Source organism: Lissotriton helveticus, chromosome 7, assembly GCF_964261635.1.
Source record: "Lissotriton helveticus chromosome 7, aLisHel1.1, whole genome shotgun sequence".
Taxonomy (NCBI): domain Eukaryota; kingdom Metazoa; phylum Chordata; class Amphibia; order Caudata; family Salamandridae; genus Lissotriton; species Lissotriton helveticus.
In genome coordinates this window covers 1,763,325,038-1,763,469,216 of record NC_136068.1, presented here as the reverse complement: position 1 = coordinate 1,763,469,216, position 144,179 = coordinate 1,763,325,038, and the positions used below count along the sequence as shown (strand labels likewise).

Here is a 144,179-nt window from a genome sequence, read left to right as displayed (position 1 = left end):
CATACATCCACTCAAACACCCACTTATTCACCCAAACAGCTCCTTACACATCCATCTATTCATCCATACAGTCACTCAATCAATCAATCAATCAATCAGGTGTTTGTTAAGCGCAACTACTCACCCGTAAGAGTCTCAAGGCATTAGGGGGGTGGGGTTAGCAGGCTCCAGTCCATAAAGGGGGGTGGTCTGTCGAAGAGCCACGTTTGAAGGTTTCTTGCGAAGATGGGGAGCAATGTTGTGTGTTTAAGGTGGATCGGCAGGGCGTTCCTTGCTTGGGTCCCGAGGAAGGAGAAAGAGCAACCTCCCAAACTTGTCTTTCTAGTGCGAGGAGGAGCGTAGGTGAGCTGGGCAGATCGCAGTGTCCTCTGGGGTGCATGGAATTTGAGTCGGCTGTTCAGGTATGCTGGTCCGGTGTCGTGGAGGGCCTTGTGGGCGTGGGTGAGCATCTTGAAGGTGACTCTAGCTTTGATGGGGAGCCAGTGGAGTATGCGCCGGTGCTGGGAGATGTGGCAGTGTTTTGGCAGGTTGAGGACCAGTCTTGCGGTGGTGTTCTGGATGTTCTGTAGTTTGTGGGTGACGTTTTTGTTTATTATGGCGTAGAGTGCATTGCCATAGTCAAGTCTGCTGGTGACCAGGGCGTAAGTGTCGGTCTTTCTGTGTTTGAGGGGGATCCATTTGAAGGTCTTACGTAGGAGGCAGAGGGTGTGGAAGCAGGAGGGCAAGACGGAGTTGATCTGGCAGTCCATTTTGAGCTTGGAGTCCAGGAGGATTCCCAGGTTACGTGCGTGGTGCGTGGCCCACGGGGGTGGGCAGGCTTCTGAGGGCGGGGGGCCACCAGGTGTCATTCCATGCATCGGGGTTTGGGCCCAGGATGAGTACTTCTGTTTTGTTGGTGTTTAGTTGTAGGCAGCTGTTTTTCATCCATTTGGCGATGCCTTCTCAAAAATTGTATCTGGCGGTATTGGGTTTGTTGGATAGGGAGAGAATGAGCTGGGTGTCGTCTGCGTATGACACAATATTGAGTCCATGGGTTCTGACGATGGGGGCGAGTGGAGCACTCACTCACACATCCACTCAGCTACTCACTTACGCATACAGCCACTCACACACAGAACCATACAGCTACTCATAGACTCACTTATTCACCCATATAGCTTTTCACACATCCAATTATTCACCCATGCAGCTACTCACAAACCCAAACAGTCACATGGAAACTGTCACACAGCCACTCACATATTTTATGTTGTAAAATTGTATCACTCATTAGTAGTGCACATAGTATGCTAATTTAACTTTTGTGGTACCTTAGTAAATATGGTTAACACTTAGGAATGGTTTAAAAAACTCACGATCACTGAATGATGTCATCAGTGATGTCATAAGTAATGTGTTAGATTTGGGGGTCTCTAGTTGCACAGGTAGGTTCTTGTGACAAATAGGGACTCTTGCCTCCAGTCGCGGTAAGGGGGTACACTCCTAAAATAACCCCTGCTCACCCCCTTGGTAGCTTGGCACGAGCAGACAGGCTTATCTCAGAGGCAGTGTGTAAAGAATTTGTGAACAGTAATACAGTGGCAACAGTACAGATGGACACCACACAGGTTTTATGTAAAAAATAAGTATTCTTTATATAGACTTATCACAAGACCACAAACGACAAAAATCCCCAATACTGTACTTAAAATGGTAGTTTTAGCTTACGGTATATTGACACTTCGAGTCAATGTACCTTCAGAAGCTACACGCAGGGCAACTAAAGTGTTGCACGGACGGAAATGCGGCAAGGACCGGTGCAAAGAAATATAGACGTCAACTTCTTCCTTATGTGGCACGCTTCTCCGATGTTATGATAAGTCTCAGCAAGATGCATCAGCTGCAGCGTTGACACCCTTGTTCAGTGATATGAAAACAGCGGCTTTGGCTGCAACACTTTTCTCCGACAATGCGAGACGCTTCCGCTCGATGCAACAACTGCAGGGGCGACACACTTGTTTAGTGATGCAACAACAGCAGCTCCGACTGCAGCACGCTTCTCTGTGGATGCAAGGTGCTTTTCTTGATACGATGCATGAGACACCCACAGCGGCAACATCCACGCTGCAACGGCAGCAGCTCCGAAAAAAACACGCTTCTTCCTCGTTGCGAGACACTTCCCTTGATGCGGTGCAATGCATCAACTACAGCGGCAACATCCATGATGCAACGGCAGCGGCTGTGACAGCGACACGCTTCTTCGGCGTTGCGGGACACTTCCCTTGATGCGGTGCAATGCATCAACTACAGCGGCAACATTCACGATGCAACAGCAGTGGCTGCAACAGCGACACGCTTCTCCCTCTTGAGTCGCGCTTCCTGCTCCTTGTGACACTTAGTCCCTCAGAAGGCCCAAAACAGCAGAAGATACTTTAAAAGAACTCTTGGGGAGCTGGGGGTTGAAGTCTGTTGTCCATGAGACTTCAGCAGGAGGCAAACTCTTCTCTCATGCTCTTGGAGATCCTGCACAAGTTCAACAAAGTGCACCCAAAGTTCTTTCTCCTTTCTTTGGCAGTAAGGCAACCACTGCAGGCCAATCCCCCAAGCAGTACTTGAGCTTTGGGATATTCTCTCTTCAGTTTCTTCAGGTTCCACTCATCAGCAAAGGTTTCTTCTTGTAGTCCAAAAGTGATCTAATTCCTTGGGATCAGGTTACCAACACTTATATACCAAAAACCTTTGTCCTCGTGAAGAAAATAGAAACCTTCTCAGGGGTCCCACTGATACTTGGTCCCTTTAAACCAACAAAGAAGAAATTGGCACAGAAGCTGAAATATAAAAGTAACATCTTTATTAACCTCAAATGAGGGAGACTATGTCACACAGAAGCCTTAGCAACTGAATGAGGCAGTCTAAGGAGTACAGAAAACTAGGGCCTTATATATGCTTAGGGTTACATAGTCAGCATAAGACCAAGGGGCATTCCTGGCACATGTAAGCATGCAAAATGACTAATATGGGCCTGCAAGATCTACTTGCTTAACAAAGTGGGAGTAGCTAACAGTTGCTAATTCTGGTGAAAACATCCTAACATTGACAGACTAGGAACAGTTACAAGGACAGCTGCAAGCTCAACTGAGCATGTGCGAAGGTGGAAGATGCTAAATATAGTTTGTTTCTAGGCAGATTACAAGATCCTAAAATCATCTAGTAAACATTTTCAGTGCTCCTATGCATTGCAGTGACTATCTATTTCAGTTTCAGAATAGCTAACAGGACATCTTTAATAAAAACATTTTCCAATTGACTGTTACATTTTCCTTTCATGAGGGCTAGAACATCAATTTAATACAATCAAGGAAAGGGCAAAGTCACATTTTTCAATTGCTCGGAAAAATGTTTTTCGTGCATAATAAATATAACTATTGCAAATATTAAAGCAACTAAACAGATTATTATAAAAACAATCCAGGCTCCAAGGGACCAGGAGGACCACACAGGGCCATAGGAATTAGGACGAAGAGCTGCAAAGGGCTGCTCCTCCTTAAAAACGGGACATCCAAAGGTGTACATTATTAACAAGAAAAAGAAGAATTCCTTGGGGAAATTGAAGCCGCTGTACAACCAACCAGAGGGGAGTCTTCTTCCTGTGGCCATTTGAGCCTCACAGGCAGACTCTTGTTTCCACGGTGGAGCTGCACAACTCTCAACTCAAGAATCACAGCCCAGTTTCAAGGGAAAAGTCTCTTCTTTCAGGATAGGGCAGTCACCCACCATGGGCAAATGCTGTTAGCGATCCTGTCCAGTGTCTCAGGCAGTGCACCAGTTTTCTTCACTTCAATCTAACAGGCACCAGAATCACAGCACCTGTACCCTGAACTCAAGTCCTTCCCTAACTCCTGTATTGCTCTGCTGGTGCACTTCTCATTCGTTGGGACCACACATTGCATCCAGTGTACCCAGGAATCTCTTCACCAAAAAACAAAGGAGCAAACTTGCATTCACTTCACTACACTTCACTACAACACAACTTAAATTTAATTTTAATGCTAGGAGGTCACAGTATGAGTATTAAGCTTTATAAATATTAAAAAACAAATTTAAAGCACTTATTTTTTTTAATTTACTTTTCATAATTATTAATATACTAGCAGCCGGTCCCGACCTTGTCCAGGAGCAATCAGGCTTCAGGGTCCCTGCCCGACCCGGCCCTCGACGGCCCCGACATTGTCCGTGGGTCCCCCGGAGTAGCAGCCTGTCCCAACCTTGGCTTCAGGGCCCCCGCCCGCCCCGACATTGTCCGTGGGTCCCCCGAAGCCTTACCTCATCCACCGCACCTCCCCGCGCTCCTGAATTTACTGGTCCGCCGCTAGCAATCAGGCTTTAGGGCCAACGCCCGCCCCGGCCCCCGTCCGCCCCAATATTGTCCGTGGGTCCCCCGGAGTAGCAGCCCGTCCCGACCTTGGCTTCAGGGCCCCCGCCCGCCCCGACATTGTCCGTGGGTGCACCGGAGCCTTACCTTATCCGCCGCACCTCCCCGCGCTCCTGAGTTGTCTGTGTGTCCCCCGGCGTAGCAGCCCATCCCAACCTTGGCTTCAGGGACCCCACCCCGACATTGTCCATGGGTCCCCCGGAGCCTTACCTCATCCGCCGCACCTCCCCGCACTCCTGAGTTCACCGGTACGCCGCCTGTCCGCCGCTCCTCCTAGCCTGTCCGCCGCTCCTCCCCACGCTCATGTCTGCTGCTCCTCCTCGCGCTCCTGGACGCCGCTCCTCCCCGCTCTCCTGATGTCAACACGGACGTCGCGGCCGGCGCTACTTCCATGGGACTACTTTTTTTTTTCTCGTAAATTTTTTAAATAACCTATATTTTTTTAATTTATATAGCCTATGTCCATCTGCACACCCTGACAATTACAACGATGTATCGGGTGTGTGGATTGGCGCTGTGGTTCCCGAATTTACCCGCCTCAAAGGTTCAAAGTTCTTCCTTTATAATAGTAGTATAGATTTTTTTAATAAAACCAATCATTTTTATAATTCCACATAGGAAAAGCAAGCTTCATTCCTTGCCTATCATATTTAGACACATTCATTCATAAGCCTAGGCACAGAAGCCTAACTTGAAACATGAACATTTTTGCGCCACTTTTTAAAAGGACAAATATTTAACATCAGAACCACGAATATGCTTATAAAAAAGGCTTTAAGAAAGGAAATCTTTACTTTAAATTTTTTCCTGTTATCCAAAATAATGAACCTGATTTTTGTAACTTTTTAAAACAGCAGTCTGAAATGCAGGATTTTACCCCATGCTTGGCCTGACAAAATCCTCAGTGGCCTACAATCAAAACAACAACTGCTGCTAAGCAGCAGTTAAAACACAGCTGTTGTAATCCTTTTTTTAGTGTTGAAATGGAAGCACGGTGACTGTCTATTTAAAACAGAGGCATTTCAATGCATGTTCTATGTGTTTAGTTCAGCAGAATCCAATTTACTCAGATGATGTGTTTGCCTGTTTATCTCTAACACAATGTATGTAAGAAAATGTTGTAATTGTTTATTTATTACAAAACACACAATTTTGTTTTTAAGGCCTATTTTATTCCTATTCAATGTGAATTCTAATTTTATCTTTAAAGCATTGGCCGTTTGTACATGTGCATAGTTGCTTACTCTTATCAATCTAATAGTAACATGTAGTTATTTAGCATATCATATGGTTCATTTCTGGATTTTTATTTAATTTTTATTTAATATTAATTAAATTACATTTTGCATAACAGACTGATGTCAGCAAGAAAACACAAACAAACACATTGCGCTCATTCCAGACATATACAGAAGGGGTCATACACTCGCTATTTACAGAAGTATCACTAATGTGAAAGCACAAACCACATAGACATTTAAACACACAATTAACCCATAGATCAACACTGAGGAGAGAAACAAAGGACAGCCCACAGACTGTACTTAAACCAAACCATTTGTAAATACTAGTTGTAAGTCATATTTACAAGAAGCGCTTCTCAATAGTATTTCAAAAGACTGCATAAAAACAGCCCAACAAACTGTTTTATTTCCAATAAGCCAAAATACACTCAATTTACTAGCTTTGTCTAGCAGAACACCAAAAAAATCGCTCTGCATTTCTCCATTTATAAAAGTGCGCAGAAAAGCATCCTTTTTTGTAATATTGTCATATTTTAGCACTTACGGTACTCTTGTACTAAATGCCGTTCAAATCAATTCAAAACAGAGGAAAATCTTCTCATTACCTGCCTATATAAATTGCAATTAACATATTACATACATACAAATACAAATATTGGCCAATCATACTAATCCAAAGCCACAGTAAGCGGTACTAAAGTACCTTACCAATCCAAGGCATCAAAAACCAACAGCAAGCGCCGCAGAATGACTCTTACCAAACAAATGGTTGTCCAAATTCTAACTGCCAAGTTCTGAATGACCTAACGGTCTTTTTTAGAATATTCACGGCAAAAAGGTTCCCAGTCAGGAGTGACATCATGTGGAGGATCAAAATCAGGAAGATCAGAAATATACAAGGCTGCAGAGTCAGAGAATCCCCAGAATCTCCGTGCACAGAGTATTTCCTTAGTAGAGTCCTGTCCTGCCCTCCTCAGTAGATTTCTGTCTCCTGACAAGATCACTCCTTAAATAGCCACTTCCATGAGGAGGTCCATGTTGGAGCGCCATTTGAAGAAAATAGAAACCTTCTCAGGGGTCCCACTGATACTTGGTCCTTTTAAACCAACAAAGAAGCCTTAGCAACTGAATGAGGCACTCTGAGGAGTAGAGAAAAATGGGGCCTTATATGTGCTTAGGGTTACATAGTCAGCATAAGACCAAGGGGCAGTCCTGGCACATGTAAGCATGCAAAATGACTAATATGGGCCTGCAAGATCTGCTTGTTCAACATAGTGGGAGGAGCTAACAGTTGCTAATTCTGGTGAAGACATCCTAACATTTACAGACTAGGAACAGTTACAAGGACAGCTGCAAGCTCAACTGAGCATGTGCGAAGGTGGAAGATGCTAAATATATTTTGTTTCTAGGCAGATTACAAGAGCAGTCAACACTGAGGGAGGACAGAGCACATGGCGAGCACGTGTCAGCACATGGCAAACAAGATGGCTGCCAGAAATACAAAATGGCTTTCAGCTCATGCTAACAAATCCCTGCAATATTTAAGACTCTGAAGGCAGTCCCAGTCCAAACCAGTTCTGGAGCACTCTGTTGACATGACTCCTTCCTTCCTTTCACAGTACAAGCCAGAAACATTAGACGCCCCACAGGAAGTGGAGCCAGCATTGTGGAGCGAAAGCACAGCCCTGGAGCACTCTGTTGACATGACTCCTTTTCTCCTTTCACAGTGTAGGGCAGAGACATCAGACGCCCCACAGGGGGTGGAGCCGGAATTGTGGAAGGAAGGCACAGCCCTATTCAGGTCCCAGGTGCAACTCCTCCCTCCCATCTAGATGCAGATTGCTCTATTCACCACTGGGCTGACTCACCCTGTCTCCTGGAATCCCCCAGCCCTGTCACTCAAACTCCAGACAAGGAATACACAACCTAGAAGAGGCAGGCTTAGATAGTTAGACAAGAAAATACCTACATTCTAAAAGTGGTATTTTCAACCACAGAATGTTAAACTCAACTTCACTAAAAGATGTATTTTATCATTCTGAGTTCAGGCATACTAAATTTTGATTTTCTATCACATTTCCTGAGTCAGTTAGGTTTATAAGATGTAATAATCTAACTGCCCATTCAGGCCTATGGAGAACAGGTGGCCTTGCAATAGGTAAAAACGAAAATGGCTGTAATTCACTATTAGGACATGCCACACACACCAGGGCTACCTTATACTTACAATGCACCCTATCCTTGGGCCTACCATAGGACTGTCTGATAGGAAGAAAAGGGACAGTTTAGGGACTGGCAAGTGGGTGCACTTGCCCAGACAGCATGGCAGTACCAGATTGCACACAGGCTCTGCAATGGCAGGCCTGAGATTCACTTTTACAGGATGCTTCTGTGGGTGGCACAAACAGTGCTCCAAGCCCACTAGCAAAATTTGGTTTACAACCCTGGGCACACTCAGTGCACTGTACTAAGGTCTGACAAGTAAACCAAATCAGCCAATCATGGAATCACATATCCATACATCAATTTACCATAGAGAGAGCATATGCCCTTTAGCACTGATCAGCAGTAGTAAAGTGCCTAGAGTCATAAAACCACCCAAAAACAAGTCAGACAAAATACAGGAGGAAGGCAAAAAAGTTCAGGGAAGACCCCGCAAAAAGGGTCAAGTCCAACACAATGTAATTTCAGATATCATTGGTGATGCCATTAGCGATGTTACTGACCATGTCATGAGTGATGTGATAGGTGAGGTCATATCGGTGCCTTGCGGTGTCATCAGCTATAGTTAAATCAACCATGCGCCTTGTCCTACTGGACCCATAAATGGCCCTGGGGACCCCCACCCCCCAGGTCTGACTCCTGCTGTGCACCGGGGTGGTTATCCCTTAACCTTAACATCATCTCCTACGCCAACGACACCCAGCTGATCCTTTCCCTCACCAACGACCCTGCCAGAGCCAGCCTACACGAAGGAATGAAAGACGTCGCCGAGTGGATGAAGAACAGCCGCCTGAAACTGAACTCAGACAAGACAGAAGTCCTCATCCTGGGATCATCCCCCTCTGCCTGGGATGACTCCTGGTGGCCCCCTGCCCTGGGCACCACCCCCAAACCAACGGACCACACACGAAACCTGGGCTTCATCCTGGACTCCTCCCTCACGATGACCAGACAAGTCAACGCCGTCTCATCATCCTGCTTCAACACCTTGCGCATGCTCCGTAAGATCTTCCGATGGATCCCCACCAAAACCAGGAAGACGGTCACCCAGGCACTGGTCACCAGCCGACTGGACTACGGGAACACCCTTTACGTGGGAACCACTGCCGAACTACAGAAAAGACTCCAGCGCATACAGAACACCTCCGCACGACTCATCCTGGACATCCCCCACCGCAACCACATCTCCATCCACCTGAGAGACCTGCACTGGCTCCCCGTTAGCAAGAGGATCACGTTCAGACTCCTCACCCACGCACACAAGGCTCTCCACGACCTGGGCCCCAAGTACCTCAACAACCGCCTCACTTTCTAAACGCCCACCCACCAGCTACGATCGACCAGCCCCGCCCTCGCCACAGTACCAAGCATTCGCAGAGCCACCGCCGGAGGAAGATCCTTCTCCTACCTGGCCGCCAAGACATGGAACTCCCTCCCCATCCACCTACAACTGACCCACGACCATCTCTCCTTCAGGAAGCAACTCAAGACCTGGCTTTTCGAACAGTAATGGACCCCTCCCTCCCAGCGCCTTGAGACCCTTCCGGGTGAGTAGCGCGCTATATAAATTGCTTGATTGATTGAATGATTGATCTCCGGGACATAGCTGTTTGCTATGGCTTGACAGGAGATGTATCTCACCCACCAAGCCATAGCAAACACTCCACTTCCAGCAAGTGAGAGTATTTAGAAATGCTCTTGCTTGCTGGAAGTGGAGCAAAATTGCTTTCACACACAGTGAGCAGCATTTTTAGTTTCTTCCTGTGTGTGAAGCAATGCCAGCTCTTGCAGAGAGGTACAAAGCCAGCGGGTACTGCGGGGTGAGTTAGGCCCCAACCATAGTCCAGGAACAGTTGTCAGTGGGTACCCTGGGGTGGGACTAGGGCACCCACAAAAAAGGCTGGGCGTCTGGGGGATGGGATCACCAGGGCTGTAATCCATCCTGTAGGGGGGCCGCATGGCCCCCTCCCCTTACTTAAACAAATTAAAAGATAGGGCCATGTTAAATGGGGTCTGTGAGCCAAAGTCAGCCCTGAGCGGTGATTACGTGTCCCTCCTCTCCAAATCTATGAAAAAAATATTTTAAAAAGGCCGGCCTGGCAAGTCACCAGAGGCCCTGCCCCCTTTCACTGCCACTCTGTTAACGCACCTTCGGGTGCACAACTGGTTGTGGGCTGAAGTCTCCTTGGCTGCAGAGGGTCCCTAGGGGCCAGCAACCCTTCATATTACCTCCAGTAAGTTCCACACAGAGGAACTGCTGAGAGGTGATTGGAGGCTGGGCCCCCTTTCTCCACCCCTCTGCAAATGCTTCTGCTCGTGCACTACTGGTTGAGGATGAAGTCTGCTTGGATGCTGAGTGGCCCTGGGGCCCAGGTAGCCCTTCTGTTACCTCCAGTAAGTTCCACACAGCGGGATTGTTGAGAAGTCTTTGGAGGCCACACCCAATTTCCACTCTGCAAATGTGCCTCCTGGTACTCTACTGTTTGGGGGATGAAGTTGTGTTGAATGATGAGGAACCTTGAGGACAAAGGATCCAACCTCTTACCTCCAGTAACTCCCGTACAGAGGGATTACTGAGAGCTCTTTGGAGGCTCCTCCCCCATTCTCGACCACCCTGCAAATGCAACTGCTAGTTAAAAAAAACATGGAAATTCACTTAAAAATCAAAGGTTACATGGACATTATAGTTAGGAAATATAATTTGAAAAACCTTAGAAGTCCTCTTAACCAAAAGTTAAATGGAAGCTTTAGTTAGGAAATATAAAGACCTCAAAATTCACTGACAAAAACAAAGGTTACAGGGATGTTATAGGTAGGCTCAGACTTCACTCATACAAAACCAGTGAAATTCAGTAGTTATAGTTACCTGCGCTAACTATAAATTACACTCCTGCAATGCACTGCTTATCACCTCACACATTATATCACTCATGACATAGATTAAATATTTTTTGTTTTGTTTAATAACTTTGGCGCTGATTGACAAAGATTCACAAAAGTTTCAGAACTAGTTTGCCACTCACTTTAGCTGCTGTCTGGAAAGTTTCGGCTTGATTCATCAAGCGGGGGAGGGGCAAGAAAAAGGGGGTCCCAAAATGTTTTTTTCCCTTTCAATCTTTATGAGGATTTAAAATATTTTTAACGCAACTACAGCTGAACGGATGTACACCAAATATGGCAGAAAGCTAACTCTTTGTCCAGAAACAGTGCTGCTTGTAATTTGTTGCGAATCTTTTCAGTAGTTTTGGTGTTATTATAGAAATAAAAATGTGTATATCTTTGGACGCGGATCCACCAGCGGGGAATCCACGGGTACCTGGGGGATCTGTGGTCCATATGAAGGCCCTGATTGACTGCCTGCAATCTGAAAGGAAAGTTACAGCCACCATTTTGTTTCTCGGTCAGTCCAAAGGAGGGAAGGAAAAGTGAAAAATAACATAGAAATTCAAATTAGAGATATCCTGACCCCACAAGACACATGGAGGAGTTCCTGAGAGATAGTTCATTGACAAAAAATTGCACAATTCTATTTGGGCGGAGGGATGAACCGCAGATCCTGGAAGCACCACATGGCTCAGTGCAGCCCCCAGTGTAAATCTGCAATGGATCCTGGGATCCAAAATCCAAGGGAAAAAAAATACAACCGCTTACAAACCTTCAGCCATGCGCAGGGTTGGGTGCATGCAAGGAGGGGGCTTTGGCTATGGCAATCGTGGTATTAACGTGTACTATTTATAGATTGCTTGCGTTTCAAAAACATAGAAATTCACTGAAAAAATTAAGTTTATGGGGATGTTATAGTTAGGTTTATATTTTACCCACACAAAACCATAGAAATTCAGCAGTTATAGCTATACTATACTTATTCATTCAATCAATCAATCAATCAAGGAATTTGTAGAGCGAGCTACTCATCCGTTATGGTCTCAAGGCGCTGGGGGAGGGGGTGGATGCTACTGCTCGAACAGCCAGGTCTTGAGTTGTTTCCTGAAGGCGAGGTGGTCCTGTGTCAGCCGGAGTGGATGGGGAGGGAGTTCCGGGTCTTGGATGCCAGGTAGGAGAAGGATCTTCCTCCGGCGGTGGCTTTGCGGATGCGTGGGACGGTGGCCATGGCGAGGCTGGTGGAGCGGAGCTGGCGGGTTGGTGTGTGAAAGGTGAGGCGGCTGTTGAGGTACGTGGGGCCTGCGTCATGGAGAGCCTTGTGTGCGTGGGTGAGGAGTCGGAATGTGATTCTCTTGCTGACGGGGAGCCAGTGCAGATTCGTCAGATGGGTGGAGATGTGGCTGTGGCGGGGGACGTCCAGGATGAGTCTTGCCGAGGCGTTCTGTATGTGCTGTAGTCGTTTCTGGAGCTTGACTGTGGTTCCGGCGTAGAGGGTGTTTCTGAAGTCTAGGCGGCTGGCGACGAGGGCCTGGGTGACCGTCTTCCTGGCTGCGGTTGGGATCCATCGGAAGATTTTTCGGAGCATGCGCTGGGTGTTGAAGCAGGATGAAGAGACGGCGTTGACTTACTTGGTCATCGTGAGGGAGGAGTCCAGGATGAATCCCAGGTTGCGAGCTTGGTCTGTGGGTTTGGGGGCAGTGCCCAGGGCAGGAGGCCACCAGGAGTCGTTCCAGGCCGAGGGGGATGAGGACTTCTGTCTTGTCTGAGTTCAGTTTCAGGCGGCTGAGCTTCATCCATTCCGCGACATCCTTCATACCTTCCTGGAGGCTGGCTCTGGCGGTGTCCGGGTCATTGGTGAGAGAGAGGATCAGTTGTGTGTCGTCGGCGTAGGAGATGATGTTGAGGTTGCGTTTGTGTGCGATGGCCGCGAGGGGGCTCATGTAGACGTTGAAGAGGGTAGGGCTGAGCGAGGATCCTTGTGGGACATCGCAGATAACTTTGGTAGCCGTGGACCGGAACGGGGGAGGTGGACTCTCTGGGTTCTGCCGGCGAGGAACAAGATGATCCAATCCAAGGCCGCACCTGGGATGCCGGTGTCGCTGAGGCGTCGTATCAGGGTGTGGTGGCATACCGTGTCGAAGGCTGCTGAGAGATCCAGGAGGAAGAGTGCGGAGGTTTCCCGTTGTCGAGCATCGACCTGATGTCATCGGTAGCTGCGATGAGGGCGGTCATGGTGCTGTGGTTTGCTCGGAAACCGGACTGTGATGGGTAGGGATCCGTTAGTCTCGAGGAAGGTGGAGAGTTGTTGGTTGACGGTCTTCTCGATGACTTTGGCGGGAAACGGGAGGAGCGAGATGGGTCGGAAGTTCTTGATGTCTGTGGGGTCCGCGGTGGGTTTTTTCAGGAGGGCGCTGAGTTCGGCATGCTTCCAGCTTTCCGGGAAGGTGGCTGATGCGAAGGAGCTGTTGATGATGTCGCGGAGTTGGGGTGCGATGATGGAGTCGGCTTTGTTGAAGATGTGGTGTGGGCAAGGGTTGGTGGGGGAGCCGGAGTGGATGGTGTTCATCGTGCGGGCGGTGTCATCGGTGCTGACTGGGTTCCAGGTGCAGAGGGTGGCGGTTGGGTGCCCTGGTTCGGTGGTTGGGTAGTTGGTCTGTGCGCCGAAGCTGTCGTGTATGACGGCGATCTTGCGGTGAAAGAATGAGGCGAGTGAGTCGCAGAGGTCTTGCGAGTGTGTGATGTCGTTGTTGCAGGCGCTGGGGTTGGAGAGCTCTTTAGCGATGCTGAAGAGTTCCTTGCTGTTGTGGGTGTTGTTTGTAGGCGGTTCTCTTGGTGGTACGGATCAGTTGGTGGTGCTTGCGGGTGGCGTTCTTGAGGGCTGTCATGTTCTCTGTTGTCTGGTTCTGGCACCAGGTTTTCTCCAGGGAGCGGCAGGTTTTCTTTGAGTTTCTGAGGTCATCCGTGAACCATGGGGCTTTCTTGCTGTGGGGCCCGCTGGGTGGTTTCTTCAGTGGTGCGAGTTCATCTGCGCAGTTGGCGAGCCATTGTGCGAGGTTGCGGGCTGCTTCGTTGGGGTCTGTCGTGGTGGTGGGGGGGCTCTGGCTGAGGGAGGTGGTGAGCTGGTTGGCAGTGATCTTGCTCCAGCTTCTGCGGGGGGCCTGTTGCAGGTGGTGGTGGGTCGTGGTTTTCTTGAAGGAGTAGTGGACGCAGCTGTGGTCAGTCCAGTGGAGTCCAGTGGAGTGGCTGAAGGAGATGTGCTTGCATGAAGGGAAGACGGGGTCAAGCGTGTGGCCGGCGTAGTGGGTGGGGGTGTTCACCAGTTGCTTGAATCCGAGGTTGGCGAGGTTGTCCAGCAGGGTGGTGGTGTTCCTGCAGGTGGAAGTTGAGGTCTACTAGAAGGATGTAGTCTGGGGAGGCCAGGGCGTGCGGGCTTACGAAGTCTGCAATGGTTTCACTGAATTGAGTGCGTGGTCCCGGGGGTCTCTAAATGAGGGTGCCTCTGAGGGTGGTCCTGGGGTCGGTGTGTATCTGGAAGTGCAGGTGTTCGGCAGCTGTGAGGGTGTCTTCCGAGTTGGTCGTGATGTGGATGGTGTTTTTGTGGACGATGGCGATGCCTCCTCCGGTTTGGTTGCTGCGGTACTTCTGGGTGATCTTTTAGCCGTCCGGGATGGCTATGGCGATGTCGGGGGCTGAGGAGGCATTCATCCAGGTTTCCGTGAGGAAGGCGACATCCGGTGCTGTTGTTTCTAGGAGGTTCCAGAGTTCGACTGCGTGTTGGTGGACGGAGCGGGTGTTGAGCAGGATGCACTTGAGGTGGTTCTTGCTGGTGGTAGGCTTGGTGGGTGTTGGCCCAGGATGGATGCAGGTGAATTTGCAATCTTGGCAGGTGAAGGGTCCGTGGGTGCGGTACGGGGTGGCCAGGTGGCAGGTGGGGCTCCGGCCGGTGTTGAGTGCGCGGAGGGTGGCGGCGTCGTAGGTTCGTCGGGTACGTTGGCATCATCCGGATCCAGGGTTCCTGGCGCTGGGCGCGGTCCAGGCATGGACGGGCATAGACGGGCTTGCCTTTGGCGCGCCCGCTGCACGTGACCGCTGTCCGTACGCGTGCACTCCGCCATAAGTGGCGTAGTGGGAGGGAGGAGCAGCTGGGAGGCGCGAGCGGGGTGGCGAATAGGAGGGGGAGCGGGTATAGAAGGAAAAAAGGGGGGAGGGGCCGCGGGGGAGCAGCGGCGGGGAGCGTGGGAACAAAAGCGGGAACAGGCGGCAGAGAAGCACAAAAGTCGGAAAAATACAGGGGCACAACGGTCAGACAAATAAGCAAAAATTAGGCACAGAAGCAGGAAATAAACACAACTCAGAGGCACCTACACCCTGGGGGCAGTGGCGAACAGGGGACTGCAGCAGGAGGAACCGGCGCACTCAGGAGGAGCCACGCGGCGGGTGGAGCGACCGGCTCTGATAAGGTCAGGTCAGGTCACGGCTCCCCATCGCGTATCCACCGCCTAAATAGTCAGCGGGAGGGAGGAGCAGCTGGGAGGCAGGAGAGGGCTGGCGAATAGGAGGGGGAGAGGGTACAGAAGGTAAAAAGGGGGGCGGGGCGCGGGGGAGCAGTGGCAGGGAGCGGGGAGCGTGGGAACAACAGCGGGAACAGGAGGGCAGAGTAGCCCAAAAGTCGGAAAAATACAGGGGCACAATGGTCAGACAAATAAGCAAAAAATTGGGCACAGAAGCAGGAAATAAACACAACCAAGAGGCACCTACGCCCTGGGGGCAGCGGCGAACAGGCGACAGCAGCAGGGGGAACCGGCGCACTCAGGAGGAGCCACTCGGCGGGTGGAGCGACCGGCTCTGACAAGGTCAGGTCAGGTCACAGCTCCCCATCGCGTATCCACCGCCTAAATAGTCAGCGGGAGGGAGGAGCAGCTGGGAGGCGGGAGCGGGGTGGCGAATAGGAGGGGGAGAGGGTACAGAAGGAAAAAAGGGGGCCGGGGCCGCTGGGGAGCAGCGGCAGGGAGCGGGGAGCGGGGGAACAACAGCGGGAACATGCGGCAGAGAAGCACAAAAGTTGGAAAAATACTGGGGCACAACGGTCAGACAAATAAGCAAAAAATTAGGCACAGAAGCAGGAAATAAACACAACCAAGAGGCAACAACGCCCTGGGGGCAGCGGCGAACAGGCGACAGCAGCAGGGGGAACCAGCGCACTCAAGAGGAGCCACGCGGCGGGTGGAGCGACCGGCTCTGACAAGGTCAGGTCAGGTAACCTGTGTTATTGTCACTTTAACTGCTATAACAATACATTGGACACACAAGGTACTAATGCCAGCAGTGATAGTCTGACAGAGGGGGAGGGGGCCACCCCTCGTCAGGCTAGTCCCCACTATTCTAATCAACTGCATTTCTGGAAGAGATTCCTGGCTAACGTACGATCGTTACCTATACACGCAACCAAACTCTGGGATCTTGTCAGCTCAGAATCCCCAGATTTAGGCTTCCTTACGGAGACATGGTTAAAACTCACCTCCATGCCGGATATTGCCCTAGCCCTCCCGGAGAACACTCAGATTCTTAGGTTAAACAGAGCAGGGACAGTTAGTGGGGGGTTGCCATTATCTATAGAAACGCACTGCAAGCTACAGTGACTGATTCCATCTCAGATAACACTATGAAAATGTGTACATTTAAAATTGTGCTGACACCCCAGGAAAATTTAAAGGGCGCTCTTATTTATTGCCCCCCTGGGCCACTAAAAGATTACAACTTAAAATTAGTGGAGAAAATTTCCCCTCACAAATTTCACTTCCTGTTACTTGGTGATTTCAATATCCATTGTCAGGCGAAGGAGAATATAGAGTTTGCAAATTTCTTAGCTAACATGTCCACTCTTGGCTTAGGTATGATCAATTCTGGGCCCACACATTCAGCTGGTCACACACCAGACAATATATTTACCAATTCTTCCATTTTAGTTGCTGATACCGCCTGTCCGTTGAAGTGGTCAGACAACTTCATGATTCCTTTTCGGATGAACAGATGCCTCAAACACTTATCGATGGGACGTCCCCTGAACACTCTTCAAAGGCGATGGCATAAAGTCACACTTCATTCTTGTAGGAAAATATACGTCCCACCACTTTTTAATGAGTATATGGATGTCACCATGAAATTTAGTGCCTTTAATGATACCTTAAGTGAGGTAATAGATAGGTTGGCTCCTGTGACATACCAGCTTAGTACCTTACGAAACAAAAGTGAAGACTGGTACACTGCTGACTTACGAAGTGAAAAAATCAAGTTGCAAACGCCTAGAAAAATCTTGGTGTAAATCTCGAGTGGAAAGTTAAAGAGTTAAAGTTGAACTAAAATTAATTCCTGGTTTGGTAGTTGGGTCTGGGGGCCCTGAGTTAGGTCTGCTATGTCTGTGTCAGTTTTTCTTGTCATTCTCATTTCACTGACCGGTTTTAACTTGTTTATTTTTTGATTGGGATCTTAAATATATATATATATGTATTGACTGGTTTACCAAAAAAGTAGTACTTCTGCACCCATGGAAGTGCTCCTCGAATTTGTGCACATTTACTACTTTTTGGAATTCACAATGATCGTCAGCAGTGGCCTTGGAAAAGCTGCACTAGTACGAAGATTCCAGGCATATTAACAGCAATCAAGCACCCAAAAGGTGTTGGGAAAAATACTTGCAAATAGTCTAACATAGGTTTCTCCAATGAGTAGCTCATGAGCAGCTGGTAGCTCTCCAGCTACCTGCAAATAGCTCTCTTATGTGCATCCCAGCTTACTAAATAAAATGTTTTGCTTGTCTGAATTAATATTTGTACGCTAGAATTGAGAAGTATGTGTTTTTGAGACATACATGCATCATTATTATTTATCAGCTGATGTTTGTAGGCTTTATTTTTCAAATCAAACATATATTTAATGCTGATAATTGAGAGATAAATAGTTTTTTATTGGGTAGATGTATTATACATATCTAAGCACTAAAACAGTGTAAGTGGGATACCTTGAAACTTTGTTTTACTCGTTGTGCTGCCGTTTTTAAAACTACAGACCCAAGCCTCGCGGAACCCGCTTTGCGGGTCCCGCATCGCCCTGTGGATCGACCGTCAGGCTCCTGTGGTTCCTGAGGGGTGTGCGACAGGTAGCAGGGCTGCGAGCGTGGAACCGGGACTCGCTTTCCCAGGAGTCCCGGTTACTCCACTGGCCGAGTCACCTGGCCCGCTCTCCCTGACCGCCCCGCCCCACCTCCATCCATTTGAAAAGGCGAGGACACAGCTGCGTCGTGGGATACCTTGAAACTTTGTTTTACTCGTTGTGCTGCCGTTTTTAAAACTACAGACCCAAGCCTCGCGGAACCCGCTTCGCGGGTCCCGTATCGCCCTGTGGATCGACCGTCAGGCTCCTGTGGTTCCTGAGGGGTGTGCGACAGGTAGCAGGGCTGCGAGCGTGGAACCGGGACTCGCTTTCCCAGGAGTCCCGGTTACTCCACTGGCCGAGTCACCTGGCCCGATCTCCCTGACCGCCCCGCCCCACCTCCATCCATTTGAAAAGGCGAGGACACAGCTGCGTCGTGGGATACCTTGAAACTTTGTTTTACTCGTTGTGCTGCCGTTTTTAAAACTACAGACCCAAGCCTCGCGGAACCCGCTTCGCGGGTCCCGCATCGCCCTGTGGATCGACCGTCAGGCTCCTGTGGTTCCTGAGGGGTGTGCAACAGGTAGCAGGGCTGCGAGCGTGGAACCGGGACTCGCTTTCCCAGGAGTCCCGGTTACTCCACTGGCCGAGTCACCTGGCCCGCTCTCCCTGACCGCCCCGCCCCACCTCCATCCATTTGAAAAGGCGAGGACACAGCTGCGTCGTGGGCTACCTTGAAACTTTGTTTTACTCGTTGTGCTGCCGTTTTTAAAACTACAGACCAAAGCCTCGCGGAACCCGCTTCGCGGGTCCCGCATCGCCCTGTGGATCGACCGTCAGGCTCCTGTGGTTCCTGAGGGGTGTGCGACAGGTAGCAGGGCTGCGAGCGTGGAACCGGGACTCGCTTTCCCAGGAGTCCCGGTTACTCCACTGGCCGAGTCACCTGGCCCGCTCTCCCTGACCGCCCCGCCCCACCTCCATCCATTTGAAAAGGCGAGGACACAGCTGCGTCGTGGGATACCTTGAAACTTTGTTTTACTCGTTGTGCTGCCGTTTTTAAAACTACAGACCCAAGCCTCGCGGAACCCGCTTCGCGGGTCCCGCATCGCCCTGTGGATCGACCGTCAGGCTACTGTGGTTCCTGAGGGGTGTGCGACAGGTAGCAGGGCTGCGAGCGTGGAACCGGGACTCGCTTTCCCAGGAGTCCCGGTTACTCCACTGGCCGAGTCACCTGGCCCGCTCTCCCTGACCGCCCCGCCCCACCTCCATCCATTTGAAAAGGCGAGGACACAGCTGCGTCGTGGGATACCTTGAAACTTTGTTTTACTCGTTGTGCTGCCGTTTTTAAAACTACAGACCCAAGCCTCGCGGAACCCGCTTCGCGGGTCCCGCATCGCCCTGTGGATCGACCGTCAGGCTCCTGTGGTTCCTGAGGGGTGTGCGACAGGTAGCAGGGCTGCGAGCGTGGAACCGGGACTCGCTTTCCCAGGAGTCCCGGTTACTCCACTGGCCGAGTCACCTGGCCCGCTCTCCCTGACCGCCCCGCCCCACCTCCATCCATTTGAAAAGGCGAGGACACAGCTGCGTCGTGGGCTACCTTGAAACTTTGTTTTACTCGTTGTGCTGCCGTTTTTAAAACTACAGACCAAAGCCTCGCGGAACCCGCTTCGCGGGTCCCGCATCGCCCTGTGGATCGACCGTCAGGCTCCTGTGGTTCCTGAGGGGTGTGCGACAGGTAGCAGGGCTGCGAGCGTGGAACCGGGACTCGCTTTCCCAGGAGTCCCGGTTACTCCACTGGCCGAGTCACCTGGCCCGCTCTCCCTGACCGCCCCGCCCCACCTCCATCCATTTGAAAAGGCGAGGACACAGCTGCGTCGTGGGATACCTTGAAACTTTGTTTTACTCGTTGTGCTGCCGTTTTTAAAACTACAGACCCAAGCCTCGCGGAACCCGCTTCGCGGGTCCCGCATCGCCCTGTGGATCGACCGTCAGGCTCCTGTGGTTCCTGAGGGGTGTGCGACAGGTAGCAGGGCTGCGAGCGTGGAACCGGGACTCGCTTTCCCAGGAGTCCCGGTTACTCCACTGGCCGAGTCACCTGGCCCGCTCTCCCTGACCGCCCCGCCCCACCTCCATCCATTTGAAAAGGCGAGGACACAGCTGCGTCGTGGGATACCTTGAAACTTTGTTTTACTCGTTGTGCTGCCGTTTTTAAAACTACAGACCCAAGCCTCGCGGAACCCGCTTCGCGGGTCCCGCATCGCCCTGTGGATCGACCGTCAGGCTCCTGTGGTTCCTGAGGGGTGTGCGACAGGTAGCAGGGCTGCGAGCGTGGAACCGGGACTCGCTTTCCCAGGAGTCCCGGTTACTCCACTGGCCGAGTCACCTGGCCCGCTCTCCCTGACCGCCCCGCCCCACCTCCATCCATTTGAAAAGGCGAGGACACAGCTGCGTCGTGGGATACCTTGAAACTTTGTTTTACTCGTTGTGCTGCCGTTTTTAAAACTACAGACCCAAGCCTCGCGGAACCCGCTTCGCGGGTCCCGCATCGCCCTGTGGATCGACCGTCAGGCTCCTGTGGTTCCTGAGGGGTGTGCGACAGGTAGCAGGGCTGCGAGCGTGGAACCGGGACTCGCTTTCCCAGGAGTCCCGGTTACTCCACTGGCCCGCTCTCCCTGACCGCCCCGCCCCACCTCCATCCATTTGAAAAGGCGAGGACACAACTGCGTCGTGGGATACCTTGAAACTTTGTTTTACTCGTTGTGCTGCCGTTTTTAAAACTACAGACCCAAGCCTCGCGGAACCCGCTTCACGGGTCCCGCATCGCCCTGTGGATCGACCGTCAGCTCCTGTGGTTCCTGAGGGGTGTGCGACAGGTAGCAGGGCTGCGAGCGTGGAACCGGGACTCGCTTTCCCAGGAGTCCGGGTTACTCCACTGGCCGAGTCACCTGGCCCGCTCTCCCTGACCGCCCCGCTCCACCTCCTAACGGCCCTCACCCTATATATACGAGAGAGCAACGCTGCGCGGGAGCGCGCGGGGCTAAGCCCGGGCAAAGGGCGGGCCGTCTGTGGCCGTCCGGGGACGCCCGAGGACGGGACCGGCCACCCCCTTAATACCTTCAACTAAGGCTCGAAGGTAGGAACACAACACTATGGCATCAAATTGCGATAATTCTAGTACCGTGGGGACCAGCAAAAGAACACTAGACAATTACTTCACTAGGGCCTCTGTGGACTTGGACATGGACGATTCACTATCTGAGCGTAGGATTGAACGCCGCCGCTCTATTGAGTCTTTGAAAAATAGACCACTGATTGATCTGGCGCCTACACCCACTCTGTCGGATACTATCACTGACTCCCTCAATGAAGATCCATTGTCCCTGGATAAATTCCCCCTACTCCTCAGAAGTACTCCACCGCCCTCTGGCCCAGTATCTATTGACTCCCCATCTAATGTTTTGCCTTCATGTGCTCCAAGTCTAGGCCTAAATGTAGAAAATGTGTCTTGTCTTCCAGCTAGGGAGTTGCCAAAAAGGTCGGGCAAGCTACCTCATACGACCAAAGCTCTCGGACCACCTCCAACCAAAAAGAGGAGGGGGTTGGGTGCTCCCCAAAGGGGCAAGCTTAGCCATTCCGAGTTTGGCAAATCACTGAAAATTAAGACTACTAACGCAACCACAATCAATGCCCTTGTACCAACTGATACAGTGTCTATAGCAGTACCTACCCTAGACCCAAATGTTACATTGTCTGTTAACAATGAAGGGAGGGAAACTGGGGTTGCTTCCGCTCCATGCCAAGACATTTTTTCCTCTACCGATACCGCGCGGAACACCATTGAGCAGTTACTTAGGTCCTTAATGCTTCCCATACTGGATATTTTAAAGATGGTAGAGCATCGACTAGGTAATCTGGAGGCATTGTTTGCTGACAAGGATAGGACAAGCCTTCCTATGACCACCCTAAGGTCCTCCACCTTGCCGACAACTCTACCCCAGATTCCAATTGTCCCTGCTTCTACCCTGGCTGCTCCAAAACGTCCCAATAATGGCAATATAGGAACCAATAAACCTTCTGGCAACAACATACCGAGAACTGTAGACCCTCCCAAAAGCTCCAGCAAGGTTAATAATGTAGCTAGCAAGCCTCCTAGTAATATCCAGCGGAAAACTTGGTACCCCAACAGGTCCAGGCTCCTGTGGCAACAGCGGCAAAATCTATAGCCCAGGCTGCAAGAGAATCCCAGAAGGGTGGTGTAAACCCCAGTACTAAGAGCCAGCAACTGGGAAGGGGAAGGTTGAGTTTGCCCACTAATGATAAACCACATGGCTATAATGTTGAACTACCCCCCGAGGCCCTACCATTTGTAGTTGTACTCACAGGTGTCCCCACCCTAGAAGCAGGCAAAAAGGAGGGGTATCCCCAGCTAAAAAATAAGATTCTGCACTGGCTAGGACAAAATAGACCACTCCCATACTACATCGACGGGGAGATAGTCCACGTCAGGCGCCTGCCCTGGCTGGGCAGCAGGGAAAAAAACATAGAGGGAGACATTGTTGTAATTAACTTCAGGAACCCAGAGGCAGTTAGATGTATACTAACAGGGTCCTCTGGGAACCTGAATACTGCCATAGTCCCATACGATCTAACGTACTTTTTCCTGGAGGGTTAGTAGACCCTCACTGTACCGGGAACGTGTATATGCCCTCCCACAATAGCCATACGAGCCACTTCCCTAGGCCCCTGCCCATTAGGAACACCTCGGGGTGGAACACAGTCTCTGTTAGTGGCCGCAGTATGCTCCCAGGGGGGCTAGACTACCCGCATGGGAACAGGAACATGGAGCACCTGATCCCTTTTACCCCACTGGAAACCTCTAACAGATATGGTGTCCTTTCCTGCTTTGATGGCTGCGACTGACTTCCCGTTTCTACTATCCCTCCTATAACTGGCCCAAGGGTGGGTGGAGGGGAGCCAGTTAGGGAGGACACTTTGAGTGGGATATGGTTCTCATCCACACCCTCCCAACCTAGCACTTCCCCCTCTAGCCCACACGAGGCCAACCGCCCCATACCTAGCCACGATACCTCCAAGGGACAGCTGAGCCCTGAAGTAGGCGACCCAACCGTAGAATCTGTCATATCCTCCAAACACTCAACCGACCAACTGACTCGCAAAAATAGATATCTAGTACTCCTATCATGGAATGTGGCGGGTTTGGCTGCAAAACTAGACAGCACCGATTGGTGTGACTTTGTGGATAACCATGGTATCTGCATATTCCAAGAAACATGGGCCATGACTATCCATCACAGAATGGGTTTTGCTACTTATGCCGAGCTTGCAACAAAGGGACCTAGAGGTAGACCATCTGGTGGCCAGACCATATGGGTGGGTGTCCACCTCGGGTTTTCGGTTAAAAGGATTAATACCAATAGCTGTGATATACTATGCATTCTTTTAGCTCGCCCAAACACACCCAAAATAGCAATTATCAACATCTATCTACGCCCTGTCCATGGGGGAGGGGTATCACAGACCCTAGAGTCCTTAACCGATTTATTGAATAGCCTCCCCAGCGAGACCAAGGTGTTAATAGGGGGAGACTTCAACTGCCACTATGAGCCACTTGGGGGGGTTTCCCAGATAACATCAGATGAGGATGACGCCTGCCAGATTCCATCCCCTAATGCCTATCAAACCAAATCTTGGACACCCATGGTTATGCAGCTTACTTCATTGACGTACACATTCTCGCTCAGAGCCTGTAATGGTCGCTTCCCGGGGGATAGCCCAGGAAAGAGTACCTATAATGGAATGGGCCACTCATCAATAATAGATTACCTCATGGCTAGCTTGTCCTTATGGCCACTGATCCGTCAATTCCATGTACATGATCGCTCGGAAAGTGACCATAATCCCTTGGTAGCGGACTTGGATTTGCCACATCCCGATGGGGCGTATCAAGAGGCTGATATGGTCTCTAGTAACATCAGGATTATACAGGGTGGTAAAAGAATCCGATGGGCCTCTATTAAGTCTTCGCCAGAAATTCTGGCTTCATTGTACAAAAGTGTCATTCCTCAGCTTGAGCGGCTGATATCACTGTACGAGAGCGTCTCAAATTATGACAAAGGCGCTAAAATCCTAGCCATCCATAAAGAACTAATAACGGCCCTGGCGGGCAGCTTTCACAAACCCTCCAACGAGTGCCAACGGCAGACACGGGACTCCAATCCCTGGTATAACCAGTCATGTAGGAGGGCGAAAACTATTTTAGTATCCGCTCTCAAAATAGGCAATAAAACCTCCATCATGACTGCAAGGAAGGCCTATAAGAACCTCCTCTCCCATGCAAAATCTGAATGGGAAACCGAGAGATGGTATGCAATCAAACAGGCATTAATTACGAAAGATGCCCGAACCTTTTGGAATCTGGTTCACACTGGGAAGGTAGAGGGCAAGGCACAGATCGACCCTAACATTGCTGAGGAAGCCTGGTGTGCCTACTTTAGTGATCTTTACTCTAGTCCTGCTTCCCAAAATAAAGTCTTATTAAGCTCGCCCTTGGGAATGGACCCAAGTTGGCACCCTCCTTCATTTACCTTGTCGGAAGTCACACTAGCGGTACAAGCATTGAAATCCAACAAGGCCCCAGGGCTGGATAGGATCCCTGGTGATCTTCTTAGAGACGAGCTGAAGATCTGGGTTCCCTACTTGACCGTCTTATTTAACGCCATCCTTGACGGACAAGAAGTCCCTAGTACCTGGCTGGGGGCCGAAATCATCCCGATCTATAAAAAGGGCTCTCCGCTGGCCCCGTCAAACTATAGGCCAATAAGCCTCATCGATGTTACCCAAAAAATATATGCCAGACTGCTCCTACAACGCTTGCAAGATTGGAATATAGAGAATAAGATCCTCTCCCACCTGCAAGCAGGGTTCAGAGCCAAAACATCAACTATCGACCAATTACTACGGCTCCAGGTACTTTACTGGAAGCATGTGGTTTTGGAAGGGGGCAGCCTGTACCTTACATTTGTGGACCTCAAATCCGCCTTCGATATGGTGGACAGGAATCAACTGTGGAGCATATTAACTACAATGGGGATTCCTCCCTACTTGTGCCATCAATTTAAAAGACTCCACGAAGGAACCTTTGCGAAGGTACGATATGGCAAATCTGGCCAGCTGACACGAGCATTTCCAATTGAGAAGGGAGTTAGGCAGGGGTGCGTACTTGCCCCTACCCTATTCTCTCTCTTCCTAAACGACCTTGTAGATGATCTGACTAGTGCAAATAATATTGACGCACCTAATTTAGCTGGCGGTAAATTTCCTGCACAAATGTTTGCGGACGACACCCTGCTACTTTAAAAAACATCAATGGGGATGCAGCGGGTGTTAGACCAATTCACCGAATTCTGTAAGAAAAGGAATTTGGTGATTAATATAGATAAAACAAAGTACATGGTGTTTAATGCCAGCACAATTAATTGCCCTCGCCCGAAAATGGATGGACGACCCCTGGAAAGGGTAAATAACTTTGCCTACCTAGGTCTGACATTGAATGACAAAATGGGTTGAGATACCCAAATGTCTAGGGCTAATCTAGGGCTTTCTCAGTCCGCAGGGGGATCCTAAAAGTGCAGAAATCTTGTGTGCATAAATTAGTGAGTGCACCGCTGGAAATATATAAGGTTCAAGCCAGATCTTCCACTCTCTACGGGGCGGAACTCTGGGGGCACCGACCAGCGAGTGAGATCAGCGTAACTGAAAACAATTTCATTAGACAGTTGCTTTCTTTACCAAAAAGTACACCACTAATTCCACTAAGGCTGGACTTAAACTTGAGGCCGATTGCAGAAGCAATTGCCTCACGCCCGCTCCTCTATTGGCGAAGATTGTGGAGTGTCCCGGAGCTTGAGTGCTATAGAGAAGAACTGAAGATTGTGATGGCCTGTCCGGGTGCAGGGAGGATTAAGTGGCTATCATTCATAAGGGGGCAGGCGTCCAGGATTGGCATGGAGAATCTGTGGTCTAACCCGGAGGCCGCGTGCCAAGTTACCTCGAGGCGAACCCTGGCAGAGACCATAAAACACCATAACTTACATGAAGCTCTCCGATTAGCCAGGCCCTCTAGTCTCACTGATAGCTTTCTAGATTTCAAGAATGTTTACAGCTTTGAGAAGGAATTAGATACGATTGAACCGGTTTTAGCAAAGAAACTGTATTTACAGTTCAGATACGGTACATTACCCCTGCACTCACACACAGATAAATGGAAACTGGGTCCAGCCCGCCCCTGCCCAGGTTGTGAGGACCCAAATGAGACCCCAACGCATGTGATTCTGTTCTGTCCTGCCTACTCCATTAGCAGAAAGAAATGGATTATACAGCTATGTGTGAACCTAGGAGTTAGGAACTATTTAGAGTTTTTTAGAATTTTAAAATCCGATACTAATGCACTAATTGTTACAGCTATTGCTAAATTCCTGTTTTCCATGTGGTTAACAAGACGGAGAATGATTCGGAAGCAACAAAGTTCCCTGGTTGTAGTTAGATAATTTGTCTCAGGAAAACTTTGGGCTCTATTGTATTCTAACTTTTTAATCTGTTCATATATAAATTATTGTCTTAGTATTTTAATTGTCACTCCATAACCATATGTAAACCTATTGACTGCATACATGAAATGAGATGTAACTCGTGTATTAGCCTATTGTCCCAAACGTATTTTTCTTCTTTGTTGTACTTTTATGGTTCATAAACAAACCGAAATAAAGTTTAAAACGAACGTAAGTGGGAACCAACATGCAACGAGTCATTATAGAACTATTTTGTAGCAACGAATAACTGGACATGTTTCTCTTTTAACCGCTTGGGAACTTGAAACCTTGCAGGGTCCACTCTGCAATTCACTCTTCCATGGTCGATAAATGTCGTACTTCTACATTTGGTAGTAGTAACCCTTCTTTCTAAAGTGCTATGAAATGGCAATACTAAAGTTGTTTGTGTGGCAGGAAAAAAGTTATTAAGTTGCCTCTTGTTTCTCTTATGCTTCACAGTTGAAGTACCTCTGCACTAAGGTTTAACATAGGTCAGAGAGGGACGTTTTGTAATTAAGAATTACCCCCCTCACCCCCATGCAGTGCTCCTTGTTCTAGTCATAACAGAAGGAGGCTTCCTCTGCCATCTTTTATATCTACATCATCCGTAATGTTTTACTAAAGGCACCTGCCGCCTCACTCGCTTCCTGTTTTTCTTCTGTCGGTAACGCTACCCAGAGTACGGAGGTAAAATTAAAGGAATGTGCGGGGCTGGCTATGTGTACATTTGTGACAAAAATAAAAAGCTTCGATACGGTCACTTACAAAGTGGGGACTTGCTGTAAGGAGTGGACCGCTGAGGGGTGCTTGTTGCCGCATATGCTTCCCCATTCAGGAGTTCCAGTTGGGGCGGGACAGCCAAGCATGTACAGTTGTGCCAATGAGCAAGTTATGTTCAGGGAATCAGGCATGCATAGGAATTCAGCTCTTGCCTTTGTCTCGCAAATTGAGTGAGTTGCTAGGTTTCCTTTCTAAATGACCAATGTACTTTATTTCTTGTACAGCGAATAAGAAATTGATTCGTTTTAAGCCGTGTGCTAGGCTGCGCTGCTGCAGCACTGTGAAATTAAGTGCTTAAAACGTGCACTGTATGGGGCCTGGGACTGGGAGTCAGGGGCATTGGGAGAGGCTACGGCATGGGGTGACAGAACAATAAAGCCTCATTAACAAGTAAATGGTCTTTGAAAAGACCTGTGAAGTACTCGTGCGGCTGTGTGTGTGTGTGCCCAGGAAGGAATTTCAAGCAGCAGGAAGGGGGCATGGCGAGAACTCTGGACTCCAGCGCGGGAACATTTTCTAGTATTTTACCGTTTCCACATATAAATACAGCAAAAGGAAATATAGATTTCCGTCGGTATTTATATGTAAAAAACGGAAAAACGGAAAACCGGGAGCCCTACTTATATTACTATCTTGGTGCCAGGGGTTTTGCATCCACGACCTATGTATTACCCATGCAAAGGCATTCTAATTTGACAGATCCTTTTTCACGCCACTGCTGGCTACTGTGCCTTAGGCACTAAGGTGATCACTGGCGCTAATCATGCATAGGGCGACCACTAATGTAGACCTGTCTGATGTGGTAACTATCACAACACTTCAATACTAATAATATTAGTAGCTCTGGATGATTATCATTATACGTAAGTAGCTCCTACGAAAGAACTGTTTGGAGACCCCAGGTCTAACTAGTATATACTGCAGAATCAGATAATTTGATCGACAATACTAACGATGCTACTAAATCCCCTCTGCATATCTGATAAAATAGTGTTCTTCTGAATCCACTCCGTAAATTACCCTAGAACAAGATGGGGAAAAAATGGATGTATTGTTAAGGCTAATGGGTCTGCAATTCCCAGGGTCATCTTTACACACCATTTTAAATATTGGAACAATATCTGCATAGATCCTGGGACTGGGCTGCCCTCCAAGGTGGAATGAAACAAGAGAAAAAAATAGGCGACCCAGATGTAAGGTTCCGATTGGAACAAATCCCCAGAGATGGAATCCGGACCACTGGCTTTGTTGCGATTAATCATCTTTATTGCATCCAACGTATATTTGAATTGGAAATCCAATGGAGTTGCTTCAATTCCTACAGGAATGGAGGATAATTTGGTATCACTACATGTGAAATTCAGCTTGGGTGCATATGTCTTCTGAAAATGGTTCACCCAGGTCTCAGGTTGTAGATTACAGGTCAATCAGGTAGTAGCATAGCGACTACCATGGGCCATTACACCCCTGAATTACTTTGTGTCCCCTGCCCTGGCAGCTAATACCAGGTCTTCCCAGACCTTGCTTTCCCGTGCTAGTTTGGACGGAGACTATGCATCTTTATAGACTTTTCTGGCACTAAGGATGTCAGTGCTATCCCCTTCCTTCAAAGACAACGAAAGAATTGATCTTACCTTCCTACAATGTCTTTCGAACCACAGACAGGTAGGATGACATTTGACAGCCTTTCTTTCACTTTTACTCCGAAGGCTTTGCAGAGAAATAAACAGTTTCTCATGGGAGTTAGATACAAGAGGAGGGTGAGGACACAGAAAGTCAATAGTTCTTAGGTGTCTGCAACCTGCCCATAGATCAAAGCCAACATCTTTGGATCCGTACAGACATGCTCCCATTGAAAGGCCTGCTTGTTTTGCTAGAGGGTCAGATCTTCTGGTAACTTAGAAATGCCACCCTGGTAAACTGGAAGCCGATAACCCCTTAAGAGTCAAATCAAGGATGCTGTGGTCACTGTCATGGCTATCAACCAACACTATATCTATAATGGAGTACCATAACTGGATAGATAACAATCTATAATTGATGCAGGACTTTTGTTGAGAACGCTTGAAAGTAAAAGTACCATTTTGGTCTGCTATGGGCCTACCATTGCAAGCTCTTTGGCCAAGTCGAAGCAATAAGCCCATCAGCTGGTTAATGGCCACCATGCACCTTTTCCAACTCTAACTTAGGAATGCCCCATGCAATATCTTCTTCCGCTGTAATATTAAGGAGATTAAAGACCAAGGGTTCAAAGGCTACATTTAAGTCACCAGCAATAATTACATGGTTGTTATGAGGGAGGGAGCCAATAGCGTCCTCTAAAATTCTAAAAGTGAAGAAAAGTCTGCTTGCCTCATTTGTTCTGCAGTAAACACCGAAAAAGTAGTAAGAAGGGTCACCTCTAGCACATAAGAACCCCAAAATATCCAGAGAGTTTAGATCACACTTTGTGACAGTACAAGCTAGCGTCTTTTAAACCATACAATGAAACCAGCCACAGTCCGCCTCCTATCCTGAGAGATAGCTGGACAAAAAAAGGTTGTAAACCTCGATCTGTGCACTGGCTCAACACACCAGGTAATATTAAGGAGATTAAAGAGCAAGGGTTCAAATGCCACTTTTAAGTCACCAACAATAATTACATGGTTGTTATGAGGGAGGGAGCCAATAGCGTCCTCTAAAATTCTAAAAGTGAAGAAAAGTTTGCTTGCCTCGTTTGTTCTGCAGTAAACACTGAAAAAGTAGGAAGAAGGGCCACCTCTAGCACGTGAGAAGCCCAAAATATCCAGAGAGTTTAGATCACACTTTGTGATAGTACAAGCTGGCGTCTTTTAAATCCATACAATGAAACCACCCACAGGCTGCCTCATATCCTGAGAGATAGCCGGACAAAAAAAAGGTTGCTTGTAAACTGCCGATCTGTGCACTGGCTCAACACACCAGGTTTCCTGGAACAGGCAACGGTCACATTTATTGATGAAAACCCCAAGACTGGATCAGCCAAATTAGAACTAAGGTCAGCAATGTTCCATGACAAGGTGTTCCCGATCTCATGTTGGTTGCTTGGAATTGGGAACAAAGTAGATGGATCCACCGGTGGGATTGGCTGTCATATCTCAGGTACATCTGAGCCCCAAGGCTTAGAATGAGACCTTTCAATTCCGGTTGAGCTACGTGGGGCATTAAATATTTGGCAGATGTTGGATGATGCTGGGGTTGGAAAACACAACTCAAGGGCCATCAGGTTCTCTGCTAGGCTGGTTGAGCCTAAAACGAATTCAACAATAACTCATCTGTCCAATAAAGATGACATACACTTTGCTCAGACAATGTCCTGGCGGATGACAGATGAACATTTTCTTACAGTTAGAAGCCAATGAATGTCTATGTTGATTAGTGAGTCTTGGTAAACAACCTTTACAACGCAACTTTTACCACGCAGTGCCTTTACAACGCAACTTTTACAACGCAAACCATTACAACGCATTGCGCTGGGGGGCGCTCTAGGATAGGGAATAGGTTTAATGTACTATCCAACACCTTCCCTACTATCCACGGGGACTGGAGTTGGAATAGTAAATTAAACAATTCACTATCCAGCACCTAAAAGCACTATGCGTTGTAATGGTATGCGTTGTAAAAACTGCGTTGTAAAAGCATGCGATGTAAAAGCATGCGTTGTAATGTCATACATCCGTGAGTCTTGATCTTCTCTGGCCCCTTCAGTTAACCATGGGACATTGAGCATAAAGATGTTGCTTCGCTTCTCCAAATAGCACACCCATTGGAAACAGACAATGAGGAACTGAGGGGCCTTGACATCCAACTAGAGACTGATTCATTAGCCCAGGTCCAGTACTGCGTATGGAGCAGGGGACAGCCAGTCTTTTGCTGTCAGGTGCATGACTCAAATGATGTTGAGGAGCTGGAAGAAGTTAGTAAAGGCTGTCTAGCAAAACCGGGCATTCCTACCTTTGTCTCAGCAACTTGGAGGTGCTGGAGGAGCTTGAGACTGTGGGAATTCAGACAGACTGACCAGATTTGGTCTGCACTGAGATGTTTGTAGAGTCGGTATCCAGAAAGTTCTTACCCGATAAAGGGGGAGTGCAAACAAGGCATCCTTTTATGAACCAACTAATGATGTAATCTCTATCTTTAAGTCCTTTACCTGGCATAAGTAAGGTTTGAACCAGCCTTGAATAAGGTTTGGACAGCCTTATCAAAGACCCAATTTGGCTTTCCTTGCGGCTCAGATCAGGTGCAGCGGACAGCTCAGCAACATCTTCATACCCAAGACTTGCCTGGAGGGCATGGTGATTGCTGCAAGGAACCTTAACGGGGTAGGGGGGTGAAGCGGAGAAGCCAGGGGCTGGAACGATGGCCACAGGGCTCATCACAACGCTGTCGTTCCTTTTACTCAAGGGGTCACAAGGCTGTGTCTGAGATGCTTTAGACTTTTTCACATGGTTTCTTGCAAAAAGCCCAGCAATAGGTTTGGCAGACCCCTTGGCACCACAGAGTGGTGACGCATGCAGGGAAGGTGCACAGTTAATAGCAGAAGAAGGTTTGGGGTGCAGCATGGTTTCCACCTAGTCAATCAAATTGTTTGTCTCTATTAGGGTGTTATTAACTGCAGGGGTAAACTTTTCTTGGACGTAGATTTTCTCATCAATGTTTCTAATAACTTCCTTTTCCCCATACTAGACCAGAACAAATAGAATTGGACAATAATAAAATCCTAGATATCAGGAAGATATTAGCCACCTTCACGTCACAGCTTCAAAGTAATTGATGAAGAACAAAGTCAAACCTGGAGAAAAAAGGGGATTGGAATGAGTAATTACTGTGAGGGGGGCTCTTCAAAGCATTCTACCCATCTCCTTAGTGTAAACTGTTTTAATTTATTGGACTTCTGAAACATGTGTAGCTTACATTACTACACTTATGTATGTTTACTCTAATAAACCCCTCTATAATCTGAATCTGTTATGTTTCATCATGGTACCTCACTATAGACTCAGGTATTCACCTAACCTTTCACGTGTGTTCTCCCCTACCATTACACTACACAACGGTTCTTGGGACTGACCTCTTAACTAGTCACGGTACTGCTTACTGGGTGTGGGTTTTCCCTGAAAACTAGCCTCATCCATTATGCATGAGGATTCTTGGAAACCTATCAGGACTACCACCTCCTGCATAATCACTAAGTATAAGGGTCATTCCTTCCGTCATCTAAGTCCGACATGACACAGCAAGGTAAAACCCGGAGAGTACCACTTTGGGTATATAAACATCAGATCTTGCTAAGGTAGTCAGAGGAGAAAAGGACTTGTATGCTGACACACGGACACAAGATGCAGATGTTCCTGCATGCAGACACTCCAGCTTGCAGTGGTCTGACATCCCTTGCAGGGTGGCCATCTCAAGACCAAGATGGGGTCCAACAGTCTCTCACTTCAGGTAACGGGGTTGATTTTATCCTAGAGGGATTCTTGGCTTTGCACCTACATACATGCTAGGTACCCTCAGGTACATCTAGTTAGGGTTGCATCGCACGAGTATGCTTTATTGCTGTCATGTATTTTATTTACTTGCCTGTATGCATTGTTTTAGCACAATGGTAGAAATCTTTCATCCTTTTACTCTGTCAGTGCTTCTAATCATGTATATCTGTTTCTCTCTAATGGTTGTTTTAGCACAATTATTTTGCACTAGAATGATGCTGGTTCAATAAATGCTTATTGAAAAACATCCCCACCATTTTTTCTGTGCATCTCTCTGAGACAAAGTGAGTACGAGTGACACGTTTGACAAGTTTATTGATAAACTGTGCGAATACTTAAAATCATTACAGTATAAAATGCAATGAGCTGCAGTAAAAAAGAAAACAATAAAAAGCCCCCCCCTTCACCCCCAAAACCAAATGAAACCAAAAAAAAAAAAAAAATGTTTGTGTTAACTCCTATTGTCCGCTTCAGATTCTATTAAGAGAGAAAGGGTTATAATTTCTCCGTGAGTCCGCTCCTATAGAGTCTAAGAGACTTATGAAGGTACAACGTCATCAGACACGCTGCGGAACCAGTTGACAGTGGGTAGATTCTGAGTCCAATCCTTGGCCAACCCAGATTAAATACCACAGACCGCAAGTTCCGATTACTTTGTGATGTCTCCCTGAATTAAATTTGGGTTGACGACTTTCGGGCGACAGGGAAAGCACTGAGCCCACTGTCCGGGCCCTTCGGGTCAAAGGCCTTTACTTGGGACTCAAGTGCCATTTAAACTTGATGGATGAACTTGCCTACCCTGGCTACTAAGCAGGTCGTGGTTACAGAAAAACACCAGTCCGAGGCCTCTCTGCACGATCTATAACCCAGGTTGCGTAAAACCGGACACAGCAACCGCTGTCGGTCGCTAGCCAACTTGTGCAGCAACATAGTAGATGTAGCCAGGATTCTCTGCGATAGTTACAAAGTCGGCAAGCAATGGCTCCGTCCGTTCGTGTCCAATTTGGGTTGAAGTCCGCGATCTTGAGTGCCAAAAGGCGCATATACAGAATGTTCTGTCTTGCATGAGTTGTTAATGAATCTTGCAGAATGGGGTTTGCCGGGAATGTAGGACTTGTCCAGGGCCAGAGTTAATGCGTTGTGCCGGAGCGAGGACAGGTGGAGCTCAAAAGAGATGGACTGGACTTGGCGCTTAATGGCTTGGGCCCAAGCGGACTAAGAAATTTCGTGAAGGTGCAGGCTCCTTCCCTCGATTTTCAGAACTTCGATGGCAAATTCCACCTTGGTAAGTCATGGGGAGCCTGCTTCACCAAAGATGGTTTTTAGGAAATGCTTTAAGGTATTTTCGGGTGTTTTCAGTACTCTAATATAATATTTTAGACGATCCCCCAGTAGTACCAGCTCTTGTCGTTTCAGGCCTATTTCTAGTCTTAGCCTGATGTTCCGTGCCTGTCTAGGGGCACGTAGCACCATCTTATATGCTTTCACCTGGGCCGCATGGACCACTTTCTCGAATACCCCCGGGTAGGCTATGTGTCCATACGTGATGGCGGGAATCAGTTTTGCCCTGAGTACGGTCAGCATCGGATCTACTGAGGGACTGGCCAGGCCCTGGTTTAAACGTGTTAGCGACGATATTGTTCTGTCAATTTTTGGTTTGAGCTTCTTCAGGTGTTTAGCGGCAGTGGCCCTCTCAGAAACCCATATGCCCAAATAGTTGTAGGATGGGGCCGTGGTGATTCGATGCTCCCCCAAGGACCATGAGGCTTTTGTTTTGTGATGGTATTTGCCAAAGATCACTATCTTGGTCTTGCTCAGGTAGATGCGTAGCTCTTTCTCCTTATTGTAGGTGGCAAGACTGTTTAAGGCTCTTTGAAGCCCTACCCTGGTGTGGTCCATGATAACTGTGTCATCTGCGTACTGGAGCGTACCCAAGACCAGCTTCCCCAGTCTAAGGGGTGCTAGGTTGGCATCTTTCAGGGCTTGCCCCATGTCCGCTGTATACAGATTGAAAAGCAGGGGGGCCAGGACACACCCCTGCTTTAGTCCTGAGTTGGTGGCAATCCTTGTGGTTGTAATTGTGGGGCTTAGTTTCACCTGGACCCAGGTCCCCTCGTAAAGTGCTTTTATGGCTTTTAGCAGGGCTTTGGGGAGCCCCCAGGTTTCTAGTTTTGCCCAAAGCCGGCTTCTGTTCACTCTGTCGAAGGCCGTAGAATAGTCTATGAAGCAACAAAACAGAGGCAACTTATTCCTCGTATTAGCCTTCTTTGCCAGATAGGTGAGCGCCATGATGTTGTCCAGGGTGGAGCTGTTAGCCCGAAGCCAGTCTGTGAGGGCGGAAGAATGTCGTTCTTATCCACCCAGGTCTCCAAGTCCTTTAAGAGAAGGTGGGCATATACCTTGGCTTCAATGTCAAGAAGGGCTATAAGTCTGTAATTAGCCGGGTTCGAGTGATCGCCTTTTTTATGAATGGGAAATAGGATTGAGCCTTTCCAGGAAGTTGGCAGGGTTGCGGTTGCGAAAGAGTGGTTGTATAAAGGGGCAAGTTTAGTTGCAAAGAAGGCTGGGGCGGTCTTAAAAACCTGGGCGGGAATGCCATTTGGGCCAGGGGCACCGTCGGTTCTGATGGCCTTGATGTGCTTTACTATCTCCGCCTCCGAAAATTTTCCGGGTCGGGTAATTCTTAGATCTTCTAACGTGGCACTTTCAGTTTTGATGATAGCGGCTGCCTCCTTCGGCCATGCGGTTTTACAAGAAAATGGCCTAATTGACTCGCAGGTATACAGCCCCTTTGCGTACTGTTCCCACACTTTACCTGCGACACTGTTTTCCTTGTAAGAGCCTCCAGATGACAAGCTGTTAATGTAGCGCCAGAGCTTGCTGTTGTCTTTTTCTTTGATTAAGGAAAATACTGTCAGCCAGTTCTGTTTGGTCCGCTTTCTTTTCAGTTGCCAAATTTTCTTTTTGTAATTGGCTCTCAAAACGGCGATGGAGGGCCCCCCTGGCAGGTGGGTGCCTTTCTTTTTTGCCCTGATTGCCTTGTTGAGTACACTCTTAAGCTGACTCAGGCTCTGCGTTTTTAGGCAGCTTAGCCTGGTGTTTATTTGGCTGCTTCTTGGTTGATGAATGTTGCCCAGGCGCTGCAATATATCCTTTATTGATGTTTCCCATAGGTGTATGACGTTCACACTGTCTTGTAGCCTTGGTTCAGCCTTCCTACTGGCTACGTATGCCGACAGTCTATGGCTCAGATTGGTCGACCATTTTATTCTATTGAGGACTAGGTAATGTTCTTCGCCTGTGGTAGTACCAATTACTTCGTGGGAGTCCACCTGTACACGTGTCAGATTGAATGTGGCCCGAAGGGGCCTATGGTCGCTTTCGGTTCTGTCGTCCACTGTGAAGTTGCAAAGTTTGTGAGCCTGACCTTCGTTGGTAAAGATGTAATCTATAGTGGAGACATTCCTGAAGGTCGGATTGGCGGACCATGCGGGGTTGCTCTTTTTTTGTGTCCCGTGGGTAGATTGCAAATTGTGATTTGCGAGGAGTTCACTTAGTAGAGCTGACTTCTTACTTGGTGGTGCCACGGGAATCAGGTCCAGGCCTCTCAGGTTAAAGTCACCCGCTAGTATTATATCATGGTGCAGGCAGCTAATTAGTAAGTCTTCCAGGGCGATGGTAAGTGATTCCAGGGCGTGGGGGGAATGAAGTTTTGCTGGGTTGAGATAGCAGTTGATTAGTAAAAGCGGGCGGTCTGTTTGTTCGGCTCTCAACCCTTCTATTATGATGGCTTGCAAATCGGGTGACTCCAGATTTAGTTCTTTCACGTTGAGTTTGCAGGCGTGGCTTATGTAGATGGAGAGACCCCCTGACGGGCGACCGAAGATTGTCCTTTTGGTCGCTGATTTAAAATATTCGTAAAAGCCAGCTAAAGGGGACGTTGACCTCGCCCAGGTCTCCAGAATGCACAAAATATCCCCCTGTGCAAGGTAGTCAAGAGTGGATGTGTCCCTGATTATGTTGTTTAGCCCCATAGAGTTCCATGAGATGATAGTTAGCTTGCGGACTTTGCCCCGTGAAGGATTTATGCGTGCTCTGTTTACATGGGTATAGGCAGGGTTAGGAGCCCTGTCTCCATGTGTCCTCCGTGTGAACCAGTCCTAGCTGAGGCCGCTGCACTCTGCGTTGTTTTTCTTTTAGCAGGATTTTTATTGTTAGCGGGGATCTTGGCCTCCCTAATTTCATACCCCCGTCTGGGCTCATGGGTTTTGTGCCTTTAAGCACAGAGATAGGTTCTTGACGGCTTTGTTGAGGTCTGAGGACATGCTGGTATTTTATCGCCTTGGGGGCGGTGACTTCTATGCCCCATTCTGCCAATAGTGTTACTTCGTTAAGGACTGCCTGTTGGACTTGCTGGTTCGCGAATCCAACTATGGTGGAGTCGCCGTGGGTGTCTGTTTCCAGGCTCTTAAACATCACCCGTTCGATCGAGGTAATTTGTGCCAGGGAATCAATATGGCCAAAGAGTCGAACAATATTGGACCTGTTCAGAATGTCAAAGGGACCTATGGCTGTGTATCTAGGAGTAAACAACAGTTCATAAGTTTCTGATGGATTTTTATATTCGGTGAAGTGCCGTTTTGCCCCTTCACCTAAGGACATGGGCCTCTGCTGAAATGAAGGTGCAAAGTTTTTATGGGTATCTTCTGGCCACTGTCTGTCTGACACCCCGATTGGTATTCCTGCCTCTCTTGACGGTCCTTGCCACTCGTTGTTACATGCATTGAAGAGTCAGAGGTTTTTGCATGTAACTCCTGGCTGCTGACTGCCATGTACCTCAGTTGGTAGTTCTACCAGACCGGGCCGTCCCAACTGCGCCCCCTGGTTTAGTGAAAAATTACTTCCTGTCTTATGTTGAAGTGCCCAACCAGTTGGGCCGTTGGCGCTGAGTTGTGCGCCGATTTCCACCTGTGAGGGCCTCAATTGAGCCTCCACGTTAGATTGTTCCTCCAAGTGAGGGATTTGATGACTGTGGGCCTCACGTGGGACGTGCAGTGCGTCACTAGGCTTATCGGTCCTGGGTGCTTGTTTGGGTATGAAAATGGGAAAAGGTGGTTTAAGGCTACTTATAGATTCGGTGGCGCCAGAGGTTATTATAGCGGGTGGTATGTTCCTGCTTTTGACTTTAGATTTCTTTAGTTGTTTCTTTAGTCTTTTTTTGGCTCTCCTTGACAGCGGGGCATTTACACTAGCCGCTGCGCCTTTGGCCTTCCCCGCGAGAGATGTGGTGACTGATGAGTCGTCACTTTCGGGGTCATGGTCCGAAACCTCAAGGACCCCACTCCCTTGTTCTACCAAGGTGAAATTACAACGTGGCCCAACCGAAGGATCTTTTAGTAAGCCGAGAGCCGCAGAGCAATGGTCGGCCATTTCCTCTTGCACTTTCGTCGGTGCTGGTAACATTTGTGCGGCATGTTCTTGAGAAGACCGCTCTCCCAGACCCTTGGCTAGTGCAAGCATATCTTTTAGAACTACGGGTAGACTTGCCCATTTTTCTATAATAGAGGTGCAAGAGTTGATGTTAATCGCATGGGCGTATTGGGCGTCAAGTAGCGCCTCTAGCTTTGCTATTTTATCATCTTGGAGCACCAGGTGCTGGGCAATTGAATGCAAGAGATCGACTTGAACTTCCATCTTCGTGGACTACCAAAGTAAGGCCCTGGCCATGGTGTCTTGAACTTCTCTTATTACGGTCAGGTTTAAATCTTTGACATTGAGTTCGTCGATAGAGTCTTGATGTTGTGTCAGGCCCAAGGGACTCCATTCCTCCGTCTATGATGGTCTGAGGGCATTGGTTCTACCTGAGTTTCTACCTGAGTTTATAGGTGTGGCTTCAAGTGTGCGTTCTGAGTGTACTAGTTTTTGTAGGAACGTTGCCGTTAGCGCGACCATACCCGGAGAGGTCGACTTCGTTATTATCCGGGGTGACACCGTTGTGTTTGGACGTTTTCCAATACTCATTGGGGGTGAGGGAACGATAGCCACATTTTGCTTTGCAGTACCAGTCTCCACGTGTGCCCCCTCGGTGGGACGCGTGTGCACGTCGGCTGTAATCCTTATCGGGCTCTTCACCCTGGTGACTGGGTGGGGTCGTGCTTCCGGTGTTCCGATTTCTACAGTATTGGTGAGCTCGCTGGGGAGAGGGCCAGTTTGATCTTGGTTAGGCTTTGGTGACCCTGAATTGGCACTGCCCTCGTGACCTGGTAGTCTCACTTCCGGGGCTGTCGGTCCACTGGGGGCCTCAAAGAATTGCGTAATGAGCCCTTGTTGGAGGGAATTGCTAGAGGCTGGGTCCTGGGATTTTTGGGTGCTAGTACTTCTAGTTACTCTTCTTTGTGCCGTGTTTTCAGAGTTAGCCTCCACCCACTCCTCCTCCGAGCTGGACTTCATTTTTTAGGAGTCATCCTTTAGGCACCGTAAACTGGGGGTCTACGTGGTGGAGAACGTATAATTGTGTGCCTGCTTGTGGGAGTATCTCTCCTAAAAGGGCCTTATGCTTTTTATATGTGACTAGTTTGTATGTCTAATTCTCCACGCAAATTGTGCCAGTCTGCGTAACTACAGGGGGAGAGGGAGGCAGCAAGCAGTGCACACAGGGGGGCCGCAGGCTGGGAGACCTAGTCAAACAGCCCCTTGGTCCGCTCCCTCGGCTCTTACTTTGCAACCGCCTCTAATGGCGGCCGCGCTCGCCACCGCCACTTACCTCCTGCGTTGGCTGTGCAGACAGGCTTGGACAGGCTCTGGGAACTCCAAACGCTACCGGCATCAGACTCCAGGCACCAGGTTCCAGATATTCCAAATCCCCCAGTGCTCCAGTTGCCTCACAGTGGGCAGCCCGGCTCGCAGCGCTTGAAGCTCACGGGTGCTGTCGAAATGTCTGTGCTGCTCTGCGCTGCTCAGTTACCGACTGCGGTTACAAGGCCACACAGCCCCTCCGCTCTCTGTGCTACGCTCCGGTCTGCTCTGCGCTGTGCGGTTGTCGGCTCTGACGCTGAAATCCGTGCCAATTCTTAACAGTGTTTTTTTCGGCGGACACGGGGTGCGACCTCCTGTACAACCTCCGGCCTCCCCCTGACTTCTAAATTCGGAGCCCGGTGATGAAGCCCTGGACCCCCGAGGCCGGGTTACGGCCGGGTTTTCAGTTCGTCTCGGACGCGGGTGCTGCAGCCTAGCACGCTTTGCTCGCTGCCGTTCTCACAACTCACTGCTCTCACTCAACTCACTGCTCTGCTCACTAGCGCCTCCAGCATTGAAACCATCAGTTCTTAGTGGCACGAGTGACTGAACGAAAAGCATCACACTGTTTCCACGATCTTGAGGAATCAGAGTTTTCATGTTCAATAGTTGCCAAGAACTATTCTCTCCTTGATAAGAGGGGTTTCTAGTGGACCTGTGAGCTAACTGGCACACAGGCTAAAATACCGGGTGTGGGTGTCTAGAATGTGTCCGGACACCAAACGCGCAGGTCCAATATATGTTTATAGGAACTACAAAACAAATCTAATTACGCTGCCCATGTATTGTCTGTACTGTACATGTATTCTACCCTACAGAGATGCAGTATTATTGGAAAATTGTGATAGCCTATGGTAGGAGACTGCTTCCATGCATTGGATTAAGTGGCATGACGTACATAGATCTGATGATGGTAGGTTTAGGGTAGGTTGCAAGCCTTAAACTTTAAAGATAATACTAGCATTTTTCTACCTATTAGGGAAACATTATACATATTCCAGAAAAATAGAAAAGAATAGAACTGATTCTCGCTCAGACTATGACAAACACATACATTGTTTGGTTTAGAGATAATCTTTTATTTTGAATAGTTTCCAGGGAAATGGTTACACAAATAATGCAAATGCAGTGCACAACTGTACCACTAAACATGAAGAACACATTTATAGAAATAAAATAACATATACATTATTCAAATCAAAATAATAACAAATCCTAATATTTGTATGCTATATATACAGTAAAGAATACAATACAGGCACAAATCGCACAATAGTCACCTGAACTGCATCACCAAGAGGTGACACAGGGGGACAGCTGCAAATATAAAATAAGGGTTTCTGCTTTGGTAGGGTAATGCAATTTAACAATGCTGTGTCTAATTCAAATAAATGAACATATAATAATGAATTGGAAAAAAATCACTTTAATGTAAATATTTTTCTTTCCACTGCTGCTCTACTGTAACTGGTATTTTCATCTGTTTTCCATACGAATGGTATTTCAGAGATGTAAAAAAGAGCATTTATATATGGATTCATTTTTTTATGTAACAGTTTCCTATACTGCTCACTCAATGTGAAATATGTGGGCACTTTATTCTAAACAGCAACATATAAAATACACTTTTTAAAAAAAATATAATCATAATGAGAATAAATCAGGTATTTGAGCAAGGTAATAGGTGAATTTTTCGTAGAGAAGTGAAAATGCATCACTGTAAAATCAAGTCCGATATTTGTGCAAAGGTAATATGTATAGAGTAGTCACAGTGGTCCTATAATGCATAATCCAGGGTAAAAAAGAACAGTAGTAGAGCACTTAAGAATCGTAGAATAAGTGAGGAAAAAGAGGGCATTAGGGCCTTGACTGAGTGCAGGAGAGATTGCTTTATAGTAAACAATAGCATCAGATATCGCATTATAAAGTGTATCACTAAAGAACAATTTCAGGAATGTAATCACAATAAGCAGTAGAAGCAGATAGTGGCAGACCTGGACAGACTGACAGAGAAATGGGATTGGTTTAGAAGAACTTGAGAGGATAAAGGGGTTTGATCAAGGTCTGATAGCTGAAGGCTGTGTCTGAATGGTGAAAAGGGCGAAAGCTGTAAGGAGAAGCAATGATGGTGGGATACAGGGCACTAGAGAGGCAGATTGTACCCATCACTCCAACATACAGGTTAATAGTTCAAGCCAATTTATATGATAAAAAGGAGGTCAGCATCTCACCCCTGCATATTTCCCTTTCACTCACTCTTCACCTGATGAACAAGCTACTCAGCTTCAAAAGACATTGGAATACTGGCTGTATGGGGTATTCAGGCAAAGGTGGTACTGGGAGCTAGACAATGAAGAAAAAGATAGTAGAGTGGAGCTGTCGATGCAAAGACATGTTGCACGGTTGATTGATAGATTGTTCCACCTGCTCAGCTGGAGATGTGAAGAATTATTCATTGGCGAAATGGAGCGCAGTAGAAACCACATTTGAGTTATTTGGTGTATTGGAATTGTCTTTATTTTACCTTATATGTTCATAAGAAAACATCTGTGACCCACACCTTGATGCACATAATCTATGTTAGTCATTCCAAAACTTATTTAAGAAATTCCAGTTTCTGAAAAGATGTTGTAAAGACTGCCACTTGCCCATTTGTCAGGAGAGGTCGTTTATCCAAATTATCGCAAAAGCCAGTCTCACCTTCTACCAACATACTTCACACTTTGCAGATGCCACATCTTGTTGAAAGCCTGCACCAGATAAAGCTGAGTCCTAGAGGAAGGGCGCCTCACCAGCGTCTGTTTGCCTTTCGCAGGGAACACTGTCTTTATGCGTCCGCTGATAAAGACAGCTTTTGCTGTCACCAGGTATGCAGTGCATCTGTTCTCCATAAGAAAGTCTAGACTGCAAGTTGCTCCGCCTTCCATGTTCTCTTACTGTTGCGCATTGAAGTAAGTGTTACGTTCCAGATGACATTTTAACCAGGTTAGAAACGTTCATTTAATTCTCAATATTTATAATATGCCTTTTTGATGTTTTTATAATATTCTGTATAGTTTTTTTAGATGAACTGAGAAACAGGTTATTAATAAATACTTTTTACTTAATAGTGTTCATTCTTCTCAGTGCAGTGTGTGTGTGTGGGTGTGATACTGTGAATAAAAAAATAGGTTTGTCACTGTTAAAACAATGTTCCTAATCCCCTAATAGGGGTTTTTAGTAACCCAAAAGCAATAACTCTATTTCAATAACACATTGATTAGTGTTCTGTAGGGCTACACTATCTTGTCTTTCTCATTCATCATTGGTGCATTGAACCAAGTTCAACTTTGTCACCCATAGCTAGGAAAGCATACCTTGCAGAACAGGGGTCTTCAACCTTTCCTGAGAGCCACTTCTGATCAGGGAAAATCATTGTGAGCTACTGAAAGCCAAGCCACTTGTGCAATGTTACCAAACACCCCCACACCGAGTTTCATTGACTTTAAGCCAAATGTCCATAGGGCATATGACTATGGTTTGAACAAAATACTTTGACTAGGGGCACTATGACAGCGCTTCCATGTGTGTCAGTGAGAGTGTGGTATTTGGAGATGTATGAACATGTGTGCATATGAATGGGGTATACGTGTATGGGTGATTGAGAGTCTGTGTCGTATGTACTTGTGCCACATGACATGCCTTTTTTCCATATGTGGTACAAAAGGGGGTGGTGATGGACGGAGCATCTGAACCAATCAACCACTCACACCCAGTCAAAAGATCTGGGTTTGACCCATCACCGTTCTTTAGCCAACTCTGCCACCCCAGTTCAGACATGGCTATATGCAAATCAGTCTGACCCTGTGCCTCATGGGAACAGTCCAGCCCGAACTGCCAAGCCATGCCTTCCCTGGACTGGAAACAAGCTTCCGAGGACCGGTTTCTGGCATTACAGCCGTTTTCAGCCCGGCTTGCTTGAATCCAGTGGCAAAGTGAGCAAGGGACTCACGTCTGAGCATACCCTGCCACACTTATGGCGGCCAAAAGCGGTACAAAAGGGGGTGGTGATGGTCAAACGCTCCCTTCATCATCCCCTTTTGTATCGCTTTGTTCGCCCTAAGTGTGGCAGGGTATGCTCAGACGTGAGTCCCTTGCTCACTTGGCCACTGGATTCAAGCCTAGCTGATGAGGATTATGAATCCGAAACCGGTCCCAGGATGCTTGTTTCTGGTCCAGGGAAGACATGGCTTGGCAGTTCGGGCTGGACTGTTCCCATGAGGCACAGGGTCAGACTGATTTGCATATGGCCATGTCTGAACTGGGGTGGCTGAGTGAGCTAAAGAATGGTGATGGATTAAACCCAGATCAGTTGACTGGGGGTGAGTGTTTGATTTGCTCAAATGCTCCGTTCATCATCCCCTTTTGTATCGCTTTGTTCGCCCTAAGTGTGGCAGGGTATGCTGGGACGTGAGTCCCTTGCTCACTTGGCCACTGGATTCAAGATAGCCTGGCTGATGAGGATTATGAATCCGAAACCGGTCCCAGGATGCTTGTTTCCGGTCCAGGGAAGACTCGGCTTGGCAGTTCGGGCTGGACTGGTCCCATGAGGCACAGGGTCAGACTGATTTGCAAATGGCCATGTCTGAACTGGGGTGGCTGAATGAGCTAAAGAATGGTGATGGATTAAACCCAGATCAGTTGACTGGGGGCGAGTGTTTGATTTGCTCAAACTCTCCGTTCATCATCCCCTTTTGTATCGCTTTGTTCGCCCTAAGTGTGGAAGGGTATGCTCAGACGTGAGTCCCTTGCTCACTTGGCCACTGGATTCAAGATAGCCTGGCTGATGAGGATTATGAATCCGAAACCGGTCCCAGGATGCTTGTTTCTGGTCAAGGGAAGACATGGCTTGGCAGTTCGGGCTGGACTGTTCCCATGAGGCACAGGGTCAGACTGATTTGCATATGGCCATGTCTGAACTGGGGTGGCAGAGTTGGCTAAAGAACGGTGATGGGTCAAACCCAGATCTTTTGACTGGGGGTGAGTGGTTGATTGGTTCAAACGCTCCGTTCATCATCTCATTTTGTATCGCTTTTTCCATATGTAGCACTGTTAGATGCAGGAAATGGAATGCCATCAATAAAAAAGACTTCCTTGACACCTTGACCAACACACACCTGTCTCCTGGCACTGACATCAATGCCACTGAAGCAAATCTCTCTCTATGGCTTCTCGTGGCCAGTAACATGCACGCGCCCCTTAGGAAAGTTAAATTAGCTTGATGTGCCAACGTCCAGAGAAAATTTCATTTTGGTAAAAATGAACACTTGAAATGTACCTGCTTTTTCTTTTCAAACATGAGTTATCAGATTGAGAAAGGCAATTTGTTTGCTGAAACGCGTCTCTGAGGCCACAGTTGCTAATAAAGTTTTGTAAGCCACTCCCTCCCTGGAGTGACAGGTTACCTTTTTAAGGGAAAAGGAGCATTGTAGTATATAAAGGACGCGCAGCGGTAGCGTCATCATGTGCACCACCTGCGATAAGGCGGTGAATGGCAGAGTGCTCCTGGAGGAGGAGGCGATATATATATATATATATATATATATCCATATATATATATATGTGTATATATATATATATATATACATATATATATATATATATATACACATACAACTTCTCTTAGCATCCAGCATGCCCATGACGAGCACCTGACCGCAAGCGGTGTGTATATATATATATATATATATATATATATATACACACATATATATATATATATATATATATATATATATATATATATATATATATATATATATTTATTTATTTGTGGTAAACATATGTGTTGTAAAGTCATACATACTGCATATCTCTTTGAGAGACAGGATGACACGAGTAGATGAGACAGGGCTAGATGATTCGAGGGAAAATAGAATTAATGTTTAGAAGAGACAAACATAAAATGGTTGCTCCATAGCTACAGACGACTTAAAGGATGAAGATTCAAAAGGATATGTGAGTTACCTGAAAAGAGTACTAGTTGGCCTAAGATTTCCTACATTGACTATTGGATTGTAAATCAGTAACATACCATAAAATTTCATTCAACCATTAGCGACAGTCAAAATGTAAGATTACTGACAATGCATAATACATCTCAATTGGAATCTGGAAAAGGAGTTTCAATCTCAAAGGGACAGTAAAATAAACATGCAGAGCAAATGAATGGTCCTTAGCTGTGCAGCTGATGCCACTGAATAGTTCAGATTAATTCAACAGTTAATTATTCAAAGGCACTGTCACCGACACCTGATTCATTGGAAACTTTTTGCTGGTCACTCGGTCAACAGACATGTCTGCTTCCGACATAGTCTTCGACTGGTTCCTAGAGTAACGGGTGTCCTGTGAAGCATCTTCTTTGAAAGCACTTTCTAACTTTTTCAAGAAAGACTTGCGGATCGTGCTCCTGGCCTCAAGACCGAGCAAGACATAAAGAATGGGATTAATACAACTGTTAAGGAATGCCAAATTTGTAGCAACGGGTATGCCAACTTTTAGCGCTCTTTCCAATGCACAATTGGTACCTTTGTGAATGCTTAATTCTATGAAGGCAAAGATATGGAAGGGCAGCCAACAAAGAAAAAAGCACACAATTACTGCAGTCATTATCAAGAAGGGCTTTCTTGATCTGCTGGACATCCGGTTTCGTATTATCCGCCAGGAGATGATTCCATAACAGATAACGATGACTATGAAGGGAATGAGAAAGCCAAACATGAACCTAGTGATGGCAATGGCCTTTTGCCTTTTCTCAAACAAATAACGTAGGTTACCATAGTTTGGGAAGCAGGCTGTGGTGTTTGTCTTCCTGGATATTCTGGTGTCACGGAAGTAAAGGATCGGTGAGCTGATGGCGAAAGCCAATAGCCAGGTGACCAGAGCAATGATGGAAGCCAGCCTGATGGTTCTGTGATTCTGGCACCACACTGGAAGTACCACTGAAAAACAGCGGTCAATGCTAATAATGGTAAGAAAGAAGACGCTTGCATACACATTGAGGAAGCTAACACCAGCATTCATTTTGCACAGGAATTTTCCAAAGGGCCAATGGAAGTCCATGGCAGTGTAGGCGATGCTGAGGGGGAGGAAGATGGTGAAGATGAAGTCAGCAAGAGCTAGATTCAGAAACCATACAGTGTTCACAGTCTTTTTCATCTTCAAACCAGTAACCCAGATGACAAGGCCATTACCTATCACCCCCAGGAGGAATGCCACACTATACAACACCACTGATAAGGTATTCATGCGTTCGATAATGTTTTTGTCATCATCATCACACTTTCTAGACGGAGGAAGTCCTCTGCTGGTCTTTGCTGAAGTAGAGGCAATAGTTGAGAAGGTTGAGAAGGGGAGAAGGCTGATTGCATCTTCTGTTGCTGAGGTAATGTTCTTTGTAAACAGGGCCACCACGGTCTCCATACTTGATGTTGCAGTATCCATTATCGTGATAATATTACCATTCGTGGACATCATGGTTTCAATCACTAAGGAGATATTCTTCATCTGTTCTCCTAAAATACTGAAAAAAATATTTCAATTATTTAGGTGCACAGCCTAGTGGTTACTGGGTCGTAGCATTGTATGCTCAGGGGGACACACCCCCTCAGTAATAACAACACGATGGAAGAATCTTCTAACACTAGGCAATTTAGATAATATATAAATAGAAATGTACAGGATATGTTGGGATTCTCCTGTGAGGATATTATGAATAGTGCACAGCCACTAACATTGATGAAAAATGGATAAGAGTAAAACATAACTTTGTAGTTGCAAGGGGATCTCTCCTCCAAGAAGGGCTAGGAACCCAAAGCAGCTCTGGCAACTTTGGTCAGACCAGCCACTGTATGGTGCAAAACAAACGAGTGCAGCAAGCAAGCCTAACCACTACAACGTGGGTTTGGGGGCATTCTCCTCCAATGAAAATGTGGGAAGAAATGGCTCAAATGGTGCAGTCTACAACACATTTTTCAATATCTACAAGACTGGATTCGTTTTTAATACATTGTAAGCAATGACCTTACAGTGCACCAATATACCAAAATCTTTGTTGGGGCTCTTCAATGATTCCCTTACTATCAAAACCTAACAGTGCCTCTACATAGCTCCTCTGTTACATGTATTTCATTTGTTTTATAGCACCTCTTCTACTAGTGAAGCGTGTTGGAGCACTTTACATCATACATATACAGAGACAATGAATCATATCTGTGTGAATCAATGTTTAGAACATGTTACATAAGACAAAGGAGACTACAAGGTGTAGGAGTCACATGTCATCCATACTGGTAGGATTTTTTTTAGAGTGCTTCATCTGGAGAACAACAACCTCAGGATTGAGAATGTAACACAGTGGTTAGTATTGACTTTACTAATAAGGATGTATTTCTACCCAAACAAACCCCTTTTAGCAACATTAGGATAATGAAAACCGGGGAAAAGCATATTTTGCATGCAGCTCTTTGATGGCAGTTCATAGCTCTCTGTGCTAGATTATGATTTCAATTTATGAACTGCACAATAACAAAAGGATCTCTGTGACAAAATCAGTAACCCAATGAGCTATGCACATAAGCTACTCTTCTGTGATCTGCATGCACACGTTCTTTGCAGCAGGCACATTAACCCTCTGCACTGTCTTTGATGAGTCAAAGCTGTCACTAGCCAAAATTCCATCCTTCTCCAGCAGGTACATTAATCACCAGAGTTACTGTGACACACTTATTGTTACCTGAAAACTGCTGGATTAACAAGGAACGCTGCAGTGCTTTTATAACTGCTGCACTTCAACTAAACCACCCCCAGTAATACAATCAGTCCCCCTTCCTTCCAATCTCCTCATGGCCGGTGCGGCCAGTCTGGCCTTTAGTAAAGGTGCTTGAAAAAATAGGCACAATGTGCATATGAGACATTTTTGGCATCAGTGTAAACTCTATGAATACAAACATAATTTCTAATTAGAGCTTGACCGTAAAAGTCAATAATTTCGTAACTACTAGAAATCAGAGCGGCTACTCACTGCAGGCTCAAAATATTCTAGTGCCCAGCCAGTGACTACCAGTTTCTCGGTGAAAACCTTATTGTTAGAAACAGGGATTCCCAGTAGGCGAGGGCATGCGCCAAAGCCAGGCAGAAACCCCCATTTCTAGTCAGGGTGAGGGAGTTACAAACCGAAGACGATCCCTGCTCACCCTCTTGGTAGCTTGGCACGAGCAGTCAGGCTTATCCCAGAGGCAATGTGTAAAGCATTTGCGCAACACACGCAGAGCGGCTACACACTAGGCACACTACAAAAGAGACTCCACACAAGGTTATATAAAAATAGCCTTTGTATTATGTAAAACATATTAGACTCGCAATCACAGACATATATATATATATATATATATATATATATATATATATACACTGTACCTGCAGGCACAGGTCATTATTTACAGGGTATTATGTACAAGGCAGCGCCAATCGGGCCGCTGCCAGAACCATCACAAAGCATAAACAGTAAATGTAAAATCAACAGTAATAAATGTATAACAGCCAGTAGCTACTGGTGAAATAGTAAACCCAGCCTTATACCGCGATAGCCATCAATCACATTTAGAACAAGCATAACTTAAGCATCATAGTATGACATTAGGCATAAGCCACCTTAGATCAGGCATAATGCATGATCATAAATCACATCCTGCATAACTACCATGCATGAGTACATTAGGCAAAAGGACAGTAGTGCACACATCATACCCTGCCTGGTGAGCCCCACTCTGGGACTCTCTCTACAGCAAAGAATGGCAGACACGTTGCAGCTGCCGCCAGCTGGCAGCGCAGCTGTACAAAGAAACAGGCCAGGAAATACCGGCACGTTGGATTCCCCCTTCGGGGCTCTAAAATCCGAAATGCCCCCAGACCTTGCAACTGCCCGCTTCTGTGGTGCTGCCGTGCAGGTAGAGACCAGCTCGGGCCCTCCCGGTGCCTCTGGATTTAGACCCCACTCACCAGATTTCTGCGGAGACTCCTTGGGCACCTACACCGGGGTTGTCTCCACACTTCAATGAGCCCCCTCCTGGGACCTGGGACTTTGACGTGGTGCCCGCGAGACTCCTGGCGGCATACGGCAGCCCCCGCCCACAGCGAGGAGCAGGAGCCTGACTTCTGCTTTCCGGTGCTCCTGTTCTCCGGGTCGTTGCTCATGAGAGGCGTCCCGTCAGCCAATGTACAATTAAGGGGTTGGCTCCCTGTTCTTGGTGCTCTTGGCGGCTTGGTCCACGTCGGTGATTTGGGGAATTTCAAAATGCGGGGTGTGCTCCCGCTCGAATAAATAAACATAAATGCAGCACAAACGTGGGGTGGGCACCCGTTGCAGTTTTAAAAGGTGTCGACATGCGGGGTTGGCTCCCGCTCTTATTTAATTAGAATATAGCAATCACGAGCCGCTAGAAGCCAGGAGAGCAGTCAGGCAATGTTACGCAAAATCAGCAGGCAGTGGGTCAGCTCAGCAGAACATGATAGCAGTTCCTGGGAACAGTCAAATCCAGCAGTGTGGCAATCCTCCTGGCGAAGCAGTCTTTACTCCAAGAAAAGTCTGTTCCTGGTCCTGTAGAAGGCAGAGGGGCAAAGTTGGGCAAAGGGGCCAGTAAGCAGGAACCCTCAGGGGTCAGCAGCAGGGTGCTGACGCGATTCCTCCTGGCAGAGTGTGCCCTCTAAGTAAGTACAAAACACAACACCCTCATGGGGTCACTGCCCCTCTATTTATATTACATTTCTACTTCGTCTGCCACCTTCTAGAAGCCTCTGGAAGGGTCTTGGAGGTTCCAGTCCCAACTGGCTCTGGGAAGGGTGTCAATCACTTTGTCTACCAGGCTTCCCCCTTCCTTTGTGAGCTGGGGCTGGGTCATCAGACACACCACAGGGGGCGGAGCCAGCATTGTATAGGGCAGGCACAGATCTATTCAGGGACAGGGGACTTCTCCTACCACTACTCCAAATGCAGATATCCAATTTAGGCTAGTGCTGACTCACACTGCCCCTCCTGGAGCCACACACACCTCACCAGCCTCTGTCACTCAGAAGCGATGCAATTCAAAGCAGCCAGCCGCGGCATAGCACACAGAAATGCCAGCTTCTAAAAGTGATACCAATGGGGATGATGGACGGAGCGTTTGAGCAACTCAAACACTCACCCCCAGTCAACTGATCTGGGTTTAATCCATCATCATTCTTTAGCTCACTCCACCACCCCAGTTCAGACATGGTCATATGCAAATCAGTCTGACCCTGTGCCTCATGGGAACAGTCCAGCCCAAACTGCCAAGCTGTGTCTTCCCTGGAATGGAAACAAGCATCCTTGGACCGGTTTTGGGTTCCTAACCCATATCAGCCAGGCTATCTTCAATCCAGTGGCAAAGTGAGCAAGGGACCCACGTCTGGGCATACTCTGCCAACTTAGGGTGGACAAAGCGATACCAAAGGGGATGTGGACGGAGCATTTGAGCAAATCAAACACTCAACCCCAGTCAACTGATCTGGGTTTAATCCATCATCATTCTTTAGCTCACTCCACCACCCCAGTTCAGACATGGCCATATGCAAATCAGTCTGCCTTAATGCCGACCTGAAACCGGTCCTAGGATGCAGGTTTCCAGTCCAGGGAGGACCTGGCTTGGCAGTTTGGGCTGGACTGCTCCCATGGGGCACAGGGTCAAGACTGATTTGCATATGGCTGAGTGGCATGGTGAGCAAAAAAACTATGGATTTAGGTCCAGATCTCTGTACTGGGGTGAATGTATGACATTGTTCTGCATTCTGTCCATCAACTGTTGTTTTTGCAACTTCTAAAAGTGGCATTCCTAAAATAGTGAAAATAAATCTGCACACACCATTGCCCAGCATTTATTATTTCCATTCCAAACATACCGAAACATTACATACTTTATTTTGTTCCATTTAGGAGTTATCCCATAAGGGGGGGTTCCCAATGTTAGCCTATGGAGGGCAGACCGCACACGCACTTTGCATTGCTAAATAGGGCCAAAGTGCCCTGAGTCCTAAAACCACCAACACCATGTCAGAAAAAAGGTGAAGGAGGAAGGCAAAAAATTCAGGGATGACCCTGCAAAAAAGGCCAAGTCCAACACTTACACAGACCAGACACTGTCAGTACTTCATCAGAGCCAGAGTTATTGCCAAACCCTGTCAGAAACCACAGTATTAGTATAAGGAAATAAGTCCCATATTAGTGCCTAAAAATTCTAATTTTGCTCCCATCCACATATAATGAGCCGAGTGTTACCACATATTTGGTGACACCTGTACCAAAATAGGTAGACACCATTAAAGGTGCATTATTTGTGTACTTATTCAGCAAAATAACATGTTAATTACTTTTTCAACAGGCTGCAATTACAGAATTGTACTTATATTCAGATGTTCTAAAATATGTAGTTTGTCTCTCGCCACATAGGGTGTGCATTTAGCTTGAATTAAATTCTAATAACGCAGCTTATTATTAATGTAGTTTAATGTTTCTGTGGGATCTGGCCCAAATGTTTTGCCTGTCTCTGCCTTCCATTGCTGAACTTATTTTTGTTGTCTATTAAGAATCTGTACACTTTTATCGGGGTAACCAGTGCTAAGGTGCTTATGTTCTCTCTCTAAAGCATGGTAAAATTGGCCTTTGCCTTAATTTACTTATAACAAATCCCTAGTAAATAGTACTACATGTAGCCAGGGACTGTAAATTAAATGCTACTATTAGGCTGCATCAATCAGTAGGCCACTCACTAAAGTAGCGTTTGAAAGCCTGTCTCAGGCTTGCCATTGCGGAGCCTGTGTGTGCAGAAACCCCTTTTGCCAGGCCTAAGTCTTATTACACATAAGTCACCTCTAAGGGAGGCCCTAGAGGCTCATAGTGCAAAGTGCATTGTATTTAAAACGTAGGACATGTGTATTAAGTTTTACATGTCTTGACAGTGAAATTCTTCTAAAAGTCGTTTTGTACTGTTGTGAGGTCTGTCTTTCCCACTAAGTAACACTGAGCTGTTATTGCATGTAATGCTATGCTATGCTATGGTGACTTGTATAGCGCACGGCTGCCTCAGCAAAGGGGCGTCCCGGCGCTGCGGAAGGACAGTGTACAGTGAGATGGAGACGCTAAGGACGAAACTATTGTTGGAAGAGGTGTGTTTTGATAGCCTTTCTGAAGACTAGGAGATCTTGTATCCCACGGATAGCTTCAGGGAGACTATTCCATATAATAAGTGCTACATTTTGATTGGGAGAAGATAGAGATATGCTGTTTACAATCAAATAAATTGTAATTAAAATTCCTCTTTAATAGGGATTTTAAGTTACAATTTTGAAAATGCCAATGTTAGAAGGTTAGCATTTTCTTGTTCCAAACAACTGTCCCTTTCTGCCAGTGTCCTGGGACACATGACTGTGATAGCCATTATGTTGGTGTTTGTGTATCGTTGCCAGACAGTTATGGGGGCCTAGGTGTGGACAAGATGGGCCATCCTTACAAGATGGTTGTGGTGGAGCTGTGCCCAACCTCACTTACACTTCAAAAGGCCTTGCCATTTTTTGTTGACTCCCTCACATCACCAGAAATGTCTCACCCAGGTAGCCTAAACTCATGAGAATCTAGTGCCTTGATGTGGCTCTATTGTGACATCGAGGAGTAGGTGGGCAAGGTGAGTTGCAGATTGCCTTCTTGCAGTAAGTCGTTAGAGTTGAGGCTGGTTGATTAAGAGCCACCTTACTGCATGTGACTGCATCTTAGCCCTTCAGTGCTAGAAGACAGTAGTGCCTTATTAGCATGACTCAAAATAAAAGTACAGCTAAGAGCAAGTTTGCACGTCACACCATGTTGCAGCACCTCTCTATTGCAGTAAAGATTAGAATAAGTAGTTTTTTCATAGAACTTTATGCCATACTTCTGCAGCTTCTAACTGTTGAAAAAAGCAGGAAGAAGGGTCTTGGAAGATGGGAAAATTGAGAGTTCTCCTGAGACTGAAACTTGTGCCCAGCATGCGCTGCAAGGGGTTCTCTGCTCACTGTGTCGTCCACTCAGGGACAGAAATAATACCCATTCATTAGGCAGCACCTAAACAAGTGGTGCAGGACTGTTTAGTAACGTAGAAGAAACAAATGTTATTGGAATTTCCACGATAAACAAAACCATGAAGTTGGAAAATGCACTGATTAATTACACCAACACACTTCTAAAAACCTTCATATATTCTCAATAAATACCACACAATACCTTTACTTGTTAGTTCCTGTAGGATAGCTAATGTACTGCAAATTAATTGCCTGGGTTTATGGACAATTGATTTGAAGTGAGAGATGGGAAAAGTATATGTGCTTACTATGTACGTTGGGCACTGTGTTGAAAGAATTATTATTGAAGCCAAGGGACAGACTATACATCCTCAGACCACTGAAGTCTGCACCTACATAGCAAGTTCTCTTCTGTTGTGCATGATCCTGGAATTCTCATTTCTCTCTACTGTTTTGAGCTCTTTTTTTTTTTTCAACATCTTCTGATTAACTATCTTGTTCTCAGTTTCTCTTTTTACCCTCTTCATCCACTCCCTTCTTTGATCACCCCTTGCTTATTTAAGCACACTTCTTGTTCTCTACTTCTCTCTTCTATCCCTCTATCCTTCTGCATCAAGCTTACTATTATCCCGGTTCATCTATTACTCTTTCTCCCCACTTATATCTCTATTATTTATCCTTCACACTCCCTCCTGGCACTCCTCTCACTCTGTCCTTACTCAACACCTTCACTGCTTCACTTGCCCATCCTCTTAACTCTTACTATTTAATTCAGGTTTATTTCTCCATTCTTCTCCTTTTCAATCCATTGTTCTGTCATTCGTGTATCTTCTCTCTTATTCCCTCACCTTTCTTTATCTCTATTTCTCTTACTTTTCGTTCCTGTTCTTCCTCCTCCCACTAGCCCCAGCCTCTCTCAAATTCCCAGGGCAGAAAATTAAATCAGCACACGGCATTGCAATAAACATACCTCCCACTCCGAGGGTCTGGCCTTCATTTTGAGATTGAGATGAAAAAAGCACTTGCTGAACTTTATAAACATGCATGCATCACCATTTACGTTCGGTTAATTGTGCTGCTATGTTTTTTAATCCTACAAGAGCAGGATGTCAGTGTCTGAGCGGTCATTAACCTAGCCTTTGACTTGACTCTCCAGCCAGTGTGTCAGGTCTGTGTAATTGTAGTTAGTGTTTCTTTCATCTCCAAATTTTACATCCCCGTGCTAGCTGGCTGTTAACCTGCAGGCACGCTTTGTTTATGTTTATATACAGATTCATGTTCTGTGTTCCTTCTCGATGGTTGCCATCTCCAACTCAGCTAGTTGGAGTTGGGAACTGATGGATAAAGGATCCTTAGGACATTAATATTCATATTTGTATTATTTATTTTATTTGTTTTATAGTTTTATAGAGCACAAACCAGACCCGTGAGGGTATCAGAGCGCTTTACAGGATTAAGGGGTAGTATACAAGCTTAGGGACGGGAGGGATGAATTGGGAAAGGTAGGGATACATTATACAAAAAAAGCACGCTGCACGTTTAAGGTGCAGGCTACATGTGACATAAAAATTAAAATAATTAGATACATTATACAAGAAGGCATGCAGTCTCAGCTCTTGGGGGGATATCCAGGAGTGCAGAATAGGTATCATCCGTAGAAGCCATGGATATTGCCGAGGTGGAGAGTGGGGCAAGTCAATGCGGTGATTGTAAAGTATCTGTTAGGATAGTAAGAAGGTTTTGGTTTCCTTCTTAAAGTGTGCCAAGGACGGAAGTCTTTTAATGGCGGGTGGGAGAGAGTTCCAAATTCTTGGCGGGCCCCATAAAAGGCCCGATTGTAGGTTTTGTGCTTCCGGAAGCATGCTGGTTTCAGCAGCAGGTCTTTGGCAGATCAAGAGTTTTTGGCTCCTCCGGATACCACGGGTGTTGTGCAAGAAATGAAAGGGAATTGGAGAAAAGGGCTTTGTGAGTAATGCAGGCCCGTTTAAATTGGATTCTGGCCTCTAGGGGAAGCCAGTGCAGAGCTTTGAGGTGGGGGGAGATGTCGTTGAATTTCTTTGAGCCAGTTAGGAGTCTGGCGGCAGTGTTGAGGCAGGCTTTCAAAGGGGCCAGGGAGTTCTTGGGTAGCCCTGCTAGAGTAGAGCATCCATATTCTAGTCTGGAAATGACTAGTGCCTGAGTTGCCGTTTTAAGGTCGGCCACATAGAGGAAGGGTTTTAGGTTTTTTAGGTAACTCAGGTGGAATCTGGCCATTTTGGCCATCGAGTTTATATGGCCGCGCATGTTCAGGCTGCTGTCAAGAGTTATTCAAGAGATTTCGCCAAGTCAGCAATGGTAGGAGGGCAGTTTAGCGCTGTTACGGTCTTGGTCCATTCCTGCATGTCTGGATTGGGTTTGGGTGGGGAGATCAGGAGAAATTCAGTTTTATTTGCATTGAGTTTTAACTGGTTGGCGGTGAGCCAGTGGACTGTCAGCTTCCGGGCCTCGTTCAGGGAGAAAATGTCCTCAGGGGAAGAGATTTTTATGTAGATCTGAGTATCGTAAGCGTACATAAGGTAAGAGATGTTGGCGGCACGTAGCACCTCGGTGAGAGGCTCAAGGTAAAGGTTGAAGAGGGTAGGGGAGAGGGTTGATCCTTTGGGGATTCAAACCGAAACCGGAGGGGGGGGCAGATAGATTACTGTTGATGAGGACTCTCTGTGAGCGTCCTCATAATGAATACTTCTTGAGTGCATGGCTACCCTGAGGCATCCCAGCTCTACCAGCAGAAGGACTAGGCGAAGGAAAGTGGCTACCGTTGAAGTTTTGAAATAGCCAGGTGTTGAGACCCTTCCGGAAGGCGAGATGGGAAATTTCAGTTTGTAAATGCAGGGGGAGAGTATTACACAGCTTAGCCATATTGTATGAGAATGAACGGCCCCCCACTTCGCGTCCTTTGGATTTTGGGAATGGTGGCCAGACATTGCCTCCTATTGACAATAAACTAACTTCACTTTAAAGAAACTCCTTCTCGCATTACTGCCTCCTTCATTTAAAGAAGACCCACCTCTTCAGTTTGACACTGTCAGTGCGGGCAGGGTGCCGTGGGGTGCCAATCAGAGTGCAGACTCAGACATGGAGGTACTTCAAGGCGCTGTGCAGAGATTTGAGGAGATGGCACTTTAATGCGCTCCATGGAAAGTGCCATCAGAAGAGTGGCCAGGGGAGCATGTGAACGTTCTGGATCTCCTTTCCCAGTGCAAGCCTTCCACATTACCCCCCCAAATCCCCCAACCTGCATTATTCGAGTTTGACCGTCTTTTCAAAACCTATTTCAGTTTCCATTTCATTACAGGCTGCAAGGACATTGATTCTTCTTATCTACTTTATACATGTCACAGCCACTACCTGCGCATACAGAAAACTGTGCAACTGAACACAGTGTTTGTGTGGATGATAAAAATAGCAAAACTGAAGCCTGTGATTGGGGGGGAGGGTGGACTCAAAATTATGGACTGGCTGGCCCCGCTGGTCCCCTGCCCCCCACCCTCTGTGGCTACGGCCTGGACTGGGTGTAAAGATTAGACAAAATGCCCTTTTCACACAAAGTGAGCAATTACATCAACTTCTCAATTTAAGGTGGAGTACTGCTTCCTATTGTTTTGGATGATCTCAAATTCCAATGGACTTGTGACTCTCTGGTGTCTCTTCCTTTGTGTGCAGTGCCTGGTCAGGATTGGCCTCCTAACAAGACACCTTCACTTCTTATATTGGGGGCTTCCATCTTTGGAGGTGGTCCTTCCTGTCCAGCTCTCTTGAAAGTTTACCCACCTTCTCATAGCATGTGGGTTAGATGGGGATGCAGGCTCTGCCTAGGACTTTCTATCTTTGAAGGTGAAGCCCTCTGTGGAGAATATGAAAGGGTTTGAAAAGTTACATTATTACCCTCTACATACCTTCAATATGCTAATAAAAAATGATGTCTATTTTTAAGCATAAGAGCCATGTACAGACAAAAGTGCAGACATTTTCTTGTACACAGCCTTGCACCAGGGACGTAACACAGGAGGGGCCAATCATCATAGGGCCAATTAATATATGTCAGATATGGGATATTCAGGGACCCCTCTTCATATTCTGCAGGGGGGGCATCATTTTCTTTATGCCGCTGCCTTGCACAGACACACAGTCTCACTTGCACACACCCACTAGCAGATTCCAGAACGTGTAGTGCATTACCTTCAAACCACAGCAGGTTTATATTTTTTCATCCTCTAAAAATTGCTCAGATTCTCCATATAAAGGGTAAGGCTCATTCCTCTGCAGCCACTGTGTCTTTTTCTATGGATCCAAGCAGACAATAGGAGTGCAGGATTTCACCTGACTTCCTGTTTGCTGCAAAAACATACTCTGTGTATTACATGTTGGCATTTAAACGGAGCGAGCCATCCATTATTGGTTCCAATCACATCCCACCCAGTAAAGGAGGATGTTGGCATGTGAGTAACACTGCAGTGGATCTACAAGGTATAAGTGGCAATTTGGCCAGCCACCTTCAAACTAAACCAGCCCTAAACCATGATCAAAGTACGTTAAACATTGTTTTAAACCACATACGTGTATTCATCATCTTCGGTTTTCAGTCTTGCCCATTTATACTTTTCTAATTCAACAAAAATACGGAGAAACGTAGGTGGGAAATTGCAGTTTACAGCAAGCGAGCAACACATGTATAAAGTAGTGTGCTCTAGGCCCATATACTAGGAAATAAAGGACACAGACATAGTAGGATAGTTACTGGTAACTTGCACAGGGCATGTGCGACTGGACCCTTTTATTAGCAGAGTCACCTGAAAGTGACGCCTGTGATGGGTGGGTGGAGGGTATATGCAAAGCGCATTCCTGTAACACTAGAACGTGGCCAGCAGGACACTTAATCTTTCTCATACTTTATTGAAAAAAAGATCAACAAGTCCAACCTGTGTGAAAGAACAAACAAACAAAACACAGCACCACTGAGTCTTTTCAGGCCACAGCACCACTGAGTCTTTTCAGGCCATCTGCTGGGTATTGCTGGATCTCTTGACCCTATATCCATGACACTTAAGTCTACCTCTGCGATTTTATTTGGACCGGCCTCGTCTCATGGTTTTGTAGACTATTTACATGGTTCAATGTGGGCCAAGCCTCATGCAACTCCAAGGGTGGATGGTCCAATGGTCGAGTATTCTCTCTTCTGCAGGTCTCAGGTTCATGGGGGATCACAGAGGGTTTTTGGATGGCCAGCCTTCCATTGCACCAAGGATTCTTCTGTTGTTTTGCTGGCATATGGCTCCACTCTGGTGATTAAGTCATCTTCCATCTAACAACTTCGGCTACAGGTGGCGATGTCTTCCTTGGAGTAAGGATGACTGGAGGGACTTCGTAGCCAATTTCAGTTCTTCTTCGGCATGTGCAGTTACCAGCAGGGATGCCAACGATGTCAAGCAGGAGGTGACAGGTACCTAGACAGATACACTGTGAAGCATGGTGCCTGGATGTGGTTTGTGCTTGCTGGTGTTACAGTTGGTCGTCATGTGGAGCTGTCTCCAGTGATGTCTCTGCACCCTGGTGGCTGGCTTGTGTTGATGGATGTCCATTCTGTATTGGCTGAAGTCTTCAGTCTTATCGCTATTCTGCCTTTTTTATGGCACACGTGTGGTGGTTGTTGTTCATGCTGTGGCATCATGCCACTCTCTTCTCCTCTTCAACTCCTTCTCAATGTGGCATCATGCAAAGTGTTGCATGTTGACCCCACATGTACATCTTGCTGGTCGTGTCCGATTCTTAGGACTGTGTCTTTTCTTTGCTGTGGACCTGTCACAGGTCTGTCCTGTCGCTAGAACTTGACTCTCCTATTTTCATGGGCCTTTCACAGGTTGGGTCCTTCCCTCAGGGATCTTCTTGGTGCGCCACTGCTTGGAACGAGGGTCACATTCTTTCTGCTCCTCTTTCTCGCTTGAGGGCATAGTGCTTGCACCTCTAGGCTGCGCCATCACGGCACTTCATGCTGAACCGCATCGGGCATACTGGCTGGGTCAGTCACGTGACACTCTCAATAATGGGCCAATGGTGGGCATTTAGTGCTGGGGTGGCCGGATGGCGCAACCTCTTCTGCTCACCACTGCATCTTCCTTTTCAGAGAGGTCCCTCTCTCTCATGAGCTCCTGCAGGTGCAGCCCTCTGCACACCTCTGACTTCACACCCTCAGTCCTTCTTCATGGGTGCCCTCTGCTGGAGCTTTGCTTTCCCGTTCTCCTTGCTTGTGGTGGTGGACGTTCAGTACTAGATGGTGTGCAGTGATCTTCTCTCACCGGGGACTTTCATTGTCCATAAATGATAATTACGTACTTGTATAGCGCACGACTACCCAGAGGCATCTCGGTGCTTGTACAAATACCGCTGAGGAACCCTTCCTGGCCTTTCCCTGTGAGGTGCCCACTCCTGGGCACCCCCAAGGTGCAGCCAGGCATCCTAGCTTTGTTGGGGCCGTTGTGGAGATTAAGCAAGCTATTGCCCAGAGTTGCAGAGTGGGGCCCATGATTAGAATAGGCACCGAGGCGACAATTATCAGGTCCGAGGAAATTGAGCCCAAGACCCGTGAGGCGGGAATTGAACCCTGGTCCCGGGCCAGACTTCTGCATCACGGTCTGCTGCTCTAACCATTGAGCCACACTTCTCCTATTTTGTCCATGTGTACCTTCTGCTCCTTGGCCAGTGCACATTGCTACATCTCTGGGGAAACCACTCTCTGGCTGTACTTGCGAGGGTTACCAGCCTGTGTGCACAATTTATTGGTCCCTTGGTGGGCTGGGACAGCCTTGCTGACACTGCGGGATGAGCAGTTCCTCAAACTCACGGCAGTTGTATGGTTCAGTGGTCTGGGCTGCTCTATGGCTTTTCTTCTCCTTGGGCGCTGCCTTTTCTTGGAAGCGGCAGCTTTAAGCTTCTTGGGGTTCTCTGCTGGAGGGTAACCGTCTCTCCCCCCTCCAAACCAACATGCACACCAGGGCCGGACTGGCAATGCCGGGCACCGGGCAATCCCCCGGTCGGCTGGATGGGGTGGGGGCCGGTTTTTGGGCAGGGGGCCGGTTTTGGTCACTCTCACTCTGCATCGGTCTCTCTCCTCGCTCTGCCACCGCACTCCGTGCGGGGAAAAAAAAACAGGCACAACTCTATTAATCTCTGACTCTCTCTGAGTCATTCAATTATCGGCATAAATAATAGTGGCATACATTAGTATATTGGAGCACTGTGAGGGTGGGTGGATCGCGCTCGCGCGCAGCGCGCAGATGTCTCAGCGGCCGCCGCCACGTCTGCGCGGTCTTTTCAGTTCACCCTCCTTAGGGTGGGGCAGCCGGTGATGATCATGGGCGTTAAAAAGTGCGACTGTGCGCATGACCGTTGGGGAGGCCAGGACGAGGTCGAGGTCTCGAGGAGCATTCCAGAAAAGCGGCCCAACTGAGACTGAGACGACGTCGACTCGACACCTGGTGAGAGAGCTGCCCATAATTTAATTGTTTCTAGCCCCTGCCTCTGGATATTCCACTCTCTGTGGCCGACTGCTGTCCGGGTCTGGCGTGCAGTTGTTTGTGGGCCAGAAATAAAGGTAGAGGCCTCCTCCGACCCCCCACCCCCCCCACATCATCCCCCACCTGGCCAGGGCCTTCTTTTAGCAGCGCACTAGCGCCTGACCCAGTGCCCCCGGGGCCCCTGAGTGTGGTGTGTGGATTTAAAATTGTGACTCTCGGACTAATGAATCCGTCTGAGCCTCTCAGTACTCAAACTCTGCCGGGTCAGACTAATTAAGGGCTGCGGTGGTCTAGGAAGTGCAGAGAAGCTTCCAGTCTATCAAGGGTAAATCAGTCCATCGGTAGCGCATCGATGCCAAGTCAGGGCTATGAAACGCTACATGGACGCTACATTCTTTGCTTAAAATCCGCATCACACCTTAGCACCTCCTCGTGCGTTGGAGAACAAATACCGTAATTTTCCATTGTATAATTCTGTTCTGAAGCAGCCTTATGAGGGCATCAGGGAGTAGCAGTAATACCAGCTATCTGCAGTGCTTAGAAACGGTAGTGTGGTATGAAGCACTTTAAAAACAAGTTGTCATGCGCTAATCTACAACGTGTCTCAATCAGGAGGTCTCTGTACAAATAATATCACTGTGCTTCACAGATATTAATTATAACATTGACTGTGTTCTTTTGTTCAGAGGCGTTTTAAGGCATGGACAAAAAGGGCTCTGGCGCAGGGCCCCCACTTTTCAAAGGCCCCTTGTTAAGCTTCTGTAACAGCCACAGACTGTCTACCTTTTCAAATAATCAGTTTGTTCATCTACTTTCTTTTTTTATGCAGCCCTGTGAGCAGGGCAGGCCTGCTGTTGGTGAGCAGGGACCAGGGTGGACGAGTCGACTTGGCGGAGGCCGAGTCGGCTGCCGGAAAGAGGTGGTGGGTGGTGGTGCTGGCAATAGGGGTGTGCACAATTAGAATACAGATACAGAATCTTAGCATACCATACATCGGTGGGTCCTGTTTAGCAGGTATTGATCCACACCAGAAGTCAAACATCCAGATATCCAAATTAAAATGGCTAACAAAGCAGTATGGTCATTGTGAATGCTACTGATCATACTCTCATCTTGATAATTCCTTCAATCATGGGGACACATCACAGTCTATTTTCCTACTACTATGTGAACCGCATCAGGTGACACTGTGCTGCCATTCCATCAATGAAGCATGTTTCTTACCCCACCACTTTGCCGATTTTGTTGGGATGAAGCTCCCTTATGTGGCACAAACCCAGTTATCTGATAGAAACCGTCCCATAAACATTCATATGTCTACTCTGGTACCTGGGAACTAAGCTGGGTTTCAGAATGAGGAAATTCAATCGTGGCTACACATTCCTGGATGCAGCTGTGTCAAAGATGAAATTGACTTTTCACCTCATTATCATTACATGGTGGTATGGCATAGCTTCTCTACTACACACAGTGGAGTGCATGACTTCCTTTCTCATTGTGGCAGCAATGTAGATAGGTGATTCAAAAGTGCATGCCGAAGATCCACACCTTCAGCATCCCAATTCTGAGAGTATTTCTACCTCACTCTTTGATGGAGTAATAGCACAGAATTAGCGGATTGCAAATCTTGGCACCCATCTGCAACAGATTGCAGGTTTTTGGCCTATAACTCAATGGGCGTGAAACGCATCCATCAGTTCATTCTCCTTCTCTTTCCATACCGCAGGTTCAAGTGTTTAAAGTCGAACTTATATTGCAGCTTGAAGTAATCAATACGTGCATAATGTGCTGCACCATAATCATTTTCATCACCTGCAATGGAGTCAGCTTATTTATCTATTTATTTTTGTGATTTTACATAGCACAGACATGGTCATATGCATAAGAGCGCTTTACAGTACAGCAGAACGTATCAATAACTAATAGAAAATAATCATTTGCGTTACGTTTGGAGAGGACACCAAGTTAGAGTCTCCATGAAGAAGATCACTTCACATGTGTTCATTAGAACATAGCAGAACAATCTGGTGGTTCAGTACCACGAGATGGACATCAATTGCTTGCTCTGGTTAAGGCTGGTCTGCGCTTGGTGGGAGGGTAAGGAGTTAGGTCAGGTGTCGATCAAAGAGAAGAGTTTTGAGGTAACATGACATGATCAGGCAGAGGCTTGGTGGCAGAGAGTTCCATAATCTTGTGGCGTTTCCAGAGAAGGACTTGCCTATGTATTGCTCACGCTTGAAGGTAGAGGGCTTGAGGGGGAGCAATTTAGCATTTTGTGAGTCGCAGCCGGCGCCTAGGATTTTCAGTTTCTCAAAGAGGTAGAAGAGTAAAGAAGAGTGCAGAGCTTTATGAGTAATGCACGCAGTTTTAAATTGAGGCCCGCTTCTATGGGAAGCCACTGAAGGGAGTGTAGAATGGGAGAGATGTGGTCGAATTTCTAGTGACCTGTCACGTAGCAGAGTGCCACATGTAGTACTGTGCTGAGACGACCTAGGTACACTATGGGAATGTAGAAAACAAGTGCAATTCCTTAGTTGAGTCTGGGGAGCTCTGAGCACAAGTGCCTGGAAAAAAGATTTAAGATTTTGTGCTGGGATGGCGGGGCTCCTCATACCAAAAAAGCTTTAGCTGGAAATGGGCACTCTTAGCCAACTTTTAAAAAAAGCTCACATCGCTCTGGTAGTGCAGTCCAAATGACTATCATTTTGTGCACCTACTTCGTGGATGCAAAATAGTTCTACCAAAGGGTGAACCACAGGCACAACTGCAGTCTGAGTGACAATGAGGTCTTGTTCATATAAAATGTCCCATGACAGTGCACCTCGGGTTTGTTACCATCTCTATGAAAGGTTTGTTTGGCACATGGTCTGATGACCAACTCTTTGGCAGTCACAATGTCCACGTGAAGAAGTACAGTTAAGCTTGTCCCTCGATCAGTAAGGTAAGAATCACACAAAAATTGATGTTGCACCAGTCAGCTTCAAGGTGGTACAGAAACGGATTACACCACTAAAGCAAAATTTCCAAGATGCACATGACTTGATTAAACCACAAGACCTTATCCTAAAGTCTCCATGTGGTAAACTAGGAGTAGGGATCACAGTAGACATGATATAATAGTGAAATAAACCAGGATTGTGTGGCCAATCAACCTGCCCTCTATTCCCTATCAGTCAACTGCCATGTCCTGCTACATCATGCACTGAAAAGCCAATGTTTTGGGGACCACTTTGAAGGACTACAAATATGTCTGATTGAAAGATATTCATGGTGATCCCTGAAGTGTGGTTTCGATCGCAGTTTACATTAGGAGACAATTAGGGCGCAGTTTAGCATGTTTCGTGCTTGACATTTAATTTTTTAGTGTTCTCTGTAGGAATGTCTGTGATTTATAATTGGGTATGCTGGTGCTCCATTTACTATGCTTTAAAAGGTAATACAATCTAATCTGTAGTGAAAAATGTGTTGAAAAATGCTTTGTTTTGGCCTTTCTGTCTCCAAAATTTTCTTGAGGGGAGAGCCCCCCAAACTCCCCCTAGTAGTGGTTTCTCACTGCGCTTGCTCGCTACACACCATGTGGGAGCTGGTCTCACTTTTTCTTTGTACTCTCTAATTCACTACTTGTATCTATTTTTGGTGCTCTCTAAAAGAATGTCTATGGATACATATGACTGGGTGGGTAACCTGGTGCTCTTTAAGGTCATCATCCACTATTTACTACACTTTGAAAGTTAATACAATTGAATATGTAATGAGAAATGTGCTGTAAAATTCACAATTTTGGTCTGCCTTTTTCCAAAATTTTCTTGGGGGACAACCACCCAAACCACCCCAGTACCAGTTGGGCTCACTCGCTCGCTATGCGCCGGACGGGGGCTGCTTTGGCAAAAGTGGCCAGGGCTGCTTTCAGTTCCCAGTCCGGCCCTGATGCACACAACTGAGGGTGTGTGGCACAGTTCTCACCCACTAATTCTGTGCAGTGGCACATTCAGTGTCGGTGCTGTCTACCGCTTTCTGCAGTGCTGGTGTTGTAATCCCAAATGGCCACTAAGTGTCACTGCAGCACTGTTCATGGGCCGTGGCAATCTTTCCTGAAACGGCAGGCCATGTCACTAATGCTGATGCTGTGCAGGATGCACTGGGGGCAGTCAGCTCAGATGCAAACTATGTATTGCAGGTGCAGGGTCGGGGGCAGATCAGGGCAGGTGAAGGCCCACCCTGTGCTTTTGCTGGTATTTCCGCCAGCCTTTGCATGTACATGTTGAAGTCATACTAGACAGTCCTCTGTGTGCCGTGTGCTTTACAGGCGCTGGGGGGCTCGTGCAGGGGGAACTGGCCACCAGGTGACATTGCGGCCATTCTTAACACGACCACTGGGTCTTCTTGGTGCCCAAAGTTGTTTTCCATGTGCGTTAGCAGAGCAAATGCGGGGGAAATGACTTCCTTCAGGCGCAGCCTCTGTCTTTTCCTCAGCGCGCGCCAGTCGGTGAGTGCAGCTTCATTGCACACGGGCGTCATCATTCTGAGCAGGGAGCAGGTGTTTAGTGGTATTTCCCGGGGAGCTGAGGGGTGTAGATTGGGGAAACTTCCTATATACCACTGAGAGGGTTCAGAAAGACTGCTTACCCCTTTTAGGGTGAGGCCATGCCCATCTAATGGTGGGCAGCACCTATCCATCATTTACTTTTCTAAATTTTATTATTCTCTTGTGTCTAGTGGGCTTTGGTAATTCCTTCCATCTGAAGGGGGCAGATAAGACTGTCTGTGCATTTTTGGGGGTGGAGATTGGGGTATGTCAATGCCCCTATTGGACAGTCCCCGCCCCTATATTTTTTCATACATTTTGTCCCGTTGTGTAGTGGGCTTTTTGCTTCCTGCAAATTTGGAGTAATCACACCGGATAAGAAAGAGTGATGAGCCACTTTTAGGGTGGAGCATGGCCATTCCCATAGTGGGCAGCACCCAACCCTATGTTTTAAAAAAAGAATATTCTGTATCTTCCAATGGGATTCCTGCTTCCAGGGTTGGGGGCAGATCGGGGATATTGCACATTTGTTGGTGCATGGCCATGGAGGAAAGCCCCATCCCTATATATACTTTTATACACTTTTCCCTGGTGTCTGGTGGTGTTTCTGTCCCTGGGGGACAGATAAGTGGCAATCACCCTCAACAAACCTGAGGGCAGAAATACTGTTGAGCCCATTTTGGGGTGGGAGTATGGCCTTGTCCAACACCCCTATGTTTGTATAACTATTCCCTAATGTCTAGACGGCTTCCTGCCCCCTCCCGCATCCTCGGGGAGTGTTTGGGGGTTATTGCCGCTATCTAACCTCCAGGGGGGCAGAAAGACTATTTGCAAATTTGCTGGGGTGGGGGAATGGCCATCCCCTGCCTTTATATTCCTTTTATGTATTCTTTTGGTCTGTTCCCTGGTGTCTAGTGACCTTTCTGCCCCCATTGTGGGGTAGATTGGAGGCAATCACCCACATCCACCTCCCAGGAGGGGCAGAAAGACATATATTTTTGGAGGGGTGGTAGGAGTACAAGCCCTTGTCTAAGGGGCTGCTCCCCCCAGTACACTGATGTCAAGAGAGGGGATCCCTGCTTGGGGATTGCTCTCCTGTGACAACCCCCATCAGGGATCTATTGGGTAGAAATACCATTGGAAAGTCTCCCATTTCCAATGATTCTTCTCCCAAGAAGTTCTCAGGCCCCCAAAGCATTAATGCAGTTAAAGCGAAACAAGCCCTTTGGTACCAGGCAATGCTTGATTTTTGAAAATGTGTTCCTTAAGAAGGAGGTTGGTGGCTAAGGTGAATCCATTGACTTGGCATTCAGTGAAAGTTGGAGTTAGAAGCTATCAAGGTTCATGTCATTAAGCAATGCTTGGACTCTTTCTCGTTTGTTGCATGTGGCAAATAAAAGGAATTCTGTCTTTGTTGATTTGAACTTTGGGTAGGCACTGGACATCTAGGTCTTGATGATGTGCAGTCACTGTTTGATGTGTTGGATCTCTGAAGCAGAGGTGACTTTGAAGTAAAGTTGTGTATCATCAGCCTATTGGTAAATCTTAGTGCAGTTTTCTGTACCTGTATAAGTAGGAGCTTATTGTTTTAGTGCCAGGTTCTCTCTGAGTAAGAAGAGAGTGTCTGTCTGATAGACAGCTTTCCAAGGGTGTGGCGACATAGAATCTGAAGAAGGAGCTGTGTCCCTGTCCTGGCATGGCTGGAAGTACTCTGCCTGAGAGAAGAGGGAATGAGCTAGCCAACCCTGCGGGAGGGGTTAACTACCAGGGTGGGCAAGAGTGGTTGATCCCAGAGGTTAAGGTCTGTCCACCAGAGACTCCTGATTGAATGTTTGGTGTTCTCTTGGGCCATCATCCTCATTGGAGTGGAGGATCTGCAGCACTACATGAAGTGTGCACAAGCAGATGCTTTGAGAAAACCTGCTGCTGCAAGTCACAGCCCGCGGTGCTTGTCTGAAGTGTGCCTAAGTGGACTGCGACAATCCAGTTATTATGCAGTTGGATGTTTGTTGAGTGCTGAGCTTGTTGCATCCACACATTAACCTCCCTGAGATGCATGTGACTGTTCACCATCAATATCATTGCAAGTGAAGTGCTGAAAGGGTTGTATTTGGTCCAGTTGCCGAGCCCTTCTAGACCAGGCCCGGGAGATCAGATGCAAATGAGCTAAACTCCAACTGCTGAGACCCTCAAGCTTTCTCCACAGCAAGAGTTTAAGTGGCAGAAAGAGAGGGATGTATGTGCTTTCCATTTGGTGCAGACAAAGGGGCATATTTACGAATAAGTCATGCTGCGCGTTGCTCTGCTGCATGACTGTGAAAGGGCAGGAGTGTGCCAGAATATGCCAGATTCCTGTTCTTGTCCCTGTGCTGGTGCTGTTTTGGCTGCTTAGCACAATGAAGGAATCCGTGCACTATGGTGCAAGGATGGCTGTGTTGCATGCAGATTGTTTTTTGTGCAGAACGGGACACCTGCCTGCACATAAACCATCCTGAGAGGCATATTTATCTACCAATGTAGGATGCAGCACACATAAAAAGAGGAAGTAATGAGGAGAAATAAAGCTATTTCTCATTGTTATACCTATATCTTTTGGGCACATTTCCAGTTTTACCAGTTCTGGTAAATCAGGCATGCATAAAAATCCATGAGAAGACCCACGCAACACCCATGGAAACCCCCCCCTCCCGCCCCCCCAGGGCAGAGTAACGCAATGCAGAGTTTTGCGCTGTGTTGTGTTTCTCCAGATTTATGAGGCATTAAGGGCCACGCAAAGTGGCCTTGAGTGACTTCATAAATCTCATGTTTGAGTTGCGTCGTGCTTGCACCAGGTAGTGTGGTGCAAACACAATGCAACCAAACTCATGAATATGCCCCTGAGGCCTGCCCACATTATTGTTGTGTGCAGGATACAATTGTGCCTAAACATAGTTGATGTTAATAGAGTAAATACGATGAAAAACAAATGTATGCACACACACTCCTAATTATGCCATAACCACTAGAAAGACTTTTGTGCTGGAAGGAGTGATACAGTGATCATGATCTTTGAACTATGACTGACCTTAAGGAACCAGCCATCTCCAAAGGCACTTAAAATAATACAGCCTTGGTGATTGTCTACTTTATTGTTAAGTCAACATTACCCCCAAAATGCTGCTATCTCCCATACAGCTTAAAAAAAATACATTTCCAGTTGCTTTTCTTGGCACATCTGATAAGAAGGTAATTCTATTTGTAGTAAAGTTGGTGGTTTTGGTTATATTAACCCCTTGCGTGCTCATGACGTCCCCCGGCCGTCACGCATCATGGTGGCCATGAGCGCACGATGGCCTGGGGCCGTCCGAACTCCGCCCACTCATTAAAACTCCCGCATAGCACAAAAAGTTTCTGTGCACGCAAGGGATTAAACACAAATCACACATTTTTTAAATTTTTTTTGAAGGTTTTGTATAGTGCGAACAAGACCATTGCAGGTATCAGAGCGCTTTACAGGGCAAATATATCAACATATATATATAAGTGCAATAAATTATGTGAATACAGTAGTGGTAAATATTGGAGACTAGCACATATTTACAAGAGTGTATAAAAAAGTTCAGGTGAATTTGGCCAAGAGAATCAATTTCAATTCTTTTTTTGAGAAAGCTGCGGACAGATTAAGGCTCGTTTCTAGGGGCAAGGTGTTCCAAATCATGGGAGCCATTCCTCAGAAGGTACAGTTGTACTTTTTCTTCTTGGAGAAACGTTGTGGTTTAAGTATAAGATTGTTAGAACTCCTAGTAGATCTTTTACTACCCGATAGTATTAGTTTCTCCGCTAGGTATCTTGGGGTTTTGTGATGCAATGCCTTTTGTGTCATGCAGGCGATTTTCAAATGGATTCTGACCTCAAAAGGTAGCAAGTTGAGGGCACGAAGGTCAAGGGAAATATGGCAGTTTCTTTTGGAGCCTGTGATGAGTCTAGCGGCTGTATTGATTCAGGCTCTTAGAGGAGCGGCCGCAGAGAGCAACACTCCCATAGTCACTCTGGGAATTACTAGAGTTTGAACTGCCTGTTTAAAGTCATTTGCGGGTATGAAGGGTTTCAGTTTTCTCAGGGTGTTCATCTGAAAATGTGCTCCTTTAGTTGCAGCGCTGATGTGCTTCTGCATATTTAGCTTTATGTCCAGGGTTATTTCTTGTGATTTAGCGGAATCAATGATGAGAGGTTTACCATTGAACGCTGTTAAGTGCTTCATCCACTCGCTAATGATGGTTGTTTGGTTGGGGGGAGCGATTAAGAGAAATTCTGTTTTTAGGGTGTTTAGTTTTAAATGGTTCTTTGCCAGCCAGGTATGTGTTTTTTGGAGCGTTGAATTAAGGGACTTGGGGCCAGATGTAGGAAGACAAATAGCGACCGCAAACGCCAAAATTCACAGAATTTCAGCCTTGGCGATCGCTATTTGGCCTTGAGCAATAATTGCGATTCCTTATCTTGCGATTGCATTTAAGGAATCGGAAATTATGATTCCTTAAATGCAATGTAAGTAGCACAAAAGAAAGTGCACTTTAGCCTTAAGGATTTGCTAATTACCACAGACTTCAAGTTAGTGGTAATTAGCGATTTCCTTTAAAAAAACACTTTTTTGCTTTTTTAAAAGTGCCATGTGGCACACGTTCATGCCCTTAGGGCATGCATGTGTGCCACATATGCACACATGCAAATTTCAGGGGTGCAACAGGGTGTCCTTTTGGAACCCATGCACCCTTGAAATTGCGCCCGGAATTTGCGAGTGCCTCTTGGCCCATAGGAATGAATGGGATGGTATTCATTGATTGCGAATCTCAATTTGCGATTCGCATTCAAGGAATATTAAGGAATGACAAATATTTTTGCGATTCCTACCTACATTCAATTTTGCGAGTCCTTAATAGTGATTCGGTAAAAATCGCTATTAAGTACTTGCAAAATTGAATTGACCTACATCTGGCCCTTGATGTTTTCAAGTGAGTGGAACTTAATGTAGAGTAGAGTGTCGTCGGCATACATGCGATATTGGATATTTGAGGAGTTGAGAACCTCAGAGATTGGTTCCATAAACAGATTGAAGAGTGTTGGAGAGAGGAAGGGTCCCTGGGGTACTCCCAAAGTGACTGGGGAGGGTTAGATAAAGATTGGTTGATCTTGAATCTTTGTGTTGTCTTTTGGAGGAAGGAAGTGAACCAGTTTAACACCGTATTACATAGTCCCATTCTATGTTTTCAAGAGGTCTAGTAAATTGACGTGTTTGACTGTATCGAAGGCTGAGGATAAGTCAAGCAGGATTAGCAAACAGGCTTTGTTTTGATCCAATATTTTTAATGTGTCATCTAATATGTGGGTCATGGATGATTCTGTACTGTGCCCTGATCGAAAGCCTGATTGGAATTGATCAAGGAGGTTGAAGTGGTCTATGTGGTTACTAAGCTGCGTTTGGACACATTTTTCTAGTAGTTTGGCCATGGTCAAGATGTTGGAATTTGGGCTATAGTTATTCAGGTCTAAGGGGTCCGGCGACCCTTGACCCTGCCACCAGGTAGGTCGCCCCCCTCAGCCGCCACACGGTTCTCCTGTGCCCCTGCCGCAGGATCGCTGCCTGAGTCCGTCCTGTGCTGCTCTCCTCGATTTTCTTTTAGTTAATTTACTTTTGTCTCTTTTCTGGTACTGTTGCTGTCACCTTCTGTTACTGTTGCCGTTGTTACTGTTGCTGCTCTTGTTTGACAACCCTCGTGCCCTTTGTGCCCTTTCCCCCCGGCCCCCTGTTTTTCTCTTCTGTACCACCCCCCTCCCGCTCACCTCCCTCGCGCTTCCCGCCGCTGCCTCCCCTGCGGCCCGCCCCCCCTGGTGCCCCATTTGCCATCCCGCTCCCGCCTCCCAGCTGCTCCTCCCTCCCTCAGCCCCTCATATGGAGGCCGCGAGGTGGTGAAGGGAGCGACCCTTGACCCTGCCACCAGGTAGGTCATCCCCTTCAGCCGTCACACGGTCCTCTTGTGCCGCAGCCCCGCTGCCGCCACCCACTGTGACCAGGATCGCTGCCTCAGTCCGTCCTGTGCTGCTCTCCTCGTTTTTTTAGTTAATTTACTTTTGTCTCTTTTCTGCAACTGTTGCTGTCACCTTCTGTTTCTGTTGCCATTGTTACTGTTGCTCCCTCAGCCCCTCATATGGAGGCCGCCCCAAGGCAAGCCCGTCTGCGCCCATCCGCGCCTGGACCGTGCCCAGCGTCAGAACCCCTGGCCCCCGCCGAAACCAAGAAACCCGACGGAAGTACGACCCCACCACCCTCCACGCACTCAACGCCGGCCGGCCATGTGCCTGTTACCAAGCCACTCCGAAGCGCACCCACGGACCCTTCTCCTGACAAACCTGCAAATTCACCTGCGTCCGAACCTGCACCACACCACTTGGTACAGGCAACAACAACAACCACCTTAAGTGCATCCTGCTCAATACCCGCTCCATCCACAAGCACTCCGTCGAGCTCTGGGACCTCCTCGACACAACAGCACCAGACGTCGCCTTCCTCACAGAAACCTGGATGAACGCCTCCTCAGCCCCCGACATCGCCATAGCCATCCCGGACAGCTACAAGACCTCCCGAAAGGACCGCGTCAACCAAACCAGAGGTGGAATCGCCATCATCCACAGGAGCACAATCAGCATCACGACCAACTCCGAAGATGTCCTCACCTCTGCCGAACACCTACACTTCCAGGTCCGCACCAACCCCAAGACCACCCTCAGAGGATCCCTCATCTACAGATCACCGGGCCCATGCACACAATTCAGTGAAGCCTTCGCCGACTTCATCAGCCCACATATCCTCGCATCATAAGACTACATCCTCCTAGGGGACCGGAACTTCCACCTGGAGAACAACAATGACAACAACACCACCACCCTGCTCGACAACCTCGCCAACCTCAGACTTAAGCAACTGGTGATCACCCCCACCCACTACGCCGACCACACGTTCGACCCCATCTTCTCCGCCAGCAGCCACGTTGCCTTCAGACACTCCATCGGACTACACTGGACCAACCACAACTGCATCCACTTCACCATTAAGAAGACCACATCCCACCACCGCCCGCAACAGATCCCCCGCAGATGCTGGAGCAAAGTCACCGCAGACCAGCTAACCACATCTCTGAGCCAGAACCCAACAATCAACACTACTGACACCAACGACGCAGCCCGCAACCTCACACAGTGGATCATCAACAGCGCTGATGTCCTTGCACCACTGAAGAACCCTCCAAGCAAGCCTGGCAACAGGAAAACAACATGGTTTGCCGACGACCTCAAAGAATCGAAGAAATCCTGCCGAACCCTCGAGAAAACCTGGCGCCGCGAGCAGACAACAGAAACCATGACAGCCCTCAAGAACGCCACACGCAAACATCACCAGCTGATCCACACCACCAAAAAGACATTGTTCAAAGAAAGGCTGGACAACAACACACACAACCGCAAGGAACTCTTCAGCATCGTAAAAGAGCTCTCCAATCCCAGCGCCAGCAGCAACAATATCACACCATCGCAAGACCTCTGCAACTCCCTCACCACGTTCTTTCACCGCAAGATCGTCAATATCCACAACAGCTTCAGCGCCCAGACTCTGCCCCTAACCACCGAACAAACGCCCCCTACAACCACACTCAGCGCTTGGACTCCCATCAGCACCGAAGACACCGCCCATGCTATGAACACCATCCACTCCGGCTCTCCCTCCGACCCATGCCCTAACCACATCTTCAACAAAGCCGACACCATCATCGCTCCCCACCTACGGAACGTCATAAAAAACTTCCTTGCATCCTCCACCTTCCCGAAGAGCTGGAAGCACGCAGAGATCAACGCCCTACTGAAGAAACCCACAGCGGACCCCAGAGACCTCAAGAACTACCGCCCCATCTCCCTTCTTCCCTTCTTTGCAAAAGTTATCAGGACCCTACTTGACAACGGGGAAACAACCGCCCTCATGGAGAGAAGTGTGGCTCACCGGTTAGAGGAGGCAGACCCGGATGCTGAGATCAGACCCGGGACCAGGGTTCAATTCCCGACGCGGCAGGGTCTTGAGCCCAAAATGTCCACGGACTCGGTAATTCTCGCTTCGGTGCCTACTCGAATCACAGGTTCACACTCTGCAACTCTGGGCAATAGCTTGCTTAATCTCCACTACGGCCCCCCGCGTTGGGATGCCTGGCTTTCACCTTGGGGACACCCAGTAGGGGCTATCTCACAGGGAAAAACCAGGACGGGTTCCCAATGCAAAGCGCTTTGAGACCTGGCGGTGATATTGCGCTATCCATCCATCCATCCTCCTGGACCTCTCAGCCACCTTTGATACAGTCTGCCATCGTATCCTAATATCCCGCCTCCACAACGCCGGGGTCCAAGATAAAGCCCTGGACTGGATCACCTCGTGCCTCTCCGACAGAACCCAGAGAGTCCGCCTCCCTCCGTTCCACTCTGCGGCGTACCCCAAGGCTCATCCCTCAGCCCAACCCTCTTCAATATCTACATGAGCCCCCTCGCCACCATCGCATGCAAACACAACCTCAACATCATCTCATACGCCAAAGACACTCAGCTGATACTCTCCCTCACCAAAGACCAAGCCACCGCCAAACTCAACCTCCAGGAAGGAATGAAAAACATTGCTGATTGGATGAAACTCAGCCGTCTGAAACTGAACTCAGACAAGACGGAGGTCCTCATCTTCGGACCATCCCCATCCGCTTGGGACAACTCCTGGTGGCCCACAGCACTGGGCACCGCACAGACACCCACTGACCATGCACGCAACCTGGGATTCATCCTGGAATCCTCTCTCATGATGACCAAGCAAGTCAACGCCATCTCATCCTCATGCTTCAACACTCTTCGCATGCTCCGCAAGATCTTCCGGTGGATCCCTACCGGTACAAGAAAGATGGTCACCCAGGCCCTCGTCACAAGCCGACTAGACTACGGAAACGCCCTATATGCAGGAACCACAGTCAAATTTCAGAAAAGACTCGAACGCATACAGAACGCATCCGCACGACTAATCCTCGACATCCCCCGCCACAGCCAAATATCAGCCCACCTGAGAGACCTGCACTGGCTCCCCATCAACAAAAGGATCACGTTCAGGCTCCTCACCCACGCACACAAAGCGCTCCATGACATTGGTCCCGAATACCTCTACAACCGCCTCACGTTCTGCACTCCAACGAGCAAACTCCGCTCCGCCAGTCTCGCCCTCGCCACCGTCCCACCGATCCGCAGAACCACCACCGGAGGAAGATCATTCTCCTACCTGGCGGCCAAGACATGGAACTTCCTCCCCGCCGACCTGCGACTGACCCAGGACCACCTCACTTTCAGGAAACACCTCAAGACCTGGCTCTTCGAGCAGTAGTGGCACCCCTTCCCCACCCTCTCCCCCAGCGCCTTGAGACCCCTACGGGTGAGTAGCGTGCTCTACAAATGTTATTGATTGATTGATTGATTGATTCTTTAAGATGGGGATACCTGACTAGCTTTGAGGATGTCTGGGATTGTTCCTTGCAGAAGAGAGGTATTTATAATCCTAGTCCATAGAGGCACTAGCAGTGGAGTGAAGGTTTTTAAGTGGGTTGCTGGGAGAGGGTCTGTGAAGTGATTAGAGGGATTCTTGGCTTGGTCTAATTGTTTTCATATGAAGTCAACTTTTGATCCCTCTAATCTTTCTGTAATAGGAATTTCTCGTGCTTCATAGTTATTTAAGGTAGGCAGTAGATGGAGCAGCTCTCTATTGTCTATTATTTGCTCTTAGTGATCTTCTGTCTTGGTTTAGCCTACCATCATAACAGGGGTAGGGGAGCTAAGTTGTCTAGTACCCTGTTCTTTGAGTGAATGTAGTGATTGGTCAGATCATGTACCTTTAATACATCCAGTGAGGTGTGAGGATGTGACTAGCAGTTGCAAGTGATGCAGGATTGACGTTTTCTAGGTTCTTTTTCCAGATTTGTGTTCTAGTAGGTTGGACAGAGAGTAGTTTAACTACTTCATTGATATGGAAGGTGATTATGTGATGGTCGGAACAGTCGCAATGGAGGATCGATTCCAGCTGGGTAGTCTGCTTTGGAAATTACTAGACGGAGGGTTGAGCCTTTTTCATGGGTGGGACTATCACAGATTTGGAACAAGTTAAGGTTGGACAGGAAAGCTTTGAGGCTATTGACCTCTGAGTGATCAGGATCATTCCAGTGGTGTTTGACGTCCCCCAGGAAGATCTAAGTATTCTATTGTCTGACATTTGTGGCTAGGATATCCATTACGTGTTCGATGGAGATGGGGTTGTTATCAGGAGGATGGTAGAATTAATGTAGTGAGCATATTGGCTTGTTATTGCTTGTGATGTCTAGGGAAATGTATTCATAGGAGGTGAGTACCGAGTAGATGGAGCAGTTCACAGAGAGGTTGCTCCTATTGATGCAGGCAATACCCCCCCCCCTGGCCTATCAAGTCTATCTTGTCTTGTGATGTTATAATTTGGGGGAATTAGTATGTCTAAGATGGGCGTGGATGATTTGTTTAGCCAAGTTTCCGTTAAATTATAAGGCCGGGTTCATTGGTTATTATGAGGTCTGCTATATTAGCGACTTGACATGTTGCTGATCTACAATTTAGTAGGATACAATATAGCTGGGCCTTGGTGGGAGTAGTGTTGTGGTTGTGAAAGATGGGTACTCTCTTGAGGTTATTTTCAACAATACCTCTGGGAGTGTGTCTTGAAACTCTAGAGGCATTGGAATGGATGGGGAATGGAGCTTGTAGGATTGAAGTAGGGAAGTAAGATCTTTTGGTGATAGGGGGATTTTTTCCTTATCTGGCGTAATGAAGCATTGAGGTAAGGTACTGTTTTCCATATGGGGGGGGGGCAATTGAGGTGGGGGGCTAGTGTATGGCTGATGAGTGAGTTTCGCTTGTGGCTTGTGCTATTGCAGGATCAGGTCATGAAGGGTTTGGATGTCCTCTTTGATTTGTTGTAGGGATAGTATTATCTCGTCGAGTCTGTGGTCTGATGTAGGAGTTATCATATTGATAGACTGGACTGTGGTTAGGTGAGGAGGGGTTATTGCTTGTGTGGGGTTATTCGGCGTGTCGTGGGTTGGTTCGACGTCTGGTGGTTTTTCAATGTGATGGTCTATGGAGGGAGAGGTGGAGAGGGGACGTGAAGGGGTATTGATGTGTACTTTAGGAGGATCTGATTAGTTGTATGGCAATATTTCAGGGTGGTAGTCACTGTAAAGGGGAGTAGAGAGGGGACGAGGAGGGGTTATTAACGTGAGCTGTAGAAAGTGGGACAGTGAGATTCATAGTGCAGGGATAAGGGGAAGGTGGGACAGCTGACTGATCGGGTGTAGGTGTGTAAGGAGAGATTGGAGCAGAATCTGCAGTGGAGTTACTGGGAATGGAGAGGGAGGTGGGGAGGGGTGTGCTATATAAAGGTGGGGCGAAGGTGTGGTTGAGGAGATGGGGAGTGGTAGTGGAGGGCGAAGGGGCATATGGGAAGGCTGGGGACGAGGTGATGTGAGTGTGAGTCGAGATGGGTATAGTAGAAATGATGGTGGTGCTGGGGGCGGAGTAGGGATTATGGAGATGTAAGTCATTTAATGTGGTGTCGGGTAAGCCTGGGGTGGGTGTATTTGCACTATGGAATACCGAGGGAGAATGTCTAGGTGGGGAGTAAGGTAGGGAGTCAGTCAGAGCACTGGGAGAGTGGTTTGTTGCTGAGGTGGGATAAGTTCTTGCAACCTTCGCTTTGATGATCGGGAATATGTTATCTAGTATAGTAAGGTTATGGTCTGATGCCGGCATGAGGACGATCACATTATGATAGATGTTATTTGTAACAGTCGCTTTGTAGAACGGGGTTGGGAATGATGGATAATGGAAGTTCGTGTGCAGTTTTTTTAGTGAATGCAATCGCGAATAGGGCGAGAAAGGCTTTTCGCCATTGTGCTCTTCTTTTGGTGTAGAGGATAATTTTGTTCCTTATGGGTGATATTTTAATAGACTATGTTTAAAGCCTTTGGTCGCCTTTTTTGAGAGACAAGGGGGGTATTTGATGGAGTAGGTATGCAGGCCCATGGGCTTTATAGTCTGGGTTTGGTTTGTTTTGGAGGGGGGGTGGGAGGGTCAAAGATTGGAAGAGGTAGTATCAGAGGATATATATTTGAAGACTTTATTATTATTATTTTTTTGGGGGGTGGGGTGTGAAGGTCAGTGAGTATAGGAAGTGGTAGGCCTCGCTGTTTGTTACAGATGCTGGCTCCTTGGAATTAGTCCTCACACCATTACCCTTAGTGGGTCCTCTAGTGGTAGGTGGTCCTTACTATTTATAGGGGAGGGATTAAACTGGCTTCCTATGTCTCTTTCTAAATATTTTCCTGGGATCCTTTAGTCATAAATCATAGCAGTTGCTATTATTTATAAGGAGTAACCCCACTGAATTGATTGGTGTGTTAGGGTGTCTAAGGATGAAATCAATGGGCATGCTCAGGTGTGATTGCCTAATGTACCAGTCGTTCCAAGGCGGCAGCTTGTTTTTCCGGTGGCGGAACAGATCTGGGGGTTGTTCCTATCACTCTTTCCATGAATCAAACCTATCTGGGTATAGTCCTGTGTCTGTTTCTATGTGGGGAGATAACCATGCTTGGCCCTTTGTTGGGAATGGCAAACTCCCACCTGCGGGGATTCTAGCTTGTCTGGATATAGATAGCTGAGAGGCATAACAGAAGAGTAATGGGATTACGTACGTGTACGCAGATGTGGGCATCCGAAAAATAAAAATGTTCTAAACTCCAATATCATGATCATCCAAAACTTTCCTCTGGTGACTCAGCTCCAGCACCCTTGATCTAGCCGTAAGAGACACCTCCTTCCACAGCATTGGGCCCAACAAAGAGCAGAATAAAATCAAAAATGGTGACTGGTCCACTCGAAAACTGAGTTCCAGATCAATGGGAAATTAAGGAGTTTTATTACAACCATTTTAGAAAAGGTAATATCAATAAAGTAAATTAATGCTATGAAGTTACCGATATTCAAAGTCAGAAACCAAAATTATCAGGTTCAAATAAAATACACACACAGCATTTCTAAAAAGGGTAATCTACAGGGTTGTGAGTAAAATGAACATCTATAACATGGAAACTGAGGGGCATATTACCAAACCCGCGATAAATGCGTTAGCGACTTTTTAACGTCGCTAACGCATTTTTTTATCGCACTATTATCAATACGTCTCTAACCTGAGTTAGAGACGTATTCTTGACATCATCTATCGCCCTGCACTGGGGGCGATAGATAACGCTAATGGGATGCAGGGTGGGCGTTCCCACGTCCAACCACATGTAAAATGTGGTTGGAGGTGTTAACACCCTATTATTAAGGCAGGCGTTGGGAGAAGGAGACCTGCTATAAACTCGTTTATCGCAGGTCTCCCAACGCCTGCTTTGATCAGGTGTTAGGCATTGATAACATGGGGGTGTGGATCATAAAGCTGAATCCACCCCCCCATATTATCAAGGCACACATTAGCGCGTGAAAACAACGCTTGTTTTCATGCGCTAATGTTTCCTATTGCCGACTATCGCCGGATTTAATTTCGCCTACGTGTTGCGCGTTGATAATTACGCGCTATCACGGCGATTAAATCCGGCGATAGCCGGCGATATGGAAATGTGCAATGTGCTTTTATTATCGCACATCTTGTTAATATGCCCCATAGTTCGATGGGAAAAAAAGAATTGCTCAAACGCACATAGCTCCGTGAGGAAAACTTGACTCATTTCTGTGACGAAAAATAAGAGTCACGCCCATCCACATAAAACCAACAAGTGCTTTACACAATTTTGCATACATAAACAATGAGGAAAAGTGCATATTCATCATTGCATGATTATCAATACTAAATTTTAGACCCTATAATACTAGTCCACTTTTAAGAATGATTAATAATCTTTCTTCCACAGCAACATAAATCCAGAGATGCAAAATGTAATGTGAAACATTCTCTATCAAAGACCAATACATTAATGTGCCAGCAAACAGGTATCAGCAATATTAATTTACAAAACTTGCTCTCCAAAGAAGCAGATAATAATTATGTCACACTGCACTGTGCTTTGTGGAAACTGTAGGCAGAGAAGGCTTGCAGGGGGGAACATTGATTGGTATGGGGAATGAGAAGGATAAACAAAACACCAGAAACGACATCGATTTTAATAAAATGGTGTCTTCATGAAAAATGGGACATAACTAAATTATGTTATGAATCATACTTCTAAACATGTCTAGAAATTAATTTTAAATTCAACATCATTATTTCACAGTTGCGACTATTATTCAAATAAAATTATTAATTCACACATTTGATACTCGAAATTGCACAAATAAAAACAACTCTAACTTAGATGAGTTTCTTACCGTAAATTACTGTGAGTGTAATCTTTGCACTTTGCTGTAAATCTATTTTCACCTAAATGTATAAATAGGAAATAAGAAAAAGAAATTAAACAGCATAATCAGGCAGAACGCCCCCTACTGGTGACCTTTTATAGTACAACCTTATAATTTAGAAACAGTGAAGGTTGCAAAACACTACACATTAACATCTGCAAGTCCTTCTCTGTGAATACTAGTACTCAATAGATCAGACTGGAATACTGGGCAGAAGTGCATCTATTGTAGTACTGAATAAACACAAGAGTGATCAATTGCCTCAGAAATGAAAGACTATTTGGCCTTCCATTTTAGTTGATCACCTGAAGCACAAAGCTAGTGTCTGGGTTATGAAAGAAGCAACAGAGGACCTACTGAAAGGGGGTGCAACATCACAGCGTGGGAGGCGGTCTACAATGGCAGAAGTATTGTTAATATGTATATTTTAAAACTGAGCCATTCTGCAACATCAGGTGTACATCCAGTTGGGAAAAAGGCAGGTTCTCCTCAAATATGTTTGCAAATGAAGCACCCCTTTTGAGGAGGCCTATGTGGAAGACTTTCCAACCAGTAGCTACTATAGTCATCAAGTCAGGACATGATGCCTTCTACATCAAAGACTCCATAGTAAACAGAGTATCGAGCTTGGAGTTAGGCATAAATGTATGTTTCTTCTCATATGCTTCGGTAGATCCTAAATTGATTAACATGCTGGTTGGATGGAGGCGATTTAAGAAGTTATGGACCTTTTCATAATGAGGTGATCCGCAGGAACAAGCCTTCAGGGGCCTGTAAGTAGGGATGATTCACACATTAGAATTCCTACCTAATAAATATAGGCTGTGCAGTATAGGAATATGTGGATCTGGTTGACCCTAATAATAAAACAGTGCTTCTCCCAGTTGCCAGCATACATCAGAGGACCTAGATTGTTCAGAAAGTTTGACCACAACCAACCACTAATGTGCTACAGACCCAAAGGTTGCAACCACCTCAAAGCCCACACTGGGTTTTAGTCCTTTTCCGCAGCCAAGGTCTATGTGTTGGGGGAGGAAGGTCCCTGCATGGATCCAAAGGGACCGGGGGGCAGATGTATCAAAATACCTATTTGCGATTCTCAAATAGCAATTTTTTGAGAATCGCTAATTGAGAATTGCAAAATGGTATGTATTGAAAAAAATCGCAATTTTTTTTAGCGATTTCTTAAAATTCCTTATTTGCGATTAGCAAATCGCTAATCGCAAATAAGGAATAATTTCCCATTCATTTCTATGGGTCAGGAGGCCCATAGGAATGAATGTGAAGTTATTCTCAATTTGCGATTTGCAAATTGCGAATAATTTCAAGGGTGCAAGGGTGTCATAAGGACACCCTGATACACCCCTGAATTTACATGTGTGCCATATGGCGCACATACAAGCTCTAAGGGCATGTATGAGCGCCACATGGCACCTTCACAAATGCCAAAAAGTGCATTTGTGAAAGAAATCGCAAATTAATACCAACTTGAAGTTGGTGGTAATTTGCGATTTTTTAAGGTGAATTCACAAAACTAAAATGTTTCTTACATAGCATTTAAGAAATCGCTTTTTGCGATTCCTTAAATGCTTGCGCAAAGTTAAGGATTCGCAAATTTTGTGATTCCTTAATTTTGCAATGCCATTTCCTTCATACATCCCGTTTTCCTGCTTTTTAGTCGCAAACGCTGCTTTTTTGCGAATCACAGCGTTTGTGACTAAAAATCCTGTTGATACATCTGCCCCTATGTCTGGGCACTGGGTGTGCACTGCCGAGCCATAATGTAATGTTTTGCAACCCAGAGGTGGGCTCTGTGGTCTGGAGAGCAACAACATGGGCACACTTCTTTTGAGGGTGCATGGACAAGTAGTGAGTTCCAATAATCAATTATTAGGCGCACATTACAAGTTTGCTAGAAATTAGTCCTTGGGTAATAGGGACCAAACACTGTCCCAGAAGCCAGTTAGAACCTCCAGCAATCACATACCCTTGAATTTCATATATTTATTTATTTATTTATTTTATTCGATTTATATAGCGCATTATAACCCAGGGGTCTCTAAGCGCTTTGTCAGGTAGCACAACAAATTCCTAAAGAAACCTGCAGGAGTTATGGCCCAACCCAGGCCTTCTGAAAAAGAACAGTTTTCAGCTTCTTCCGGAAGGACAGCAGATTAGGCTCCTTCCGCAAATCCATCGGCAGGTTATTCCAAACTGCAGGGAGGGTATTAGAGATGGCACGGCCACCCACTGTGGCCAGTCTGAAGTGTGGTTGAGTAAGAAGGATTGCTTCGGCAGATCTTAACGCCCTACCCGGTATATATGGAGTCAAACGGGTCTTGATGTATCCTGGAGCCTTGCCATAGAGTGATTTGTGTGCAATGCAGAGCCCTTTAAAGAGCACCCTCTGCCTTACTGGCAGCCAGTGTAGCTCGCGCAGAAGTGGGGACGCATGCGAGTTCCTTGGTTTCTTAAAGATGAGCCTGGCGGCATCATTCATCACCACTTGGAGTTTATCCAAAAGTTTTTGGGGCAGTCCTAAATACAGCGAATTGCCATAATCCAACCTTGATAATATCATTGCGGAAACCGCCTGTCTCAAGGTGGAGAATGACAGTAATGACGCAATTTTCCTGAGTTGTCGAAGAAGACCGACACAGGTTCCTACCACCATGGTGACTTGCTTCCGCATGGATAGTTTATCATCCACATGGATGCCTAAGCTCTTTACCACCACTGCAGGTACTGGGGGTGGGCCAAGTTGTCTTGGCCAAAGCCCATCATGCCAAGGATTGCCAGCAATGGTGATTGGTAGGACCTCCATCTTGTCAGGGTTGATTTTTAAGGAGTTCAAAGACATCCAATTGGCTGTATGCTTAAGGATATTTTGCAACCTTGCTGACGCCCCAGGAGCCTCATCCATTTGGATGATAATTTGGGTGTGGTCAGCGTAGTTATACACCTGACAATCCATTTGATTGAGGAGTGAAATCAACGGTTGTAAGTATATATTGAATAGGAGGGGCGACAAAGCAGACCCCTGCGGCACTCCACATGCAGTTGACGTTGCGGTGGAGAGCAATTCTCCCAGCTGTACTCTTTGTGTCCTTCCTTGTAGGAAAGAGGCAAACCAGGCAAGAGCTGTGCCCCGGATGCCGCAATCCCTCAGCCGCGACAATAGTTGTTTATGACACACGGTGTCAAACGCCGCGGAGAGGTCTAGCAACACCAGGGCACCAGGTATCCTCCTGTCTGCCCTATTCCTGAGCTCATCTAAGATAGACAACATAACCAGTTCCGTGCTGTGATTCGCACGGAACCCCGATTGATTTGGTTCCAGCAAACCATTCCTTTCCAGATGGTCGGAAAGGTAGGACAAAACATGCTGTTCTAGCACTTTGGCCAGGAAAGGAATCTGGGAAATAGGCCTGAAATTTTTCAGGCATTTCACGTCTGCCCCTGTTTTTTTTAGCAAAGGGATCAGTCGTGCTTCCTTAAAGGCTAGCGGAACCTTGCCTAAAGCTAAGGATGAATTCAGGAGGGCCAAGACCTCTTCCTCCATTCCTGGCAAAGCCAGTTTAAGTACTTCAGGAGGGCAAGGATCAGCCTGAGAACCAGACTTAACTCGCCCCATAAGCAGTGGCAGTCCATCCTTCGCAATCAAGGGTAGGGTGTCCAAAGGACTGTCCACCAGCTTCTTAACCGGAGTGATCTGTAGGGGGCAGGCATGCGTGGGGGTGCAATCAATTTCAGAGATGATATCTGTAATTTTACTGGTGAAAAAGTCCTGAAATCTCTGACAGTCCTCTAGAGTAAACTCCGGCCTCTGTTCTTTTATTTTCCTGAGTTCATTTAGAACTCTGAAGATTTTTTTTTGTGGATCTATAGCTGTGATGATCCTTTCCTCATAGAACTCGGCCTTCCTCACTGTAATAGCCCGTTTGTAGGTCGCTAGTTCTAGTAAATAGAGACTTCGCGCCTTGGTGTCATAGGCTCTGCGCCAAGCTCTCTCCGCCCTGCGCAGAACCCTCTTCTTCTCCCTGAGAGAGTCATTATACCAAGGGGATCCCGAGCCTCTATTCACTAAATTGACCCTTCGTGCTGGCGCCACATAATCGGCGGCCTTTCGAAGTCTGTCATCCAAATTACTGAAGAGGGCATCCGGATTCTCATTCAGAGAAGTCAGGGGTGGGTTCGCTAGGAGATGTGCTACCATTTTGTCTCCATTGATATTTTTCCATTTTCTCACCACCCTCTGCCCTTCTACAGGTTTCATTTTTTGTAAGTTCATCAGGAGAACTCCCTTCACCTGATAATGATCCGACCAGACACAAGGCAACGTAATCGTCAATCCCTGTACCGGAAGTGACGTCCATACCAGGTCTAGCATGTGACCTTTCACATGTGTTGGCCCTTTTACTTGTTGGACTAGCCCTAGCGAAGATAGAGCCTTGTCAATCTGGCTAGCCTGCCCTTCTTTAGGGGTAGTTTCCCAGTGGTAGTTAAAGTCTCCCAATATAACCATATTGTCGTACCTCGAACGCAAGTCCTGCACTAGCTTCAAGAACAAGTCTGGAAACTCCGGCATGCCCCACGGAGGACGATACACCATCAGGACTACCAGGCAATCAATCCCCAACCTCAGTTTAACACCGAGCACCTCCGTCCCTCCCAGATTTTCTGTCAAGATTATTTCTCCTCGCATACGGTCTGTAAAGAAAAGTGCCACCCCTCCGCCTCTCTTCTCACCCGCTCTATTACAACATAAGACCGAAAGATTTGCTGGTAAAGCAGCCGCTAGATCTGGCAGCGAGGAGTCCTCCAGCCACGTCTCCGTGACTCCTAACACGTCGAACTCCCCGTCCTCCAGTAATGAAAACACCTCTCCATTATGTTTTTGGAGGGAACGGGTGTTTAACAGCCCATAATGCACGGCCCCAGCTTTATGAGCATGAGACCATCCGGACCCTTTCTCCGGAGCCCTGCACAACCCTTCCTGTCGAAGTATGACTGCACTCCCCTCCTCGAGGGATGTATTGCGCAGGTTGACTTCCAGTAACTCACCTCTATCGTAGGTGATGCGCGAACCAGGGGTCCAGGCCCCGGGACCCGTCTGGTCACGGATGGGCACAGATGGGCTCGCCTCTGGCGAGCCTCCAGCGTGCCCACGGCGCGCCCGCTGCGCGCGTGCGCTGCGCGCGTGCATGTGACCGGTTTAAATGGGTTCCTGTGAGCCTATCGCGTCAGGTAGCAGCTAGCCTGCTAACAAAAATGTCTGCCGCAGCCGGCACTACCTCACCCAAGATGTCCCCTCAACGAGCAAAGCAGCTAAAGGGCCGCTGTAACAGCGGTGGGAATAACAATTAGTGTGCTAGCAATGTCCTAGCAGGCCCCGTTTACCCCCACAGAGACGCGGCGGAATTAAAATGGCAGAAAGCCGAAAAATTAAATGAATCAAATGTAAAAAGAAAACGCGACCAAGTTGCGCAAATCAAACGTTAAGCAGCGTTTTTGTATTTTAAAATGTACCAGTTGTCCTTAGGGACCGCAACGCTTACCTTTCAGGGAGAGCGCCCTGGCCAGTATGTCTTAAATGGGCTCCTGTGAGCCTATCACGTCAGGCAGCAGCTAGCCTGCTAACAAAAATGTCTGCCGCAGCCGGCACTACCTCACCCAAGATGTCCCCTCAACGAGCAAAGCAGCTAAAGGGCCGCTGTAACAGCGGTGGGAATAACAATTAGTGTGCTAGCAATGTCCTAGCAGGCCCCGTTTACCCCCACAGAGACGCGGCGGAATTAAAACGGCAGAAAGCCGAAAAATTAAATTAATCAAATGTAAAAAGAAAACGCGACCAAGTTGCGCAAATCAAACGTTAAGCAGCGTTTTTGTATTTTAAAATGTACCAGTTGTCCTTAGGGACCGCAGCGCTTACCTTTCAGTACGAACCTGTTCCTTTTGGTAGAAAATAAATGTCAGTGAACATGTGTATGATAGAAAATAATTAATCTAAAAGTAATTGACATTAAAAATTCAACACATCAACGGTTTCATTTAAGTTTTTTAAATGAGGATTGCTTATTTCCTGTCACCAGTGCACAGACATTTACTTGCAATCCATCTATTGCTAGGCACTGACATCTCTACTATCCTGTGCGTATCCTAGCTGCAAGCAAGCATTCCCAGCCCTTAGTACATCATTAAAAATTGTTGAAAAGAGAAAGGTACTCACTGGGGGACAACTACTGGGGTTTATTGAGTTCCAGGACAGAAATGATTTTAATTTTGCTCAGGTTCACATAGGGACCCCCTAACATTTTCTAAAGAAGCAAGGTACACTTACAGTTAGGGGACAGAGGAAGAGGCACCTTCTTGTGATGTGATTGACCAAACAGGAACAATTAAGGGCACACAACATGTACAGTGTCAGTTCATGCTCTCCATAGGTGAGGCCAAGAGTGTGTGCCAATTGACATTACAAAATATAGGGGCCTATGCTAAGTTTTTGGTGGTGCACTGCTGCGCCACCATTTCGCCAAAGGTTGCGCCACCCACCTGACAGATTATAAGTTTGTAGTAGCCTGACAGGCAGGAGGTGTGATGGTCCCATGGTAGTGCTTCTTTTAAAGGCGGCAGTGCCATTAAAAAAGGCACCGCAATGGGGCTGTACTACATGGTACATGCATGAAAAGGACTTGACAGTACATGCCGTGCAGGAACCTATGTGCATGCACACAGGGGGGCACATGTTATGCATTCACATGCAGTTGAAGCACAGGGGGCCATGTAGGGCCCCACTTGTATAATCTCCACCAGTGCCACAGCAACTCATAATATTCTTAATGGGACTGTGGCAGTCCCGCCAAGCAAATTGCAGCCTTTGACCACTGCTCTTACACCAGGGAACGGTGGTTCCCTGGCAGAGCCAGCAGTATCAGGGTAGTCCAACTGCTGGACTCGTATTCAGGCATTCGGACCACCAGATTGTAATAGAGCCCATACTGCTTAAGAAGTAACGCATGGTTGGGATGAAAGTCATCTGCATGGCTAAGTTAAGCTGTGCCCCCTGCCCTTCAACTATATTGTCAAACCTAGTTTACTAGCCTCCCAAACATTTGGCAATTATCTGAAAGCATAACGTGTTATCTCATCTACTTGCTACAAGACATTGGACCTCATGATGAGGGGGCACTACTCTTTGTGCGGGTAGCTATGGCCCCCTGTCACACCCTAGTTGAGTCTCTAGAAGTGATTTATTTTGGTAGGTGGTACAAAAGATGTCATAGATAAAATGAGTGTGCTCACCTACAGCGTACAATCATGTATGAAGATTAAGCACCAATGTGTAATATATATATATATTGACGAAGGCTCATCGCCGAAACACGTCTTGTGTGTGGTGGTTGCCAAATAAAGAAGTTTTGGCTTTGTACCCCCCTGTGAGTGCTGCTTCTAATTTCGCAGGACTGCGTGTTGGATTTTGTAGCGACAATATATTGGATGGGCACACCCCCACCTAAAGGAGCACCCGCTCGTGAGTGCAGCAGGCTGGTGTATCGTTGGGAGCAAGCATATATATATATATATATATATATATATATATATATATATATTTGGTGTCTTTACAATAGTTTTTTCCTCTTTGGTAAAGATTTGTGGAAACAATTAAAGGGCCTGGCGATGGGATCCTGTTTCTCCCCCAGCTATGCGTGTTTACACGTTGGCTGATGGGAGGAACAGGTCCTAAACATCAAACATCGTGTACGGGTTAATGAAAAGATTGTGAAATATTTGCGGTATATTGATGACATTTTTATTTTATGGCAAGGGGATGAGGAAGAAGCGTTAACATTCTTGAAAATAAATGATAACTCCCTCAACCTTAACTTCACATCTCACATTAGCAAATGTGAAATAGAATTTTTAGATGTGAAAGTGTACATCAAAAATGCCAGATTAGAAACAACACTGCTGGAAACACGACATTGCACGCCACTAGTTTACACCCTAAGCATACCATCAGTAGTATTCCCTATGGTGAGATCTTAAGACTTAAAAGGATTTGTAGTTCCACTAGTGATTTTGAGACATGTTTGCAAGAGATGAAGACAAGGCTAAAGGCACGGGGATACTCTGATGCAATGTTGCATCAGGCTATAACCAAAGCTAACTTACGACCTAGAGAAAGTCTTTTTCTGTTGAATCCTATTGGCACAGATAACATGGATACCAATTTGGTTCCCACCAATGAGGCTAATGATTTCCCCAGGTTAATTACTGCCTTCAGTAATGAAGAAAGTAAAATCAGGACCATCATCAAGAAAAATTGGCCGCCCCAACAGCGCTAAGGATGCCTGGCTTCACCCTGGGGGTGCCCAGGAGTGGACACTTCACAGGGAAAGCCAGGAGGGGTTCCACAGCGGTATGAGTATCAGCGCAAGGAAACCGCATAGGCGACACCGCAAGGTGACCGTCTGGTGACAGTGCGCTCTATAAGTACCATGACATTTACATTTACATAGTGTTAACTGATGTGGTACTGGGTCATAAACTACCTAGTATGCTGCTGGTCACTTTTCGAAAAGCTAAAAGCATGGGTTCAGTTCTAGATAGGAGCATCCCTGATACGACACAGAATACCATGTGGCTTCAACCTGCATTAGGGTTCCAAAAATGCTCTACATGTAGGGCGTGCAAATTTAGAAACCAATAAGACTCACTATCAAATTCCTTTTTGTTCCTCTGACATTGCTATTACGGGTAGCTTTAATTGTAAGACTGATTTTGCAGTCTATGTCCTGACATGTACCTGTGGCCTAAACTATATTGGCAGTACAAAATTACAGGTACACGTCAGGATTTTGCAACATCTTAGAGCCATCCTGCATAGTGACCCTGCCTATCCGGTAGCACGTCATTTTAAAAGGATACATAACAATGACGTAGCTTGCCTAACTTATTATGTGGTGGGGTCCATTCCTAAATTGCACAGAGGTGGCAACAGAGAGCATCAGTTGAGGCAACTAGAAACAACCCTGATCTTGGAATTTGATAGCAAATGGCCCAATGGTCTTAACAATTCAGAGGACATGGATAACTTTTTATGAGTATATGGTTCCCTTAGCTACCCTTACTAGAATTCAGGTCTTGCCTTCTTAAACCTTCTCTCTGCAATAACGTATTCTTTAAGAGTCTTATTTGTATCTTATCCCTTGTTGGTAGACAGGTTCATTGTTACCAATGATATGAAATTTAACCCCATCAGTCTACTGTATATATAATGAAACACTGCTCTCTATTTGTATACACAACACATAGGTAGTGCAAAATTATCAGGTATGATGAATTACTGTTTCTAAATATGTTATTTATATGCTTTTAACAATGGAGTTGGGCAATGACCAATTTTTTATTGTTATTAATATTTATACATATATCTTTTTATCATACACTTTGCACTTTATAGTATATATTGCACTAATTTTTGCACAGTTTTTGCACATCAGGCAGAGGTGCTACCTAGTTAGATATGAATATTTATTGCACTTTATTATGATAATATCCTGCAATCAGGACTGTCCATATACCAAAATGAGCATACTAACATCCTATATTTATTAGGTTTGTTACTTCCTCTTATTTTTAGGATTTATCCTTTTAAAATTGAGTTTGTATTTAAACAGATATATTATCTTAAGGAAGATTGATAATTAGCAAGCATATATGCAGATTTATTTTGTTCACGTATTAATGTAAGAAGTGGTCACTGACATGCTGCTCTATACGTGTAATTTTAAAGTTTTTAGTAAGGGTGGGCGTAGTTCGCGAAGTAGCGCTACGCGAAGCTACGCGAAGTGCACTTCGCACTACGCGAACTTCACGTAGCACTACGCGAGCTGCGTAGTAGCATGTTCGCACTGTGAAAGATGCATTTTCAATGATTGCACAGTGCGAACAAGCATCCGACACTGTGCAATCATTGAAAACGGCATCTTGCACAGTGCGAGCTGTAGTTTTCCGCCGTTCGAGTAGATTTTTACTCGAGCAGCAGCTTTCTCAACGCGAACTGGTAGTTTCTCATTGCAAGCGGTCGCGAGCATGCACGATCACTCGCAATGAGAAACATGACCTACCCGCATTGAGAGTCTCGCCGGGATGTCATTTTGCTTGCTCGCGAACATGATGTTGAAGACCGCGAACAAGCAAAAAATGACCGCTGCACTACGCTACGCTGCGCTACGCGTGTTCGCACTGTGCTACGTGCAGCTCGCGTAGTGCGAAGTTGCGCAAACTTCGCAAACTACGCGAGCGTAGCGTAGTGCTTTGCCCAGGGTTAGTTTTTAGTACATTTATGTATTTGGAAACTATATAATTGCACAAAAACAATAAGGTTTTATATTACCCTTACTGAAGACGTGTGGACAATATTGTTACTTGGTCTATGGTCACATGACCGGCAACGAGAATGGTTGGGGGCGTGCACATTCAATGCTATTATAAAAACAAAAAAAGGTTCAAGCGTTCTGCATGTGATCAAGGGCTCTCGAGTTTACCTGTATCAATAAAGATATCGTTTTGCCGGGTCCTGGGGTCCGTCTCCTGCTTTGCCGGTCTGTGGGGATTGGAAGTGGCTTTTGGAGTGTTCCTGCATTATATCAGCACAGCAATTCTCATAACCTCCTCGAGGGCGAACTAAAGAAGCGGACCCAACAGCTTCAGGCAAGTCGATGTTTTTATTTAATCCGACCTTCCAAGTTGACCCGTTTCGAGCATCAAGTGCTCTTGTTCACACAATGAGCACTGCGTCAGCCATTGCTTTTTAAACTATACTTGTGAATACCACCTCCCTTAGTGAATCACATGACCACACCAATAAACATAGAAAAAATACTGTTGCATCACGATGTTTGTAATCATATTGATGGCAACATTAGAACTTACAAATGTTTTTGTATCGGAGCTATCATTGCGCAAATACATGTATTCATTAAAATTACAGTTTGTGCAAATTACATTCTGCTTGAATGCAGGAAAGGTTGAGTCAAAAGTGGCGAGTGCAATAAATAATTATAATGTTCAATAAAACATTTATAAATAAATAAATACACCTAAAATACATCTATGTACTTTAAAATCCTAATTAGCGATATATCTGCTTAATGCATACCTGTACTTTGTATTGTGACTATGTAAACATTATAAAGTTTAAAATGCTGATCTTTATTTGATTTGTCTAATCAAATATGTGCAAAATATTCACAAATGTGCAAATCCTAGCACTATGTGCAAAATTCCGCATTTTTGTTTACATGTTTCCAAAGCCTATGTGTCGTCTGTCACATACCTTGCACTTGCATTGGCTTCACTTTATGATTTATCAAACTTTCTTTATACTAGCTGCATAAATGCGCATATTTGCATGAACTATACTATCTACAATATTGTCTCGTTTTGTATCTGTCCTTGCCAGTGATTATATACAGTATTTATATTTAAGTCAGTGTGGTATGTCTTTTTCTCTGTTTTAACGTGCTTTTTTGTGCCAAACAGTACTTTTAACATAAAAAGGCTGTCTAAAAACTACTAGATACTTAAAAAGAAAAAACCTTTAACCAAAACCTTCACAAACAAAAGGTGCACATAATAACAATTCATAATGATTTAAAAGAAGTCTGTTTTGTGGGAGTGTTAACAATTCTCAATTACTGTATGAAATTCTTGTAACATGAATTTACTTGTATAAATTCTCTAATGAATGTTTAGCCGTGGCTCTCAGTTTAGCTTAAATCTCATTATGTTAAATTGCCAATATCCTTCAGCTATTGGCAAAAATATTCTAAAGAGTTAAAAAGTTATAAAAAGTTGTGCATATCCTCTGTTATATTTAACCTATTAGGATAATTGCTGTCCAGTTCTACTATATAGCCTGTCTCCTTTCTCCTCAACAGTTTTTCTTTATCACCACCTCTCCTTAGGGGGGCCACGATGTTGATCACAAAATATGAAAGGCATGCTAAGTTGTTGTCATGTGTGGCCCTAAAATGCCGGGCCACCAGATAAGCATTGTCATTATTTACGATTGCCCCTGAGATGCTGCAATATCCTGACGTGCACGTGCAGCTTGGTGCTACCCACATAACGTAAGCCACAGATGCACGCCAGAACATAAACAGCAAACTCAGTACGACAACCGTAATTGCCTTTGATCGCAGTTTGACAATTGGAGAAAGGAGTGTCATAATGGGTAGTATTTGTCCCAAATGTACACACTCGACAAGATGAGCATTGTTAAAATCCATCCTTGGGTTTTAGCCAGGTACTGCCACTACCTATTTCTGGACTTGTTCTTACCAGTTTGTTTCGCATGGATATGGCTCTCCTATATGTAATGGTAGGTATATCAGGTAATCTGCTTCCCAAGACCCCATCAGTTAGTACGATGGGCCAATTCTTCTTAATGATCGATCTGATCTTTCTCTCTTGCTTGCTGAATGTCATTATCAAGCGAGGAGTATCATTTTCCTCTGATTCATTACGTTTTTTGGGTGTTAGACTGTTCTTGTGTCTTGGTTAATGCCCTTGATAGAGTTAGATCACTATAACCTCTTGCTTTTAGGCGTCCTACCATTTCCTTCGAACCCTCTTCAAAACTTTCAGGGGAGCTACAGATTCTCTTTAATCCTAAAAGCTCCCCATAAGGGATGCTTTCAGTTAGGTGTCTCGGATGCCAACTGCTGGCATGTAAAATACTGTTGCCAGCAGTGGCTTTGCGGAATAAAGATGTTACTATCGTGTGGCTTTTGATTTCAATTTGTACATCTAAAAATTCAGATTTTGTCCTACTGACATTAGATGTAAAGAAGAGGTTATGTTGGTTGTCGTTCAGTGACTCCACAAATTTCATTGCACTGGACTCATCCCCCTCCCACACACAAAAAACATCGTCAATAAAACGAAACCAATGGCGTACATGATTAAAACCAGGGGCGACGATGAGATCCCGCTCCTCCCATCAGCCAACATGTAAACATGCATAGCTGGGGGAGAAGCAGGATCCCATCGCCACACCCCTTGTTTGTCTCCACATGTCTTTACCGAACATAAAGAAATTGTTATTCAAACACCAGCTCACCAATTCAAATAGCATTTGATTATGGCTATAATATTCACAGGATCTCTGTCCTGAAAAATGCTGTACGGCTTCCATTCCTTTATCGTGATTGATACAAGTATATAATGATTCTATGTCCAATGTTAACATGCACCAATCATCTTGCCACTTTATCAGCTTAAGTCTGTTTAAAAAATCTCCAGTGTCTTTAATTTAACTTGGAAGATTTTTTACCATGTCCTGCAAATAGAAATCAATATATTGAGAGATATTTTCACTAATGCTGTTGATTGCTAAGATTATCGGTCTCCCAGGTGTAGGGACCCTCATCTTGTGTTCTTTAGGCATTAAATACATGCTTGGAATTACCGGGTTTTCTGAATGTAGGAAGCCAAATTCTGTTGATGATATCAAGCCTTCCCTTTTGAAAGCTGCCAATCGCTTTTTTAGACCATCCTTTGCATTCTTGTATTCCATACCATTGGATTTAGCATAGCAATCAACATTCTCCAACGGTCTCATGGCTTCACTGATATAGTCCTTTTTTCTCCAGAGTACAATGTTCCCTCCCTTTATTGATTACAATTTCTTGGTTTTTGTTGAGTTTGTTATATATATATATATATTCACTGAAAAAACCATAGGTTATAGACCATATATAGTTAGGAATTAGCATTTAAAAAACCTTATTTTACTCACACAAAACCATTGAAATTCCATATATAGTTAGTTGCACTAACTATATATCGCGCACCCGCAATCCACTGCTGATCATGTCACATATTACATCATTCATGACATGGTCAGTGACATCACTGATGACATCACTGATGACATCTCAAATGTCAAATGACATCACTGATGACATCTCACTTGACATCAATGATCACATCACTGATGATATCATTCATGTGATAATACAATGCATCTCCTCACACTCTAATATAACCTCCGTTACACCCAGTGTTAAATAGAGAGTATCATTTTTGAAACCATTGATACACCAATACTAGTTACTACATACGCACTCACTGATTCCTATGTCTACACACACATTCACTCATACAATCATTCATACATACAATCACTCATCTTTACAACACTATCATATGCACTCATACACCTATACAGACACTCACACTCTGCCACTCATCCATGGAGTTACTCACACACCTAGTCAGTCCTGAAAAGAATCAATCACACTTCCATTTTCTCATCTATACAGTTAAACACAGAACACCTTACATTTTTGAAACATATACTAACACATAGTTACTCTCTTATAGAATCACTGATACAAGTACACATTGATCTGCACAGAGTCACACACCTCCCAGCCAGCCATACACACACTCAGTCTCCCATACAAATACTTGTGCAACCAATCAATAACCCATATAGCTACTTATATAGCTACTGATCAACACGTGCAGCAGCTTGCACAACAACAGACATACTGATGCACACTTTTAGACAGTTTAGTCACTAACCCGTGTATTCAGTAAGACGCATTTAATCACTCACTCATACAGTCAATCACGCACCTACTAAAACCTTCATTCAGACACTTATACATCCACTCATTCTTCAATATGTAAAACATATTTAAACTTTACAGAAACACATAATCACTGGATGTTGTCATCAGTGATGTCATCAGTGATGTCACTGACCATGTCATGAATGATGTAATATGTGACATGATCAGCAGTGGATTGCGGGTGCGCGATATATAGTTAGTGCAACTAACTATATATGGAATTTCAATGGTTTTGTGTGAGTAAAATAAGGTTTTTTAAATGCTAATTCCTAACTATATATGGTCTATAACCTATGGTTTTTTCAGTGAATTTTCAAGGTTTTGTAAATGCTAATTCCTAACTATATATGGTCTATAACCTATGGTTTTTTCAGTGAATTTCAATGGTTTTTTAATAGCAAATATCATAAGCTGTCGAATGTCAAGTACGTGGTAAGTGAAAACATTTTCGTGTTTATGCACACTGATCTGCTTTGAATGGTGCCCCCCCCCCCTCATTTCTATTAGGAGTACTCTCTCTTTGCAGATAGTGAAAGGTAGTTAACGCAGGCCTTTGCCCCCGTTGTAATCCGTCGTGCCTGCTTCTCTCTCCATTTGATTGATTGTTATCCAAGTATTTACTGTTTTAGAATTAGTTCTCTTTGGTTCATTCTCTATTTACAAACAAACACAGAGTCGCAATACTCTGTTTAGTCTTTGCAGATAACGAAAAATCGTGTAAAAAAAAAGAAAAGGAATCGAGCAAAATCAGTAGGCCACTAATGGGATCTCTTTTTGACCTCGCTAAAATAGAAACATTAGGAACAACCCCTCATGACAAATACAAAACTAGTGAGATGAACTGAACTCCACACAATGATGGCTGCAAAACAGCTCGGCTCCGCCACCCACCCCGCCCAAAATAACGATAAAGAGCGGCTGCCATGATTGGTTGCGGAATGGCCACAACGGAGCTACGAAATGGTGGTGCTCTCATGCTAACCCCAGCTTCAGTCTGAAACATCCAGAAACACTGTAGACTACCAATTCGATCAGTTCCGGTAGCGCCCCAATGTAACCCGGTAGAGAAGAACTAGCCCTCCCCTCTTTGACTGATGGTTCTTGTTGCCTGTCCCTTCTGTTGTCATTTAACAGAACTATTTAGCCTGCTGAAAGGGGTTGTGTTTCGACCGCTGGTTGGTGGAGACATTTTGACTATATTCTGGACCTGCGTTGTCGCGTAATGCGTCATAGACGCGCCGCGTTAGCGCATCCGGAAGTCATCCGGGGCGCGCAGCGCGTAACGTAAGCATAACAAGTCATGTGACTTGTTAATAAAACTTTTCATTGGTTCATTTTACTTTTCTTATTCTAATGATGAAAGCCTTGGTCATATCACCTAAAAATTACGCTTTTAATTACTTCCGAACATTATTTTTTCTTAAATATATGTTATAATGTTCCAGGCTAATGTACTTTCCCGGAAATTTTACAACTGTCCTGCAAGTAAAATATATTCTTTTTTCGAGAAAAAGAGCGTTTCTTCGTCCCATGACGGAGCCGTTGAGCAAAAGAGGGTCGACCTGCTGTCTTAGTCGCCGATACGCTGAATATGAGATTCTTAGCGATCACTTTATGTTGCAGGAATAGAAAACACAACACCCCTTGACCATTTATCTTTACTGCGTTCCTTCGTATTATACCTTTTACCCTTCATGTAATTGGTCTGCTTTATTTCACTTGCCTTTTAATGATTCTAAAACAGTGACTATTATTAAAAACTTTACCAATGTATATACTACTACCATGTTTTCTTTTAAAAACCTTTATTGTGAAAATTTCATTATACAAATACGAGCCTATAACCACGTGGGCCTGCCACGGAGCAAACTGTAATCGTATATGATGAATAGACATTTACACTGTAGAGGAACTGTAGAGGAACGTAACGGGCGGGCCATTAGGTTGCAAGAACTAAGGTGTCTAACAGTTACGGAATCGGTGGACGTACATTTTATAATTAAAATACGACAGGGCCAGTTACAATAAAATTATCTAGATATACATTTGCGGGCAAGTACCATGGGTGACGTTAATTCGAACTTTCAACAGTACAGTAATCAATAACACATCAGAACTTAATATCAATAGGGATGTCGAAATATTCAATCAATTCTCGTCCCCGCCCGCCATGTGCTTCAAAACTGCATACGTATCTCGTGATTTCAAGGTTCTGCAACCAGTACACAACAAGGAGTTACGAGTCCCATTTATTCCGGCGCCATTTTGGGCGAGGACGGGCAGGTCCAGGATATAGTCAAAATGTCTCTACCAACCATCGACTATGATGATGTTCATATGCTGTATTTATTAGAGTAACACTCATCTGTCCACATGAAATTAATTTACCACAATCTAAACATGTCATTTTAATCTTTCCAAAGTTCTTCTAAATATTTGGGACCGTTTCCCTTGCCTCTGAAGCTCTCAGTGCCACTTCTTTGATGAATGTACTAGCAGGTCAGGGGTTCTCCTCCAAATCTCTCTTTTATGCAGCACTATAATTAATTGGTGCCACCTCTCCATATGACGATGCATGGTATAGTTACCACAACTATATTTTTTTTCGGTTCCTCTGGAGAGTTCATCGTGGCAGATGAAGCGTGTAACGTACCGGGCATTTACCTTTTTTTGCATGTACAGGAAAGGAAAAAAAAATCGAGCGTCCAAGTTCTAAGGTGTCCCAGGGCCATTTTAGTGGACCAGGCCCAAATCCAAAGAACAGGCCGCCATTTTGAGAGTCCTCTTGCAGCCGCCTGTCGCTGTAGCATCAAGAGCAGCCGAAACTCAGCTGAATGGCAACTGAAACGGTAAATGGGCGCCCCACTACATTTCAGCATTGTAGGATGACCACACCAGTACAGCAACTTGCTAGACATCACCTCGGTGCCATCCGGATCTCGGCGCCCCACTGCAGATGAAGTGCCTCTCAACTATGAAACCACCACGGTGACATCCGGATCTTGGCGCGTTGTGCTGCCTTCGCACATCGGTCCGCTACTGACGCCATCTCACAGGCTAATGGGATGACCCACGCCGAGTTTCAGCATTGTAGGATGACCACACCAACTTGCTAGACATCACCTCGGTGCCATCCGAATCTTGGCATCTCAACGCCTAGTGGTATCTTCCATACAGAAAATATTGTTACGCTGCCTTTGGCCCCATTCGCACATCAGTCCGCAACTTAGACATCACCTCGGTGCCATCCGGATCTTGGCATCTCAGCGCCTTGTGGTGTCAGTCAGAAAATATTGTTGCGCTGCCTTTGGCCCCATTCGCACATCAGTCCGCTACTGACACCATCTCACAGGCCAATAGGGCGCCCCACGCCGACTTTTACCATTGTACGATGGCCACACCAGTGGCACAACTTGCTAGACATCACCTCGGTGCCATCCGAATCTTGGCATCTCAACGCCTAGTGATATCTTCCATACAGAAAATCTTGTTACGCTACCTTTGGCCCCATTCGCACATCGGTCCGCAACTTAGACATCACCTCGGTGCCATCCGGATCTTGGCATCTCAGCGCCTTGTGGTGTATTCTCTTCAGAAAATATTGTTGAGCTGCCTTTGGCCCCATTCGCACATCGGTCCGCAACTTAGACATCACCTCGGTGCCATCCGGATCTTGGCATCTCAGCGCCTTGTGGTGTCTTCTACTCCGAAAATATTGTAGAAAATATTGTTGCGCTGCCTTTGGCCCCATTCACACATCAGTCCGCTACTGCACCATCTCACAGGCCAACAGGGCGCCCCACGCCGACTTTTACCATTGTACGATGGCCACACCAGTGCCACAACTTGCTAGACACCACCTCGGTGCCATCCGGATCTTGGCATCTCAGCGCCTTGTGGTGTCTTCAAATCAGAAAATATTGTTGCGCTGCCTTTGGCCCCATTCGCACATCGGTCCGCTACTGACGCCATCTCACAGGCCAACGGGGCGCCCCACGCCGACTTTCAACATTGTAGGATGGCCACAGAAGTGCGACAACTTACTAGACACCACCTCGGTGCCATCCGGATCTTGGCGCGTTGTGCTGCCTTCGGCCTATTCGCACATCGGTCCGCTACTGACGCAAACTCACAGGCCAACGGGGCGCCCCACGCCGACTTTCAGCATTGTAGGATGGCCACACCAGTGCGGCAACTTGCTACACACCACCTCGGTGCCATCCGGATCTTGGAATCTCAGCGCCTAGTGGTGTCTTCTATTCCGAAAATATTGTTGCGCTGCCTTCGGCCCCATTCACACATCGGTCCGCTACTGACGCCATCTCACAGTCCAACGGGGCGCCCCACGCCGACTTTCAGCATTGTAGGATGGCCACACCAGTGCGGCAACTTACTAGACACCACCTCGGTGCCATCCGGATCTTGGCGCGTTGTGCTGCCTTCGGCCTATTCGCACATCGGTCCGCTACTGACGCAAACTCACAGGCCAACGGGGCGCCCCACGCCGACTTTCAGCATTGTTGGATGGCCACACCAGTGCGGCAACTTACTAGACACCACCTCGGTGCCATCCGGATCTTGGCGCGTTGTGCTGCCTTCGGCCTATTCGCACATCGGTCCGCTACTGACGCAAACTCACAGGCCAACGGGGCGCCCCACGCCGACTTTCAGCATTGTAGGATGGCCACACCAGTGCTGCAACTTGCTGGACACCACCTCGGTGCCATCCGGATCTTGGCGCGTTGTGTTGCCTTCGGCCTATTCGCACATCGGTCCGCTACTGACGCCGCCTCACGTGCCAACGTATTTTCTCCGCATTTTACACCCTATGCCGCATAACAGGTCATGTGACTTGTTTATAAAACTTTTCATTGGTTCATTTTACTTTTGGTTTCCTAATGATGGAAGGCTTGATCATGTGACCTAAAAACAACACTTTTCATTGGATGAAAACTTTTTTTTTTTCCCAAACGATGAAAGCCCCACCTTGTTTCTGGATGTTTCAGACTGAAGCTGGCGTCAGCATGAGAGCACCACCATCTCGTAGCTCAGTCGTGGTCATTCCGCGAGCAATCATGGCAGCCGCTCCCCACCAGAAGCCTGCAGGAGTCGGAGCCCCCAAAACTTTTGATGAATTCTCAAGGCGGAGGGGACGCTTTCGAGAATGGGGTCCAAGACCTAGCAGACAAGCGTCCGATTTCCAAGGTGTCCCAGGGCCATTTCAGTGGACCAGGCCCAAAAAGGAAACAGCCTGCCGCCATTTTGAGAGTCCTGTGACAGCCGCCTATCGCTGCACCGCAAGAGTGGGCGCAACTCAGCTGAATTGCGGCTTTTGACACAGTGGACCAAAAACGGACGGAATGGCAACTGAAACGGTAAAGGGGCGCCCCACTACAACAGATGACACTCCACCTGGAGAGGCCCGTTCACGCCGCCTCCCCCGGAGCGCCCCACGCCGTTATTCGGAGCAGCATTGTAGGATACCAAAACCAGTGCGGCAACTTACTGGACATCACCTTGGTGCCATCGTTCTGCTGCCTTGGAACTATTCGCGCAACAGTTTGCTTCTGATGACCCACCCCCCGCGACGCCCCATGCCGTTATTTGCTGGGTGGCAACTTACTAGACATCACTTTCGTGTCATCTAGATTTCAGCGCGTTCTGCTGCCTTGGAACTATTCGCACAACAGTTTGCTACTGATGACCCACCCCCCGCGACGCCCCACGCCGGAAATCTGGACGTTGTGCTGCGTTGGGACTATTCGCACAGCCGACCGCTACTTCGTTGTTTTTCCCTAAAAATGTTTATATGTTATTACTATTTTTGTTTTCTTGTATATATTTATAAATTATTAAAGTTTTATAATCTTACTACTTTGTCGGAGTGCTATATATTTTTAATGTGACACATAATTGTAAAAACTTTGATGTACAAAGAGTCATACCTGGAATCTTCCGCTTCAGGCTCGGTCCCCTCCCCAATCACAATACAGGATGGTTTTCAGATAATAGCAACGCTTCTGCTGTGACGGATCTCATCGAGTGTGGGCCTTGATCTACTATAACTCCTTTGAAGAGGGGTGATTCTTTACAGCTGTGGCCATAAACTACATCTGCAGGGCTAGCTGATACCCTAGGACCAGCCTGGACAATCGGACACAGAGGAAAAGGAGTGTCAGAGGGTGCGGTAGTGAATAGGGCGAAAGGGAGGTGTCGGGCGGGCACAGGGTGTGATTCTCAGGGAAGAGCAGCGCAGATGGGGGGAGGTTTATTACCCATGCATAAGACAGAGAGCGGGGGTGACCACTGCCTGGGGGAGATGCTTGCGAGGGTGGGGAGCCATGCTAAGGATCGACAGCGTGCACAGAGTGGGTCTGGTCAAGGCATCTAAAATGGCTGCCGTGCACGACAAAAGTGTGGCATTTGAAAAAAGACAAGATGGCGCAGACAATGTTTTTCAACACTTCCTGATTTCCTTCGAATCGAACGTTAACAGACGTTGGGGCATATTACCAAAGTTAAGCGATATTTATCCCTAACGATGCTTAGCAACGATTTTTTTACCGTCAGAAATTATCGCAGATAAACCTTGCTATTATCAAGGTTTATCGGAAATACGATAAAAAACGACCGCAATGCATTAATATCGCTGAAAACTCAGCGATATTCATGCATTACCGAGCTAATGCTCTTAGCCATGTTATCCACCTCCCATTGGATAACATGGCTAAGAACTGCTCAGGGCAGGTGGTAGCTTTTGGAGATATTCGCGCTTATCTCCAATATTTCCAAAAGTTGATAATAGGAGATAGCGATGTTAGCGACTGTTTCCAGTCGCTAACATCTTGGCATGCCCACTTTGCATGTCATTAGTGATAAATATCACTCACATGCAAAGTGGGGCCCAAGATGGTCGCTATATTCTACTAGCCGTCGCTAACTGGTGTTAGCAACAGCTAGGTAATACACATATCATTTTATCTCCGCGAAGCGGAGCGCTGTTACAGATATATATCTTGTTTCTGAACGTTAATTTCTCAAAATGCACTGAAGCACATATATTGAGACCTAGCAAAGGCACATCGGGCTACCAGTCCCTACAATTTTGCCAAGTTTCGTGCAAATCCATTCAGCTGTTCGATCCTACCGAGAGACAAGATGGCGGCCGCTACGGACTGTTTGGAATGTTTACAGACACCGGAGAGCCAATCAGCTTCGCTTCGCAAAGCTCCGTAACGCGAAAAGTACGCGAAGCGGTGCGCTGTTACAGATATATATCTTTTTTTGAACGTTAATTTCTCAAAATCCACTGGAGCACATATATTGAGATCTAGCAAAGGCACATCGGGCTACCAGTCCCTACAATTTTGCCAAGTTTCGTGCAAATCCATTCAGCTGTTCGATTATTATTATTTTTATTTTTTTTTGCCCCGCGGGGCCCTTTTAAAACCTCCACATCAAACCTAGGGGGTGAGCGACAATGTACTATGCCCCCTTATGGTCATTTGCCCCTTCGCTTTGGCCTCCTCTTGTCTCTCGATCCTACCGAGAGACAAGATGGCGGCCGCTACGGACTGTTTGGAATGTTGACAGACGCCGGAGAACCAATCAGCTTCGCTTCACAAAGCTCCGTTGCGCGTAAAGTACGCGTCCTGGGACGCTGCCAGGTCCGCTGTTACAGATATATATCTTTTTTTAAACGTTAATTTCTCAAAATCCACTGGAGCACATATATTGAGACCTACAAAAGGCACATCGGGCTACCAGTCCCTACAATTTTGCCAAGTTTCGTGCAAATCCATTCAGCCGTTCGGGCTAAAAGTGAGGCCAACCGCCCTATGGAAAACTCAATGTTAAAAACACGTTTTGGGACCCCCCTTTTTTCTCGGCCCCCCCTTGACGAACCCCCCCCAAATTTTCAAGGGCTGCTCAGAAACAAAATGTGCCATTTTCCTGAAAATTTCAGCCAATTCCGTCCACAAACGCCAAAGTTATTAGACATAGAATTTTCAAAAATCCCATAGAGAAAAAATCCTAACTATATATACCTACTGGCGACCGCCAGTAGGTAATATGTATATATATATATATATATATAGTCACTGAAAAAAACATAGGTTTTACAGACGTTATAGTTAGAAATTAGCACGTTTTCAAAGTCATCGATGTGGAAAATATTGTCGACAAAAATACAAGTCAAAGGGAAAATTTTATACCAAATGTCGTTTCGCATACCCACGTCCATTAGTTTCAAAAGGAAAGTCAATAGTTTGATGTCAGCAGTGAGACATACTATAACTCAAAAATCTCAGAAGAATACATACAACATAAAAAGAACTGAAGATTCAAAGTATAATAATGACTACAATCCAGTGATTTTGACAATGTGGAATGCAAACATGGATATCTATTATGGTGCAGATAATTCAATGGCTGTTGCTCGCTATGTTACGTCGTATATTACAAACACAGCACTAACTGGAACTAAAACAGATACACAGAGGTGACCCTTTTCACAGTATGCACTTTATTGAGCAGCAGGCTTCATGAAAAGAAATTACAGAACCACAACATACTGGAAAGTATATACCTTTAGGAAATGTAAGATTAAGTAAAATGCAAAATGTAAATAAGAACATCGCTGTTCCCAGAGAGGTAGTGTGCTGACTGTGGATGTTGCCCAGTGGTGTGGCACGGAGGGGGGGTTAGGACAGTTATAGGTGGTGCGCGGTCCTCTTTCAGCAATGGCACTATCACAGCCTATGAGTAGACTGGCAGTAGTGGCAGCATAATTCTTGGTATGGGATGTAGGCTCTAAAACTCTTTGTGTGCCTTTTAGTGCGACTCCATCCCTAACTGGGTGGGAATGGGGAGCACATCTGTGAATTTCCCAGCAACAGCTATAAACCTTGGACATGCAACTGGAGTGATACAACTCTGCCATTTGAGGGCCAGGCTGGATAGATTGGGAGGAGAGGCTTTGACACTTGGCCTCTGGGAGCCAGATCCTGGCCCAACTAAAGATTAAGATATGCATTCCTCGTCCTCATTGCAGACAGGACTGATATTTAGGGTAGACATCTGTGGTTCAAAGGGAGACCCTCTGAAGCACCCGCAACTTCAAAGGGAAACCATGCTATAACTACTAGTGCAATACTTCATACTTCAACAAGGCAGAAATACACCTGTGGGGACAAGGGACCAAAGAACTTGGAACTGCGAGGTGCAGATTGCCAGAGGAATCTGCTCCGCACAAGGAGGATTATTGCCATTGAAAGATACTGCATGCCCTTTCTGAACAGTGGCGGTCATGGGCTGACTGCCTGCTTCTGTGTGGCATCCTGAAATGTGCTCTCCAAGGGCTTGCTGGCTTGTAGCCCTGTTCTTTTGGTGGTCTCAGGGACACAAAGATCTCCAATGAGGAACTCACACCATCTATTTGTAACACCTTGAGAGGGTTGCCCTCTTAAGTGCCCACATAACCTCTTTTAGCCCAACCGGTAGCTCGGAGTGAGTGTGGAACTAAGAATTGTGCCTGGGGACCATGCTGCCTTAAGTGGAGACCCAGACGTCTTTGCTCGCATCTAACGCACGTGACCCCAGCATCAAATAGCCAATAGATGTATATATACTGTTCCTTTCCAATAGCATGTATAAAAGTATATTCAGCTCCTTTTGTGATCTAACGCATGTAAGCACATATCCAAGGTAATAGCTGTCAAATTCCATAAGTCAGAAATAGGTGCTGAAAGTACGCAGTCCTCAGGATATTAGACACCACCTTGATAAGTCTTTAAGAATGCTGTGCCTATAATGGTGTGCTGTCTGTTTTGACCCTGCTCCGGGAAAAGATCCAAGAGGACACAGGAGAATATTTTTTGATTATTCAGGTTCTTTTTTGAAGAGCATCTCAGCCACAGACAATCAGCTCTCCTGGACCTGCTCAACTGACCAGATTGGAACCTTCTCGTCAGACCATCACTAGCCAGGAATGCCACCTATAACATTCCATTCTATAACATTCCTAATCCTTTTAAAAAATACCATATACCCCCTTATTTATAATAAAAGTAAAATAAATAGCAACAAACACATGGTATTAAGAACCAACCATAGATGCGTTCTAAACAATAAAAGTAAACAAACAAAATATTAATACACTAGTAGCATAGTGATAACATAGAGAATAATAAATTCCAACACAATAGTAAAAATAATATCTCACATTTCTTATTTATCTAATCCTAAAGGGTACCTTTGCTTGCCACCACCTTATTGAGATTCCAAATTCTCCCATCCTTCACCTTGACACCCCACCATTGGGTACCAAGATGACAGACCCAACGTTAACGAGGTTGATAGAGTTGACAAAGAACAAACAGGAAAATATTTGCTTGAATTCTTTCCCAGCAAGGTGTAAGCAGTCTAGTCTATCCTTTGTCCACAGAAAGCTGTTTTCCTTTCACCAGAGGGTGATCGAAATCAAAGTATTGACAATCATGTGATGAGTAGAGTATATGAGGTTTAATTTTTCTACTTCCTATTCCAGCAAGCGATGTAGTCTATTAATTGAGGATGATGTCACATCCAGAAGACAGGCTTCCAGCAGGACAGTATGACCAGACTGCAAAGGAACTGAACAGTTTTAGCTCCCCTCAATTAATTCTGATGTCTGGCTCCATGAAAACACAACACCAAGCCTGCACTATGGGTCTTACTCGGGGTACAACATGCCTGTACATGTACAATGGACCCCACAGCAGCACGCAACACTCCATTGCAGTTTAATATGAATGGGCGGCTGCCTCACCTACGAGTTCTCCTCGCTGTTTGAACTCCTCAATCAGCACATTCAAATATTAAGGGGCATATTTACAAGCCCCCTGCGGCACTTTTACACTGCAGTTGCGTCACTTTTGTGATGCAGCAGCTGTGTAAACAATGCGCCACAATACGACATATTTACAACGTGACGTTTCTAGTGAGATGCGTCACTTTGTAAAGCCCTGCGCTACATTATACCTGCGTCAGGTATAATGTATGCAGGGTGGGCGTTCCGTCAAAAGGAGGCCCCGTAAAAGTGACGCAGTGAAATCGACAAGATTTTACTGAGTCACTTTTATGTCCCCGCTGCGTCAAAACCTTACGCCTGCTTGTAGCAGGTGAAAGGAGTGACGCAGCACAGCAAGTATAGGGCGCCCCCGAGCAATGCTGGAGTTGCGTCGCAATTGCGACACAACTCCAGCACTGCGTCACTTTTACGGCATTCGATGCTTCACACATCTGTCTATTCTTGCATCCATGGTGGTGCAAGGGGATTCTGCCATGACACAAAATAACTGGTGCATCCCTGCAGATATGCAGGGATGCTCCAGTTATTGTAAATCTGCCCCTAAGTGCTTAGGGTTCTTCGGACAGCCAAGTAACTGGTAGCATTTGTTTTGAGCCTGTTACCCTAAATTTGACATTGGTCGATGGAAAGTTTCAAAAACTAGTAGAGTGCAAATCAACTTGAAGACACAGTTGAGTATGAAAAAGTCTAACTAACAACACTGGAACAAGCAGATGTGGTAGGGATAGCTCACCACGGGTTTCCGAATAGGCCAAAAATTTGTGGTGAGGCACTCCATCCCATCCTTGTCGCCACTGTGAACATCCAAGAGAACACAGGAGAATATTCTCAGGTTCTTCAGTTTTTTTATTGAAAGGCACCTCAGCCATACCCCATTAGGTCTCCTGGACGAGCCTCAATGATCAGATTAGAAACTTCTGGTCGGATTATCACTAGCGAGGACTGCCATCTACAATATTCCTTTTCATAGCATTCCAAATCCAAGGAATACCACATACGTCCTCTCAGGACCTACTATACATATCACCTAAGCCACTCAATGGGAGGGAACATGTCTCACTGCCACTGGAGGGACCACAAGAAATTCAAACGCTGCGGATCACCTGATTAGTATGGTCTGGACATCAGGGGAAGATATTCACTGTCCACTCAGCCACTACCTATTTCAATAGTCACCTGTCTCCAGAGGTATTGTAAGCTCATGCAAGACAAAATATACCAAAAAACAAGGATTTGAACTACTCCTGCATCCTTACTCCACCCAACTCTGGGAAGCATCCAGAGTGTACACAGTTGCATTGCTGCTAGCTATTAGGAGATGGAAGACCTTACATGCCTGCAAGAGGAGCCGAGGAATACCTGCCAGCAGAAAGGACACCTGCCGGCTGTGAGAGTCATGACACTGTTGACGGGACATACGTGAATGAAGTACATCCCTCGGCCCCACCCCAGGACCTACTTAATGCTGGCCGCAGCATGGAAGGGCATTGAACGCGGCCAGTGGACACACAGCTGGCACACTGGAAGTGCACCAAAGAAAAGACCATCTACACCCTCCTGCACCCGTTTGTGCCTGGACCGCACCCAGCACCAGGAATCCTGCTCCTTCCCCTCATTCTGCTAACCTGCTATGACCTCCTTGTACTCAACTTCTACCGCTGCTCATCACTTCCGTCTGTACACACCTCACAACACTGAGGGAACGTTCTTTTGCTCTTCTCGCAAGTTTTTATGCATTTAGTAATAACGAACACTCACCGCAACTGCACCATTGTGGACAGCACCCAACACCACACTTTCTCACACAGCCTTGCAACCACCCACACAACCCTCCACACTACCCTGCATGCGCCTCCACACCTATTCACACACTAAACACACCACAGAGAACTGGGACCTGCTGCATGACAAAGCCCCTGATCTACTTTTCTTCATAGAAACCTGGGTGAACCCTGCAACGGCACCTAACTTTTCCACAGCCATACCCCCATCTACAAGATCACCAGGCAAGAAAGACTTAACAAGCCCAGAACAAGAATCACCATCATTCACAAGAACACTATTAGATGCACTGCCACCACTGTCAACATGGAACACCTGTTGTTCAAGCTTCTTATCACACCAAACTCCACCCTCAGCAGCACTCTCATCTACAGACCACTTGGACCATGCACCATCTTCACCGCCACCATCAGAGACTTTGTCACACCACTGGACCATGGCACGAGCAGTTACATCCTACTTCGATGCCTGAACTTCCAGTGGTAGTACCATGCAAACCCCAACTCAAACGCACTCATAGAAGACCTTGAAAGCCTGAGCATAACCCAGCAAATAAAGGGGCCTACCCACATTGACGGATACCCCCTGGACCATATCTCCACCATCATGAACAAAATCAGAGTTCACAAACCCACACCAGTCTTCCAGACAAACCACACCCAGGTCAAGTTCAGCATCCCCTTCCTGGTCCAACACACGTGCACAGTCATACCACCCTGCCAAAACTGTAAAGGCATCCCTGACAAGTATTGGAACACCACTCTCAACATCAACCAACCCAAACACAGCAACAGCCACTCCAAAGCCATCAAGAATTTCAACAATTGGATGACCTCCTGTGGTGACTCCTTGGCTCCCTTCAAACACAGAAACAGTACAAGTTCTAGTCACTAGGCCAGGTGCATTGTGGAACTCAAACTGAAGAAATGCCACTGCAAACAAATGGAGCGCAAAGGGAGAATGAGCCAGGACAATAAAGAGAGGGGCACCTACAAATCGACCCTGAGATGCTACAACCAAATGATCCAGACCACCAAACACACTGCTCTGGCTGACCACATGAAAGCCAGGACCAACAGAAGCAAATAAATGCTCATCACTGTGAAGAAATTTGCCTCACTAGTGGCTGCCTCCAACTCGATCACCCCCTTGCAGGACCTCTAAAACAATTTCTCAATTCTTCAGTAACAAAGTCATTGCCATTCACAGCACCTTCAACTCACAACTGGACCACACACACCTCTCTAAATGCCTCCCGATCTTAACCAAAGAACCAATGGTAACTCATCACCACCCCAGAATAAACCATAGCCACCATGAAGCCCATCCACTCAAGGGCCCCATTGGACCTCTGCCCCTACCATTCATACTGCAGAGGACTACAACCCATCAGTGCTTTGCTCACACCCATTCAGAATGTATCCACCACTTACATCACCTTCAAAGACACTTGGAAACACACAACTGCCCTCCCATTGCTGCAGAAACCCTCAGCTGACCATTCAACACTCACCAACAATAGACTCTCCTCCCTACTATTATTCCTGTGTAAGATCTTAGGGTAAATCCTCCACAGACACCTCATCAACTATCTAAATGACCACAAACTCCTCAACACCACTCCATCTGGTTTCAGAACCAACCACAGCATGGTAACTGCCTCATCACCACCATGGATAACATCTAAATAACACTGGACAGAGGAAACACACCAGCCATTATCCTTTCGACCTGTCCCAAGCATTTGACATGGTCTACCCTCCCACCTTCATGCAACACCTACATAACATCGAAATCCAAGGAAATGCACACCAATGGATCTGCTCCCTCCTGAATGGAAGGATCTAATCAGTCAGCCTTAACCTGTACACCTTAGTCACCTGCGACCTCATCTGCAAAGCTTCACAAGGGCTCTTCATGAGCTGGACCCTTTTCAATGCATGAATGATCACTCAAGAAAGCATCATCTGCTCGCATGAAATCAATGTACTCTCCTATACCAACTATGTGCAACTCATTCTCTCCCTTATAGAAAAGATGCCCAGTACCCGGGTCAAGTTAAATGTCTACATGACTGATATGACCCACTGGATGAAGACTAACTGTCTGAAGCTGAAGATCTACAAGGCTTTTATCTTTGGGAAAACACTTCACATTGGGACTCATTGTGATGACCAACAGCGCTAGGACTGACACCCAGCCCCACCGTTCACGCCAAGAACATTGGGACTGTCAACAGCATACTCAAAATGACCACCCAAGTCAATGTCATCCCTGCCTCATGCTTCCATATCCTGAAGATGCTGAGGATGATTTTCAAATGGCTCCCAATCAGCAAATGGAAAACCATTACTCATGCCCTGATCAAAAGCAAGCCTGACTATGGAAACACCTCTATGCTGGGATCCACAAAACACTCCCCAGAAGGCTACAGACCATTCAGAACTCTATGGCCAAAATAACTCTTAACCTCCCATGCCGCACTCACATCTCAGCACACCTGAAGGCGATTCACTGGTGCACCATATGCAAATTAGCACAATTCAAACTCCTCACCCCCACTTTCAAGGCACTACATAACACTGGCCTAGCATACCAAACAATTGCATCTGCTTTCACAAACTTTCCAGACATCTCCACTCATTTGAACTCCTACATGTACACATCCCATGCATATGAAAAACAAGATCCAACGGTTGAGCCTTCTGCTACAGCACTACTAAAGCATGGAACAACCTCGCACTACACATGAGAGGCTCCTCACTTATTGATTTCCACAAGAAGCGGAAGATCTGGCTTTCTGAGTTACTCCACTAGGCTCACACCAGCTAGTCCCCGGATACGCTCCTGGGTGATAGCATGCTCTACAAATCTGCATATCATACTCTTTACAAGTATAAGCAGCAATAGTTTAGTGCCAGGGAGCCAGCAGCTTCTACAGTCAACTTCTCATGACATCTGCTGGTGCACTATCTTTAGAGATCCAAAGATGAGGTGAATGACAACGGAATCTCACGAATATTGGTGAGGCTTGGTTATTAAAGTTCATCTGTAGATCTCTATCAAACCACTGCCTGTAAAGAGGGAGAGCTGAAGTACATGTAGGAAGAAGCATAGGTAAATAAATGGCCAATGGGATTCAAAGGTCTGTAGATGCTGAGATGAAGTTTGGAATCTTCAGGTCCTCCTAACTGTCCCCACATTCTAGTTAGAAAGCCAAGCAGTAAGAGCAGAGCCCACCCCAATAGCATCCCTAAGCAGCAGAGCAGTGTCCTCCAAAAGCTGGCCCTTCATCTCTCCGTGGACCCAAGCCCAATCCTTCTGACCTTTACCAAGACATGTGACCGATGCTTTATCAGGAGAGGTGGAAAAGACAGCAGGTCCATGGATTGCAATTATTACCCCCTTTTGTCTGGGTAGCACTCGCTAGGACTGCCTCTATACTCACACACCCAGGGGTGGCATGCGGCCGCATGCACTCCTCGACTCACCTTCTCTGGCCTGAGATGTGGTTAGTACACCCTTGTTCTAGCGGCTCATTGCCAAGGACGTCTGTGGCAAGCCTTTAAATAAAGAATGCAGTTATGGACAATGCGTCTGCCCCCCAGGACCATGAGACCCTCCCTAAAATCCCCTGATTGATTGATTGATCAGGACCTCTTCCTTTACAAACCACGGTCCAGTGCTGTAGTGATGTGAATGATGGGATATTTCCTCTATCATCGCTCTAAAAGCAGTGGTCCCGGCCCATTAATTTTGCAGCCATGAATCTATTATCCTCCACGCCATCTGACCTCACACCTCCCATCATACACGTTGTGACAGTGAGTTGGCCAGCTCTGGATCGGCTCCTCCCCTTCACAACTGCCAGCATTGACAGTGTAACAGTAGATTGCTGCTTCACTGCACCGTCCACACATAGCTCCTTGAGGATTTGAGTCAAGCACAGTGGATACTATTACTTCCAGTGAATTATATTGAAAATCTTAGAAGGCGCGGCCATGAATGCATGTGTATATATGAGTGTTAGAACTCAGATGCCTAGAATCTAAGATGATTATCAAATATCACACTCTACACCCCGGGGGACATAACAGTGATGAAGCACTTTCGGTGCACCTGGGATGCGTCTGCTCTACTGTCCACATTTAATACTGTTTTATATATTGAAATATACTGTGCCCCTGCAAGTAATTTTTTTAACATGTTTTATTTCACAGATCATGTTGTATATGACTTATTAGCCAATGTAACTGTCAGCAACACTTTTTTTCATAATTGTTTCACCTTGTGTTTTATGTTCTCCCACAGGACTCTTTTGTGTTAAACTATGCAAGTGGAAGGCTTAACGAGTATTGAAAGCTGAATTTGGTGAAAGATGATGGATGCTTTGCTAAAAGTTGTACTTGGACTGCATGGCTTCAACTGTGTTAAGATGTGATGTCACTGAGCATGTCATGAGTGTTGTAATATGTGATGTCATCAGCAGTGCAGTGCGGGGTTCGAGTTATAGTTAGCTGTACTAACTATAACTGACACATTTCTCTTGATACATATGAGTAAAATGTCAAACTAACTTTAACGTCGCTGAAACCTATGGTCTTTTCAGTGAATATATATATATATATATATATATTTTTTACATTTTATATATTTTCTGTATCACATTTCAAATACTTACAGATTCAGATACAAGGTAATCTAGTCTAGAAGTTTATCATGGGCACCTGTGTAAACCAAAGTGACACTATGCAAAGTAAAGCAGGACTAATGCCCCGGTTACTTACCGGTAATCTTCATTACTCCAATTCCATGTCTTCCTCGCCACAGTAATTACCCATGAGCCTCCGGCTCCACAGAGAACTCCAAGTCTAAAAAAAAAGCGCTCTAGTCTCCCTCTCCCTTCACCAAGGTGGCCCCCAGTGGCTTCAGCCAATCCCATAAAGGGACACAGAACACACAGCACGACCTGAGAAACCAAGCCGCAGACATGAAGCCACCACCAGGGCCGGGAGGGAAGGGAAACCATACTGTGGCGAGGAAGACATGGACTCGGAGTAATGAAGATTACCGGTAAGTAACCGGGGCATTACCTCCTCGTCCTGTCTTCCTCGCCACAGTAATTACCCATGAGCCGATACCAAAGCAATCAGCTTCATGCAAGGAAAACACTCCACAGAAATCGTGCAGAGAAACATAATGAAATCACAAGAGGCACAAAAATTCCACAGAAACATACACCTCAAGGAATCCCAGCCGACAGTACAGAAGAGGCAAAGGAAATAGAGCGCCCATCCCCAACCCAAAGGCGATAACGGGACACAAAAGAATGCGGGGACGACCAAGTGGCAGCCCGGCAAACATCCACCATGGACACCCCCATAAAAGCGGCCCACGATACAGAAACAGAACTGGTGGACCGACCTTGAACAGGAAGAGGGGGAAGTCCAGAAACAGAACCATAAGCCAACAGCATGGCCTCACAATCCAACGACTGACAGTGGACAGGGAGGGCATCAGGCCCTGACGAGACAAACCGAATAGACAAATAAATCGTCAACCTCACAAAAGGATGAAGCGCGTGACAAATAAACCAACAAACCACGACGCACATCCAACAGGTGGAGAAGGCAATCCTCAGCCGAGGAAAGACCAGGACAAAGAATCGGAAGAACTACTTCAGCAGAACGGTGAAAATAAGAATCCACCCTAGGAATAAACGTAGGATTAGGGCGCCATACCACACGATCAGACAAAATGACCAAAAAATGGAGCAGACCGCAGGAAGGCACCCAGCTCACCAACACGCCCGGCAGATGCAATAGCCACAAGAAACACCACTGTGAGCGTCAAGAACCTCTGGCCCACCGACTCCAAAGGCTCGAAAGGAGCCGACTGCAAGGAACGCAATACCAGAGGAAGGTCCCAAGGAGGAGAACAGAAGAGAGGACGGGGACGTTGCAAATAAAGTGACTTAAAAAGCTGAGCCACCAATGGAGAAATATGAACCAAAGGCAGGACATGAAATGCCCGAATGGCGGCCCATCGAGCCCTGAGAGTGGAAATGGCCAAGCCCAAAAGGAAACCATCATGTAAAAATCCAGAATTCGAGCAGGGTCCAAAGAAGCCAACGACAGCCTGTGACACACACATCAAGAGGCAAAGTGATCCCAATGCTTAGCGTAGGACATAAGAGTAGAAGGACTCCGAGAGTGCTGAATGACGCCAGCAACCGCAAAGAACAACCTCCACGCATCAGCGATCCCCTCTCAAGAGCCAGGTCCGCAGACCCAGGGACCGGAACACAGGCAGAGGTAGAAGAGGACCCAACAGAGGAAAAGGCAGGAACGGTAACGTCCAGCCCGGAGATACAGCCAATTCCAGCAATAGGGGAAACCAAGGACGACGGCACCACCCCGGTCGCAGCGACAGAACACTTCGCCGCAGAAGCCGCCACCACCAAGTAATCAAAGAGACCTCAGAAATTAGGTGAACCCGCAGCTCCAACATAGCCAGAGTAGAAGAGACATCGTCCCCCTGGCCCAACAATTCAGCCAAAGACTGAAAACCCTCAATCAAGGAAAGGAGCGCGCAAGAGGAATAGGCCGCAGCCCGGATTAAAATCCAGCAGCGGAAAAAGTGCGACAATCGCCCCATCCACCATACGAACCACAGGATCCACAGGAGAGGAAACAACAGCCCCCTGAGAGGACATACAGGCCAACAATGGATGTACGACTTTACAACGCATGCTTTTACATCGCATGCTTTTACAACACGAGTTTTACAACGCATACCATTACAACGCATAGCGCTTTGGGGTGCTGGATAGTGAATAGTTTAATTTACTATTCCAACTCCAGTCCCCGTGGACACTAGGGAAGGTGTTGGACAGTAAATTAAACGTATTCCCTATCCTAGAGCGCCTCCCAGCGCAATGCGTTGTAATGGTTTGCGTTGTAAAAGCTGCGATGTAAAAGCATTGTGTGGTAAAAGTTGCGTTGTAAGTGATGTTTCCCGCCAACAATGAAACAACCCCAACCGAGGATGTGAAAATTTCAGCAAAGTCCAACAGAGGATAGCGTCTATTAAAAAAAACGCGAAAAAGAGCCCATGCCCAAAAACCTTCAATACAGAAGAATGCTGAGGCAAAGAATCAGGCTCAGGACGCTGATACCGTGAAAAGGCATCCCCCAGAGGCACGACCGACCCAGGAAAAACCCAGTACAAGTCACGAAAGTGACACAGCACCTCCATGAGGACGGCACCCTGCACCAAGCGACCCTGGACATCATTGCCAGAGTCAACCTAAGGAGCGTCACCAATCCTCGCCCATTAGAGAGGAGGTACTGGCAATCAATCCCGCAAAGCAGGAACCACAGCAGAATTGCCCATATGCTGCAACCATCCCATAGAAGGAATTTGCACTCCTGAACCAGAAGCCTCAACCAAGGAACCAGGAGTAGGACATTCAGGCGAACCACGCTCCATTACAGCCACCCCCGAGTGAAGTAGCCGAAAGAAAACAGGCAAGGAACGGGACAAAAAGCCCGGTATAAAAAGGTCCTGAGGTTGCCAGGCAACCATACACACTAGCCCTCGCCCAACCCCCAACAACATAAAGGCAGCAAGAAGATCCACGCGCAAGCGCAAATACAGCCCCATAACGTCACCGGCAGCAGGAGCAACGGAGACCCGAAGTGCTCCCACCGCACCATGAGAAGACGCTCAGAACAGGCAGCAGGCAAGAAGCAAGCACACCCCGCCCTGGGAACATGTACAAAATGCTACCGGGAGCCCCCAGACCAAGTGCACCCGGCCCCGTAATTGAGATATCCGGAGCCTCCGGCGCCCAAAGCAAGCGCACCCGGCCGCGCTACGTCCGCTCAGCAGGACGCGCGGCCGGAAGGAATCCAGACGACCTGCAGAACGAGTCCCAATGACTCATAGCCCATATAAAATGCCACGAAAGTCCGCTAAGCAGGACAAGAGGCGTGGAGGCAGAAGAAGGGGGGAAAAAAACAACCTTAACACAAACACAGTATACACAAAACTACTTCCCCCAAACTAGATACCCTAGGACATAAGGGGACAGCCCAAGCAGGACCCCAGCCCCACTCACCTGACCAGCAGGGAACACAGCACTTGGAGAAGTGCAGAAAAAAAGAACAGGTCGTGCTGTGTGTTCTGTGTCCCTTTATGGGATTGGCTGAAGCCACTGGGGGTCATCTTGGTGGAGGGAGAGGGAGACTAGAGCGCTTTTTTTTTTAGACTTGGAGTTCTGTGTGGAGCCAGAGGCTCATGGGTAATTACTGTGGCAAGGAAGACAGGACGAGGAGGTAATGGGAACGTGGCCCAAAATGCTCAAAAGTATTTTTGTGTCAAAGCACGTTGCGAGCGCACTGATAAGGAGTATTTTGCGCCATGTAGCAGACAACTTGTTGCTAATGTGCTAAGTGTGCATTACGGGGCAGGTGCCCTGCGCACATCCGTAACTTTGAGCACTAACCCATACCTACTAAAGTCACACACAGTAGTGCCACCTAGCGCTACAAGAAAACATAAAGCCAAATGAAAACAGCTGCAAACACTGGCCATGAGCTGAGTCAGATGACATTTTTCTATGTATAATATAGGTAACATTTACAAACGTTACACGTCTTCCGCGGGCCACCTGTAGGCTGTCATATAAGTAACGTCATGTGCACAAAACACGCAGGCTCGATTAGGGGCTCATGCACGGCTTCAAAGTGCTCACTTTGGCTTTGGAGTGGGTGAGCTTCACCCTTTTTGCACTTGCCTTGCCAATTACATCAACAGTTTACTATATTTTGTAATTTCCGATGCCTATGTGTTTCCAATGTATGCAACCCAACAGGATAGGTTTCAATGCTGCTCTGCACCGTGAGAATATAAATTCATCTTCCCCTACCTGATTTCCCAGGATAATTAAATTACCATCGCAAGTATTACAACCTGGAGTCTGTGTTTCAAAGCTCGGGCATTAGGACACCACACATTATTTTCACCTATGCTGGATTCCCCAATACACCTTGAAACACAACGGCTGTAGAAGGAAGGTTGCCAACCACACATCACCTAAGATCTGGGTTTTAAGTGGGATGAAAAAACTGAAGGGTCGCGGCCAATTTAAATAAGGGCGTGGCTTAAAATACCTAATCTAAAAATCTGTGTTTAGCATAATGTGCCGCCCGACTTGTATGTTGCTGTTTCTGTCATTGCATCCAAATATATGATACAACAAGTAACAATATACCTACAACAAGTGACGCCTAATGGCTTAGTCATTTGTTGTTAGTTGTATAAGAAAAATAAGAAGCAACTATGGCTTGTATATAATATTAAAAAAGCAGCTTCCACTTAAAGCTATGGGGACACCACGACAGTGTTACTGCTCCTGAGTTTTAAAAAGAGAAAGGCAATCCAGAGTGAAAATGGCTCTCATTAAAGGATTTCCCTTCCCCTATGATGCTCACCTGGCATGACGCCATGCCATAACCACCAGTGAGAAGAGAGCAGTGTGAACATGCGCACATCAATGTGCTTGCTTTACCTGCATTCTGAAAAAAAAACGGACTACCTGTGCCAGGGCACAAAACATAGCCCTATAGAGACCCGTTTCGAGGCCCCCTTTAAAAACTGCAGGTGCTCAGCACGGGTGAGAGCCGGCCCACTTAAAGACCTGCCTAAGATTGATGTGTAATCGTTCTCAGAGATATTCAGCCTCTACTCTCCTGGGTGATGTGCCTTCTCGTAAAGCGGAATTCAATCAGCTACTCATTCCATGGTTGATTTTCTGAGATCAGGTGGAATGCGCTTGCATTCACTTTCTTACAGATTTTTAAAATTTTCTAATTATGGCAGCATATTCCAGCTTTGAAAACTGGGTGTCACTTACAGTCAGGAGGCAGTCTGCCAGGGAGCAGGTCAGTGGAGCCTTAGGCCCCTGTCCTGTGGTGGAGCAGAGGGCCAGCTTCAGGGGAGTACGACCAGTGCGGCGCCACCCGGCGCTGACCTCGGAGGAGGGGAGGGCTGTGTTTAGCAATAACTTCCAATTTAAAAACACCTTCAGCAGAGTTCCTTGTGCATTCAGTTTTCATGCAGCAATAAAAATGTCAAGATAACTGTTGTGATTAATGTTCCAGCTAGATAGAGAGATCAGAGTTGTGCCTAGGGGCAACTGTGACTTGCCATAAAGTAGCGCAGAGGGTTAATATGCTGCAAAGAACGTGTAACATGCAGATCACAGATCTGTATTTTAAGTGGAGAGCTGAGTAGATTACTGCTTTTGTCACAGAGAACCTTTTTTATCACGGTTCATAAGATACAACCCTGATATAGAACAGCGACTTTTACAAACTGTCACCAAAGAGCTGCATGCAAGCTGCGTAAAATAAGTTAGGATGTTCTTTTTGTTCCCTCTAGTCTCCCGTTATCTATTCCAAATGTTGCATATATGTTATATATACTCTAGATCAATCTGCTCTGTTCTCTACAGATACAGGGCCTGCTGTTTCAAGGGTGGTTCTTTTATTTATAGCTTACTTCTCGGCCCTGGTTTATAATTTGTGCTGTATCAGAAAACTCTCTGTACCTTGGAGTGCTAAACTAGGATAACAATCCGTCATCAAAAGGCCCTCAATTGAAAGCTAAATATGGTGGAGAACATTCTACTTGCAGGTTATATTCGAGATTTAGGACTTCCTCCACACATCAGGGTTAGCCACCGAACTTTAAACGTGGCCCTTCAAGTAGTTGAGTCATTACTGGATCTAGTTGACACCCTTTGAATGTTGTGTTGTACTTTTTAGTGCTCATTTTCACTTCAGGGCTGGATAGTTGTATTCCATTTTCCCGGACTTGTTTGTTCTAATAACAAACACGTAATACATTAAGGTGAGACATTCTGTGCCTTTCTAGCCCTACCACCATTCTGAAAGTTTCTGGGCACCTTTAATCTGACCAGGTTAATATATTAAACTATATGTCACAGGTTTTAGGAATAGATTACACTCTTTCAAGCCCCCCAAATATGTTGCTAATAAATTAAACTCACCTTCCCTTCTTCTCGTCTTGGTGCAGAATGAGTTTCCTGCTGCAACTGATGTTATCTAACTGACTTTCGCACAAGCCCATTGTATGGTGGTTGAGCCATCTTCCTGTTCATTACTCACTTTTGCATTGCTCAATCCCCTGAGGCCTGTTGCTGACTTTGCTGGAGCCAAAGCACCGGCATCGGTGTCTGATGGCAGTGCAAGACACTGTGTGAAATAAGTACACTCATGTCTCCTCTCACAACCACACCAAAATGCACTAAAAAGAACAGCACTGCTTAGAGGAGGAGATGGGTTTTATCCATCATTCTTTTGCTCACCACACCACCCCAATTTTGACCCACGTATATGCAAATCAGTCTTGACCCCATTCCTTGTGGGAACAGTCCAGCCCTAACTGCCAAGCCAGGTCCTTCCTGGACCAGAAACAATTCATCCTGGTTTCAGGAATTTTAGTAAAGAGGATTAAATGGCAGTAGATATATACAACCTTGATACTAAAATGTTTATGTTTTAATTCTAGTACATTGATTCATTAGTTTTAGTTGTTCCTATTATTGAAACCTATCGGTGTCAAGCATGAATGCATAATTATCGGTTACATAAATGTGGAACTAAACTAGTTTCAATGTCATTTTTTCACAAAACCCCAAATAAATACAGATAAGTACAGGTACTATTTAGCATAAAATAAATCTAGATACATACAGATGAACATGTAAATAACATAAACACCAAAGCACCTGAAGCGCTCTTCATAATCAGGCACTTAGCTAGGGCTAATGCTGATCTCTGTAATTGTGGGATTCGGGATCATGTATGTCTTTCAGTCAAGTCCATCGTGACCTCCAGACTTTTTACAAAGTGCAAAACAACTGCATATGTTGCCTTTTTTACCTATGCAGCATGCAGATTTAGCAGACTCTTAACTTCAGATTCTGTACTGGTACTCCCCTCAGTAATCCTGCAACTCGATTCGAGACATTAATTAATTAATTAATTCATTCATTCATTCACTCATGGTGACGAGGCTTCATTTCATAATTCGCTGCTTCATTTGCTAGAGCGTCTGGGAGAGTGGACTAAAGTTTCTCCAATAACATTGATACAGTGCTGAAAGCAGAAGCAAGTTCATGTGTCACCTCATGGGACCTGCTAGTCAGAAGGTCGTGGTTGAGTCTAAGGACATGATAAGACTTCTTCTATTTTGACACAGCCCACTTCTCACGTGGTGGTTAGTTTTTCCACGCTGCCCGAAGAACTCCCACACGTTTCCCCTTTTTCTAGAGCATGCACAGAGGAGACCAACATGACCAATTCCTAAATCTCTCTCCTGGCACAACCTATAAGATTCTTAACTGCTTTTTAGGTCTGGTTTTAGCCAAGCCTTTTCATTTGTCCAAGCCTTTGTTTGATGAAGCAGATAAACTGCTTAATTCTTACTTCGCATACAAAAGAAAATGTTGTCACCTACTGAAAGAAAATGACAAATGTGCACAGTTGATGCTCATTTACGTTGCAGTGTTTTGTGAGATAGTTTATAAAGAAACTGAGATACTGCATCGTAAAAGCATGCAGAAAAATAAAAGAGCAGATGTAGAATTGTTTTTTTGAATAACATAGCTGTGTACTTACTAAGAGTGTGGAAGTATTATTAGTTCTCTATAGATAATGACATCTGTAAAGAATTAACAGAACTAAATGCAAATTAGATGACATTATGAACGAATATTGAAGAGTTGCTAATTTCTATATTTGCTCATGTTAAAGTGTTCAGCAACTGAGAAGAAGAAATGGTGTTGCACTTAAATGCTAATTCTGATTTCACTGAAACTTTCAAAGACTAGTCCTTATACATGTATTAATGTAATGTGCCTAAAACAAAAGTTATTTTTAAGATTTTGAGAGAACGTTACATGTTGGTACTTTTTAAATGCAGGAGTATGTTATCGTTATACAAGTCATTACAATGTACTAACTTACCTTAAGCACATATTTACACTGCAAATGACATCTAAATGTCATAATTTGTATTTTAAATGTATAATTGAATGCTTATATTTTTGCTTATATTAGGGTAAATTCAAATAGGCCTGTTTGCTTCTTCGTGTAAAACTTTTCCTTTCTCCAGCATGACTCTGTCTCCAAGGGAGAATATCTCAATATTACAAATGTATAGCACGTGTATCTTGTTTTATGATTTACCATGGGCCTACAAGGACAAGTTGATACAACATTCGTTACACCAGGATCATCTGCCTGGGAAACTACCCCTTTGCTCTGTTAAAAGACGTTTATTTACAGGATCACCTCTACTGCATGATCTGATCATTTAGGTAATCTGAAAGGTCAATATTCCCCCAAAATGTGTCTTCTTTATGTCTCATAACAAGCATTCTATACGAACTGACCAATGGACTGAGTGGCCTGATCTGATGAGGTAACGTGGAAGGTCCCACCCCGGACTATGATAATATAATATCCCTAGGATTGATGATTAAGGAGGCTCACTTAATGCACACATTTTGGGCAGACTTTTGCCCGCTTTCTTCTCGCCGCCTTTCCCATGTAGATTGTTGTCGGAGAGTAGGATCTGCTTACTATGGTTACCATCACTTTTTGCTGGTGTTTCACTGTTTTTCGAATTTAGTCTGGCGGTGTGCCCTGCTATCCAGGACACTAACCTAGCTACTTCCTCTCTAAAATGATTGCATGTACTTTAGGTACACTCCAGTTTGGTTACTGGTGTACCCTTGTGAGTCCCAAGTATATGGTACCTTAGGTACTAATGGCCTAGGTATCCCAGAGGCCTACCAGGGGCTGAAGCATGTATTATGCCACCCCTGTGAAGCCTTTCAAAATAAATGACACCACAGGACTGCTACTGGAGCCTGGGTAAGGTGGTGCATGCCCCCCTTACTAAGATATAGAGGAGTTGGGATAGGGAGAGGAGTTGGCCTAACGGCTAGGGCGCTCGACCTCGGACTTGGGGATCTGGGTTCGAGTCTCGGTAACGACGCCAAAAACCTCCTGTGATTCTGGGCAAATCACTTAATCTCCCCGTGCCTATAATGAATGCGTGTCCTCATGTAACGTAACTGGTGCTATGTAAAGCGCTCCGATACCTGCTTTAGTTTGCGCTATATAAAACTCTGCAAAAAAAAAATATAGGTTACCTATATCTACCCTTAATCACTGACACATATAAACCACTCCTATGGCAGGCCTTATCAATCCTGAAGGCAGAGTACTTATTTTTGTATGAGAGGGTGTCCATGCATGAGCAGGACCCCTCTGCAGCTTTCAGAATCTATGCTCTGAAGCTGTTCTGCGATGCAGCCAGACCATATACTCTTACGTGCATTATAACCTCGCAGTAAATGCTAACTTTGGAATGGCTGCATGGAAACATGTTGTGTTTGGTGTCAAACACTTTGGAATCCTACCCCCCGTGCCAGTCTTGGCGGTGGGTATAGAATTCCACCCTTCTAGAGGGAGAGACATGTACACACTGGTCTAACCGGTGATAGTTTAAGGGAGCCCTGGCATCACAAAATGGATGCTGCAGCCACAGACACAAGTCTGGCCTCCTGCTGCTGGATGAAACTTCGGCAGGGGAGGCCAGGACAATAGGTTTCATGTCACAGGGATTTGTAACCACCTCCCAGACAGGCTTTAGTGTATTAGGCTGAGTGGGTGCACTCCAGGAGTGCTTTGAAAGTCTGCACTGGGGGCACATTTTCTATACCTGTGCATAGCCCAGTTTAAACCGGTTGCAATGGCTACAAGCCCCTGCTCTGGCATGAAACTGGACAAAGGGAAATGGGTGTAACCACCCCTCTTTCCAGACCCTCCCATAGGTGGGTCCCCAGAGTATGTTCAACCCATTTTCCTAGCATAAGTAAGGGACCCCTGAGAACAGGACTTTAGAATACACCTGGATGAAACTCTGAAACTGAATCCTGGAACTTTGACGCTCTACTAATGATTACAGGACAGAAGAATCTCCATTGGGGTCAAGAAGTGACTCCCCTGTTCAAACAGGCATCAACAAAGCATTTGCCAGTCTGCATCTCTGAAGCTCCCGACACACTCCAAAGTATCTGCAGCCAGGAAGAGGATTTCCAGACTTCTGTATGGCTGACACAAGTCCCCAGCAAAGCTGAAACCCGCAACCCTCATGAGTGACGTGGAACCAGAACCGTGGACACTGTGCAAATTTGCTAAGTTCATTAACTTCCTGATTTTCCCAAAGTTGTGCTTTGGGTGACTTGTAGCCCAAGCCCTGAGCACAATCTGCACCGAAGATTGTGGGACTACACTCCATGAGTGTTCAGTGAGCCTGCTTCTTGCATTACTGCTTGAGGCTCCTTTGTGATCCCTGGTCCGTCAACTGGTCAGTCGCAGCCCGTGGAGGGAGTTTCGGTGGGGCAGAGAGGCGGGGCGGGGGAGGGGCAGGGTTGGGGGTGCTAAAAAACGGAGTATGGATAATTGAAGGTAAATAAACAATTTACTTAATAAAACGAATTTCGTAGCGCGCACTGCATCGCAAAATGCGATGCAGATTGCGCTCCGAAATTCGTTTTATTTATTAAATTGTTTACTTACCTTCAATTATCCATACTCCGGTTTTTAGCACTCCCCACCCGCCCCGCCTCTCCGCCCCACCATAACTCCCTCCACGGGCCGTGGCTGCAACTGGTGGGTCCCTTCAAAGGTAACTCTACTTTTCCTTGGGCTTTCATGGTTGCTCCAGACGTACCCTGACTCCCTACCAAGTGGCGAGTCTCTCTGACCTTTCTGGTCTGCACTGGGACCTATCTCTGCTTTCTGCATGGGTTGATTTTGCCAAGGTTTGATTGGTCCAATCCAGGAACCCACACGCAGCAATCAACATCCTTCGTGCAATACCTCGATTCCAGCTCCTGGTTGTCGTCAACATCTCCGGGACCTCGTGGCTGAAGAGTCAAGCTTCAACTTCTTCACCTGAAATCACCCGACATCGGTGGGCACATGCCTATCGACTTCCTGGTTACTGGCTAGTGACCCAGACTCTGTCCCCTTTTCTTTCAGGTTCTTCTCATCTTCAATCCAGGCTTGGATCACACACTTTTAACTTGGACGCCGGCAGCATTTTGCAGCAGATCGCCATTGAAAACTACGACGAATCCCCGACACGAAAAGACACCTATGCACCCGGCTTCCCTGTGTGAGATAACTCAAGTACTTCAGTGCTCACTTGGGTGTTGTCTCTAGAACCTCTTAGTTCTAAAGGGGTTTGCTCTAAGTCCTCTTCTAAGTGTCCTTTCTCTTTAAAATTCTAACTGCAACATTCCCAATAGAAGTTAATGGTTATTTGCAGCTGTGTTCACACACTGCACGGGTCCCCGTGGGTCCCCTGTGTCACTACCATGGGTAGTTACTGGTGGCCCCAGCGGTTCTAAAGGCTCTAGGCCTTGTGTCTTTGCAAGTTGTGGCTCTTATACCACTTTTTTAATGTATGGTTTGGTACGCCCGAGGGCTCAACGTATATTGTGCTAATTTTCTGCTTTCTATTAAGTTTTCCTTATGTACTTTTGCCTATAGCCTCATAAAGAGACTAGAGGGCTGTTATTAGAATAAATACATATATTTTATATATATACCTGGTTGGTTCCCCTTTCATTTGGTCATAAACAAGATTATAGACTCGTCAAACAAGCCGCTTTGCATTCGTTCAAGACTGAGCCTGAATCAATCAATCAATCAGTTCATTTGTAGAGCGCACTACTCACCCGTAGGGTCTCAAGGCGCTGGGAGGGGGGGGGGTGCCGCTACTGCTCGAACAGCCAGGTCTTGAGCTTCTTCCTGAAGGAGAGGTGGTCTTGGGTCAGGCTACTCTCCACAGCTACCACTAGGATAGCTTTCTATTAAGGTTGTCTTTAACCTACCATCAAGAAGGGTCGTTTGGACTGGTGGAACATGCCTACTAGAATAGTGGACAGCATATGTCAGGCCAACTTCTCACAATTATTTCCTATCGGACTGAGAGACATCTATTGGACTGGTGGACTATCTTGGCTGGTGCATACACTGTGGGGGATATTCACAAGAATGTGTGATAATTTCCACAAGATTAACTTAACGCAACTTTTCTTTTCGTAGTCTATCACAGGAAAATAACGCTGTGTTAACGTAGCATTCACAACACGGTGGTACCATGAGATAGGCCCACGATAACGTGTCAAATGTCCGTGATAAGCTCAATGCAATGCTGAAAAAATGAGAAACACGAACGCAAAAAATGTTGCGATGAGGCCAATTACAATACAAAAATCTGCGAAAACCAGCAACAGGCCAGCAATTCACACACGTCAGGCTGGAATAACAATTCATAAAAGTAGAAAAAAAAACAGACACACAAATGCCAAACAACAGTGAAACACAATCGATGTTGCCGGAGCAAGTACGGAATACAGCCGAATCCCACAAGCTCCCTGGAGGACCAGCCTGGGACCTAAGGGTCAGGGCAGTCCAAGGAGAAGAAGAGTAGGAAGAAGTGTTTCAGTCCGCAGGAAAACAGGATCCTGATAACGGAGGTGGTAGAATACCATCAACAATTGTTCGTCATCTCCACTGTGTCCTTGGCAACAAAAAAAGGACTATGGCAGTCCATCGTGGACAAGGTGAATACAGTTGGAGTGCTGAAGAGGACAATGGAAGAGGTCAAGAGGCGCTGGAATGATGTCAAGCGCAAAACTAAGCTGAAACTCACCAACAACCAGAAGGCAGCAATGCAGACTGAAGGTGGGAATCCTGCGCCACAGGAGGAGCTGGACGAGATTGAGGAAATGGTGTCCAGTCCTCAGTGGGGAGACGGTGGCAGGAGTTGGGGGACCGATCACTGCTCAACATGACCGAACACAACAGAACCAGGGTAGGTATTGGGGAGATGAGGAGAGATGGGCACAATGGCACACATGTACAATTAAGTAGAGCACATCTGCAAACAAACCATACACCTGCCCCCAACTGCCACCAAGGGACCAATGGACCCAAGTATGCAATATCTCAGCACTGTGCAAGCGCAGAAGTCAAAGGCCCACCGCATGAAGGGGATAAGGGGCAGCAAAATCAGAGCTGCAGGGGCAATTCCCCAGAAGTGCAGCAGACACACACATAACATGCAGAGCAGGAACCAGCCTCGACCCATGAGACGCCAGCAACAAAACCGCAAGCCACGAACAAGCTTTTTCAACCAAAGATTTACACAAAGTTTAACTTTTTAAAGGACGCGGGTTCAGCCATCTTTTAGAGCAATGAAGACCTGCATGGCTTGCAAACCCCACTGTTACCATCGTTACCGCGACCATCAGATCCGCCACCACCAATGTTAGTAACGACCATAAGCCCTTATTCCCCAGAAAAACCCACAGCACTTTTGCATCAAGGCGGGATCTCGAAGCACAGCAACACTAGCACAGCTCAGAGGATCCCATCTGTAAGTGGAAAGCCCCATGATTCTATCTCCAACCTGCAATCACCTCCTGCCCACCTGGTAGGACAGGATACATGCAGCCGGAGCAACATCAAGTGGTCTTCACTGGCCGAACCTACTGTCAACGAAAAAACTTCTTTAGCATCTCATTCAGGCGACAAGCCAGGTAATTTGCTAACTGAAAGCGCACCTGGGGCCGGTCCAAACACAGAAGCAGCAATATTTCCTAAGGAAACATACTTCACCCCTATGCCGAGCATACAATTCACGAGCCATAGCCACAGCACACCTAACAAGTCTGTAAACCCTACGCCTGGAAGCGCTCCACCACTTACAGATCTGGATGACTACGGACCAGCAGACGTATGGACCAACTCGGGAAGGCTGGGAGCAGGTTTGCAGGACCCTAGTCAGAAGGCTGATGGCAGGGCAACGGTGTCTTATCTCAACACACTTGAATGGGAAGACATGCTTGCAACTTATAAACCAGAACACAAAGAGCACCTCTACCTTTAGCCACCCCTGGCAGCCAACAATGCTAACAATATTACCAACAGCAAAAACGAGAAAGAGCTCAGGAACAAAACACCGGCACCTGGAATTCATTGTTAAACACAATCCAGCTAGCTGTCGAAGCCCTGCAATATCAATCAGAAAAAATGGAGTTACAACTAACCCTCCTTAACACACTGGCAGTCTTCACAGCTGGCATTGATGATAAGCTGGGCAACTTGAACAACTTGATAACGAGAGCACAAACAAATACCTACCTGAGCTGCAATTGCAGCCAGTCTAGTGGACAAACTAGCTACACTGCCCTCAATGCTAACTGACCTCATAGGCGACATAAGGAACCAACATAAAGAAAACGTAACAAAACATTTGGGCTCCAATAAAATCGAAGAGGGAGCATCTAGGAGGGAAACATCCGGTACAAGGCTAAACGACCACCCTACTTCTGAAAACGAGGAGACAACACAGACGGGACTAGGGATCCCGCAAAAACTCAGTGCAAAACAACGGCAACAACAAAAAAGGAAAGGGCGCAATCAAAAACCACAAACAGCTACAACAAAATACTTCTCTATCTTCACTGGCACAAATGAAAAACATCTGGCTAATGTAATCAATCCATACCCAACAGATCGGGCAAACCATGCTTCAAACAGTCTCAACCGACAGCAAAAACTAAACAGCAGCTCGCCGGATCAAGATGGGAAATGGACCCAAGACTCTCCAATAAGAGACCAAATCAAACAAAATGACGAACCCAAAAAAGAGGCAATGAAGATCCAACTGCCCACACAAATCGGCAGCAGCAAGATTAAACAAGAGTGCGACACTCAAGGACAAGCGGGAGAACCAGCTCCTCCAAATAAGGAGTCTGCTTCCCTAGGTCAAGCACCTGACGAGATGGTCAACCAAGAGGTACTAACATCAGCTGTAAGTAAGCAATCACCCACGTCAAACCCCCATGAAGGGGACAGTAAAAGAATTACTGGCTCAATGATAAGCTCAAACCATGAAGATCCAATCAGGGTCACAGCAATCACAACTGCTCATTCCATTACTTGTCAGTGCACTCACAGGTAAAATGGCCACTCGATACGGGTGCAATATCAAAGCAAATTTCCTCAACCAAATCACAAACACATCCCGCCACAACATCTGGCTAAACCAATTACCTGATAACCCATGAAGTAGGGTGAAAGATAAGCCGCAAAAAGCCACCCCCTGGTTCTCTAGTGACCTTCTCCAGCAGAGACTTCGCTGTAAACAGGCGGAGCGGGTCTGGAGAAGACACTATTTAGAAACAGATAAATTGCTTTATAAAAAAAAACCTCCAGGAGTATAAAGTTCAGATTAGGTTGGCCAAAGCTAAGTTTCTTGAGGCTACCTTGGCTAAAGCAGGTAATAAGTCTCAAATCTTGTTTAAATTGGTTAAAAATCTTTCAACTCCAGCCTGCGCTACATCTGCCATTCCAGCCTCTCAGGAACTTTGCGATTCACTAGCCTCGGCTTTTGAGGAAAAAAATTAATAACATCTTGAATGGATTTTCTGCCTCCAATCTAACTAGTCTCCCCGCCTCCTTTTCCTTAGATCTGGTCAGTGGAGCAACTCGGGAGGTTCTTGTGGAGGAGGCAGCACAACCTCGGCTGACCTGCTTTCCCACTCCTTCCCTGGAGGACTTCTGTTTGTTGGCTAATGGCGTGTCATCGGGTTCCCCGCTAGACCCTTTGCCACATAAGTTCTGGAAGCTGTTTATGGGGGAGCTTTTTCCACCGCTCCATTCCATCTGCTGCCAGTCCCTGGCCACGGCCATGGTCCCGGATAGCTGGAAACTGGCAGTGGCTACTCCACTGCTAAAAAAGGCCACCTTGGACCCTTTATGTCCGACCAATTATAGGCCCATTTCACTTCTGCCTTTCTCGGTAAAAATCTTAGAGAAATTGGTCACTAGGGTCCTGTCCAGCTTCCTTGAATCTAATGACCTTTTGGACGTGGCCCAACTTGGATTCAGGCCGGCCCACTGTACGGAGTCTGCCTTGGTGACCGTTTTGGACGACCTGCGTTCGAGTGTCGACATGGGAGGAGCAGCGTTTTTGGTGCTGCTCGACATGTCGGCCGCATTCGACACGGTTGACCATGTGGTCTTACTTGGCAGGCTCCTGGAGTCCGGAGTGACCGGCTTGGCCTTGGACTGGTTGGCCTCGTACCTCTGTAACAGGCAGCAATCTGCGGCCTTGCCGCCTTTTCGATCAGCTGTAAGAGATGTAAAACAGGGTGTGCCGCAGGGCTCTGCAATTATCCCAATCCTCTTTAATTCATATCTTCGCCCTCTAATAAGTTTGATTAAGTCATTCGGCATGTCTGTCATCAATTATGCCGATGACACTCAACTTATTTTTTCCATCGAGGGCAGGGAAGTGGTCCCCATGGAATCTTTTCATCGTTGCATGACTGCAGCAGCGGATTGGCTGCGTCAGAACTCGCTACAGTTCAATGGAGCAAAGACTGAAGTCCTCTATTGTTCAGTGGACCGAACGCCCCGTCCTTTGCCAGAGGGGCTCTGGCCTTCTTCTACCTTAGGCACTGTAACAGCGGCAGAATCTGTCCTCAACCTAGGTGTCCTGCTCGGGCCTAGCCTTCAGCTGTATGCCTTCATCTATAAAACCACGGCGACTTGCATGTCACTGCTACGCATACTGCGAAAGATCCTTCCGCTGCTTCCCCATTTGGCTAGGACGGAAGCAGTGCGTAGCATTATCCTCAGTAGATTAGACTACTGTAATGCACTGCTTCTGGGGGCCCCTAACACCTTGGTTATGAAGTTACAGCGGGTGCAGAACATGGCAGCTAAATTAGCTCTCTCGCGGCCATGGTCTGCCTCGTCTTCTCTTGCGCTTTCGGACCTGCATTGGTTACCGGTTCAAAAACGGATTTGTTTTAAATCTGCTTGTCTGGTTTTCAGAGCCCTGCATGGGCTGGGCCCAGTGATGTTGCGAGATCTATTCTCTTGGTATTCTGCTGCCAGACTTTTGAGATCCTCTTCGGCCATTTTGGTGACAGTTCCCAAGATAAAAAGGGTGAGGATGGGCGGCCGCTCATTCAGCTTCATGGCCGCTAAGCTTTGGAATTCCCTACCTCTGTCCCTAAGGTGCAAGCAGGATCTCTCGTCCTTTAAAAAGGACCTCAAAACTTACCTCTTCCCGAGAGCAGTGTAGTTGACATCTGTAGGAATGTTTGTGGTCAAAGCGCCAGGATACCCTTTGGGTGACAGCTGCGCTCTATAAGTATGCCTTACTACTACTACTACTACAATTAGGCCATGGACCAAGAGCTAAAGCACACCACCTACCAACAAAACTGCAGAGGGAAGGAAGCATCCAACAGCCGACAGAGATCCTGTTTTTTTTACCCCGAATATATGTCAAAAGGGCAGCAGGACCTGCTAAATCGTGGCAACATTCTCAGATTAATGGAATGTATCCCCAACTTGGGGGGCATAAGCACAAAGGACTTAGTCTCTGTAGAATTCTTACCCGCTGCCAACCCTCAAAGCCCGGAGACAACAAAGACAACTTGGACCTCTAGCAATGTCGCCGACCTGATCGTAGCGGAAGTAGAGCTATTTAAAAACTGGGGAATCAAGCTGGTCCCCCTACAAAGACCAGCCTATCCCTCGCCATTCTGGAGCAGGACAAGCCTGGAGCCAGAGATACACCAGGTTCACACCTTTAGCGTTCTTAAGGATGCACTGGGTAGCTCTCCCAAGAGAAGCAAGAGTAGTCCCTGGCAGCGACCAGCAGCACGGCCAGCGGCGGCAGCAGGCCCTCACTTAGCACCACCCATGAGGTGGTTGAGGCAAGTGCTAAAGAAACATCAGACTCGCACTTTCAGTGCAATTAGGACCACACGAGGCAGCTCACCAAAAAGTAGAATATGCAGCCTCCGGGGCCGGTCGGAAGCAAGCTCAATGGTGACATCAGAGCAAAACCAAGCTCCAATAAGGGAAATACTGTCCCGAACCATCTTTATACGCCCTGAAGCGGCCTGACGCTATCAACAAAAAAGAGAAGGCAGTAGGGGGAGGGCGCCAACCATAGGCATCTGCTCCTGGAATATTAATGGCCTAAACTCAAAAATGGACGATCCAGACTTCCAGCATTATATTACTCTCTTTGACATAATTATGCTGCAAGAAACCTAGGGGCATATTACCAACAACTAGCGATAATTTTTGTCTCTAACTTGTTTAGAGACAAAAATTATCGCCGCACATCGGCGATTTTTATCGCAGATAAACCTTGCTATTAGCAAGGTTTATCGCAAATGCGATAAAAAACGGCCGCAATGCATGAATATCGCTGAAAAGTCAGCGATATTCATGCATTATCGAGCAAATGCTCTTAGCCATGTTATCCACCTCCCATTGGATAACATGGCTAAGAACTGCTCAGGGCAGGTGTTAGCTTTTGGAGATATTCGCGCTTAGCGCGAATATCTCCAAAAGTTGGTAATAGGAGATAGCGATGTTAGCGACTGTTTCCAGTCGCTAACATCTTGGCACGCCCACTTTGCATGTCATTAGTGATAAATATCACTGACATGCAAAGTGGGGCCCATGATGGTCGCTATCTCCTATTAGCTGTCGCTAACTGGTGTTAGCGACAGCTTGGTAATAGGGAGATAATTTTATCTCCGCTTTCTTGGCTTTTAAAGCCAAAAAAGCGGAGATAAAACCCCTTGATAATATGCCCTCTAGCTCATAACTCCACATCATATCACGGCCTACACTTGCTTTGCCATAGCAGCAGCAAGGACCAGCAGATTTGGCCACCATTCAGGAGGCTTGGCCACCTACGTTTCCACCACATCAATATCGTTGGCAATTCTTATGGATCCATCTTCATCCACAACATTAGCAGTAAAGATAAAATTTGCCCTTGGGAATAAAGGAGAAGAGGTATGCATAATCAACGCATACGTCCATCCCAAAAACAGGGCTAAAGACTCCTCCAAAATCTCCAACCAATTGGCTGAGTATGTCACCCAGATGGAAAAACCGCTTTTCCTTCTGACAGGGGACTTAAATCAAGATCTACTTGGCTCATCAGCAGGAGAAGAGGCACTGGCTCTAAACAGAATCTACACTATACCAACGCAAAGTGCCCCACTAAACACGAGAAAACATCAAAACAACCGCTTTCTCCACGACCTAGAACCTCAAAACATTCGGGCACTAAACGGAAGATTTCTGACAGACTCTCCTCCAGTAGAAACCTTTTATTCAACCATAGCAAGCTCCATTCTGGACTATACTTTTGCCAGTCTTGCGCTATTCCCATACATCTTGGGGTTTAGAATGGGGGATAAGGGTGAAAGCGATAATCGCCCCCAGGAATGCCATATAATATCAAAGACGCCAACCGCAATCAGGCCAGATATAACGCTTGGGTCGGCTTACTCCATGAACCAAAAAAGGATTAAATGCACCCCAGTTAATTCAACCATTCTGGCTGAAGCTGCACTGCAACTATACAACATTCAAAAATCAATTGCAGTCGGGCACACTACCTACTGGGAGCATTACATGGGAACACTGCTAAAAGAACTGGCAATGAAGACCACCCCAAAAGTTAATCCTCACAAAGAGAGCAGCAAAAACAACTTAAAGAAAGAATCGAGAGCACAACTAAGGACACCAAAAAGATCAGTAAACCTGACATTACGGAAGCTAAGATCAGCCCCTAACAACATCTACCTACGAGAAGAGCAAAAACACCAAAGGGTCGTGCTCAATCGAACAAAATGGAACATTAAAAAAGACGCTGAAAATGAGGTTTGGGCAAAATTACTATACAACACCAAAACCAACAACAGTGCCCGCTTCTGGCAATCAGTGAATAGGATCTTGCACCCACAGCACAAAGACGTAGGATCTCACATTACGGAAGAGACTTGGATTAATTACCTCTCCAGTCATTTCAATGACCCTCAAGAGTACGCAGGAGCACAAAAAAGGATCAACAAGAGCATAGTGTCAGATTGTGTAATGCACATGCCTGCGTCACAAGGTTAGGGTGTTCAAGGCTCACTCACCAACAACCAAGACTCCTCTAGAACTCAGCAGATAGCCTCAATTAAAAAGCAGATAACCAAAGGCAGGAAAGAAGGCGCTCCAGGACCAAACGGCATTCCACCAGCCCTGTTCAAAGCAAAAAACACAGAGTAGGCGGACATCATGCAAACCTTATTCCCTGAAGTTAGGCTTCTAAACAGAATCCCAGAATCCTGGAGGGGGTCGACGATTGTCCCTGTTTACAAAAAAGGAGACAAGATGGACCCAAATAACTATCGCTTAGTAGCCCTCCTTGACAATGACGCGAAATACTTCGAGGGCACCATCTTAGAGGAGATCACACTTTGGGCTGAGTCAAATCTGATCATACCACTGAATCAGACTGGCTTTCGGAAAAAGACCGGCACAGCAACCAACATCGTTGCCATTTCACTAATTATAGATGCAGCAAAAACCCAAAAACTCCAGCTGCATTTGTGCTACATCGACTTCAGCGCTGCATTCGTCAACATCTAGAGAAGCAGACTATGGGGAAACTGGCACAATGGGGCATATCACAGCCAATTCTAAACATGCTGAAGCTTCTTCACACTGATACCTGGGTGCAGGTGAAGCTAGGAAGCGGCACCCATCTGTCCTCAAAAGTACGCACCACCAAAGGACTTAAACAAGGTTGCGTGCTTGCTCCAATATTGTTCAATCTTTTTATGGCGGATTTACCAAGACTACTCGACACCTGCAATTCCCACTCCCCGAGGATGGGAGGGAAAACTCTGAGTAACCTTCTGTAAGCTGACAACGTTGTACTACTCAGCCAGACCCATACTGGTCTCCAGCAGCTTTTGATGGAAATGCACAATTATGCAACGGAAAACAACCTAAAAATAAACCTGAGCAAGACTCGTACGATGTCAATCAACATCAACAAAAAACAACAGAAGACCTGGTCTCTTGGTGGACTAAAAATTGAGCCAGCTTGTGAGTATAAATACTTCGGAGTTACTTTTGATAAAGAAAGCTCATTTGTGCAGCAGAAGCAGGAAACAAGAAGGAGAGGAGCACTGATCGCCGTGACGTTGAAAAATGTAGCTACCCAACTGATGGGACCGAGCCTGACCCCCTATTTGAAAGTCATTCAGGCGAAGCTACTCCCCTCGATTACCTATGGCAGCGAGGCCTTGCGGGGAAGAGACTCCAAAAACCTGGACAACATACAGGTTAAAGCTTATATAACAATGTTTTCGCTCCCGCTCCACGTGTTGCCTGCTCAAATAAGACTGGAGTTTGGCTTGCAAAAACAAGATCTAGCCAGGCACGGAGCATACATTATTTGCTGCCACAAACTCAGCACCGCCACTACAGACACATTAAACTCTTTGCTATGGCAGGACATACAAGGCAGGGACGCATCTCAGGCAAGAACTTACTTGCAGGCAGCGCTGGGAGCGACTAAACTCTCTGCGCTTTGGGACATGCAACTTGGGCATAACACTTTTAAAAAACTAGTTTGGAAACATTTCAAATCACTTTCCTTACTAGAGGACAAGGCTGCCTTTTCCAAAAGATCTCATGCATGGATGACCCTCAACTCGTACAAATCTTTGACACCACAATCATACTTTAGTGAGGGTTACCCAAAAGCCACAAACATGGGGTTCCTGAAATACAGATTAGGGATTCTGCCAAGCACAGAGTATCTCCCTGCATGGCTCAGAACAGAGGGCAATGAGGCCTGCCCACTCTGCAACTCCATTCTCCATATGACCTGTCTCTGTGAAGAACTACAACATGCCCGCTAACTGCTCCTTAAGGACCAGTTTAAGCAGAAAGGAATCAGTACCAGAAGGCAAGCGGTGCTCGCCTGCCTGAATCCTGCAAACACTAAATTGAACTGCAGATATGTCAAATTTCTCGCGATGGTCGAGCAAAGAATTCCAAGACCGCCAAAACCGGGGATTAACAACACAGATACAGGCTAACAAGCAGACGGACATAAGGAAGCAAATGCGCATGGACAGCCACACTGTACCTTTTATTTGTACGTTTATTTTTTAATGGTTTTTAAAGTTTGATATTTTATGATCCTTTTGTAATATGTTTTGCACCAGTTTTAATTAACTATGCATAATAAACTTTACCTTACCACACATAACATGCAGAGCACATCCACATAGACAGCAATGTGGTACAAACTACAGCACGTCCTTAACAGAACACAGGGCACAACTGGTGCTGCTTGTGTGTAGAAACTGGCCAATCACATTTGCCATTGCAGGGAAATATGAGTGGATAATGTACAAGTACAAACACACATCCGTCATGTTGTCGAAATGTCCACCGTCCATCATCAAATACGTAGCTCCTCTCAAACAGCCACAATGTACACAGTCATGCAGTCTGTAAGTAAACATGTACAATGTGACAACATACATGTGAATACATTGTTAAACTGCATCTCCCCTTCACATTGCAGAGGGAGAATCAACACCTCCTGCAGAGCATCTTAAACTACTCTTCTCTGGTGACAAAGAGGACCACCACAGCTTCGAATCTGATGCCCTTCAACACTTCGTGGAGAGCCTCCGCAGCCCACCTCCAGGAGCAGGGCAGCCCAGCTGCTACGAGGAGACCCCACCCCTGCACAGACCACACAGTAGGCAGCACCCACCACCACAGCTGCCTCCCATGATCCCCACGATGAACACATGGCCTCCTGACACCGTGTGTTGTGGTGCCAGGAGAATCTGGCTGACCATGTATGGGTGGGCTTTGACCACATAGCAGCCAAACTAGATGCCATACGTGGGTGTCTAAGTCCCATCAGGGACCACTCACAGTCCCTAACGGACACCCACAGTACGCTCCATGCTCTCCAACAGACTATGGCTGACATCGCTGGAGCCCTGACTCAGAGAGGCTCTATCGATGTCACCCAGGAGTTGGGACACATGCATATGTTAATGGAGACCATGGAGTGGACGCAGGCAGAAAGAGCGGCTGCCATGGCTGCACATCAGCTAGAGGTAGCCGGGTTTCTCAATGACCTAAGGACCATCCTCATGGCATTGCTGCCACAAGGCCTGGCACTGATGCATGCAGCTGCTACCACTCCATCTACATCTCCGCCACCTGAAGTGTCAGTGTCACACAGTGCGGCAGACATTCCACCTCCGGCCTTTGAGGTATCACTGCCACACAGTACTGGAGACAGAACACCATCACCCACACTTGAGGCATATGAAACAGCAGAAGACGAAGATACTGATGAAACCGCCTTACTGGTAAAAAGAAAACTGTAGCATTCATCTCCACCATATGGCCTGTTTCTGCTTGGTTCTGCCGTCTGCATCATCACCTTCCCATGTCCCCCGATACACTCTGCGACACTCACCTTGTACCACAATTTGGACTGCCATATTCTGTTTGATCCCCAATGGCACAGCAATCAGACTGTGGACTTAACTCTTCCTCCTCCTTTGGACTTGTCATTCCCTGAAGGACTCTGGCTGGCCCTCCAAGGGGACAACATTGTATAGTGGTATTTGCATGACCCTGTACTGCTCCAGCTGCAACACTCCACTGAATGTGCATTAAACATTCATAGTCACACAGCTGTGTCATGTCTATGATCTTTCAAGTGTGGAAGTATGGATGAATGTGGGGTCAGTGATTCCCCCTTACATCCATATTGCTCATGTCGTTGGACTTGGGTCACATGGTGACACATTGCCAAATGCGGTCTGGGTGGCGCCGGTACAACAACAGGGACACACACATTAGTTACTTCCGTGTCCCACCCAGTATGGAACCACGCCCAGAGCCCCAGGGTCATTGTTCAAACCCTTATGCTGGTCTGGTATACGCCCGGCCAGCACACTCTGCTCACGCTCACAGGGGGGGACAACAAGACTACACGTGCCCAGTCTTACCTGCAGTGATCGGCTGATCACAGGTCTAGTTGTCAGCATGCCACAGCTAATACCTCACTGCTGGTTTACACCCACACCACACCCATCCAGCACACGCTTCACAGAATATGAGACCGTACCAATAAAAAGGGCCAGGCGCACGTGCTCAATGCCATTTCCACTCTCTATCTGGGTGTATCCGTGTGGTGTTCATGTAAGAATGAGGGCCTAGGGCCCTACAACATCATATTCCCCAGGGCCGGAGGTGACATGATGTCGTTCGCACCACGATACACAATCATAGAGGGTCCATGACTTTCGGGGCACAGACTTGGTGACACCGGATACAATGCGGCCGGCACTGGCACACCACCATGGGACAGTGACTTTCGGTGCACTGAGGTAGGGGCACCTTAAGTGCTGAGTGGGTGTGCAGCCTGCGATGATGCCCCGTCCTTGCAGTCCAGACTTGTGACGATTGTTGTGAGCCCTGCTGGACCGCAGTGTGGGCCTAAGCCAGAGGGCAGTGTGGGCCTACTGCCATGTGATGTTGCCTCGCGGGTCACAGAGTTAGTGGCACCTCAAGGGCTGAGCAGGTGTGCAGCCTGCAATGATGCCATGTGGGCCATGTGCACTGGTAGGTCCTCTCCCATAGCGAAATCAAGACCCAGAATCAAGTGTGAGACCTGGTGACCCGCAGAGAGGGGCTGCATGATGTGGAGGGTGCCATGTTCATGGGCCCCAATCTTGGGGCTTGCACCGGCATGTGGTGGGCCCTCCTTGTGACATGCCAGTGGTCAAAGGTGAGCACCGAGGACTGGGTACGCAGGGGCGGGCATTCACCGCTGGGCAGCATGTGAGTCTGGGGTGCAGTTGCCTGGGTGTGCAGGTATGGGCATGCACCGCTCGGTGGCGGTAGCACCTGGAGTGCAGCTACCTAGGTGTGCATGAGCGGGCATGCACTGCTGGGTGATGGGAGGGGCTGAGGTGCAGCTGCCTGGGTGCGCAGGTTCGGGCAGGCGATGATGGTGTGTGCGGTTGTAGGTACTGTGCCATTCATGTGTCTGGACTCTGTTTCAGATGAGGGATCTGTTTCAGATGAGGGACCTAGTGCAGTGCAGTACATACCGGCATGTGGTTGCAGACACACCGGTAGCAGCAGGTGAGCTGAGACGCCTGGGTGCGCAGTCTCGGCACTCTCTCTCCCTGTCCCTCACTTCTTTCTTTCTCTGTGTCTCTCTCTCCCTCTCTGTTCACCTTCCTCTCTCTCTCTCTCTCTCTCCCTCTCTTTCTGCCTTCCTCTCTCTTTCCCTCTCTTTCCATCTTCCTCTCTCTCTCCCTCTCTTTCTGTCTTCCTCTCTCCCTCTCTTTCCGTCTTCCTCTCTCCCTCCCTCTCTTTCTGTCTTTCTCTCTCCCTTCCTCTCTCTATGTATCTCTCTCTCTCTCCTTCTCTCTCTCTGTCCTTTGATGAGCGCATGACACACCATCTTATCTGGATTTTTGTCTTGCAGGCTGTAACCTACCGATTGTCCTGAGGAGACCCACCATGAGTCTTCACTAATATTCTTTTGTTTTTTTTAATACATTTCCGTTTGGTAATTCGAAGGTGAATGTTTGATGATCACTTTTGTGACGACACATGCATGTTACCTGTTGTGATTGTGCGACATCAGGCGAATGTTTTTGTACATGATTTCATGAAGTTGATATGACATGTCTTTGCCTTGGGGGGGGATGTCTGGGGGGTCCTGGGGGTGGTGGCGGTAGGTGTTGTGGCCCTGTTGGGGCTCCAAGCTGCCTGAACAACTGCTCCATGGCATCTCCTGCCCTTCAGGTGTAGCTCTGGCCTGGGCTCCCTTTTCTCGTGCAGGCTCTACACCAGGTCAGAGCAGGTGTTATTTTCCTGCTGCTAATGCGCCTTACTGCATGTTTTCGGATCTTATCTCCGATCTGGCTGGTCTTTGAGAATGTTGCGGAGTGGTGTTATCATGGCTTTTGGCACAGGATCGCCTACTCTGCATCTCATTAGCGATAGTTGGCGGGGTCATCTGTGGCAATGTTTTTGTGGCTGCTACATTTGTTTGTGAATTTGCATAGTTTAAATGAGGGATGAAGATTCTAATAGAGACATCTCTGTTCAACAGATCATAATGTTACTATTTTCATAGCTTTAACTGAGTTACTTGTTTGCATGACTCTAGTTCATCTAAATTTCTTCAGGAGATTTGGATCAACAGTTTTTATTCTGTACTTGTATAATTTATTATTAGGTGTTATATACATGAGTCTAATTGGTAGTTTGTAAGTTAGTTATCCAATTCCTGGTTCTCATTGGATGACTGGATTGGACCCCCTATATCAGAGCCCTCTCTGCACGGCTCAAGATCCATCGTCAGACCGAGATGAATGACTCTGAGGTGTAGTGGCAGGTAAATGAAAGATCAATGGTAAATGGGGACATTGACGCTAGAGCACCTTCTTCAGCCATTGGATAACCAGTATAACTGACATCATTCTCCTCTTTCACAAGGAGCACATCCACACAAAACATTTTTACATTTAGTGTTCTTTGATGCCAAGAAATATTTTTGCTTTTATCCATAATTTTTTTTTTGAATTGATGAGGGCCCATAAATACCTTAACAATAAAGTTTTACAAAAACCAAGACAAAAAACAAGAATTAGCAAAGTCAGACTTTGTCAATTGAAGTGTAAAATATAATGCCTGTGCACTCTGCCTGTTCTTAATTTTGCTATCCCTGTTTCTTTCCATATGCCTTGATCTTGCTGTCTTTTTCATTTCTCCACAACTTAATGCTCTCTGGCACAGAAGCATAAGGGATGTCTGTGGCTGTTCATACAATTGCATGGCTCTTGTAATCAAGATGCGCCTAATTTAGCCTGAGTTTTGAAAGACACTCCGACACCTGCTATCATAACAACGTTCAGTTTACTGGCAAACGGGAATTATTTACTTTGAAATAATGCAAATTGTTGTGCGATGTTAGCAGGCATCGCTTACATGATTACGGTAACTGAGCGTGTGGTTTGCTATAGAAAAGTTGTGTTTACTCCTCTGCATGGGAAGCTGGATGTTTCTATCTGGCCGTTGATTCCGACCTTGAAAGCAGAGTCAACCAAATGAGCCGTATAAAAGCGCTATTGTCTCAAAAACAGGTTGCTAGAGAAACATTTGTCCTTCATGTAGCAAACACTCGCACAGAAGTGCATGCTTTTTTAAATACAGACGTGCCCCTGCATTTTGGGGAGTTAATTCAGACTATCTTTAATGCGTACTTGACTACGGAGTTATCTTACTTTTTTAAAGTTATAAGCAGTGGCCTTGTGACTTCTTTTCAAACTATATTTGGTGTCTTTTAGGCATTTTTTTATTCCATTTTTTCCAGCATCTTTGGTGGATTACCCTTAATACTCGCATTAGTTGCCGGTGTGCTTCTCTTAAAGTGTTTACTTAAATATGGATGCACATCCTGCAGCACAGGACAATATTTCTCGGCTGTTGCTGGTGCCAACCGAATGGTTAGTTATTACGGAGCGCTGCCTCTGGCTACATTGAGTGCAGTTCATGGATTATCGTTTTGAGTTTCCTTTTTCACATGCATTCAACCTGTCTTCCATTGCCTAAGCTGCGATTTTGACTGGGCCCTGGATTTGTGTCTTTGTAGTACGGTGTCTCCCAACGCGGATTATGACCAGCTGATGAGCCCCTTAGTGGTTCATGACTTGCTATGTTCTGGCGGAGGGATTATGGCCTTAGCAGCGATACATGGAATAATGGGACGTTGGAATGTTTTTGCAGCAGCGCATGACTTCTTGTCACTCAGTTACTTTGAAGATGACCCGAGTTTTCCCCCGATGGTGATAGAGGCTTCTGTCGTTGAGGAACATGTATGTTCATTCCCACTATTGAATTGGATGGCTGAAATGTTTTCAGATGGGAACAATGACTTCCTCTTGGAGGCTGTTGCTACATACTGTGCTTATACACTGTTGGAATAAGACTCTTTGATTTTTCTACCTATTCTTTATTATTTAGTTACTGCTTTCTATGAAACAGCAAATCATTTTTTTTGCAAATTTGACCTTGACTCTGCTTTTCAGGCTTGGACTCTGCATTCGTAATTAGCCCACGTTTATATCACGTGCTTCGATCAAGGAAGGGTGCCGTGGGGCTGAGGCTTGCACTCACACCGTGTTAAGTTAGCATGGGTTTATTAGAAGTTTAAATGCCATTTTTGCTTTCCTGCTCTGCTTTGCACACGACACGCAGTTGTGATATAGTTTAAAGAAGGCTGAGTATTTTGGTTCACATGAGAATAATTTGTTTTGCTATATTTGTAGACTGCCTCGCTAGTTTAGTGTGTATAGTGAGAGCATGGAACATCAAGGTTATCTTGGAGACTGTGTCTGTTATTCAGAATGATCCTCGCACGTTTGAGCCATAACACATATGCAGCTGTGGACACCTCTTATACTGGCGCGTTTAATAATGCAATGTGCAGGCATGATTACATACATTTGGAGAACATTCGTATCCTGACAGTTTGTGCAGAACTCAATGTGATCCACTACTGCTGAGTACCAGAGGTTTTGGTCCGCCCATGTAATCCTATGAGACCTTCTGTAGTTATATATTAACCTGCTAGGAAGGGAGGGTGAAATCTAGGTATATTTTAAATCTGTTTCCTTGTAGCATTATATTATCTAAGGTACTGGGCATGAGATTACGGCGTTAGAAATAAGCATTTCAAACTTGCACGTGTCTTTATTTAGTCCTTGTTTTGGACTGGTGTAAGACTATAACGAAAGAGTGCTCTTGTTATCCACCTTACTTGAGGTAATCTAAGACGCATGTTCTGGGTTGACTAGTCATTGGTGTTTTTGCTATAGGACGAAGAACCAATGAGTCACTGATTGGTAGTCTGTTAGGGGGTTTGGGTATTAAGGTGGGTTTTGGAACACCGTAATTCACTGAAGTCCTAAGTCTTTATGCACAGTTCTGTGTAGGAGCAGAATCCCTGCAACAGTCGTTAGAGCAAAAAAGCTCGATAAAGGGCTTTGAGTTTAAATCAGAATATCAAATTGAAGACTAATTGATAACCCCAGCCAAGAAAGGGAGTAAGTGTGCAAATTTCACTGTGACTTCGACCGGGGTAGTTGTTACAATAAAAAGGCTCAATAAAGGCCTGCACTTTGAATTTGAATTAAAGAACAATAATTGATAACCCCAGCCAAGAAAGGCAGCAAGTAGGTGTGTGTATGTGTGGATGACGTGTTGATTGAGCGGAAGATGAATAAGGTAAAAAATAAGAAAGGATGCAGACATGCATACTTTCCACTTGTTTGTAAGGGAAGTGGGTGTTTCGTTTTCCGGTGCATATATATATATATATTCACTGAAAAAACCATAGGTTTCAGCCACGTTATAGTTAGGAATTAGCATTTAAAAAACCTTAGAAATTCACTGAAAAAACCATAGGTTTCACCCATGTTATAGTCAGCTGGACATTTCACTTATACAAAACCATTGAAATTCCCCTGTTATTGTAGGTTCAGCTAACTATAACTTGCGCGCCCCCAATGCACTGCTGATGACATCACATATTACATCACTCATGACATGGTCAGTGACATCACTCATGACATCACTGATTACACCTCAAAAGACATCACTGATGACATTACTGATGACATCATCCTTGTGAAATAGTGGCAGACCTCCTCTCAGCTTAATATAACCTTTGATACACACATTTAAAAATAGAACACACATTTTCTTTTTAAAAAAGAGATACCAATACCAGTTACAACAACCTATCAGGTAATTCCACCATCTACATACACATCCACTCATTCACCAACAATTCTATAAAGTCACTCATACATGTACTCACTCATCATATGTATTCATACACCTATACATCCTATTGCACACCGACACTCATCCATAGAGTTTCTCACACACATACTCACACATGCAAATATTCTATCAAACATCCATTTATTTGCATATACAGCTATACACACACCACTACACTTACTTCTACAGAAACGTACATATAGCTACTCTGTTAAACAATCACTTATAGAAACACATACTTATTTATACAGGAACGCTTACAATCTCTCACTCTCACATATAATCACTTACATACATCAATACTCACATATACTAGATTAAAACATATGTAGTTACTCATGAAGATACTATTGAGACTGTCATTCACTAACTAACAGACCCATACACACACTCATCCACTCATCCAGTCCTGCACACATTCTGTCTTCAAAACACATACAAACAGTGAGCCAGTCATTCATGCATCTATGCGCTAAGTAATACCCCCACCGAACCATACAGACACTCATACTGATACTCAAAAACAAACTAATAACCCATATACACACTCATCTAGCTACTCACCAACCCATGCAGCCACTTATACACAAAGTGAAACACTGACTGTATTTTTTCAACTTGTATTTTCAACTTGTAGAGCGCCTTATCACCCCGGGGTCTCTAAGCGCTTGACAGGTGAGTGAGTACTGGCAGGGGGAAAGCAGACTAGATATTACCCCATGCCTCTTGGAAAAGCACGGTTTTTAGCTTTTTCCTGAAAGGCAGGAGTCTGGTTTCCTTGCGCAGATTTTCAGGCAGTTCGTTCCAGGCTTTGGGCATTGTGTGGGAGAATGTCCGACCACCAATAGTGGATCGTTTGATCCTAGGGCAGATCAATAGGGCGGCGTTAGCTGAGCGTAGGTTCCTGTTAGGTTCCCAGGCATGCACAAACGTGACTAGCAGGTACACATGTAGATAAAAATAGCTACAACAACATTAGACAAAACTGCTTTTTCCAATACAATTGGTTTTAATTATTCAAATATTCATAAAAAGTTCATATGATAAAAATGCATTACAATGTTCAGAGTCAATAGACTTGAAAGTTTGACTAGCGGTACAAGAAACATGATATAAACAAGTGTAAACTGCTTTACAAGGGAAGAAAATTGTATAGTAAAAATATGTTTATAATTATTATTTTTACAGAACATCGATGGTACAGTCCTGAGGAAGACACAACTTACGTGTCGAAACGCGTCGACAGGAAACCATCATTTTTTTATAACATTTTTTTGTAATGTTTATTGAAATTTTATCACTAATAGATCATGTATAATTACAATGAAGTTTGCATTGACTCTGAACATTGTAATGCATTTTTATCATATGAACTTTTTATGAATATTTGAATAATTAAAACCAATTGTATTGGAAAAAGCAGTTTTGTCTAATGTTGTTGTAGCTATTTTTATCTACATGTGTACCTGCTAGTCACGTTTGTGCATGCCTGGGAATTTTTGCTTACATATATTCTCTACCCTGACCCAGGATTGCTATTTGCACCAGGGGGCTCCTGTTATTTTACATAGGTTCCTGTTAGGGGCATATGGGACAAGTCGTTTCTTAATATATTCCGGGGCTTGCCCATATAAGGCTTTCTGCGTGATGCATAGGCCCTTGAACTTCGCTCGTTG

At 46.3% G+C, this 144,179-nt stretch overlaps 1 protein-coding gene across 2 annotated transcripts; it reads right to left on the bottom strand.

The window, feature by feature from the left end:
* Positions 1 to 45,418: 45,418 nt before the first annotated feature.
* On the bottom strand, positions 45,419 to 118,703 carry LOC144767690 (chemerin-like receptor 1). Of its 2 annotated transcripts, XM_078651083.1 has the most exons (4): positions 118,656 to 118,667; positions 80,264 to 80,315; positions 57,515 to 57,587; positions 45,419 to 47,162 (listed from the first exon to the last, which is right to left on the bottom strand). In XM_078651083.1, exons 3-4 carry the CDS (start codon positions 57,520 to 57,522, stop codon positions 45,863 to 45,865), a joined length of 1,308 nt encoding a protein of 435 aa, XP_078507209.1. In that variant the 5' UTR covers positions 57,523 to 57,587; positions 80,264 to 80,315; positions 118,656 to 118,667; the 3' UTR covers positions 45,419 to 45,862. The 2 variants fall into 2 exon arrangements, with proteins under 2 accessions (XP_078507209.1, XP_078507210.1); XM_078651084.1 differs by lacking the exon at positions 57,515 to 57,587 and having other exon boundaries at positions 118,656 to 118,703.
* Between the last annotated feature and the right edge of the window lie 25,476 nt (positions 118,704 to 144,179).